Here is a 137594-nt window from a genome sequence, read left to right on the forward strand (position 1 = left end):
CTGCTATGTCACTCAGAGTCTTGCTGTTTTTGGGGGGCTACTCACCTATTTAACCCATGCTGGACAGAAGCTCCAGACCCTATGGCTTCAGCCTCCCAAGTGCCCGGATTACAGGTGTGTGCCACATACCCAGCTGTGCTGCTGTCAAGGCTAGTGTGTGTGTGTGTGTGCAGGCTGTGCGTTCTGCTGCAGTCCGGCACCTGTTTCAATGGGGTCCTGACCTCTGCATGTCTAGTGTTAGACAGGGCTGCTGTCCTCCCTACCCTAGGTCACTCTGTTGACTTGTTCCATTTTCCTAGATCTTCCACCGACCTGGGTCTTAGGATGGAGGAATCTTGAGTCTATTCAGCATGGTTTTGGACATTACTTCCCCGCGGTCGTTATGGTTCATACCTGACTCCATGCCCCATCCTGTGGTATACACAAACAGTGCTGATGAGTTTGATGTTGAAGCCGTGTGGAACTGGGCTTTTAAATGCCTTTTCTGTTAGGTCCTAATCCTTATTGTGTTGCAATAAAAGTGTAAGAGCATTTTAACAGAGCTAGGTATGGCGCATGTGCCTGTAATCCCAGCACGTGGGAGGCGGAGGCAGAAGGATCCCCAGTACATGGGCACCTTGGGCTACCAAGAGAAAGCTCCTGAAGAGACACTAGCAATTGGAAGGCTGAGCCAGGAGGATTGCTGTGAGTTTGAGGCCAGCCTTGGCTATAGAGTGAGACTCTGTCTCAAACAAACAAACAAACAAAAACCAGGTGGGGGGCATGGCTAGAGAGATGGCTCAGTGGTTAAGAACACTGGCAGCTCTTGTAGAGGACATGAGTTTGGTTCCCAGCACCCACAGGGCAGCTCAGACATCAGTAAATCCAGTTCCAAGGGATCTGGCCTCTGCAGGCACCACACACACACACAAACACACACACACACACACACACACACACACACACACACACACACACACACATATGCTGTGCACATATATACACACGAGCCAAACACTCAGACACATAAAATCTTTACAAAGCCCAAATAACAACCTAGGGCCAGTGACATGTCTCATTGGGTACAGGCACTTACTGCTAAGACTGATGATCTGAGTTCCGTTCCAAGGACCCACGGAATGAAGGGCAGAACCAACTCCAGCACATTGTCCTCTGAACGACCCACCCCCCAACTGCATGAGCGTGTGGGAGAGAGAGAGAGAGAGAGAGAGAGAGAGAGAGAGAGAATACACATGGTAGTACGTGCATGCTATACTATAACCTCAGTACTTGGGAGGCAGAGGCAGGAGGGTCAGGAGGGCTAGGCCTCACACAGTGAGTTCTAGGCCAGCCTAAGCTACATTAGACCTTGCCTCAGAAGAGGAGTAGGCAGGGATGCAGCTCAGACGGCAGACGCTGCTTCTTGAGTAGCATGCATGTGATCCTGGGTTCAATCCCAAGATTGAATTCTGTGACATGTGGACAATAACTTTACATCAGTGGTTTCAAACTGTTGTAACATAGTAGGCTCTTTTTTCCCCTTCTCTTTCTTTCTTTTTTTCTTCCTTTCTTTCTTCCTTCCTTTTTCTTTCTTTCTTTTCTTTCTCTCTCTCTTTCTATCTTCCTCCCTCCCTCCCTCCCTCCTCCCTTTCTTCTTCTTCTTCTTCTTCTTCTTCTTCTTCTTCTTCTTCTTTTCTCTCTCTCTCTCTCTCTCTCTCTCTCTCTCTCTCTCTCTCTCTCTCTCTCTCTCTCTCTCTCTCTCTCTCTCTCTCTCTTTTTCTTTCTTTCTTCCTTGGGAGATAGGTTCCGGCTATGTATCCCAGGTTGGTTTTGAACTTTCCATCCTCTTGAGTGCTAGGGTTACAGATGTCCACTACCATGCTTGGCTCGGGGGACTTTCTTTCTTCCTTCCTTCCTTCCTTCCTTCCTTCCTTCCTTCCTTCCTTCCTTCCTTCCTTCCTTCCTTCCTTCCTTCCTTTTTATTTTTTCCTGGACGGTGTCCCGTTTAACCCAAGCTTGCCTGGTACTATGTAGCTGAGGCTGACCTTGAATTTCTGCCTCTCCTGTTTCCACCTTCTGAGTGCTAGGATTACAGCCATGTGACCCTGTGCCCAGTTTTATGTGGCACTGGGGACCAAACCCAGGGCACTGTATCTCCTAGGCAACCCTCCACCAACTGAGCTGCAGCCCCGGCCCTTCATGTCTCATACTCAAGCTACCACACACCACATTTTCCTGCTCTCGAAAGAACTCCACACCCGGCTCCTGTCACCTCCCACACTGGCCGCTTCCCTGGTCCGTCTGACCCTTGGCTTCTGAGACTCCCAACCTCAGGGCTCTCCCGGTTGAGCTGTTCCCCATATGTCCACAAGAGGGCATCAGTTCCTACTTCTGGGAGCTCCCGTTCGCTGCTCAGAGGTGTCTCGTCAGGCTGTTCACAGCCCTCGAGGCCTCTGCAGCATCCCCCTTCAGCAGCTTATTCCACCCACCCACCCACACACACTCCAGCCGCACTGGTCTCTCTTTTTGTTGGTTTGGATTTGTTTCTTTTGAGACAAGGTCTCACTCCATAGTCCTAGCTGGCCTGAAACTCCAGGCCTCAGCATCCCTCCAGCTTTTGTTATTTCTTTCTTTAAAAATTTTTTTTAGAATATCTATTACTTATCATTTGACAATTTCTGAAGGGTATACAATATATGTTGACCATATCCATCCATCGTTAAGTCCCGTCACCACTCTTTTTTTTTTTCTTCTGGTTTTTCGAGACAGGGTTTCTCTATGTAGCCCTGGCTGTCTTAGAACTTGCTCTGTAGATCAGGCTGGCCTATAGATGATCTGAGTTCAATCCCCAGGACTCACAGAAAGTGGGTGTGGTGAATCTGTGAGTTCGAGGCTAGCTTGGTCTACAGAATGAGTCGCAGGAACAGCCAAGGTTGTTATATAGAGAAACCCTGTCTCAAAAAAACCAAAAAAAAAAAAGTGCATCTATCTATCTATCTATCTATCTATCTATCTATCTATCTATCTATCTATCTATCTATCTATCTGTGTGTGTGCATACATGTTTGTGGGCATGCGCATGCAGATATGTGTGCAATGTATGTGTGTGAATGTGTCAGTTTTCCCCCTACACTATGTGGGGTCTGGGGCTTGAACTCGGGTCTCAGGCTTGGTGGCAAGCCCCCTGACCCGGTCTTGCCTGCTAGTTATTTCTTGCTTATGCCGGGCTGCCTCTTGCCCCAGAGCCCTTTCTCTGGCTGGTCCTTCCCCTAGACACCTTTGGCCCAGATCTCTACTTGGATCTTTCTTCATCTCTTTCAAATCTTTGTTCAAATGTCATCTCAGCAAGGTCTTCTCTGAGGATCTTTAATCCAACCCCCACCCCCATCTCATGCATCCCTTACCCACCCATCACCTATTCTAGTCACTTGATTTCTGTTTTAATTTTTTTTTTACACTTAATGATTTTTGTGCATGTGGCGTGCATTCGGAGGTCAGAGGACAAATCTCAGTTCTCTCCTTCTGATCCTGGTTTTTTTTTTTTTTTTTTTTTGAGACAGGGTCTTGCTTTGTAGCCTAGACTAGCTGAGAACTCAATGTGTAGCCCAGGCTGGCCTGGAATTTTTTATGTAGTCAAGGTTGCCCTTGAACTCCTGCTTCTTCTGCCTCTCCCTCCTTAAGTGCTGGGGGTTGAGTCTAAGACCTTCTGCATGCTAAGCAAGCGCTCTGCCACTCAGCCACTGACTACAGACCCAGCCGAAAGGCTGGTCATTTGTAATATGTAAATGTGTGCGCCTCCCCCCCACTTCCTGAAACCCCAGGCGCTTGTCTGACCCTGATACTCACTAAACGAGCAGCTTCAAATGTGCTGGAAGATGTGTGGGGGCCAATTGCCAAGTGCTGTGGGCAACAAGATTTTCTGAGGTGATGGGCAGGCCCTGGCCAAGTCTCTGATGAAAGCGGACACAAGCTTCCCTCATTCTACATGGGTGTTGCACTTCCTGGAAAATCCAGAGGCGGTTAGAGCCTCACAGAGGGCCCTGTGTTTACCATGGAGACTTCAATGTGGGGCGTAGATCAGTAGCATTTTTGCCTGCACGGACGGCTAACATTCAGTTGGTCTGATCTGGATGTATAGATTATTCAAATGCAGAAATAATTTCTCTTCTGCTGATAGTTGGTGAAGTAGTAAATTCACACAGTCTTTATTAATTTACTGGGGAAGGGCATGCACGCTTCCTCACCAGGTGGGGCCTGGGGAGCCAATCAGGCTGGCAACAAGCTGTTTTTACCTGCTGAGCCTTCTTACTGACATTATCATCATCATCATCATTATTATTACTGTTGTTGTTGTTGTTATTTCATTGTATGGGAGAGGGTTTGCTCGGTTGTGACCTCAGGATGTCCTTCAATAGCTTCTTTACCTAGCCGAGTGTGCTGGTGCACGCACAGCACTCGGGAGGCAGAGGCAGGTGGATCTGAGTTCGAGGCCAGCCTGGTCTACAGAGTGAGTTCTAGGACAGCCAGGGCTACACAGAGAAACCCTGTCTCAGAAAAACAAAACAAAACAAACAAAAAAACCTAACTTCATGACCAAAAGCAGTTTGGGGAGAAAAGGGTTGATTTCATCTTACAACTCTCAGGTCACAATCTATCACTGAAGGAAGCCAGCGCAGGAACAGAGGCGGGCACTGAGGCAGGGGCTACGGAGGAGTGCTGCTTACTGGCTTGCTCTCTATGGCTTGTTCAGCCTGCTTGCTTTCTTCTGCCTTTTTTTTTTTTTGATTGAGACAGGGTTTCTCTGTGTAGTCCTGGCGATCCTGGAGCTTGCTCCGTGGACCAGGCTGACCTCGAACTCACAGAGATCCTCCTGCCTCTGCCTCCCGAATGCTGGGACTAAGGGAGTGCACCACTATGCTTGGCCCAGTAGTTTTTTTTTTTGTTGTTGTTGTTTGTTTTGTTTGAGACATGGTCACCTGTAGCCCAGGCTGGCCTGGAACTGTCCATGTAGTTGATGATGGCCTTGAAGTCCTGTTCCCCCTGCTTCCACCTCTCAAGGGCTGAGGTTGTAGGCAGACACCACCACTTCTGGGGGGTTCCTTTAGTTTGGTTGAGATGGGGTCTTGCTGTGTTGAAGGCTGGCCTTGAACTCCTGGGCTGGAAATACTCCAGCCTCCGCCTCCTAAACAGCCAAGATTGCAAATACATACAGCCATGTTGGCATCCCGTGCTTTAATAGTTAGCTAGTATTATTTTGTGGTACAGGTGGTCAAGCCTGGGGCCTGTGCAGGCTAGATAAACCTGTGCGCTACATCCCTAGCCCTGTGTTGTTTTTTAAATCAGGACCAGAGTGCAGGGGCACGTATCTACAACCCCAGCACCTGGGAGACTGAGGCAGGAGAATTACACATTGCAGGCCAACCTGGGATCCACAACAAGGACAGACCTTGGGTCAAAGGACAACAACAAACATCCTCCATTGGGCCAGACATTTTGGTACACACCTCCCATCCCAGCACTCCAGAGTCAGAGTCAGAAGGATCCTAAGTTTGAAGCCAGCCTAGACTACAAAGTTAGACCCTGTCTCAAACCCCTGCTCCTCCCAATAAAGCAAATGGAGGGGGGAGAGCACACATCCAGGAAGTGTGTGGAACAAATCCTTGAAGCAAGAAAACAAAAGGCTTTGTTCATCTTGAATTTTTTAATTTTAAAGTAACATAATTTAAGCCTTATTTAACAATATACAGCCTGGTAATAGTGGTTTGAACATGATTTATATGCATAATCAGATAAGGAAAGTTATTTTTAACCTGTTAAATGGCGCAACCACTGCAAGGCCCCACTTGGGTACTATTTCTGGAGCAGGACATAAGGAGGGCCGTGAAATGATGGACTGAATTCAAGTCTCCTATTGGCCACTTTCTAAACTCTCTGGTCATGGGCAAATAACTGCCATTTTGGCCTCAGTTATCCTCCCTGGAAAATGGATGTATTAGCAGCTGTCAATTAAGGGGATAAGAGTGAGGATAAACCCATTTGTGCGTATGCCTGGGCCGCAGTAAGCGCTCTGTAACTGTGAGCTATGGCAAAGCTTTACCCCTCCTGGCAAGGGGGGAAGCAGGTGCAGAGGACTGAAAGAGGTGATAAGTATGTCAGCCAGGATCCCAAACCAGAGCCCTGCTAGTCTTCCAGGTGCACGAAGGGGTTAGAAGCAGCAGCTACCTCACGCAGCGCTCTCAAAGAAAGTGCCCCATTCAAGGAGGAGAGGAGGTGGCCAGTGCTGCCCCACCACCCAGAGCCACCCCAAGATGGCTATGGAGCAGAGAAGCTGGCAGTCATCAAAGACGAAGAGGAGCGGCTCAGATGCGCCCTCCAGTGGAGGAAGCAAACACTTCAGTCAAGGATCCTGAGGGTTCTAGACACCAACAGAGGTATTCAGTATCTGAGAGGACACAGGCAGAAAGCAAGACTGGTCCAGGGCCTCCTAAGTTGTACGTGGTAGACTGAGGCTGGCTGGTCTGTCCTCCGCACCTCACTTTCCAAGGGCCTAGGGCTCTGGAATACAGGGCAGAGACTATGCGAAGCCCTGCGGATGGGCTCTAATCCCTGGGCCTGTCCATCAAAGGCCACCACTTTCCTCCATTACCAGGATGGGCTAGGAGGTCTCCACACACAGCCCCAGCTCATGGTTTAAGAATCTGTATGTTGCTTCAATCTTCGGCAGGGTTCCTGCCAAAGCTGGACTTTTCCTGTGGGCTCCCTCAAGTCTTCCTTGGCAAGTTCACCTCTTTTTTTCTCCAGTGCTCAGCCTCACTGCCCAATCAAACAAGCTTGTCCAGATCCACAGGACCTCCAAAGGCAAAGAACAGCTTCCTGTACCCTGCTGTGCTCCAGCACCAGACACAAGCACCAGGGTTTCAGCCACCTGTCAAGCTTAAGAGTGCAGGGTTGGGGTACTCAGGGTTCTCGATGACGCCGGGCCCGAACTTGAGTTCCAGAAAGCGGCGGTAGTTGTTAGGGGCCTGTGCCATGAAGCCGGCGAACGGCAGGGAGATTAGCGGCTGCAGGAAGTGCTCCGGGAACTCCACATCCTGCCGGTGGTCCAGCCACGTGTCCTTGGTCATGACCCCATTGCGGGGGTAGAAGGGCCACAGGTCCACGTGCAGGTGGTTGCTCTCGCTGTACTGCACTCGGAAGAAGTCGCCCTCCACCGCCTTCTCCCACACGAAGCCGCGTTCGTCCACTACTGAGCCAGCCTCGGCGCCCCGCAGCTGCTCGCAGTTGCCCACGTCCTCCAGGTAGATGCCCAGGTCTACGTCGTAGTCCCAAGGGATAATGTCGCCGTGGCGGGCTGCACCCAGCAACGAGCCGCCCTCCAGCCAGTAGCGCACGCCTGCCGCCTCCAGCACGCCCACCACGTAGCGGGCAGTCTCGCGCAGCGCGCGCAGGCAGCAGGGCGGTGTCCAGCGTCCCTCGTACAGGTAAGAGGGTGTGTCGCCCGCCACTGTCCCGAAGCAGCGAGCGCTCTCCTTACTGCAGCCGAACCACTCGAGCCGCCCGCCCTCCCAGCTCACCAGGCGGATGCCCAGTGTGCGCAGTAGCGCCGCCCTCCGCGAGCGCCCCTCGCGTTCCGCCTTCCAGCGCGAGTGAGCCGTGGCCAGCGGAGGTTGGCGCGCTGCGGCGAAGGTCAAGTCCAGCAGCTGCACTGTCCAGCCCCGTAGGGCGGTCTGCAGGAAGAGGCTGGTGGCCAGAGGCCGCGCCAGGGGCACCGAGAGGTTGAAGAGGTCTCGGGAGCGCAGCAGCAGCACAGCATCACCATCCAGGGCGTCGCAGCGGGGCGCGCTGGGCGCTGGACCATAGCGCGCAGTCCACTCCCGCAGGCTGACGTTCAGTGCTAGGCACCGCACAGGGTTGGCGGTGGCCACTGGGGCGGCTACTAGTCGCGCGCTGCTCCCCCGGAGCGCCTCCACCATACGCTCCAGGTGGCCTGGGGACTCGACCCGCGCTCCATCAGGCACCAGGGCCACGAACTCGGTGGCCACGTATGTCTCTGGGCGCGAGGCCGCGGCTGGCCGGTCCAGGGCCGGCTGGAGCAACGCCAGGCGAACGTTGGGGATGCGAGGCAAGGCCAGGGGTGGGTAAGGGAGCGTGTCGGCCGCTACCACTACGGGCTGGGCTGGGTCCTGCTGCAGGAAGGAATCCACCAGCTCCGGCACCGCGTTGTCAAAGGCCTCAAACTCCCGAATCAGGACGGTGACACGGGGACCAGTGGCGGGAGTACGGCGGAGGCCCCGTGCCCGGGAGTTTCTGGGTTGGTGTTGTAGCCACGACACATAAAAGAAGACTAGGAGGTTGAGGATGATGGCGGCCGCCAGGGCAGCCCAGCAGCGGGTGAGCCGCATGGGGCCCGATGTCAGACCCTACCGGGGACGTCCAAGGCATCCTGGGGAGATAGGATGAAAAGGGAGACTGGAGCAGGTTGTCGGCAGCCCCTCCATCAAACCCTCAAACCCTCTTCCTGGATCTGATCTCAGCACTTGCCCTCCAGGACTTTCTAGGTTGGATCTTTCTGCAGCTACCTCCCATTGTTGAGTTTACTGATGTGGGACACCACATAGTTGTAAATGTACCACTGAGCTGTGTGTGCAAGGCTAGTTAAGATGATATATTTGATGTTATGTGTATTTGATCACAGTTTTTAAAAGCAGTAGTCCAAGCCGGGCAGTGGTGGCGCACACCTTTAATCCCTGCTCTAGGGAGGCAGAGCCAGGTGGATCTCTGAGTTCGAGGCCAGCCTGGTCTACAGAGCGAGATCCAGGACAGGCACCAAAACTACACAGAGAAACCCTGTCTCGAAAAACAAAATAAAACAAAAGAGCCCTCAGAAAAGCAGAAGCAGGATGGAGAGTTCAAGGAGAGCATTGGCTACATAGTAAGACTTTCTGCCTCAAGAGACAAAACAAAAACCCAAAAGCAGGAAGAGGAGGAGGAAAGAGGCAACAGCTGCTGCCCTTTAACCCCTGCACTCAGGAGGCAGAGGCAGGTGGATCTCCATAAGTTCAAAGCCAGTCTGGTCTACATAGCAAATTCCAGGACAGCCAGGGTTACGGGCCCTGTTTTCATTTTTATTTTAAAGAGTGCTGGGGGCATGGCTTAGCAATAGAAGCCTAGCCTAGAATTCACCATCGAGGAGTCCACCAAGGGTGTGGCTTTTAGCGGCATAATTGCACAGCATTAAAATGTTTCATCCCCGGTACAGTAAAGAAGAGGGGGTAAATCCCAATCAAACAAACACAAAACAGGGCTGGAGAGATGGTTCAGCAGTGAGGAGCACTGGTTGTCTTCCAGAGTCCTGGAATTCGATTCCTGGCACCCACAAGGCTGCTCACAACTGTCTGTAACTCCAGTTCCAGGGGCTCTGGTGCCCTCTTCTGGCCTCCATGGGCACCAGGCATGCATGTAGTTAGTACACAGACATGCGGGCGGGCAAAACACTGAAATAAAAATAAAGCGAGGAAGAAGCTGAGGCACAGAGAGGTGAAGTCACTTGCTCAAAGTCACACGGCAGAGAAGAGGAACATGGGACATGAGGCAAGAAGCTAGTTCTGGAATCCTACTTCAAACCAGTAAACCAAAGGGCACAGTGGTACTCACTTTTTTTTTTTTTTTTGGTTTTTCGAGACAGGGCGCCCTTCCTGGATCTCGCTCTGTAGACCAGGCTGGCCTTGAACTCACAGGGATCCACCTGGCTCTGCCTCCTGAGTGCTGGGATTAAAGGTGTGCGCCACAACCATTCGGCTGTGGTACTCACTTTTAATCCCAGTATTCTAGAGGCAGAAACAAGGGGAAAGGCAGAAAGCTATGAGTTTGAGGCCAGCCTGGTGTACACAATGAGACCTTGTCACACACACACACAACTGAAAAACCCTAGTAAATCATCTTGCTTTGTGAGATGGGATCTCACTGTGTATTGAAGGCTGGCTTTAAACTAAGAAACTCTTGCCCTTCTGACTGCTGGGATTACAGGCATATGCCACTATGTCCACCCAACTCTGGTTCTTTTTTTTTTTTGCCATCAATCACATAGCCCAATTCTTTCACTACATCTCTTCCAGAGCTCAGCTGACAGACAGGTGCTTGAGGGGCCTGAATATGCCACATGACTTATCAACTGAAGTCAGTATATCAAGTGGGTACTTACCAAGTACTCTGTGCCAGGGTGTTTTTGAGACAGGGTCTCAATGTGGGCCAGGCTGACCTTGAATTAGGGATATAGCTGAGGATGATTCTACCTACCAAGGGCTGGGCTGGGATTACAGGCATGCACCACCATCTTCCACAAGCACTCTACCAGCTAAACTACGTCGTCAGCCCCAACCCCAATCCCAATCCCAGACCCTGTGTTCAGAGATCTGTGTTCTGTGGTCCTGAGAAGACAGGCAAACCAAAACAACTTAGGAGACCAGCAGGGGGCATTAGTGAGTAACACAGGGAAGGGAGAGTGAAGCTGAGATCTTACTGGCTTTCCATCCCCCACTCCAACATCTTATATGCTAGAAGTGGTGTGTAATCACAGCTCTTGGGAGGTGGAGGCAGGAGCATTAAAAATTCAAGGTCATCCTTGAATTTGGGGCTAGCCTGGGCTACGTGAGACTGTCAGAAAAATTCCAAACCAACAAAAAACAACAACAAAACAGTGCATGAAGTCTGAGATGGCCCAGCAGGTAAAAGTGACACCGAGTCTGACCTGAATTTGATTTCCAGGACCCACACAAGAGAAGGAACGAATCAACTCCAGCAAGTTGTCCTCCGACCTCTTACACATGCACATGCACACACTATAAATATGTGATATTTTTTTTTTTTTTTTTTTTTTTTTTTTTTTTTTTTTTTTTGGTTTTTTCGAGACAGGGTTTCTCTGTGTAGCTTTGCGCCTTTCCTGGAACTCGCTTTGGAGACCAGGCTGGCCTCGAACTCACAGAGATCCGCCTGGCTCTGCCTCCCGAGTGCTGGGATTAAAGGCGTGCGCCACCACCGCCCGGCAATATGTGATATTTTTAAGGTGTATGTAAGTGTATCACTTGGATTTGGCTTGAGCCTCGTCACCCAGGTAGGTACTAAAAGGAGGTGTGTGCAGGAAAGCCTTTAAGGACACAGAAAGGGCAGTGTCTATGTGATTCTTGTGACGTCAAGGGGACTTCTTACCTCCCTAGGTTTCAGGCTGAGGGTGATCAAGGAGGGTGGCTCCACCTTGAGTCATCTGCTCTGCTGAGGGAGGAACCAGAAAACCTCAAATGAGCCAACTCCATGCAACAAAGCTCAATTTCATCCTACCCGAAAAACAAGTCGAGGACTCTTTTTTTTTCTGTTTGAAGTCCATAAGCTGGGTTACCACTTCAATTGTCTCAGGAGTGGGGTGGATGGGTAGAAGGTGTATCAGTTATCAGATCTAACTATCCTTCTTCCATGATGGTGTCCAAGGGCAGACGTGACAGCAGCTGTTACCATGACAACCTCTTCCCTAGACACATGCATCCTTTGGAGATAATCCTAAAACATCCCCTATCTTTCTGGATCACTAGAAGGTGGGAGATTGCCCTGTTATAGTAACCAGGGCATGGCTTTGGCTGTTTCTCATCTCCCTGGAAATGGTCCAGGTCCTGTAGCCATAGCAACTGTCCCACAGCAGCACTTCTCCTCTAAATAAAAACACCTGGTTGGTTTGTCCACAGACCTCCCATATGGGAAGGGGAGATGGTTACCATGGTAATGCCAACTGGGTTGGCTGGGGGAGGGGTGGGGCTGAGGCATTCTTCTTAGAGGAATGTCTTTGGGGCTGGGTTCTTTTCTACCTGAGCACTAGGTGAGGAGAGGTTGCCATAGTAACTGATGAGGATAGGGTCAGAAGAACCACCAGGGACTTGGGTTACCTTAGCAACCTCCTCCTGGTGCAATGATAGTAGAGGTTCGGGGCTCCACGTACGCAAAATGGGAGGGGGCTGGAAGAGGTCTCCAGGTTGGAAGGGGTTGCTATGACAACAGACTTGGTCAGGGCTCAGGACGGATCCCACTCCCCAAATCACCCCAGGTCGTCTATTTCTTTCTTTTTTTTCCCCCTCTTAATGAGTGAAAGTGATGGGGGTTGGTATTTGCATCTGGAGGGGAATAGGGCTCTGACACTGGGGAGAAGGCAGAAGTCCCTTGCCGTCTCACTCTTGCAAGGGGGACGATGGCCAGGGGCCCTAGGTCCTTTGCATATAAGTTGAGGCATCCCCTCCCGCTCGCTCCCCTATCCGCACCCCGGCGCGCGCACACCATCGGGGTCGAGCCCCGGGTGGGCGAGGCGCGCGCCCAGCTCTGCGCTCGCCTCCGCTCGCTCCCCTCGCCCGCCGGGAGCGGGAGCGGGAGCGGGGTCGCGCGCACGCGCGCACGCGCGGTGGGGGGGGGTGTGGATGTGCGAAGCTGCGCGTCGGCGCAGGCGCGCGAGGCACAGCGGGCGCGCGGGCCGGCCCCGGGGCCTCCATGATGGAGGAGCGAGCGGCCGCCGCGGTCGCCTCGGCCGCCTCCTCCTGCCGCCCTCTGGGCTCGGGCACGGCTCCCAATCCGACAGCGGCGGCCCCGGCCTCCAGCCCTGCTCCCGGGCCCGGCCCGGTAGGTAAAGGAGGTGGCGGTGGCGGCAGCCCGGGCCCCACGGCGGGTCCGGAGCCCCTCAGCCTGCCTGGGATCCTGCACTTTATCCAACACGAGTGGGCACGCTTCGAAGCCGAGAAGGCCCGCTGGGAGGCCGAGCGCGCCGAGCTGCAGGTGAGCGCCGCCGCCGCCCTCCCGCGCCCCCCGGCCCGGCCCGCCCCGGCCCGCCCCGGGCCCCGGCCTCGCCTCACCCGCCGCCGCCGCCGCCGCCGCCGCCGCCGCCGCCATCTTGGAGCAATGGCCGCCGGGACGGCCGGGAGGGGGCGGGCGGGGACGGCGACGGGCCGGCGGCGGGGTCCCCGGGGCCTCGGGGCGGGACGCGGGCCCGGACCGGCCCGAGGAGCGGAGCCGGGCGGAGCGGGCCGGGAGCAGCCCCGAGTGGGAGTGACGGGCCCAAGCCGAGGGGTGCCCGAGCGGCGCGAGTCGGGGTCCTCGGGGACAGGGCGCTGAGAACGTGCATGGGGGGTCTGCGTGAATAAAAACGCCTCGCATCCGAATCCTAACCAGATGCTAGCCGCCAGGGTGGGATGGACGAGGCCCCTTTTGGGGTGACACACTCTTGACACTTACTGGATGCCGAGAGTGAGGAGGAGAAGTCTTGAGAGCTGGCATGGGTACCTTGAGGGGAGTGTCTGGCCTGGAGGGATTGAAAAGTGGCCGCGTGAGGACCGATGAGGGTGGGAGGGAGGTTTATGGGAGGTGTCCCAGGATGAAGTATCCAAGAAGGACACTTTGGGGGATGTGTGGGTACCATGTAGGGAAGGGACCGTTTGGGTGGAATCACGGAGTGGGCAGAGGACGTATTTTAGGAATCCCGAGGGGAGCTTGAGGGTGGAGAGCGACAGTCTGGGGTCTTGGAGGCAGTAGAGCGATGGTTCTGGTATGAAGGATGTAAGGATGTTAGGTAGGAAGCTCTGAACTGTAGGGACGTTGGTTGGATAGATCCAGTGTGAAGACAAGCGCACCTGTGATGGACCCAGTGAGGAGGAACCGAGGTGCCTTTGGGTGATGAGTTAGGGGGAGAGACAGCATGAGGGGGACCTCCATGAGAGAAGTATCTGTGCAAGGTCCTGAAAAGGGGCTTGATGGTTTGTGGAGAAGAAACGTGCCAGGTGATGGTTCATGGAATAGGAAGGAGTTGGGCTGGGCTCTGTGACCTTGAACAAGGTACTGTTGGTGGGTAGTGGTCTTTCAGATCTACGAATCAGAAAGGTGAGCACTTGAAGGCCTTCAGGGACGGGCCACCAGGAGTCAAATGGTTCCTAGGCTGGGATGTTAACAGAAATAGTCAATACCTGGCTTCTGGCAGTCCATCTTTGTGTTTCCAGTGTGCCTCGTTCCTGTCTAATTGAAGTAGGGCTCCAAATAAGTGACTGATTCGAATTTTGTCCATGGGATGGATGAAGAGAACATCCTGCTTTCCTCCTATCCTTAGCTGGTGGTAGCTGAGGCTGTGGTGGGAGAGAAATCCTTATGTAATTGCTCCTCGTGTTGTGCCCAACTCTAACTAATTAAGGCTCTTTCCCAGCATACATCTCATCAGATCTTCTCAATACCCCATTATGTAGACAGGGCCAATGTCATTACCTCACTCAGCAATAATGACAGCAGCTGCTATTTGTTCAGGGCATATTATGTGCTGGACACTGTATTAAGTACTGTGGTACATGATATCACTTAATTCTTGTAGCACTCTGAGAAGGGAAGATGGGATCCCTTCCTCTCTGTTTTAACAAGCAGAGGAGGATCGGGGTTTGGGGAAGGCAGGCGAATACTGAGGATCACAGCAGTGAGTGGCAGTGCTGATCTTTCCCCTCTCTGATACTCAGCATAGGTGAGAAAAGTCTCCAGGGAAGCTTAGAGGTCTTGGCAGGTCACCCAAGCCCTCAAAGCAGACTGAGGACTGAATCTTGTCCTCTGGAACTTGACAGTGTTACCCCGCCCCCCCTTGCTGTATAGCCCAAGCTCAATTCAAACTTGCCATTCTCCTGCCTCAGCATTCTAAGTGTTGGGATTACAGGTGTGTGCTACCTCTTAATGAGAGGTATGTGTCTGTCCCCTCACTTAGTAACCTTTTGTGGAACTCGTGGAGCGTACTTTGTAAGAGGCTCCAGCGTCATCATTTTGTCCTTTTGTTACATTGTAAGTCAAACATCAGGGGTGTGTGTGTGTGTGTGTGTGTGTGTGTGTGTGTGTGTGTACATGCACAGAATGAATGGGATGGGCTAGAATTATACCACTTTGTGACTTCATCAAGTCTCCTTTTCCTGTCAGCACAGAGAGCTCTTTTTTGATAACGGCATAGTATTCCCGTGGGTATTTAGACCATAGCTTATTTATTTTGACCCTTGTCAATGGACTTTTAGGTTGTTTCCACCTTTCCAAACCTGTCAGAAATATCTCTGAGGCCTCAAGAAACAGCTCAGTTGGTGAAGCACTTGCTGGACAAGTGTGAGGACTTGAGTTGATTCCCCCAGAACCCACGTAAAGAGCAGGCATGGCGGCACACACTTGTAATCCAGTATTGGAGAATAGAGATGGGCAGGTTCCCGGGCCTCACTGGCCAGTATGCCTGCCCACTAAGAGCTCCAGGCTAGGAGAGGTAAGTGTGCCTGAGGAATGGTGCTTCTGCATACATGCATTCATATACACACACAAGATACGGCTTTGATGACTGAGTTTATCCTGTGTGAGTGTGAGACAGAGTGGTGAAGTAGATGTCTTTAAAAAATGATGATTGATCTCTTTTGTACTCCTTTTTACATTTTTATTTTATTATTTTTGTTTGTTTTGTTTCAAGACAGGGTCTTACTATGTAGCTTTGGCTTTCCTGGAACTCACTGTGTAGACCAGACTAGCCTTGAACTCACAGAGATTCACCTGCCTCTGCTTCCAAGTCTTGGGATTAAAGGTGTGCACCACTATACCTGGCTAGATTTTAATTTTAAAAATTAAGTTTGTTTGTTGTGGAGGTCAGATGACAAATTGCAGGAGTTGATTTTCTCCTTCCACCATGTGGGTTGAGGCAGGGTCTTGCTGTGTGGCTGTGGCTGTATTGGAACTTCTTATGTAGATCAGGCTGGCCTTAAACTCACAGATAACCCTCACCACCACACACACACACACACACACACACACACACACACACACACACACACTAACACACCTCTAGCTCCTGAGTGCTGGAATTAAAGACTCTTGTTACCACATTTGGCCCCTTTTTATTTTTGAGTCAGGTCTTACTCTAGCCCAGGATGGCCTCAAACTCGCAATCTTCATGCCTCAGCCTCTGGAGTGTTGGAATCACAGGTCTGCACCATTACAAGAATAATCCCATCCTTTGTAATGGGTGTGCATCAACATTTCTGGCAAGCAGCTTCCCTTCTCACTCACCTTTCTTCCGTCCAGCGCTCACACTTTCTGAAGAGCAGTGTTGGTACTGCGAAGCTGGCCTTGGCTGTTTATGATACAGTGCTCAGGACATGTGTGGGAAGAGGGCTGGCCAAGAGATTCCAGAGTTCAGAGCAGAGAAGTAGTGGAGGTGCACTTGGATAATAAGTAGAAATGTGTTGGGATAGGTGGCTTCTTAGGAGCAGATGATGTGACTCTTGCCCCTCAGAACCTTCTAGACCAGCAGAAGAGGCTACTCTATTCAGGAGACTGCAGAGAACTCTCTGTGCTCATGCATAAAGTCGATTGTGGGGCTCTGCTCTGTGCTTCTGAGAAGGGAGCCCTGGGGAGAGCTCTAACCTGATGTTCTTGCAATGGAGAGAGTAGATGAGGCTCCAGGGAGAAACCTCAGCCTCCTGGGCACTCTGGGACCAGTAGAAGCTCTCCCTGTCAGGAGCTGTGTGAGCTATAGGCTCCAGGCCACACACTGGATGGGAGGATAGGAAGATCTGCAGCAGGAGCAGCTCTGTGTTCCATGAGGATGCTGCCTTAGGGGAGCAGCCTGGGAGAGACGGCAGCCCCAAGATGGAACTCAGGGTATTGGGGCCCTGTGGCTGGAGGGCGTGGCACTTCTAGCTCCCGGCTCCCCTGGTGTCCCCATGTAGGAGACAGGCCAGTGCCAACACTTCCCCAATCCAAGACACTTCAGCCACATCTTCTTGGTTCTCCGTCCTCTCTTCTCTACCAGAGGAACTGCTGGGAAGAGGACAGCAGACTGAGACGGCACTCCTGAGGCCTCCACTCAGCTGGTCTGTCTCAGTTCTTCTGGGTTTAAAGCAGTCTTTATTGGATTTATTTGTTCATGTGTTGGCCGAGATTACCGGCATCCGTGCTACCATGCCCCAATTTATGTGGTGCTGGAGATCAGATCTAGGGCTTCATGCATGCTGGGCCAGCACTTTAACAACCTCAGCCCAGTCCCAGGGTTTCTGTAGCGGCTGCTTTTATTGGGGTGCCTCTTCTTTGAGCTTTGCTAAATTCACACTTGGTTCTCCACATTGTGGTTGTAATGACTTTGGTGCACACATCTGGTTATAGCTTTCTCCTGTGGCTTCCCTGTGCTCTTCCTGTTCATCTCTGTGGCCCATGGCCCTTTCTCTACTTTGTTCACTAGTCCCAGTTCACATTCTGATGCCGCCTTGCTGTCCTTGCACAAGGACCTTTAGTCTGCCCTGCCCTGTTGACTGTCTGCCTGCAGCTCCCCTCCCTCCCTTCCCTAACTTCTGGTCAGCCTCAGTTCTCTGTTAACCCTGGGTAAAACGGGAGGTGGGAGATAGCAAGCCTGGGGCACAGGGCAGGGCAGATAGGCCAGGGCCTTGCTAGCCCCAAGGAGAGGATGAACAGCATGAGTGCACAAACCAGGCAGGTCAGCCTGTGAGCTTTTGGGGGAGCCCTGGAAGCACTTGAGACCTGTGATATGTGGGAAGCAGGGCCCCAGGAAGATAGCCGTCTGCAAGGACCTGGCCTCCCAAGCCTCTCCCTGATGGGTCTTGGTTCAAGGGTTAGGTCCCTTTAACTAGCTGGGATTTTGAATTAGTGGACGGGGAGAGAAAATGAGGAGAGGCAAAGGCAGGGGCTGATAGAGCAGCTCTCATTGTGGGTTGGAGCTGCATATGAGAGAGTGCCCCGTGCTCTGTTCTCTTAGAGGAAGGCCCGGATGAGCCACTTAGTATCTGCAGCAAATCAGCGGCAGAGCCACACCTGGCTCTCAGGCTGCCTTGGGCTGGAACAGTGGAGCCATTCTGGGAAAGCCAGCAAGAGCCCTGATCTGGGCTTTGGTAGAAGGGCTTCCAGAACATGATTGGGGGTGCCTCGAAGGCTGTTGGCCCAATGTCTCTAAATGGCCTCTTGACAGACTGGAGCTGACTAGGGCAGCCCAACTAGCAGACAGGGAGGAGAGCTTGGCAGGAACTGTATGCCATGTCTGTGGCACATCTCCTCATGCCCTGGGCAGCATAAAGCTTCGAACAGCTTCTGCATTGTAGCGGGAGCTGAGCCCAGCCTCCTACTCTTGTCCCTGAGCGCCAGAAGTAGCTTCCTACGCCTTCCAGCAACAGATGCTCTGAAGGAATAGTGGGATACCACCTCCACCAGCAACCATAGGGACAGCAGCTGATGGGAGGAGGGAGGAGTCCAGGGCCGTTAATGCTTAACACCCCCAACCCATCCCTGACGTAACTCCTCAGAAGGCCATAGCCAAGTCAGGCCATGCTGCCCCTGTTTGAGCTTCTTGGGTTAAAAATGCCTCCTCAAGCCGGGCGGTGGTGGCGCACGCCTTTAATCCCAGCACTCGGGAGGCAGAGCCAGGCGGATCTCTGTGAGTTCGAGGCCAGCCTGGTCTCCAAAGCGAGTTCCAGGAAAGGCGCAAAGCTACACAGAGAAACCCTGTCTCGAAAAACCAAAAAAAAAAATGCCTCCTCAGCTTGCTTCCCTGCCTGCCTTCCTTTTTTTTTAAGGTAGAGTCTTATCTTAGCCCACACTGGACTTGAACTCATAGCAATCCCTCTGCCTCAGCCTCCCAAGTGCTGAGATTATAGACTGAGCTCTTTCATAGGTGATATACCTAGAGACCCTGGAGGTGGGCCCAGCATGTCCTCTCTCATTGAACCCTGGCATTGCTGTGGGGGAGGGGCTGAAGCCGTGTCTGAATGGGGAGGGAGACACAGCATCAGTGACCCTGAGCCCTGTTGTCCTCCTTTCTCTTCTGTCCCAGGCTCAGGTGGCTTTCCTCCAGGGCGAAAGGAAAGGCCAAGAGAATCTCAAGACAGACCTGGTGCGGCGGATCAAGATGCTGGAGTATGCGCTGAAGCAGGAGAGGTGAGCCCTGCCCCTCCAGAGAGGTCACTGTTCCAGACAGGCTGGCGGGCTGCTAGCTATACTCCTGCCAGCAAAGGAGGTTTCTCTACTTTCCTCTTCCCATCATCCCTAGGAATCGGGTGAAGCAGATTGTAGTGGGTGGGATTCAGATGCCAGCAGCAGCATTAGGGGCCATGGCAAACCTACTGTGTGCACCAATTCTGGACAGCTGCTACCTTGCTTATTCTTGCCATAGTCTGATGGTGTTGCTGGCCATGGTTCTGGGAAGGAACTGAGGCTTCAGGAGGAGCGTAACAGAGAATCTCAGAGCTGGTGCCTGTGGGGCAGGGAGTGAATGAATGAAGGAGGCCCTGGGACTTGGGCTTCCTAGGGTGGTCTCTTGCCCTGTCTACACTTCTCTACTCATTTGTTATTTGCTCTTTTAGGGCCAAATATCATAAACTGAAGTTTGGGACAGACCTGAATCAGGGGGAGAAGAAAGCAGATCTGTCAGAACAAGGTACCCGCCCTTGCATCCTCCCTAGACCACCCCCAGCACTGCAGCTGCTTGGCATAGAGAAGTTGCAGATGGCCTGCACTTTCTTACTCTGCTCCGTGAAAAGCAGCAGTGGCCATAGGGCTAGAGTGGGGTGGAGTTGCATCCTCAGTGTCTCTTCCCATCCTCAGTCCTGTGTCAGACACGGTGCCCAGCACTACCTGTCTGCCATCCTGCTGTCCTCAGGGACATGATGGATGCCCCAGCAGCTCCTGCCTCCTCCTCCTCCTGTTAGGAGAGTGAGTGGAACTATTTATAGCATGCTGTGGAAAGCACAGGAAAGACATTACTGAAGAGGTGGTGTTTGCACTGGGCTGTCATTCAGTCATTTACCCTCAAAAATTGATATGTGATGTACTGGCTTCCTGTCACAGAACAGGGCCACAGCAGAGAGCAGAATAGATGTGATCCTGTTCTGTGGGCACTGGTGGCTTAAGCTTCTGGAAGGAGGGATCAGATGCCCTTGGGAGTGAGGGGATGTTTTCAGGTGAGGCACTAGTATCCAGTCAGTGAAGGTAGACCCAGTGGAAGGGCACCAGCGTGCTTGGCTATGCTGGTGATGCTGGGAGCTTGGTCCAGGGCTCTGTAAAGGCCTTGCCTGCAGGGTTACGGGAGGTCATCATTTCATTCCATGCTTCTACCAAGATGTAAGCTCTTGATTGGTGTGGCCCAGGCATCTAGCCCAGCCTCATAGATGCCCAGTGGATACCTGATGAGCAATGCACAGAGCAAGTTTCCCAGCCAGCCTCACCTCATCCTGAGAGGTGAAAGCTGTAGCATGGGAGGCAGGCTTTCCTAGGCTCTCAGAGCTGTTCCAGGAAGTGCAGCCAGACTGCCCACTCCTTGCATAAGAAAGCAACAGCCAGCCGTGCATGTGGAGGCACAGCTCTGCTATTATCGGGGGTGGTTGGCAGTGGCCAGTCAAGAGCCTAGCAGTGAGGAGAGCTTCCAAGAGAGGAGTCACTTGGAGTGGGAGAGTGGGTGGAGCACACTCAGGAAGTGGGGACAAGGCCTGTGATGGTGGCAGATTCAGACTTGATGTGAGAGGATGGAGGGGTGACAGAGAGTATCTGTGCCCTGACTGAGCCGGCCTCCTCTTTCCTCTCGCTAGTCTCCAATGGCCCTGTGGAGTCGGTCACCCTGGAGAACAGCCCGTTGGTGTGGAAGGAGGGGCGACAGCTTCTGCGACAGTGAGTGAGGGGGAGGGGTGGGACAGGATGGGGCATGAAACACACAGCATACTTGGCTCAGAAGATAAGCCCGAGGAGTCTACAGTCCTTCCTGTCCCCACTGGGGCATGAACTATCAGGACCCCACCCAGCCAAAGCTGGAATGACCCATTACCCCATGGGAACCCTCCCACACCCCGAACTTGACCCTGCATGGCTCTCTGACATTTCCTTTTAAGAGAATAATGTTGGGGGAAAAATATTTTTTAAAGAGTGAAATTAAATTATAGCGGTAGTAGTACCTGGGTGCTGTGGGTTCAACCCAGGACCTCGGAGAAGGGGAGCCTTATTGGCTTGCCTTCTGGGCGGAGAGCTGTCCTGCCTCCTGAGAGGAAAGAGGCCCCAGACAGAATTGTTGGGCTACCAGCCCCCAGCCAGATCAGGATTTGTGTTACGTTAAAGATTTTAGCAGTTCAGGATACCTGAGAAGTAAATAAGCCCATTTTTGAGGAAATGTGACCCTGTCTGTACATGTTGGCATCTCCCCTATCAGCCTCAACACTTAGAGAGGAGCCCTGGGTCACGAATAGTGTGCTGTGTGCTCTGTTAAGACCCAGGGCTCGCCTTCTGCTGCACTTAGGCTTTGTAATGCTTTGACTAAGTATTATCAAATCCTCCATATAAATTAGCTAGGTTACATAAGGTTAAGAATTTCATGGGTGGAGTGTGGTTTAAGTGTTGAACCAGGCCCTGGAGTGCATCCCCAGCACCACAAAAATCACCACCATGTAATAGGCACCCTTCTGGAAAGCCAAAGATCTTGGGAGCCAATCCATCATGAGGTGTTTCAGGGTTAGGACTCGTGACAGACCTCAGGATGCTGACCTCGGCTGTCTTCAGCTCAGTCTCGGCAAACCACTGCTAGCTTAAGTGGGCACAAATAACCCCAGAGGGCTGTGAAACAGACAGAGTGAGAGCCAGGCACAGTACCTGTCTCACTGGTGCAGAGACCACTTGAGAAATCCATGGAGCGCCTACAGTCACCTCCAGAGCCTACCTTCCAGGTTGCCAGGCTTCTTCTCGCCCTCTCTTGTCCCTCTCCCCGGGGACTTATCAGAGACGAGACAAGCAAAGGAGGGCACAGGCACCCAAAGGGGCCTCTAGCAGAGCAGCAAGGCAGTATTGTCCCTTAACTTTGGAAGCCGCAGACACCCATGATTGACTTTTTGATCTTTTTCTCTTCTTCTTTTTCTTTTTCCTTTAGGCCAGTCTCAGCTGGCTTCAGTTTTTTAAGTTGCAGAAGTAATAAATGCTCAGGTGTAGAAGTAAGTAGAACGGTCTGCAGCGCTCTCTGGTGGGCTGCGGATGTAGCGCAGCGGTAGAGCGCTTGCCTCGCATGCTCAAGGCCCTGGGGTCCATCCCCAGTACTGCAGAAAAAAAGTGTACTCTTGTGTCCTGGAGCCTCCCCTGCAGAGGTCACTGTTGCTCAGTTTATGTCTGTCTTCTAGGCATCCGGGAGGCAAGCACAAGTGTGTGTCTGTGTGTGATGAAAGCATACACACACCTTCACACTCTTTTTTTCCATTTTTATAAACCCTGGAATCACGTGGAACATGGAACATGTACCATGTTCGCTGTGCTGCTGATCATAGCCATCTCTGTGGCACTCTGCCTTCGTCACCCTCTGCCTAGCGTCCATCAGTGGACATCTGGCTTTTCCTGCACGTGGGCTCTCCCCTTCATGTCGGGGACACTGTGCCATAGCAGCGTGCATGGGGACCAGGGCTTCCATTGAGAAGTATCAGAAGCCAAGCTGCTGCTCAGGGGTTGCTTCTGAAAAATTGCCGCCTGCTCTTTGGTGGCCCCTCAGAAGGCTGCTGGGTTTTTCGTGGCCCCAGCAGCCAGAGTAGCTCAATTCATGTGTTACCTGAACTGGCTCTGCTCCCACAGGTACCTGGAAGAGGTGGGCTACACAGATACCATCCTGGACATGCGGTCCAAGCGTGTGCGTTCCCTTCTGGGCCGCTCAATGGAGCTCAACGGAGCCACTGAGCCTATCGAGGGGGCTCCCAGGGCTTCACCAGGCCCTGGGGGACTTAGTGGTGGCGAATCTCTGCTGGTAAAACAGATCGAGGAACAGATCAAGAGGTGAGCCCCTGAGCAGGAGTGTTGTTCTTCCTCCCTCTGAGGAAGACTGGGCAGTAAGCCCTTCTAGATTGTGTTGCGGGCTCCACCACAGCTAGGCTTCCCCTTTAGGTTGTTGCACGGCCTCTTTTCCTAGCTGAGGATAGACCTCGGGTGGTTTGGTTGCAGAGGGAAACATGTGAGGCCTCTACCCTTGTCTTAGGGGACTCATTTTGTTCATCTTCCCATCAGTAGTTGGTATTCATCAGAAGCAGTAACGTCATCATTAGGTGATGCTAAGTGCTATGAAGAATGTGAAGAGAGTGGCAGGAGATTGCCAGGTACTGTGGCACGTCCCTGTGGTCCCAGCTACTCAGGAGGCAGAGCAGGAGATTGCTTGAGCCTAGGGCTTGGAGACCAGCCTGGCCAGGAAATAAAAAAGTAACAGAAGTAGTGCCCCTCTTGGTGGCTGAGAGGGAGGACCTCTTTGTGGGGGTAGCATTTGGACAGAGAGTAGCAGGAAAGAGTGCTCTCTAGGCACGGGAAGTGCTGAGGGCTGGATTCTGAGACAGAAAGGGCTTGATATGTGTGGGAAGCAGGAGACCTGTGTGGCATGCCTGCTGCAGTAAACACGTGAGCCTTGTGGCCTGTGGTCTGTGGTGAGGCCAGATCTCAGGAGGCAGCTCACGGACTGCCTCCCAGGCCACGATAAACAGTGGATGCTTAGCCACAGGACTGTGGGAAGCCAGTGGTTTCTAGCAGAGGTATATCATCTGACATCTTAGTCTGCTTCGAGGAGAGATTGCGGAAGCAGGGAGGCTGGGGGGGGGGGGGCGCTTACTGTGGGGTCCAGGCCAGGGCTGATGGACCTGAGCAATGGACAGGTAAGAAATGGGCTCTTGTAGAGGACTTAGGGGGGGAGAGAGGGAAAAAAGTCTGAGGAATGGATTGACACCTTTGGAAGTCAGGAATTTGAGGGGGAACGGCAGGAGTTGATGCAGTTGTACAGCTGTGTTGAGGGTAAGGTTCCTGTATGTCCCACATCAAGAGGCCACATGTAGCTTGGAGCCCTGAACATCTCTCCAGTTTACAGCACACTGATGTTTGGGGAGGGATCCAACTGTGGACCCTGAGGGCTCCTAGGTCTAAAGATTGGCAAGGAGAGCTGAAGGAGGAAGCAGCAGCCAGAGAGAGAGGAGGCAGAGGTAGGTGTGGAAGGAGGAAGTCCTCAAAGGAGAGTGTCCCGGGATGGCCAGAGAGGATGCTCTGCATTGATCTCCATAGAAAGTAGTGACTGGGTCCTGGCAGTTGACAGCTCTGTGTGACAGTGGACAGCAGGAAGGAGGGTGGGTGTCTGTAAGGAAGGGAAGGAGGCCTCTGAGTCTGTCTGTGCCGCTGCACTTGGTATTGGGAGCCAGGAGGCAGAAGAGGAATGCTGCCTATATGATGGGACCTGTTGACAGTGAAGAGTTGGAGGTGACTGAGTGTTAGAGTGGCCACTGCTCAGGCTGATTAGAGCAGGGGCGCTGGGCAGCGACGTCTTCTCACCTCGCTCATATCTGACTTGGCGCAGACATATTCAGGGGTACTCTGTCACCACAGTTGGAATTCGGTGGGGGGGAGGCACAGCCATAGGTCTGTACAAGGGTCCCAGGGATGATGGTACACGGCAGAGGCCAAATAAGAGGTTGTGCATGCTCAGAGCCAAGGCTCCTCGGGGCTCAGGAGCTTAGCTATGTCTGGGCTGTCTCCCTCTCTTTCCCCTTGTCACCTGGCGGGACTGACATCCCTCCGTCTCTTTCCCTGTCTCGGCAGAAATGCAGCTGGCAAGGATGGCAAGGAGCGTCTGGGTGGCTCGGTCCTGGAGCAGATCCCCTTCCTGCAGAACTGTGAGGACGAGGACAGCGATGAGGACGATGAGCTGGACAGTGTTCAGCACAAGAAGCAGCGTGTGAGAGTGAGTCTTCGTCACTGCTGCCTAGCCTCTGCCCTGGGCCTTCCCTGACCCATGTGGGGCTGCTTCCCTTCAGCTAGCCTGCCCCCCACCCTGAGTTGAATGTTTTGACCTGTGACTCTTGCTTTCTGTCCTCATGTCCTAAAAAGGGTGTGAAGCACAGGCTCCTGGCAAAGATTTGTGAATGGAGTAAATGTGCCTGGGCCCAGGCCTGGGTGAGGTCTGGGGAGTCAGTGTGAACTGGGGGGTTCCAGTCTGCTAGTGTGGTCAGGACCCTTGCTTGTGGACACTGACCTCATCAGCATGTCCTCCCATCTGGCTCCCAGCACCCAGCATGGTCCTACCTCCATGGTCCTGTGCTGTTTCCAGGATTCTGTCCTTGGTTGTGGTGTGGCTTTAGTTGCCCATTAAGCATCAGCCCAGCTCTGAGCAGGTCATGGGACAAGCCCACAGTGGAGCACTAGTGGCTTTGTAGATGGCCTCCTGCAGGATGTGCTGAGGTGGAGGCAGAAATACCAGCTGTGGGAAAGGCCTGAGCTTTCCCTGATCCCCACTTTTCCAGATGTGGCTCTTTCCCACTCAGTCCAGGCACCCCTTCTCTGTCTTGCCCTGGGTCTCCTGGGGCCACAGGGTATGTGTTTTGTGAGCTTCCAGAGCTCCTGGGTTTCCTTCTCTGGACCCTGACAAACCTTTGAGGTGGTGGTGGGGGGGGGCTTGACTTCCACTCTGTCCCTGGGGTCCCTAGCATGACTTAGCACAGGGTCTTGTCCAGATGGGCTTCTGATGGGAGCAAAATGACAGACCTGGAACTCTGAAGGAGGCAGAATGCTAAAGGGTGTCTTTGATGTGGGCACTCTAACTTGACTTCCTGGTTCCTTGGTTCAGATGCTGGAGTCTTCTGTTTCTCCCCACCCCCACTCGGGATTGTCTTTATTTATTTATTTATTTATTTTGAGACAGGGTTTCTCTGTGTAGTATTGGTGCCTGTCCTGAATCTCACTGTGTAGACCAGGCTGGCCTCTATGCACACACACACACACACCGCTGTTTTTTCTTTTGTACGTGTATGGGGGGAGGGAGGGAGGAGGAGAGAGAGAATGAATATGTATGCAGGTGCTACTTCATGTGGAGGCCAAAGGTCTGCTTCTTCACGAGCTATCTACCTTATGGTTTCTTGGGTTTGTTTGTTTTCATTTTTGGTGTTTTACTTTATTTATTATCTGTGTATTAGTTAGAGTTCTCTAGAGGAACAGAACTGATAGACTAAATCTATAGCCAGCTAGATATATATAAATCTGTAGATAGCTTGATAGAAAGACAGAAAGATTTATTAGAATGGCTTACAGGCAGTGGTCCAGCCTGTCCAACAATGACTATCTACCAATGTAAGGTTCAAGAATCCAGTAGTACCAGGGGTACGGGGTGGTGGCGCACGCCTTTAATCCCAGCTCTCAGGAGGCAGAGGCAGGCGGATCTCTGTGAGTTCAAGGCCAGCCTGGTATACATGATCAAATTCCAGGACAGTGACAGCAGTGGTTACACAGAGAAACCCTCTCTTGAGAAACTAAAAAAAAAAAAAAAAAAAGGATCCGGTAGTTTCTCGGTCCACTAGGCTGGGTGTCTCAGCTGGTCTTCAGTATACGCCAGAATTAGAAGTAGGCTCTAATGCCAGTGAAGGAATGGACTTGCTAGTGAGGGCAGACAGGCAGAGAGCAAGTTTCTTCCTCCATGTTCGTGTTTGTTATAGGTGCCAGCAGGTGTGGCCTAGATTTGAAGGTGGATCTTCTTCCCACGTCAGATGATTTAATTAAGAAAGCCCCTCACAGGTGTGCCCGTCTATTTGGGTTCTAGTTAATCCCAGACACAGTCAGCTGACAACCAAGAATGGCCATCACAGCTTGTTCTTTGTGTTTTTGACACAGAGTTTCCCTGTGTGGGCCTGGCTATCCTGGAGCTTGATATGTAGACCAGGATGGCCTAGCACTTACAGATATCCCCCTGCCTCTGCCTCCCAAGTGCTGTGAGTGCTGTGATTAAAGGCGTGCACCACCATGTCTGGCTTACCTTGTGTTATTGAGACAGGTTTCTCACTGAGCCTGGACTTGCTGATGAGCCTCCAGGCTGGCTGATTAGCAAGCCTCAGAAGTGCTGCCTCCCTCTCCTCGGCACTGCATTGCAAGGCAAGGACATACTGCATACCTCTCTTTTTACCTGCTTCAGGGGGGTTGAACTGATGCTTGTTAGGCAAGCAGTCAGCTGAACCGTCTTCCCAGCCTCTCAGGACTTTTCTTCTGAGTCTGGATGATGCTTCCTCTGGGAATTGGCCCTCTTAGCTCCTCACAGCAGAAATGATTCTTCGCTTTATTTTGCTTTTGTGTTCTGTGGTAGTGATGCTCAAACTTAGGGCTTCACACATGCTGGGCAAGCACTCTGTCTCTGAGCTTCATCCCAGCCCATTTGTTTGCTTTTGAGACAGTTTCACACTGTAATTGAGGCTAGCCCAGAACTCTGGCCATCCTTTTGCCTCAGCCTCCTGAGCACTAGTTCAGGCATGAGCCGTCACACCCATCTTCCCTCTGACTGTTGTATACCGAGAGGCCTGTGCATTTCACTGTTCTTGTCCCCGTGCCCTGTGGGCTCACTTGCGTGGATACCTGAGAGATGTTATTTCTAGATTCAGGCGCTCCGGATGACCGCATTGGGGAGTCAACTGTGTTCTGGGGCACCACAGTCTGTTGGTGCTGCCCATTTTGGAGTCCAGTTTGAATTTGGGGACCTGGAGCAATTGGCTTCATTCTGTCTAGCTGGTTCCCACACATATAGGATGGGAAGGAGGGTAGTAGTTTGGGTCACTGTTCACAGCGCTGTGAGGTAGAATGAAGCTATGTCTGTAAGCTCCTTCCGTGAATCTCTAGTTCTTGCTCAAGCACACAGCTGAGTGACAAGTGTGTGTTGTCACAGTTAGCTTTATGCCCAGAGTGGATGTAGAGGGTTCTGATCATTTCCCCTGTATGTCTTTGTATACCCCCAGGACTTGTATCATACGACTTCCTGAGAGCCATGTGTTAGGGAGGGGCCCAGCAAAGCTGTAAGGGGGGATGAGAATGCCCAGTGCTGTGGTAGAGGAGGGCCCACCGCAGTCTCCAGATCTAGGCTGTGGGAAATGGGCTGAGGGCTTGTCTTTCCCGGGAAGTGGCTGGGTTTGATCTCTGAACTCCAGCCCTTTCTCCACTCTAGCTCCCCTCCAAGGCCCTGGTGCCTGAAATGGAGGATGAGGATGAGGAAGATGACTCAGAAGATGCCATCAATGAGTTTGATTTCCTGGGCTCAGGAGAAGATGGAGAGGGGTCTCCAGATCCTCGACGTTGTGCTGCAGAGGGGAACCCCCATGAGCTGGGTGAGTTGCTGACTGACTGACAGGCCTGGCTAAGACAGGCTCTGACCCTACATGCTTCAGCTGCTTCCTGTCCGGGGCTCTGTACATTCCTAGGCGGATGTACTTCCTGAGGTGGCTCAAGGATAGCTCAATCCCAAGCCAGGTCCAGGCCCTTACCCTTCCCTGGAAAGTCCCTGCACGCTGTATTCAAGTAGCTCTGCAGAAGTCAAGCTCCAGTCCTCACAGCAAGTGTCCAGTGCCTGTCCAACTCAAGCAGGGGGCAGGATGAAAACTGAGGGTGGAGAAGGGGCATGGGACTGTGTCTTCCTGTCTGACTCCTGGCCAAAAGGGCCTTGGGGTCCCCTGGGCCTAGGGTAGAACCCGGATTTGCCTGCCACCTCTCACTGGGTCCCTGCCAGTCTGCTTCCTCAGCCTGTCTCTCCCTGGGGTCAGTGCTTTAGAGCTTCCACTATTGCAGGAAGGCCAGCCGCAGTGGGGTGGGCTTCCATGAAAGACTGGGTAGAGCTGTGGGCCATTCTTGCTCATGCCTCACCCATGCAGAAAGCCGTCGAGTCAAACTCCAGGGAATTCTTGCTGACCTCCGGGATGTGGATGGGCTGCCCCCCAAAGTGACTGTCCCACCTCCTGGCACACCCCAGCCCCGGCCTCATGAAGGTAATCTCCAGCCCCATATTCCAGTACCTTGGGGTCCATGACAGAGGGGGGGCTGCAGAGATAAGTCCGGGATTTCTGTGTCCTCAGAGGTAAGGCCCAGTCTCCAGTCTGCAGCTCCCTGTCCCAAAAGGTCGTCTGTCTGTCTGTTTCCCTCTCTTTTTGTCTGTCCTCCCCTGTCTGTCTGTCTGTCGTCCCTGTCTTCCTTTCCAGCTGCAATTCTTGATCCTGTCTTCCTGCCTCTCTTCCTTGCTCCTCATCCTTTCTGCCTCTCTCTGCCTCTCTCTCTCTCTCCCTGGCCCTGTCTGCCCCACCCACCCCTCCCCCCCTACCAGGTTCCTTTGGCTTCTCCTCAGACGTCTTCATCATGGACACTATCGGGGGCGGGGAGGTGAGCCTGGGGGACTTGGCAGATCTCACCGTCACCAATGACAACGACCTCAGCTGTGATGTAAGTTCTTGGGGTGCCCCATCAGTTCTTAGCTCAGCTCTGACCATGTTGCAGGTCTGGGTTCTGTCCCTTTCATGTGAGGACTGTGAGAAGTCATTCCATAGCCCCAGCAAGAGGCTTTAACACACCATGCCTTAGAGAGGGGTGCCTGGTAAACAAACACCTCAGTGTGGTGCAGGCTCTGAAAAGCACAGGAGTCTCTTCATCCCATGCCTTCTGTGGGGATGTGGGGAGATTATTGCCAGCCATGCTTCCCCACTCAGGCCTCTATTGTGAGTGGAATAGGGGCTGGAATGAAGGGCCTCGTGGCTGGCATTCTGTGCTGTGCACCTTGGATAGGTCACTGGGACTTTCTGGGGTGGGTTTGGATGCATTTTTCCAGGGCAGAAGATAATCAGGTTACTGACCCTAGTAAGGTTGGAGGCTAGTGTAGAAAGCAGAAGTGAGGCTAGGCAGGGTCTATTGGGAGTGTACTGCAGGGTTCCTCAACCTGCCCCATGGGTCTTCAGGGAGTGGGGAACCCACCTGAGCGCAGATCCTCCAGTTCCTAAGAATCGTGATAGAAATGCCAGCTGAGCCCAGGTGAAGGGGATCTGAAGGCACTAAGGCTTCCCTGACAGCTCTTGGTGTCTCCCAAACCTGGCTGTCCCTCGCGGTGAGCAGCTTCACCTTGTAGGACACGCGCTCTTACAGCATGTGTCCCAGGGCCTGATGATGGCTCTGCTTCCCAGCCTCCCCTGCCAGGGGCCTGTCAAAACCCCAGTCAGGGCTTGTTCCCTAGGGCTTTGTAGCTTGGGGACCTGTCTGCAGTTACTCTGACCTCCCCCAATCCCGGCCCCCTTAGCGAGGCCAAGACCAGCGGTTATCCCACTGCTCTGCAGCATTGTTTGTCTGGGGCTTTTGCTCGGGATGGACAAAGTGCATGTTTCTGAGTGGGACCCACTGTTCTGCCTGCGATTGACCTTTCTGGCTTCCTTTTGTGTGCACGATTTTGAATGTTGTGTGTCCCGGCCTTGCTGCCTCCTGCCCAGGGCCTTTAACACACAGCTTCTTTCTTCAGTCCCTTTCTCCTTGCCTGGTGCTGGTTAAGTCCTGCTTATCTGTCACTACCTCACAAGAGCCTCTTGGTCCCTAGAGGAGGGTAGGCTGCCTTGTTGTCCCCTCCTCATGCTCAGAGTTCCTGGTTCTGTGTGTTTAGGACCTGTCTGTCTTCCTGAGGGGTCTCTGAACTGTGAGGCCCCAAAGAGTTAGGCTCCCCTGGCCCCTTCAGACCCTCCCATGCTGCTGAAACCTGCTGAGTGTGTGAAGGGCTCTTCTTGGCCTGCAGAAGGGCGGGCAGGCTGGGGCCAGTCAGTTCCAGTCTGAATGGGGTGGCATCAATGTCTGTGTGAGTGCTGGGATATACAAGAGGACACTGAGGCAGCTCCCCATCCCCAGCTGTCTGACAGCAAAGACGCCTTCAAGAAGACATGGAACCCCAAGTTTACTCTCCGCTCACACTACGATGGCATCCGCTCACTGGCCTTCCACCATAGCCAGTCAGCACTGCTCACTGCCTCTGAGGATGGCACACTTAAACTGTGGAACCTGCAGAAGGCAGTTACAGCCAAGAAGTAAGGATGCCACCCTGGAGGGGGTGGGGCCCTAGGACCTGGGGTCTCAGTGACGGAGTTCCTCTTTCCCACAGAAATGCTGCCCTAGACGTGGAGCCGATTCATGCTTTCCGTGCTCACAGGTAGGGCCTGAGCCTGTTCTAAGCCCTGGATCCCAGCAGCATGGGCTAATGCTGCCTGCTGCCCTGGAGACCTGGAGCAGCAGTCTCCATTCCGGGCCCTCTGTATAGTGGAACCTCAGTACACCCTTACTCGGGGACCATGTTGATTCCCATGTGGTTTCACTGAGGCCCTTCTGAGCAGTAAAGGCAAAGGACAGGAGACAGGCAGCTTTCCCAGGTGGCCTTGCCAGAGCATAGAGGCCAGATTCCCTTTGGCGTCCTTAAAACACACCTAGGAAAGGAGACTGATGAGACGGCTCAGTGGATAAAGGTACCTGCTTCTAAGTGTGATCCCCAGGGTGGGAAAATTGTCCTCTGACCTCCACATGTACATTGTGATATGTGACAACAAATAAATTTAAACTATTTTTAAAAATAGCTAAGAGAGCTGGGTATGACGGCGCACGCCTTTCACCCTAGCACTCAGGAGGCAGAGGCAGGCGGATCTCTGTCAGTTCGAGGCCAACCTGGTCTACGGAGTGAGTTCCAGGTCAGCCAGGGCTACACGAGAGCCCCTGTCTTGAAAAACCACCAAACAAATAGCTAGGAGAAACCCTCCAGCTCCTGTGAGCAAGGCAGGCCCAAGTCGTAGCCGCCCCCCTCCATCACCTGCCCTTGTACCTGCAGGGGCCCCGTGCTGGCAGTCACCGTGGGCAGCAACAGCGAGTACTGTTACAGCGGTGGGGCTGACGCCCGCATCCACAGCTGGAAGATTCCAGACCTCAACATGGACCCATATGATGGCTACGGTGAGGATAGACCCTGCCCACACCCTCCCATGTCACAGCCCTGGGAAGCAGCTCCAGCGTTCCCAGTCTGATTTAGCATTAGTGGGTGGGGCAGAGGGAGATGGGCAGGAGGGGTAGTGGTGAGGGGAGGGTTGGGCAGCATCTGAGAATCAGCATGAGCTGGCCTTTTGGAGAGCCGAGACAGGAGAGCCTAAGTCAGGGCCACAGTGGGCTTTGGCAGCTTGGTGGACTCTGTTCTTGGGGACTAGCCAGGGTCTCATCGTGGTCAGTGGAGGGTTTATTAGAAACATAGGAAGTGAGCTGAGAGGGAGGCATCAGTGGCACCACATGGCAGAGAGTTTAGACTTTGTCTTTGATCCCTTTGAAGAGTTAAGTGGAGGAGCCAGGCAGCGCTCTGGAGGCAGAGGCAGGTGGATCTCCGTGAGTTCAAGGCCAGCCTGGTCTACAGAGGGAGTTCTAGGACAGCCAGGACTGTTACACAGAGAAACCCTGTCTCCAAAACAAACAAACAAAAATGTCTTTCACTAGAAGTGGACACCAAGTCCCGTCCCTAACTAAGAAGCTATTTGCGATTGATTCCTGCTGAGAAAGGGAGTCAGTCTCTCTGATCAGTATCCCTGGGTGTATCATCACATTCCAGGGCTGGCCCCATGCCCAGGAATAGTTGGACAACACAAAATAGACTCCATGTTGTTGGGGTTGATTTTTTTTTTTTTTTTGTTTATTTTTGGCAATTTTTGTCTTTTATCCTCTGTCTTTAGTTTGTCTATTTTGATTTTTGTTTCTCTTACTTTTTTGAGATAGAAAGAGCATGAAGTTGGGTGGGTAAGGAGGTGGGAGAATCTTGGAAGATTTGGGAGGGAATATGATCACAATATAGTTGATGAAAAAATTATTTAAATACTTTTTTTTTTTTTTAAATGTCTTATAGGTTGAGTGTGGTGGTGCACATCTCTAATTCTAGCACTCTGGAGGCAGAGGCAGGCAGAGCTCAGTGAGTTCAAGGCCAGCCTGGTCTAGAAAGTGTGAGGTCTAGGCCAGCTGGGACTACATAAAGAATATCTTTTAATAAACTCCAGCTCTGGGGGGTTGTAGAGATGTCTCAGTGGTTAAGAGTGCTGGCTGCTCTTCCAGAGAACCCGGGTTCAAATCCCAGCACCCATACGACAGTTCACAACTGTAACTCCAGTTCCAGGGGATCTGACACCCTTGTACAGACATACATGTAAGCAAAACACCAATGCACATAAAATAATAATAAATCACTAAAAATAAAAAGAAACAAACTCAAGGTCTGCTTAAATAAAAATGTTTCATTTGTTTGGTTTGGTTTTTCAAGACAGGGTTTCTCTGTGTAGTCCTGGCCGTCCTGGAACTTGCTTTGTAGACCAGGCTGGCCTCCACCTCACAGAGATGCTCTTGCCTCTGCCTTCTGAGTGCTGGGATTAAAGGCGTGCATCTCCATTGCTTGGCTGTAAAAGTTTTTAAAACTTTTAAGTAGCTCATTATTTTTAAGTGAAGAGGTGCCCAGGGTCCTTCACTCTCGGTGCCCTTGCCCTGCTCACTGGTGCCTGCTTCGTTCTTCTTACGTGTTACAGATGTGTGTGTGTTACAGATGTGTGTGTGTGTTACAGAGGGCTGTGGGCCACCTTTGGGTGTTGGGAACCAAACCTGGCATGGAGCAAATGCTCTTACCCATTGAGCCATTTCTCCAGCCCCACCTCTGTCCTGTTTTTTATTGTTGTTGGTTTGTTTTGGTTTTGGTTTTTTTGAGACAGGGTTTCTCTGTGTAGCCCTGGTTGTCCTAGAACTGGCTTTGTAGCCCAGGCTGGCCTTGAACTCACAGAGATCTGCCTGCCTCTGCCTTCCCAAAGTTGTTTTACTCTTGAATATGGCCTTGTGCTATATTTGTTGTGGCAGAGTCGAGTTGTATTTACTGTCAAGGTACCAGTTATCTGGGAAGGTCAAGGGTCAGTCCTAAGTGAACTGCCATACTTCAGGTCTTAGCTGGACTTGACCCAGACCTGTGTGGAGTCTTAACGGATAGAGAGGCCACAGAAGGTCCTTTGAGCAGCAGAGGCTGAGAACCCAGCAAGAAAAGACACTCTAGGGGATAAAGGGCAGGCTACCCTTGGTCAACAGAGACAACACTGCCCCTCCTGCCCTGGTGCCCTGAGCTGCTGACCTTGGCCCTGGGGAGACAGTGAACTCGGAAGCCTCATCTTCTAAGTTGTCGAGCTGCTTCCTGTGCCCTAGAATCTGCGCAGAGGAACTCCTGGGCAGTGGGCAGCGGCCTGGGTCCCAGCAGAGCGGCAGCCCCTGGGCCATGGGGTGGGGCTGGCCTCACTAACAGTCTCTTTCCTCCTGGCCTGCCCAGACCCCAGCGTGCTGAGCCACGTCCTGGAAGGCCATGGGGACGCTGTGTGGGGTCTGGCTTTCAGTCCCACCTCCCAGCGCCTAGCATCCTGCTCCGCTGACGGCACCGTCCGCATCTGGGACCCCAGCAGCAGTGGTCCGAGCTGCCTCTGCACCTTCCCCATGTCTGGAGGTGAGTGTTGACCCCACTGTCTCAAAGCAGGATGCAGAGCCCAGGCTAAGGTGGCCCCTGAGAGGACCTTCAGCCACAGGGTAAGACCGGCTCCTTGAGAGCCTTTTCTTCTCTGTACTCTCAGAGCACGGGATCCCCACCTCAGTGGCCTTCACCAGCACCGAGCCTGCCCATGTTGTGGCCTCCTTTCGTTCTGGTGACACCGTTCTTTATGACTTGGAAGCTGGCAGCGCCCTCCTCACATTGGAGTCCCGAGGGAGCAGTGGTGAGCAGGCAGGCCAGTGGGACGAGGGTTTGAACGCCCATAGGACCCCAGTTCCTCCTGTAGCTCTGGGGCCCTAGCCGTCAGTGAGATCAGAACGTTGCCCGTGGGCCCTCAGGGGCCACAAGCAGGAAGGAAGCAAGGCTCAGTGGCGGCCAGCCAGCCTGACACAGTGGGCTGGGCAGTGTGTTCCCAATTGCAGAAGTGGCCTGCCCCTCCTCCGCTGTCCCAGTCCTGTTCCCTCCTCAGTCCCTCCCTCTCCCCACTTTCCTCGCAGGCCCAACACAGATCAACCAGGTGGTGAGTCACCCCAGTCAGCCCGTCACCATCACTGCGCACGACGATAGGGGCATCCGGTTCCTGGACAACCGCACAGGTGAGGCCCGGCCTCCTCCCTCACCGCGTTCTGGGGATCGGGAGGGGACGGTCAGACCGCCACATCCTCACCTTCCCCGACACGGCCTGTAGAGGGGGCCACTGCCAGCCACTCTCTGTCCCTCCCTCAGGTAAATCCGTGCACTCCATGGTTGCCCACCTGGACGCAGTCACCTGCCTAGCCGTGGACCCCAATGGCGTGTTCTTGATGTCAGGAAGTAAGTTGGGCCCCTCTTGCTGCCCCTTCCCCAGGAGGGTTGGAGGCAAAGAGAAGGGGCTGCAGCCGTGGCAGGCAGCTCCACCCTTGAACGTGCTAGAAGTCCTGCCTCATTCTCATCGGCTGTCCGTGGTATCCCTCCCTGCCTAGGGATTTGTCCTTGTGTTACAGGTGTGAGGTGATGGACCAGATCCCCTCAAGTTTGAGCACGTGGTCCCTCTCTGCTCTCAGATACAGGCTCAGTAGCTGTCTACTCTAGAATGGGGAGACAGGTCCCTCAGACAGTGTCAGGTGCAGTGAGTGTGTGCAGATGTGTTTGCAGATGTGCACGCGGTGGTGGAGGCTGTAAGCAGATCCCAGCTCGCTCTGCCTGATGTTGCCATGTGCTGACTGAGCAGCTACACCCCAGGCCTCCTGTTCCCTGCCCAGTGGCCTCAGACCCAGCCCTGATACGGACAAGCTTCAGATCTGAGGCCCTGCTTTCTGGGCTGAGTCCCTGGAGCTGGGCTAACTTGAGGAGCGGAGCTTCAGGCTAGTCACGCTTTCTCACGCCCAGGCGCTCTGCTGGCTCCACTTCCACCCTCAATTCCCTGCAGTTCTCAGCCCTCGCTGGCTGCTTGCCCCAGCCCCTCCTTGGCCATCCCTCTACCTGGAAGGCCCCCTCCCCCAGCCATGTCTTTCCGCCTGTCACCTAGAGATAGTGTCTGCTGTTCTCTTTCTTCCCTGCTGTGCTGGGGATGGAACCCAGGGCCTTGGGCTGGCCAGGCCCGTTCACAGCCCCCGAGCCACAGCGTACCACTGTGAGCTGTTGGTGCTCAGTCACCCTGCGGTCCGAGAGCTGCCTGTCGGTGTGCAGCGGTCCTCCAGCGGTCCTCCATATGTGTGCTTGGCGGATAGCAGAGTGGTTGACAGGATGGGGACAGAAGGGCTGCCCTTCGGGCAGAGCCATGGGAGGAAGGAAGAGGGCTAAGCTGCCTCCCTCTCAAGGCCTTTCCATGAGGCCAGGTGAAGGATTCAAAACCCAGGTCTGAGCTGAAGCTTGGTAACAGACGCTTCTGCTCCACACCTGTGCAGGTCACGACTGCTCTCTGCGCTTATGGAGCCTCGACAACAAGACATGTGTGCAGGAGATCACCGCCCACCGCAAGAAGCATGAGGAGGCCATCCATGCAGTGGCCTGCCATCCCAGCAAGGCCCTTATCGCCAGTGCTGGTGCTGACGCCCTAGCCAAGGTCTTCGTATGATCCCTCCTGGCCTCGCCCTGGCTACACAGTGGCAGGGAGCGGGGCCAGGCCGGTGGGGCTGAGGTAAGGACCAGAGGCCGTTTGTATTCTAGGTAGGAATGCAGAAACCCAGTGTCCTTGCCCCAGAAGACACCCCCCTCCTCTGTGACCCACTGCCTTTCAGTTTGAGTTGGGTTAAAGCCCACAGTCCTATGAGAGTGAGGCTTCTCTGAGAAGACGGGAGGGATTGGGGCTAGAGTAGAACTCTATCCTAACCAGCTGCCTTCCCTCTGTCTCTGCAGGCAGCCCCCAGCCTCTCTTGAGAGGCTCAGAGTCTCGGCCTCTTTCATCTTCCTGGAGCCTGGTGGTGCTAATGGCCCTTTCCCCAGGAATTACCCCTTGAGGATGGCCTCTGGGGTTTCTGCTCATGCCCCAGCCCTAATTCCTGATATAGCTGTCTCCTGAGTTTGGCACAGCCAGGGCTGGGTGTCCTTGGGGATCTGTTTTTTTCCAAGACAATAGAAGGTACCAGGCTCCACCCTAGAGTGCCACCCCTCCTTCACCCATCAGATGAAGGGCTGTGCTGAGAGAGAGGGGTCTCCTGTGGCCCTCTTGTGTGGGCCCCAGGCTGTCCTCTTGGACCTCAGTCCCTTCCTCCTGCTTCCAACACTAACCAAGCCTCTGGGGCCAGGCCTTCCTGGGGAGGGCCTCCACTCCTCTGGGGCGCTCTCCCAGCCACAGGCCCTCCTTGAGATGTAGAGGGTGGAGTGGGCCCCGGACCCCTAGCTCGCTGTCTATCTGTATAAATGAATGGGATTTTAACGGCGCCCACCCCACGTTATCACTGTGTGATAGTCCGTCAGTCTTGTCCCAGCTCCACACTTTTGCCTCTATTTATTTCACTCTTTATTTGGGTTCCACCTTGTGCCCTTGGTTCCCCCTTCAGGTTCCTGTTTATAAGCCCCGTCCCTTTTGCCCCCAACTTGTATGTGAAAAAACTGTCTCAATAAACCCTTTGGAGTAAGATAGGTTCCTCAGGCCATCTGTCAAGGGGATAGGGGACCTTGGGGGGGGGGGTCACTCCCTCTGCCTTGGCTGAGTGGAGTCTGAGGAGAAGGAGATGGATTGGGGTTCTGTGATGGAGTGGGGTGGGGGTGAAGCTGGGTGCCATGCCAGTGGAAGGGCGGGAGTGGAACACAGGACCACATCTCTTGAGCCCTCCTTTCTTTCACTAACCATGACTTTGGAGGGGGCAGTACACTGGTGAAGAAATGCTGTGCTGTGGCAATAAACAGTTTAGATGAAGACCCCTTGCCTGTTCAGGAGCTCAGAATAAGAACCAAAGCCCTTTCCTGCCCCATACCCATTCCTGGACTGACAGAACAGGCAGGTTCTGTGGAGGACATGCAGGTACCTGGTCCGCATAGCAATGCAGAGGCCCTCCCCTTCCCCTCGGTTTAGTGTCAACCTGTAGGGTTAGGCCTTCGTCCTCGCCATCTTCATGGCCTCAGAAAGTGGAGTGGGGCTGGGAGTCCACACTACAGAGAAAGAGTGAGGTGACTCCAGCCAGCAGGCACAGCATGCCCCACACCCTCCACCTTCTAGCCCCTCAGAAGGGTCAAGGGGTAAAAAGGACTGTAAGTCCAAGTCCCGAGCCAGTGGTCCTACTGGGGACTGCCCGTCTAGGAGAAGGTGCAGGTGGGTATGTGATTTTTAGTGACACTCAAGCGACCAGACTGTGAGCTCCACGTGGCCTTGCCTCCCCCCATCCCTTCGGGCTCTCTGCAGCTTCCCCAGGTGGTAGTTTGGGTTTTCACTCCAGCCTCAGACTTCCTTCCCCAGCCCCTGCTCCCCGGATGTGGTGACAGCCAGCACTGTACCAACCTCAGCTGCCCCCAGCAGCACTGAACCATAAGGGGGGCTCTTGTGGACAAGTCGCCGCTCTGAAACTCCAGCTTCCTGGATGTGGAAACTAACTGGTAGCCTCTGCCTGATTATTAGTAGAAGTCAGAATTGCTCCTGATGGAGATGGGCTTGATTACACAGGCCTGGCTCATGGGCTCTCAGTAATGTTAACTTTTTAGATTTCCTGGCGTTGCACTATTTATTTCAGAGAAGGGTGGAGGTCAGGACAACCCAGAGGAGCTGGTTCTCCTTTGATTATTAGTCTCCAGGATTGAACTCAGGCCAGTGAGCCTGGTGGCAAGCGCCTTTACCCACTGAGCCACCTCACTAGCCAGGTGCTGGACGATTCACTTAAGAGGCCCAGCCAGAAGCCCCTGAGTGGCTTTGATGACTCCCTTCTCTCTGCAAAATTTAAGGGCAGCAACATCAGCTGGACTAGCTGTGTTCCAGGCACCTGTATTCCATCTCTGAAATACAGCCTCCTGACAGGGGAAGGAAGGCTCACAGTGGGGAAGCCCCTACCTCAAGCCACACAGCCGGAAAGATGTAGGCACCGGTCAAGTCTCATGAGAGGTCTATGAAGTGGTGTTGCCCTTTGGCATGCCGCCTTGGTTGGGGGTTCTCCGTGCCCCTTTCAACTCGCTGGAGACAGACATGAGGCTAAGCTCTCCAGTGCATCCTGAGGCCTCCACTTCCCCCCTGTGTACTGGTGTGTTGTTGAGCTGGGGACGTGGGGTGGGGGTATAGGACCAAGAGCCGGCAAGCCACCGGACTTGACACCGAATTCCGACCTTTTCCCTGGGGTTGGCGCCGGATGCGGGCCAGCCTGACAGCTCCCTCTTTGAACGACCAAGCGCCTGCCCCTCCCGTCCGCGGCGGCGGACTGCTGCGACAAGTCAACTTTCCAGACTGGAGCGAGCGGAGGAAGCGCTGGACCTTCCGCCCTCCTCCCACCCCAGCCACCAGATACCCCCCCAACCCCCCCACTCCACACCAACTCCCTAGTGCGGGGTCCCGCCTTCCCCTTCCGCCCCAGGCCCCTCGGTGAAGGCTCCGCCCCGTGACGTCACGGAGCCCCGTGCTGATTGGCCGGCTGCGCCGTCGTTCCCCAGACTTCCTTCTGGGCCGCTGCCGCCGACTTAAACTTTGAAGGGGGGAAAAAAGCCACCGCGCTGTGCGACCCTCCCTTGCCCCTCACCCGCCCCGCCTCCGGTAACGCTCCCTTCTTCGCCGCCCCTGACCCAACTTTTCTCCAACTTTCGCGACCTGTGAGAGTCTCTTCTTTCAGCCCTGGCCCTGGGGACCCCTCTCTCCCCATCCCTGAGCCAGCCGGGTCCCTATGATCCACTAGGTCCCTGACCAAAGACTCCTGCTTTCTACCCACACGGCAGAGCATCCTCGGGCCGCTCTGCGTTCGAGCCTGCCGTCAAACCCACTGGATCCTGGGATCCCCCTGCTCCGCTTTCAACCTTCTTTCTCCCAGGGGCCTTGGATCGTGGGGGTCTTTTGATTCCAGGGACCCTGCCCGACCCGATTTTCTTTTCTGGTTTCTTGCAGTCTTCCGATCTCTGGGTACCCTCCAAACCACTACTTTTCTTTCTGATCTGTGCTCCCTTAACCCCGGGCGTTTGACCCACTAGATTCCTTTTCTCTTATTGCCCAGGGTCCCGCCATCCTCCAGTCCCTCAACCTGACAGATTTCTCTCTCAGATGCCTGCGTTTTTACCACCACCGCACGAGAGCGCTCGGATCTAGGTCCCAGGTTCCTCAGCGAGCTCAGGGCGGCAGGTCGAGCTCCGGGCGGCAGGTCGGGGTCTGGCCCCCATGGCCGCCGCCCCCTCCCATCCCGCCGGAGTCCCGGGTTCTCCGGTGCCCGGGTCTCCTCCGCCCCCCGGTGGCTTGGAGCTCCAGTCGCCGCCACCTCTGCTGCCTCAGATCCCGACCCCGGGCCCGGGGGTCTCCTTCCACATCCAGATCGGATTGACCCGGGAGTTCGTGCTGCTGCCGGCAGCCTCCGAGTTAGCTCATGTGAAGCAACTAGCCTGTTCTATCGTGGACCAAAAGGTGAGTGCATAGGGGCTCTCCTCATAAAGGAGAGGAGGCTTCAGAAGGGGCCTGGGGCTTGTTGGGAGGGGGAGAAAGGGGCCTGGGTGACTGAGCCGAGGAGGGGCACTACTCCCCGGTTGTGTCCTCACTCCACCACTGGTTTGAGAGAGGCCCAGGTAGGGGTGGGGTGCCCCAGAGGCCTCCCCAAATTGCGTGTCGCTGCTTGTTGTTGTTTTCTGCAGCGGGCAGGGAGGAAGGGAGGGGCCTTGCCAGGTGTGGAGTGGGGAGGAAGGCGCAAGTGGGAGCTGCAGATCAGGGGGACCCCTTCTGATGGTCCCGCCCTGGGCCTCCGTTCTTTGGAAACAGTAGAAACTGAAGCCATACTGGCCATGGTGATCGGGTGACATGTGTGGGTGTGGGTGTGTGGACAAGCTGCCAGGGGCAAGCAAGGTCTCGAGTACAACCTCTACCCTTTCCCAGGCCTAAGATGGGGTGTGAAGGAGCAAGGCACTCCTTGTGTATCCTCTCGGCACCCCCAGAAGCCCTGCAGACTTTACCTGCTCTCCTAATCACGGCTTCCGCATGCTCCTCTTAGCTTTAGATATCACGATCCCTCCCCTGAGTGTCAAGAGGGAACCAAGTAGGACGGGATGCCCAAATCCTAGGAACGTTAAAAGTTACAACCAGGCGGGACGGTGGTGGCGGCACACCCCTGTGATCCCGGGCACTCGGGAGGCAGAGACAGGTGGATCTCTGTGAGTTCAAGGCTAGCTTGGTCTACAGAGTGAGTTCCAGGACAGCCAGGGCTACACAAAGAAATCCTGTCTCAGAAAACAACCAGCAGTTATGACCAGGCTGGTAGAGCACTTGCCTAGCAAGCAAAAGCCCTGGGTTCCATTCCCACCCCAACCCCCATCCCAGGGTGGTGGTGGTGCTTGTGTGTAGTTCAAGTGCCTGATTGTGAAAATGGAGAACTCTGGAGTCCTAAGAAGTTAGATAGTGAGATCTTTTCATACTAAGGCATTCAAGTATTAGAATCTTAAGTTTATAGTGTTGCTACATCGTAAGAATCCTAGATGACACTGATAATAACAGGACAGTTACAGCTGGAACCCAGAATGTATAATTCTAGAGTGAGAGCACATTGGAATCCAAAAACATCCGGATTTAGGCTTTTCTCAGGCTCTTGGAACTGGATCCTTTGGGCTTCGGGGAAGCAGAAGGAACAGGGCCACCTCCTCCATTTTTTCCAGCCGGTGGAACTAGTTTAGAGAAAGACCTCCCGGGCCTGGTACTTTTGTAATCCCAGCACTGAGAAGGAGCATCGCGAGCTTTAAGTCAGGCTAGGGCATTTCCAGACTCTGTCTCAAGGGGAAAAAAAGAAAAGAGAAATAAACAAACTAGATTAAGTCACCATGAGGGGCAAGGCAGTACTGGCTTTCTGTAGAAGATTGGGGTGCAGGGGGAGCTGTGCCCACCAACTCCCCAAAGTCCAGCTCAGCTGGCATTCTTAAATCAGCCGGCTTAATGGGAAGCAGGGCTCGGGCTCCTGTACATTGTGCCTGGAGTGAAATTCTTGGTACCAGAGTTCAGATTCCCAGCCTCCCCTCCTCAGGCCCAGCCTAGTTTGTTTTCTGCTCTTCCCGGGGTACAGGTGCTGTTTAGGGCCCCTTCCTGCCTGCCTTCCGTCCCGGTGCCCCACCTGGGCGGTTTCACTTTCTGTTTTACAGGGTTTCATTTCCTGCCCCTTCCCAAGCTGGGACCCGGACACCTGGGTTTTGGAGCATTGGATGAGGGGAGGCCTTCTTACCTCTACTATCTTGAGCACCCCCCCAAAAAAAACTCCTAGCCCCCCCCTTTCTAGTTCATTCTGCTCCAATACTGGGCTAAGAGCCAGGTAACAGGGACAATGGATTCAGGAAGGAAGCTGGGGTGGAGATGTGGCCGAAAGAGGGGGTGATCACTCAGTGTCCCGCCAGCTCTGGAAAATTCAAAGTGTCTATTCTGCTCCTGGAGCCTTTAAACCGCCCCCCCCCCCCAGCTTTGGCCCTCAGCCCTCCCCTTGCCAGTCGCGCCCCCAGACTGGCCAGTGCTCCAATCCAGCACACCTGGGGCCCCAGCATCCTGCTGGCTCGAGCTGGGGTTGGGAGGGGCCAGGCAGGAAGCGGTGGGCTGTAGGGTCTCGGTTTCCGGGGGAAACAGCCAGTTCTGCCCCTAGAGGGTTCAAGTAGGCTGCCGCCGCCGTGGCAGGCAGCTCTGAGCTTTTCTGTCGCCACCCCCCTCCCTCCCTGCCCCTCAGTTCCCGGAGTGTGGCTTCTACAGCCTGTACGACAAGATCCTGCTCTTCAAACATGACCCCACATCGGCCAACCTCCTGCAGCTGGTGCGATCAGCTGCAGATATCCAGGAGGGCGACCTGGTGGAGGTGGTTCTGTCGGGTGAGAAGCGGCGGTCACCCTGGGGGCGGGGCCTCGGGCACGGGGCCAGGCCTCTGGGAGAGGTGGCTGAGGGTGGGCATGGTGGGGCTCACCTGTAATCCCAGCGTTCCCGAGGCCCAGACAAGAGAAGTGCTGTATGTGTAAGGCCAGCTCGGGCTAAAGAGTGAGACATTTGGGCTGGACAGTTGGTTCAGTGGTTAAGAACACTTGTTGTTCTTTCAGAGCACTGGGGTTCGAGTCTCAGCATTCACACAGGAGCTCACAAACTGTAAAACCCTAGTCCCAAGGGATCTGAGGCCCTCTTCTGACCTCCACAGGCACAAATGCTGACAAAACACCATACACATAAAAACCCGTGAAGTCAACAATCTTAAAAAGTTGGGATGGAACTCATCAAGAGATGTGCCCCTTTAGAAGTCTTGGGGAAACCAATTAGCTTAGTTTATGTTTATTTATTTGAGATAAGGTCTTACTATGTAGCCCTGGGTGGCCAGGAACTCAAAGAGCTCCTCCTGCCTCTAACTCTGGAATACTGAGAATAAAGATGTGTACCGTTGGACCTAGATAGTTAGCCCCCTCTCTTTGTGATACTGGGGATTGAACCTAGCACCTTGCACATGCAAGACAAGGTCTGTACTAGTGAGCCATACCTTCAGCCCACCAAAGCTGTTTTACCTTTAGTGTGTGTGTGTGTGTGTGTGTGTGTGTGTGTGTGTGTGTGTGTGTGGAGAGCTTCTGGGATTTGGGGTGTGTGTGTGTGTGTGTGTGTAAAGGAGAGCTTCTGGGATTTGGGGTGTGTGTGTGTGTGTGTGTGTGTGTGTGTGTGTCTGTGTGTACAGGACAACTTCTGGGAATTGATATACCAAATGGACTCATGGATCGGGACTTAGATCATCAGTGTTGGCAGCAAGCACCTTTTTATTGCTGAGCTGTCTCGCTGGCTCCAGGACTATTTTGTTCTATTTATTTATTTGGGTTTTTTTTTTTTTTTTTCGAGACAGGGTCTCACTATGTAGCTCTGGCTGTTCTGGAACTCACTATGTGAGACCAGGCATCTACCCTCTTGTTCAAGTGTATGTGCCTCCTCCTTGCCCACAGCCTCGGCCACCTTCGAGGACTTCCAGATCCGCCCACATGCTCTCACTGTGCACTCGTACCGTGCTCCCGCCTTCTGCGACCACTGTGGGGAGATGCTCTTCGGTCTTGTGCGCCAGGGCCTCAAGTGCGATGGTGAGGGGCTAAGGGACTGGGCGGAACCCGGGAGGGTGGGAAGGCTGCGCCTGGGACTGGGCTCAGGTCAAGGGGTGGAGCTTAGAAGATGGACGAGGTAAGCGCTGAGAGAGAACTTGGGGGAGGGTGGGATTCAAGTCTGTGGGCGGAGCCCAGGGGGTGGGGCTAGCGGGCTAGGTTAGGGCTCTTGGGCTAAGTTTGTGGACTAGTGAGAGGCCCCGGGCTCCTGGCTCTGGAATGGGTACAGGGCCTAGGAGGCGATCCTTGGTAACTGAAGTTAAGGGTTCCTGGACAGAGCAGGGGAGGGGTCTGGTTCAGGTCTGGAGATGGGGAGGGCATAGGAAGATGGGGCTCCCAGAGTAAGCATTTAGGGAATTTTTTTTTAATTTATTATTTATTTGTATGTTATATGCACGGGTGTTTTGCCTGACTACATGTCTGTTGCATCACGTGCATGGGCTTTAGGAACTGAACCTGGGTCCCCTACAAGAGTGACAAGTACTCTAGCCACTGCTGAGATCTCGAGGTGAGGTGATGGAAGAGCCAGCCCGTGTCAGCCAGGGACCAGGCAAAGAAAGGGAACAGAAGGAGAGAAATAGTAACTATTTATCTGGAAGAATTGGCCCGTAGGACTTCGAGGCCACACTCCTCAGGGCAGCCTGTCTGGGATCACAGGCTGAATTCTACAGGCTGGGGATCCTTATAGCTCTTCGCAGCTTTGGGTCTAGTGAAAATCAGGGGCGTTCATCAACCAGGCTAGAGTCCACAGGATGTGGACTTGAATCCAGTACACAAACTACCTTCAGCTGCAGCACTGAGTCTTGGGGTGCCCCATCCACTTTTGCTGTGGGGGGCAGGACAGTACACGTGTGTGCTTGAAGCACAGGGTGATTTCTTAAGATGGGGGGGGCCATGCCTAGTAGTGAATGCAGGTTTTGGCTCTGATGGTCTTGCGCCCCCTACAGGCTGCGGGCTGAATTACCACAAACGCTGTGCCTTCAGCATCCCGAACAACTGCAGTGGTGCTCGCAAGCGCCGCCTGTCATCCACGTCCCTGGCCAGTGGTCACTCTGTGCGCCTAGGCAGCTCCGAGTCCCTACCCTGCACCGCTGAGGAGCTGGTGAGGGGCTGGAGAGTGGGGAGGGTTCGAGGCTGGGGGCTGATGGGGCCAGGCAGGTGCTCATGCTCTCATCCGTTCCTTCCACCCTCGCTGTTGGGTAGAGCCGTAGCACCACCGACCTCCTTCCTCGCAGACCACCCTCGTCGGCGTCCTCCTCCTCTTCCTCTTCCTTCTACACAGGCCGTCCCATTGAGCTGGACAAGATGCTGATGTCCAAGGTTAAGGTGCCACACACCTTCCTTATACACAGCTACACACGGCCCACCGTCTGCCAGGCCTGCAAGAAGCTGCTCAAGGGTCTATTCCGCCAGGGCCTGCAGTGCAAAGGTCAGTGGGACCAGCTGAGAAGACTGTGGGTCTGAAAATCCCGCCCAGAGGAGCACAGGATCCCATATCCATGTCCCGAATCCGGGTCATCCTAGAAGTCACTGGAGTTCTGGAACCCTAAATCCTTGGAAATCTAGATTCCTAGAGCAGAATAGAATCCTCACTATAAAACCCAACAATCTGAGAGTCAGGGAACCTTAGAACCAGAAGATTCAAGACTTCTGGAGCTGGGCATGGTGGCACACGCCTTTAATCCCAGCACTCGGGAGGCAGGTGGATCTCTGTGAGGCCAGCCTGGTCTACAAAGTGAGTTCTAAGACAGCCAGGGCTACACAGAGAAACCCTGTCTTGCAAAACCAAATATATATACAGATAAATATTCAAGACTTCTGGAATTACACACCTGTAATCCCACCCAGCACTTGAGATGTTGAGGCAGGAGGGTCAGGAGTTTAAGACTGGCCTCGGCTGCAAAGTTTGAGGCCAACCTGAACTACATGAAATGTTACGAGAAGGCTTGAGATGTCGCTCACAGAGTAGAGTGCCCACCTAGCATACTAGAGGCCCCAGGTTCCATCCTCAGTACCCCACCTTTGAGGCAGACAGTAGCACATAAGCCTATAATCAGCCTGGGAGTTAAGTCACCTCCTGCCTTACCCAGTTCCTGGCCAACTAGGCTTCGGGAGATCTTCAAAACATCAATGAAATTATCTGGAAGAAAGGAGAAATAAAAAGGCCCAGGCCATTGGGATGGCTCAATAGATTAAAGGGGCTTGCCGCCAAACCTCATGACCTGAGTTCAATCCCTGGGCCCCACGTGGTAGAAGGAGAGAGCCACCTCCCACAAGTTGTTCTCTGACCTCTACACGCACATTATGGCACTCATGTACACACCTGTGCGTGCATATATCCCTACCCCCACACACAATTAACTAAATAAATCCATCTAATAAAAAAAAAAAAAAAAAGTTTGGGGCTGGAGAGTTGCCTCAGTGGTTAAGAGCACCGACTGCTCTTCCAGGCTCTTCCAGAGGTCCTGAGTTCAATTCCCAGCAACCACATGGTGGCTCAGAACCATCTGTAATGAGATCTGGAGCCCTCTTCTGGCCTGTAGGGACACATGCAGGCAGAATACTGTATGCATAATAAATTAATAAATCTTTAAAAAAAAAAAAAAAAAAAAAGTTTGTCCTAATGGCCCATGCCTATAAACCCAGCACTTGGGGGTTGGAGGCAAGAGGATCATGCTTGGCTACATGGCAGGTTCTGGGCCAGTCTGAACTACCAACAGACCTTAGCTCAAATAGATAGATAGATAGATAGATAGATAGATAGATAGATAGATAGATAGATATAGATAGATGGATAGATGGATATATAGATAGATAGATAAATGAGTCTATACTTGTGGCTCTTACCTATGGAGCTATCGCCTCAATCTTTATAGTGTAATCCTAGCGCTATTGATGCTGAGGCAGGAGGATTGCCAGGAATTAGGTGCTAGCCTGCCTAGGCTACATAGTGAGACCTTGTGGTGCACACACAGTAACTCTCTCCTTTCCCGCCCGTCCCTTTGTCCCCTCAGACTGCAAGTTCAACTGTCACAAACGATGTGCTACCCGCGTCCCTAACGACTGCCTGGGGGAGGCACTCATCAATGGAGGTAAGACTCTCAGCATCTAGGAGGGACAGGGTGGGACTGCATGGAGGCCCTTCTGATGCCCCTGTCCCCAACAGACGTGCCGATGGAGGAGGCCACCGATTACAGTGAGGCCGACAAGAGCTCCCTCTCAGACGATTTGGATGACTCTGGTGTCATCCCAGGCTCCCACTCAGAGAATGCTCTCCATGCCAGCGAGGAAGAGGAAGGCGAGGGAGGCAAGGCCCAGAGGTACCCAGGGCCCCTTCAGGAGGCTCCCTCCCTTCCAGCCCCCCACAAGCCTCTGCTTTCCTGTCTCTAAGATGGCTGATGTTAGTGTATGATTGAGTCCCGCCATATCTTTGGGTTCTCTCTATTGCTTCTTTTCTTTTTAAAAAACATTTAATTTTTTTTTTGGGGGGGGGATGTTCAAGACAGGGTTTCTCTGTGCAGCCCTGGCTGTCCTAGAACTCACTCTGTAGACCAGGCTGGCCTTGAACTCAGAGATCTGCCTGCCTCTGCCTCCTGAGTGCCGGGATTACAGGGTTTTGCCGCCACTGCCCGGCTTCTTCCTTGATCATTTAAAAGATTTTGTCTTTGCTTTCTTTCTTTTTAAAGCTCAAGGGCAATTTATTAGTGTTTGAAAGAAAAACAGCAAACTGTCCATCTCAGCCAGTAGTTCCCTGCTTGGTTAGGTAGAAAAGAGAGCGAGCCATGCCTCTTTGAGCTGGGGTCCAGGAAAGGTGGCGTGTTCAGCAGTAGAGGTGAACATGCAACTGTGTGGCCAGAGGGGAGGCAGGCCTTCAGAGCTTCCAAGTCAGGGTCGAGATGCCAGGTCGCAATCACTGGAGGTCGTCTGTACTCCAGGCTCTGTGCCCAGCTCCTTGGAAAGCTGGAGACTGAGGCACAGAGCGGTTAGGTACTTGCTAGACAGCCTGCTTTTGTAATATTGTAGTAGTGAGGCCAGGACCCAGGGCCTTTTGCATGGCAGACAGGTGCCTAACCTACAGCTAGCTTGAGAAGCTGGCCTTCTCAAGAGTCACCTTCCTGCCCGGGCTGGGGCTCAGTTAGGTACAGTGCTTGGCTAGTCAGCAGGAAGGCCTGGGTGACCCCTAGCACCGTGTAAACCATGTGTGGCAGGGAACACCTGCAGTCCAGGACTCAGAAGACGGGGGCAGGGGGACCAGTGCCAGCCCAGGATACATGAAATTCTCTTAGAAGGCCAAGCCAGGGGCTGGAGAGACGGCTCAGCGGCTAAGAACACTGGCTGCTCTTCCAGAGGGCCTGGGTACAGTTCCTAGCACCCCGTGGCCAACCACCTGAAACTGCTGTTTCGAGGGATCTGACACCCCCTTCTGGCTCTTTCAGGCACCATGCTGTGCAAGCAAAACACTCATACACATAACATAAAAGAATTTTTTTTTTTCCTGTGTAACCTTGGCTGTCCTGGAACTCGCTCTGTCGTCCAGGCAGGCCTTGAACTCCGAGGTTCACCTTCCAAGTACTGGGACTAATTAGCATGCACCACTATGCCAACTAAAACAGATAGATCTAAAAAGAAAATAATCATAGCCAGGTTAGCAAGATGGTTCCGTGGGTAAAGGTGTTTAATCCCTGTCGGCCACATGACTTCACAGAGTTGTCCTTTACCTCCTTCTCTTTCCAGTGATGGAACAGACAACCCCCCCCCCCCCCCCGACACACACACACAAAAAATAATAAGTGAAAAGAATCCTGGTTGGGGGCGGAGGCTGGAGAGTGGCTCCGTGGTTAAGAGCACTTGTTTCTCTTGCAGAGGACCTGGGTTCAGTTCCCAGCACCCACGTCAGGAGGCCGACAGTGACTGTAACTGTTGCTCCTGGGAATCTGACTTCCTCCTCTGCCTTAAGGCACACCCACAAGCATGGCATGCATTCACACAAACACTGAAAGTATTTTTTCTTAAGTTATAAAAGCAAGAGTCCCCTTGCTATGAAAATCTAAAAAATCAGTAGGGAAAGAAACAGCATTTTCACACGACCGTTCAAAGATGTCCCTGTGGCCCCAGGGAGGACATTATTTTTGCGTGTGACATGTAACATCTGGCCCATTCCTCTGCAGCTCGCTGGGATATATCCCCCTGATGCGGGTGGTACAGTCTGTGAGACACACGACCCGGAAATCGAGCACCACCCTGCGGGAGGGCTGGGTGGTCCATTACAGCAACAAGGACACGCTGGTGAGTTGGGGGTGGGATGGGGGTGGGGACAAGTGGGCGTGGCTAAATTTCTGGGTGGGCTGGAAGAACTTGAGTTGACAGGGATCCCGAAGCTTGTATGGGCAGAATCTCCCACCTTATGGTCAGAATTATGGATAGGTGTCTGAGTGGGCGTGGTCAGAATTACGGATGGGTGTCTGGGTGGGCGTGGTCAGAATTATGGGCGGGCCAGGAAAGTAGGTGAGGCTAGTTGGGTATGACTAGATTTATAGGTTTGTTGAAAAAGCTTGAGCGGATGGCATACTCGGTGGCCAGATGGGTGGGGTCTCTAGGTGGGCGGAGTTAGAGAGGGGAGGGCTGGGAAAGTCCAGGTTAAGTTGGGTCTAGGAGCCGGGGTTCTGCAGGCAGTGCTAGAATCGAGGGTATGTTAGAGGAAGGAGGCTGGGCAGGATGTGCAGCAGGATGGGTGAGGCTGAGCAGAACCACAGTCCCAGCTAGGGGAGGAGCTAGGCTGGGCATTGCGCTTGCAAACCACCTGGCTGTCAACCTCACCCTGCCCCTGACTTTCCCGCAGAGGAAGCGGCACTATTGGCGCCTAGACTGCAAATGTATCACCCTCTTCCAGAACAACACGACCAACAGATATTACAAGGTGGGCCTACGTCCTCCCTCTCCTCCTGCTCCTCCTCCAGTGGTCACCCGGAACCCTTACAACTCCCACAATCCCCCACCCGCGGTCTCCTTGCTTCTAGTTGTGAGGCCAGGGCTGCCCACCAGCCTCGTTCGGTCCAGCTGGGGAGCAGGGCGGCAGGTTCATTAGCCTCTGAGGCCTCCTGTATCTCACCTGTAAAGAGTCTCAGATACAGCCGGGCGGTGGTGGCGCACGCCTTTAATCCCAGCACTCGGGAGGCAGAGCCAGGCGGATCTCTGTGAGTTCGAGGCCAGCCTGGACTACCAAGTGAGTTCCAGGAAAGGAGCAAAGCTACACAGAGAAACCCTGTCTCGAAAAACCAAAAAAAAAAAAAAAAAAAAGAGTCTCAGATACTACTTCTGCCCCCGGGCCAGTGTGAGAATTGAAAAATAATCTGTGGAAAGTGATGAGTTTGGGGCCTGGCTTGTACAGGACCCCTGATGTTGTAGCTGGCCTGGCCTGGCACTTAGAGATCTGCCTGCCTCTGTCTCTGGGGTTAAAGGCATGTTCCACCATGCCCAACAAGCCTGTGAGTACTTTAACGTTCACGGATGGCCCCCAGTTTGCCTTCTCCGCAGCTCCCCTGTGAGGCCCTGGGCTACTGTCACGGCTTCTGCACGGTTCTTCACAGTAGTCTCTGGGTGTGACTTTGCTTCTCTGTAGCTGGGGGGGCGGGAGGGAGGGGTCTTTCCTAAAACCTTCAGAGGCAGACATGATGATGAGTCTGTGATCACAGCATTCTCGGGGGTAGAGTTCCAGGCCAGCCTGGGCTACATGAGGCCCTGTCTCAAAAGTAAAATACACACATACATAAAGTCACCAGTGTTCCGGTGACTCCATTGATCTTGGAATGAAGATCAGGTTCCCCAGGCCTCCGCCATGTCTTCCTTGACAGGCCCAGGCCTGCGTCTTTCTTACCTTTTCTTGTCTCTAGCTCACCACATAGCTTGTTGCGTAAGTCACGTTTTTTTTTTTTTTTTTTCTCTTTTGGTTTTTCCAGACAAGGTTACTCTGTGTAGTCTTGGCTGTCCTAGAACTCGTTCTATAGACCAGGCTGGCCTCAAACTCATAGAGATTCATCTGCCTCTGCCTCCTGAGTGCTGGGATCAAAGCTGTGTGCCACCACCAATTATAAGTCACTTTTTCAAAGCCAGGGTCCAACTTAGGCCTGGTAAGCACTCTACCACTGAGTCACGCCCCCAGCTCCTCACTGGGTGATTCTAGGCAGGGACTCTACCACTGAGCCACACCCCAGCCCCTCACTGGAGGATTCTAGGCAGGGGCTCTACCACTGAGCCACACCCCAGTCCCTCACTGGGGGATTCTAGGCAGGGGCTCTACCACTGAGCCACACCCCCAGCCCCTCACTAGGGGATTCTAGGCAGGGGCTCTACCACTGAGCCACACCCCAGCCCCTCACTAGGGGATTCTAGGCAGGGGCTCTACCACTGAGCCACACCCCCAGCCCCTCACTAGGAGATTCTAGGCAGGGGCTCTACCACTGAGCCACACCCCCAGCCCCTCACTGGGGGATTCTAGGCAGGGGCTCTACCACTGAGCCACACCCCCAGCCTCTCACTGGGGGATTCTAGGCAGGGACTCTACCACTGAGCCACACTCCAGCCCCTCACTGGGGGATTCTAGGCAGGGACTCTACCACTGAGCCACGCCCCCAGCCTTCTTTCTACTTTTTGTTTTTGAAGCAGGGTCTCACCAAGCTGCTTAGGTTGGCCTTGAACTTGTGTTCCTCCTGCCGCGACCTTCCCTGTGACTGGGATTACAGACTTGCACCACTGAACCTGGCTGTCACTCAGGTTCCCTCTCCTCTTTTCCTCCCGGTCTTCCTTTCTTGGTGCTGTGCCTGCACCACAGTTCCTGCGCTTGCTCTCCACAGCCTCCCTCTTTTCTACTGTTCTGATCTCCTTTTGTCCCATGGACTTCCCGCACATGGCCATAAACGGCACTTCCTTGCTCCAGACCTTTCTGTGGCTCTCTAGGGCCCTTAGACAAGATCCAGTCTTCTCTGTATGGCCCCTGGTGTCCCTGTGGAGCCTCATGTCCTTCATTTTCAAACACTTATCAAGTGCCTACAGTGTGCCAGGTACTGTCCCATGTGATGGGCACAGCAAGCTTTCCTCGGGGCCTTTGCACGTTCTGCGCCCTGTCCTCTGCCAACTGCCTGTCCTTATGGCTAATATGGGGACTGCTGGGAGACCTTTCCTGACCTCCGTGTAGACCAGGCCTATCATCCTTACTGACTGTGGCTTTTATGTGGCCCTCTGAGAGCAAAGGAGCTGCAGGGATGGCCCACCAGGCTTGCCTGTGCTGACAGTCCCATCCCTTGCCAGGAAATCCCACTGTCTGAAATCCTTGCCGTGGAGTCGGCTCAGAACTTCAGCCTCGTACCTCCGGGCACCAACCCACACTGCTTCGAGATCATCACGGCCAACGTCACCTACTTTGTGGGCGAGACACCCGGCGGGGCCCCAGGAGGGCCGAGTGGGCAGGGGACAGAGGCGGTTCGGGGTTGGGAGACAGCCATCCGCCAAGCACTGATGCCCGTCATTCTCCAAGATGCACCCAGTGCCCCAGGCCACACACCGCACAGTAAGTCCCCGCCCAGGGCGCTGTGAGATGGCACTAGAAAGGCTCGTAGGTATCCCGGGGAAAGGAATGAGCCTGGAGGAAGGCTGGGGGGCTTGGGCCTGGGTTTGTGTCTCTGTGAAACCCTTACCCGACCTTGGGGGTGTCGCCTCTGAGACCAGCCATGGGAGTTTTCCAAGTCCGTCTTCTGTACCAGTCAGTAGGGCAGGACTGAGATGAGGAAGCTGGGAAGCCGGGGGGCACTTTACCCGAGAAAGCACATCTCTGGCACAGTGTGGACCAAAGAGAGGAGGCAGGAGCGAGCCTTCTGCACATGAGCGCCAGAGGGAGGCCAGTATGTCAGGAACACACAGCCTGGAGCGGGTCAAAGGCACGGATAGATGATGCCTACATCAGCCTGTGTGTCTGTCACAGAGGGCCCGAGTTTCCCCCTGAGGGTATGGAAGAGCTGTGGCAGAGCCGAGTGCAGGGGAGGGACAAGGTCCCTCTGGCTTTGTTGAGTGGGGATTATATACAGAAAAGGACAGGATTGAGCCGGGCGTAGATAGCACCACACACTTACTATTCCAGCACTTCTGAGGTGGAGGCAGGAGGATTGCTATGAGTTTGAGATCAAGCAGTGATTTCAAAGCCAGACTGAGCTCTCCAGCAAGGTTCTGGCAAAGAAGAAAGAGTAGGAGTGGGAAGAAGAGGAAGAATGGAGAGAAAGGGGGCTGGAGAGATGGCCCAGTGGTTAAGGACTCCCTGGGTGAATCACAACCGCCTGTAACTCCAGGGGCTCCTGTGCCCTCTCTTGGCCTCTGTGGACAACTGTACTCATGTGTGAGTACATGCACACACAGACATACACACATACACCTACACAAACACACCTAAAAGTAAAAATAAAATCTTTTAAAAAGAGGAGAGGGAAAGGGGCAGGATTGGGATAAGGAGAACAGGGATGAGTCTGGGGTAAGTTGTAGGTAGGGGCTAGTGAACCGTAGTCTAGATGGGACTGTTGTGGGGTGGGAAGGGGAGATGAGGAAGAGAAGCGTTTGGGTGGCAGAAGGAACAGGACTTTGTAAATGCCTCAGTTGAGTTTGTAATGGGATGGGGTAAGTTCCAGGGAAGTTGCTGAACTCTGTTGCGACTGCCCCTCCCAGCCTCAGTTTCCTGCTCTGTTAACTGGGATCAGCACGCCTCCATTTCTCGGCACTGAGGACACTGGGTAAAAACGTAGGCGCGAGCCGGGCGGTGGTGGCGCACGCCTTTAATCCCAGCACTCGGGAGGCAGAGCCAGGCAGATCTCTGTGAGTTCGAGGCCAGCCTGGGCCACCAAGTGAGTCCCAGGAAAGGTGCAAAGCTACACAGAGAAACCCTGTCTCGAAAAACCAAAAAAAAAAAAAAAAAAACCAAAAAAAAAACGTAGGTGCGGGAATGCGAAGTCCCGTTTGGAGTCTCTCGGTACATCTGGTCTACCCTGCCGTGTGCGCATGCGCCCACCCCCCACCCCGTATTCCCAGTTTATAGATGAGGAAGTTAAGGTTCAGAGTGTAGCCTCGGGAGGTACAGGTCACAGCTGTGCTGAGCCTGGATCCCACTCGCTTGTCTCTTCCCTCCTAGGACGGGCTTCTCTGAGTATTTCTGTGTCCAACAGTCAGATCCAAGAGAACGTGGTAAGCCTCCTGCCACCGTGGGGCAATTTCCTTCTGTCTTCATTTCATTTTGGGTCATTATGACAAGCTACCCTGCTCACAGTGGCTTGCGGGGCTAGAGAGATGGCTCAGCAGTTAAGAGCACTCGTCCTGAAGAGGACTTGTGTTGGAATCCCAGCATCCACCTTGGGCGGGTCACAACCCTCCCGTGTAAACGCCAGCTCCAAAAGACCCCATGCCCTCTCCTGGCCTGCTCAGCTACCTGCAGTCCTGCACATACACATATTTAAAATAAATTGAAAAATAAAACAATTTTTATTCTACTAAAATTAAAAAGTAAACTGTTTATTTTGTTAAACTTTAAAATAAAACAAACCTAATTAAAAAATCAAATAAAAAAATTTTTAAAGCAGCTTAGGAGAGACGGGGTCTCTTTTGGCTCGGAATACAGCCAATCACTGCAGGCAGCTCAGTTGGGAGGGCCTGGAGGCAGCTGGCCACATCTGTAGTCAGGAGCAGAGTGGAATGCGTGTGTGCCTGCCTGCTGCTCATTCACTTCCTCCTCCTCTATACAGTCTAGGACCCAGAGCCAGGGAATGGTGCTGCTCACTGTTTGCCCAGGTCTTTCCACATCCATTACAAGACAACCCCCTGCCCCAGGCCAGCCTGGGCTGGACCCTCTTTCAGCCAACAAAACTATCATACCTGTTAGCTCTCCTCCGACCTCCGACCTCCGACCTCCGACCTCCTGGTCTCGTCTCCTTGACCCTCTTTCACCTCCAGTTTGTACCCATGACCGTGCTGTCTCTCCCTCACAGGACATCGCCACTGTCTACCAGATCTTCCCAGATGAGGTGCTAGGCTCCGGGCAGTTTGGAGTGGTCTATGGAGGTAAGGATGCCACAGGGCTGGCTCAGATGCTGCCCAGGGTCAGGTGGTGGCACGCCCTCCTCGCTGCCTGTCTCCTGTTTTGTTGGAGCTGGGAAGCTGGACCCCAGGTACAGAGATTTGCAGGCTCCTTTTCTCATCAGGGAAACCAGTGGACTTCTTGCCTGTTGTTCATAGGAGATGTCTTAGGTAGGGTTTCTATTGCTGTGACGAAACACCATGACCAAAAAGCAGGTTGGGGAGGGAAGGGTTTATTTGTCTGACCCTTCAGCATCTCTGTTCATCACTGAAGGAAGTCAGGACAGGAACTCAAACAGGGCAGGAGCCTGGAGGCAGGAGCTGATGCAGAGGCCCTGGAGGGGAGCTGTTTATTTGGTCAGCCCGCTTTTGAGGCTCCTCCCTCTGATGACTCTAGCTTGTGTCAAGTTGACACACAAAACTACACAGTACAGGAGATGTACATTCTGGCTTCTAATTGGTTATGAATATAGTTGTCCATGTTATCCTCCCCTCTACCCCCAGACAGGGTTTCTTTGTGTAGCCACTTTGTAGACCAGGTTGGCCTCAAACTCAGAGATCTGTCTGCCTCTGCCTCCTGAGTGCTGGGATTAGAGGCATGCGCCACCACATCTGGCTTTACATTGTCCTTCTTAAAGCTCTCACTGTACCTATAATTTGCAGTTCAGGGTAGTCTCAAGCTTGTGACCCTTTTGCCTCAGTCTTCCAAATGCTGAGATAACAGGATTGTACCACCATGCCTAGCTCGTTTATCTTTTTTCTTTCTTTTTCTGGGGGTGAAACCCAGGGCAGCCTGAATGCTAGGCAGATGCTCTACCACTGAACCACACTCCCAGCCCCTCATTGGGGGATTCTAGGCAGGGGCTCTACCACTGAGTCACACCTCCAGCCCCTCTGGGGGATTCTAGGCAGGGGCTCTACCACTGAGCCACACCTCCAGCCCCTCACTGGGGGATTCTAGGCAGAAGCTCTTACCACTGAGCCACACCCCCAGCCCCTCACTGGGGGATTCTAGGCAGGGGCTCTACCACTGAACCACGCCCCCAGCCCCTCACTGAGGGATTCTGGGCAGGGGCTCTACCACTGAGCCACACCCCCAGCCCCTCCCACTTTTACTCTCTAGCCCTGCCCTCCCATCCCTCATACTGAGAACTCCTCAGAGAAACCTTGAAGGCCTCTAACATCTTTGCTCAAGTCCATCTGGGTCCCCATAGAGGGACAGAAGGAACCGGGAGGTTCTGACCTCTGATCCTTTACCTTTCCTATGCCCTGCCCCCAGGAAAACACAGGAAGACTGGCAGAGATGTTGCAGTAAAGGTCATTGACAAACTGCGCTTTCCCACCAAGCAGGAGAGCCAGCTCAGGAATGAAGTGGCCATTCTCCAGGTGACCCGCAGGGACCGAGACCCGGCCATGCCCTTGCATGCAAAGAGCCCGCCCTTCCTGCTTACTGCTTTTAAGTATAACCTGAGCCACAGTCTAGGGATGGTCAAGTTAGGCTTCCTGGACGAAAAAATGTCCATGCTGGAACTGAGAAGTGTTCTGAGCAGAGAGGGACCAGGACCAGCCTGTGCAGGTGACGGGAAACCCTAGAGCGGTGGAAGAAATGAGGCCAGGGAGGAGGGCAGAAAGATACCAGCGGGCTTTCTTCTAAAGGTACCTAGGGAGCCAGAGGAAGATCTTGTGGGCTAGGGGATCAGCGGTAGAGCTCTTGCCTACCGTGCATGAGTACCAGAAGAAGGAAATGAATCAAATAGAAGCCAAAGCAGCAGAGCTTGCTGTCTTCCCAAGCTTCCTGCCATACCCTCCTGCCGCCCAGGCCTTCCCCTGAAGTTCACACGCCAAGACCTCTCGAAGCGCTTCCCACCTCTTGCCGTGCTGATCCTCAGTCCTGACCCCTCTTCCCCGTTTCCCCGGACAGAGTCTGCGGCACCCCGGGATCGTGAACCTCGAGTGCATGTTCGAGACCCCTGAGAAGGTGTTCGTGGTGATGGAGAAACTGCACGGGGACATGTTGGAGATGATCCTCTCCAGTGAGAAGGGCCGGCTTCCGGAGCGCCTCACCAAATTCCTCATCACGCAGGTGCGCTGCGGGCGGGCCCCGGGCGCCCCCTGGCGGAGGCCCGGAGAACAGGCTGGTGCCTTGGGCAGAGTTAAGAGAAAAAGATGGAAATCTAATTAATAGCAATAAGAGATAAGTTATGGAACGACCGAAGCGGGGTGTAGTGGCGCACGCCTTTAATCCTAGCACTTTGGGAGGCAGAGACAGGTAGATCTCTATGAGTTCAAGGCCAGCCTGGTCTACATAGTGAGTTTGAGGATAGCCAGAGCTACATTGTAAAACCCTATCTCAAAAAGAAAAAAAGAAAAGGAGAGAGAGAGAGAGAGAGAGAGAGAGAGAGAGAGAGAGAGAGAGAGAGAGAGAGAGAGAGAGAGAGAGAAAGAAAAGAAAACGACACTCAGGTCTCAGTAAACACCATAACATTATTGATCTCCCTGTGTCAGCCCTGCCCACTGTGGTGACAACACCCACCATCCAAGCAGAAGGCTATCTTGGTCACAACTGTGTCTCAAGTGCTCCCCAACCTGGGCCAAGCATGGAGCAGAATCTGGCAGAGCATTGGTGGAAGAACCTAGTGAAGGATTGAAAGATCGAAAGAGGAGGGGGAACAGCCAATTTGCCCCTTTCATAATAATAGCTCTTATTGACACTGTTTTAATAAGCTTCCCAAGTGCTGGGATTAAAGGTGTGCACCAGTACTCCTGGCTTCATTTTCTTTTTTGAGAAAGGATCTTGTGTAACCCAGGCTAGCCTGGAACTTGCTATGTAGATGAGGATGACCTTGAACTTCGGATCCTTGCGCCCCTATTCCCTGAGAGCCAAGATTATGGACCTGTACCACCATACCCAGTTTGTGCAGTGCTGGGACTCAAACCCAGGGCTTTGTGGGTTCCACAGAGAACAGAGCCACATCCCCTGACATTTATATATATATATATATATATATATGGACTCCTATTGTCCAGGCTGGCTTCTGACTTGCATCCAAAGATGGCCTTGAATTCCTGCTCCCCCGCCTTCACTTTGCAAGTGCTAGAAGCACGGGTGTGCTCTACCAGGTCCAGCTCCTCACTGGCCGCGTGGCCGGATCTGTGGGACAGTTTGAGTACACCTCTAGGCAGCCCACTCGTTAGCTCCGTTGGGAGAGTGCTTGCCTGCCTAGCGTGCACCCAGCCTTGAGCTGGGGCTTCAGGATAAACCGGGCATGGTGGCACAGACTGCTATGGGAGGCGGGTGGGGAGATCCAGAGTTCACGGCCATCCTTAGCTGTGTAGTGAATTCGAGGCCAGCCTGGGCTACCGAGAGCCTGTCTCAAGAAATAAAAAACAATGTTTATTGTTTGAAACTTTTTCCATCTTTTCCCACCAACCAAGTGGGAGGATGCGTGTTTTCACACTTCTTCCTAACGCTGGATAAAAATAATTGCCAGGCTCAGGAAATTTCATATTGGCTTTTGGCTTTTTGAGACAGGCCCTCATGTACTTGATGTTCGCCTCACTTGATTCTCCTCATTATCCGTCCTGCTGCTGGGGTCACAAGTGTGTGCCACACACTTGAGTTATTTTTTCTATGTGTTATGTCAAATTAGTACTTTTTTTAAAAAAAAAGTCATTTATTTATTTATTATCTTTATTTTAGTTTTTCGAGATGAGGTTTTTCTGTGTAACAGTCCTGGCTGTTCTGGAACTCACTCTGTAGACCAGGCTGGACTAGAACTCACAGAGATCCGCCTGCCACTGACTCCCGAGTGCTGGGATTAAAGATGTGTGCCACCACCGCCCGGCTCTTTCTTTCTTCTTCTTCTTTTTTTTTCCCCTTTGCTGCTGCTGCTGTTGCTGTTTGAGACATGTCTCCTATATCCTGGGCTGGCCTTGAACTTGCTGTGTGATCAGAGAGGACCTTGAATTCCTCCACCTCCCCAGTGCTAAGAATCCAAGCATGAGCTACCACATCCACCTTATGCAATACTGGGGTGGAACCCAGGGCTTTGTGCGTGCCAGCTAGGCTATCGCTTCACTCATGGCTTTTGTTCACCATGGAGTTTTTTGTTGTTGTTGTTGTTGTTTTTTGAGACAGGGTTTCTCTGTGTAGTTTTGGTGCCTGTCCTGGATCTCGCTCTGTAGACCAGGCTAGCCTTGAACTTGCAGAGATCCACCTGGCTCTGCCTCCCGAGTGCTGGGCCACCACCGCCTGGCCACCATGGAGTTTGAACCTTTGCCATGTTCAGCATTCCCTGGTGCGGTCCGAGTTCCAGTTCTCCCTGGAGCGGCCTCCCCTCTCTCTGCCTGAGACTCTCCTCACTCTGGAGCAGCTTTTCTGTTAGCTCCGATGCATCCTGTACTGTACTTGGCTGCCGCTCTGTCTGTACACCCCCCTCCAGTATGCCTGGGTTTGCTAGGCACGCTGGGAGATGGAGACAGAGAGCCACACCCTGACTGAGGAAGAGGGAGCTGAGTGTTTTCATCAACCTACGCAGCTTCTTTCTCCGGTTTTCCATTTTGTCCTGCTCTCTCTCTCTCTCTCCCTCTCTTTCTCTCTCTCCCTCTCTCTCTCTGTCTCTCTCTTTCTCTCCTTTCTCTCTCTCTGCAGATTTCTGTCCTCGGAGCTCTTGCCTGCTCCACCTCTAAGCGCTGGACCCAGTTCTTTGCCTCAGGAACTTAATTAGGCCCCCCCACCACCCTTACAGGTAGGTATGGTTAAGTCCTGAGAACTCAGCAGGGCGTGGTGACACAGGCTTGTAACCCTAGCCCCCGAGAGGTATAAGGATCATCAGTTCAAGGCTAGCTTTGGCTACATAGTGAGTTTGGGGCTAGCCAGGGATACATAAGACCCTGTCTTAAAAATAGAACAAGAGGTTGGGCGGTGGTGGCACACACCTTTAATCCCAGCACTCGGGAGGCAGAGGCAGGTGGATCTCTGTGAGTACGAGGCCAGCCTGGGCTACAGAGTGAGTTCCAGGACAGCCAGGACTGTTACACAGAGAAAGCCTGTCTCTAAAATTAAAAACAAAACAAAAATCTAAAATTTAAATTTAGTGTGTGTGTGTGTGTGTGTGTGTGCGCGCGCACGTGTCTGCGAGAGCGCGTGCATGCATGCACACGTATGTGAGGCGGGGGAGGACACATGTCACAGTACACATGTGTAGATGAGAGGACAACCTGCAGAGGTAGCGTCTCTCCTCCAACACGTGGGATCCAGGAATAGAACTCAGGTCATCCGACTTAGTGGCAAGCTCCTTTCCCTGCTGAGCCATCTTGCCAACCAAAACAAAGTTTGCTGTTGTTTGTTGTTTTGTTTTGTTTTTTGAGACAGGGTCTTACCACGCATGCAGCCTTAGCTGTCCTAGAACTCTCTCTGTAGCCCAGGCTGGCCTCGAACACTCAGAGAGATCTACCTGCCTCTGCCTCCTGAGTGCTGGGATTAACAGCGTGCACCACCACATCAGGCCTCAAAATGTTTTCAATTGCACCACATGTCTTGGGAGCCCTTGCTGTTTTCATAGCTCGTTAGCATTCGAGGCTGGGACTTCCCACCCTCCCCACTGTAGCCCGGCCTTTCTAGAGTTCTATATCAGGCTCTTAACTCTGGAGGGTAAATGGTTCTACCGTTTCTGGGATTCCTTCCTGAAAGACTCCCTCACCCAGGTAGCATCCTTAGGGGTGCAGGGGAAGGTCTGGGTGGGGCTCGGGGGTGTGGACATCAGGGCTGGTTCTCTCCTTCCTGTCTCACTGGCCCTGCCTCCTCTCCTCAGATCTTGGTGGCCTTGAGACACCTGCACTTCAAGAACATCGTCCACTGTGACTTGAAGCCAGAGAATGTGCTGCTGGCATCAGCCGATCCATTTCCTCAGGTCTGTTATGTCCCCTCCTAGACTGCGGCAAGCCCTGACAGCAAGGGGGTGGGCAGTAACTAACAATCTAGATGCAGGTGAGCTTCAGATCCTAGGTGACATGGCTTCCTAAGACAGGGGCTTGATCCCACCCCAGTTGTATCTCGCCTATGTGTTCTGGGCCTGCAAAGGTACTACATGGTGCTGGGCACCCTCTTCCCTGTTGTTATGTCTAAGCCAGTTTGGTGGTGCTGCTGGCCTTCATGGTCCATGGTCTAGCTAGAACAAAGAGAAAAAGACAAGAGGTACAAAAGATGCATGCATCCCTTTCCTTCACTGACACAGTAGAGAAAGTGGCCCACCTCACTTCCCTTACATCCCATTCGCCTCAATCACCTTCTAGGGATGGAACCTAGGGCCATGCTTATGCTAGGCCTGTGCTCTACCACTGAGCCACACCCCAGCTCCTCACTGGGGGATTCTAGGCAGGGGCTCTACCACTGAGCCACACCCCAGCCCCTCACTGGGGGATTCTAGGCAGGGGCTCTACCACTGAGCCACACCCCAGCCCCTCACTGGGGGATTCTAGGCAGGGGCTCTACCACTGAACCACACCCCTAGCCCCTCACTGGGAGGTTTTAGGCAAGTGCTCTACCATTAAGTGAATCCAATCCCTTTTAATTTTTATTTAAGATAAAGTCTCAGTATTTTCCTTGAAAGCCTTCTCATGCTCAGAATTTCTTTGTTTTTCCTATCTATCATCTATCTATCTATCCATCCACCCATCCATCCATCCATCCATCCATCCATCTATCTACCTATCTAGCTATCTATCTATTGTTTTTCAAGACAGGGTTTCTCTGTGTGTAGCCCTGGCTGTCCTGGAACTTACTCTGTAAGACCAGGCTGGCCTTGAACTCACAGAGATCCATCTACCTCTGCCTCCTGAGTGCTGGGATTAAAGGCATGTGCCACCACTGCCCAGCTTTTTTTTTTTTTTTATTCAAATTTACTTAATATTTTTTTTAAATGTGTGTTGGTATTTTGTCATGGGTGTTGGGTCCCCTGGAACTGGAATTACAGACAGTTGTGAGCTGCCATGTGGTTGCTGGGAATTGAACTCAGGACCTCTGGAAGAGCAGCCAGTGCTCTTAACCGCTGAGCCCTCTCTCCAGCCCTTTTTCTTAATCTATGTTTGGTCTGCATTAAAAAGTAAATAAGTTGAGTTGTTCGGGCTAACTGTGAACTCAGTCTGTAGTCCAGGCTAGCCTTGAACTTGTAACCCTCCTAGCTCTGCTTCCCCAGTAGCTGAGATTGCTGCCTGCAGGAGCAGATCCTGCATGCCTGGCTCGCTTTAATGCCCACAAGTCCTAGAAGTTAACCCATTCCCAGTATGGAGGCATCAGAGCCCTTGTTAGAAGTCATGTGCCCCTTCCAACTGGACAAGGCTTCTAGAACGTTGCCTCTGTTCCCTCTTTCAGTCCATACACCCACCTATCCGGTAGGAACCGCCAACAGTGTCATTCGGAGGCTGCAGCCCATCCTAGGAGGCAGACAGATGGTTATAGGGAGCGCTTAATAGAAATTTCTTCATACTGGGGGCACAGTTCAGTGAGCTGCATGCGGAGGATCTCACGCCATCCTCATGCTGGCCCTTCTGAGACAGGTGCTGTTATGTTCTTCCTTGTGTTAGAGATGTGGAAACTGCGGCATAGAGAGGGGAACGTCACTTACGTTCCATCACTCCGCTAGCGAGTGGCACATCCTAGATTTGAACCAGCATTCATCCAATGCTGTTCGGAATACGGAGGTGGCGGTGGTGTGGACGCACAGTGGGGGAGGTGACGCCATCATGCCTGACAGCCTTCGCCTGGTCACCTTCGCAGGTGAAGCTGTGTGACTTCGGCTTTGCCCGCATCATTGGTGAGAAGTCCTTCCGGCGCTCAGTGGTGGGCACACCCGCCTACCTGGCCCCCGAGGTGCTGCTCAACCAGGGTTACAACCGCTCCTTGGACATGTGGTCCGTGGGTGTGATCATGTACGTCAGCCTCAGTGGCACGTTCCCCTTCAATGAGGACGAGGACATCAATGACCAGATCCAGAACGCAGCTTTTATGTACCCAGCCAGCCCCTGGAGCCAGATCTCATCTGGAGGTGAGCCTCGGTAGACAGACTAGGAAACAAGGAGGTGGGAAGGAGCCAGGCCTCAGACTTCATGGGCTGTGAGCATGGGGACGAGGAGGGCTATGTGGGTGCGGGAGAGCAAGAGTGAGGCCACACCTAGTAGGTGAGGCTGTCAGAGATTTGGGGGAAGCTGGGCCTGGGTGGGCGGAACTGCAAAGCGGTGCGGGTGGGCCCAGGCCAAAACGTGGGTGGGGCCGTAAGAGGGGGGTGGTCAAAGAGGCTGGGCTGTGTGAGTGGGTGGAGCTATGAGAGTGAACCCTGGAGGGGCAGGTGCCTTGTGGGTAGACCCGGGTACCAAAGGGGGTCACGGTGGCTTGAGACTCCAGGAAAAGTACAGAATCAGGGTACTGGGGAGACTCAGGGAACTTTCTTTTCTTTCCTCTCTCTCTTTTTTGTTGTTATTTTATTTCATGTGCATGGATATTTTGCCTGCATGTATATATGTGCATCATGTGCATTCCTACTGCTCCTGAAGGCCAGATGTGGGTGTCAGATCCCCTAGAACTAGAGTTACAGGTAGTTGTGAGCTGGGAACCTAACCTAGATCACCTGGAAGAGCAGCCAGTGCTCTTAACCACTGAGCCATCCCTCCAGCTCCAGGTTTATCTGTCTCTTTCTTTCGTTTATTTTATGCGTATGAGTGTTTTGCCTGCATGTATGCATGTGTGCCTGATGACAGAGAGGAGGTCAGAAGAGGGCATCAGATCCCCTACAAATGGAGTTACTATGGATGGTGGTTGTGAGCCACCGTGTGGGTGCTGGGAACCAAACCCAGATCCTCTGCAAGAACAGAAAGTGCTCTTAACCACTGAGCCACCTCTCCAGCCCTATCAGATGTGTTGTTTTTCTTTTGCAACAGTAGGGATTGAGCCCAGAGCTTCATGCATGATAAGTGCTCTGTGACTAAGCCATGTATATCCCCAGCTCTTTCGTTGCATTTTAAACACAGGATCTACTAAACTGCCAAGGCTGACCTGGAACTCATTTTGTAGCTCAATTAGGCATTGAACAGTTCAATGCTGGGATGAAAGGCCTGAGAGCCATCAGGCCTGGCTGAGACTCAAGCTTTAACCATGATATGTGATTTGGAACTCCTGAGACAGACATCTGCGGCCCTTGAGGATGGGATGCAGCTTATCCATGCAGCACCCTGAGAGGAACGGGACCAGAGGAAGCCAGAGTGGCCTGCACGTGGGTAGAGCTTTTCTAGAGAGAGGCTGGAGCCGGACTCTGTGAATGGAGCAGAGATGAGCCTGGAGCTTGGAAATGTGTCCAATGACAAGGCAACCCAGTCTAGGGGTGTGGCTTTGGGGTCAGGTGTGGGATAGGACATTTGAGAGGATGAGAGCCATGGGTGGGCCTGTTTGGTTTGGTTTAGCTGGCTTTGGACTATGTAGCAGAAGAGAACTTTGTACTCTCCATGCTCCTGCCTTGCTAGGATTACAGGCTGATGCTAGAAGAGCCTGGGAAAGCTTTGTCTCCATTGTTCCTGAGCAACACAATGCAACAGCTATTTACAGAACAATCCATTGTATTAGTAAAAGAAGTCTATGTCAGAGTATAGGGCAGTGGTAGAGCCCCTGCCTAGAATCCCCCAGTGAAGGGGCTGGGGTGTGACTCAGTGGTAGAGCCCCTGCCTAGAATCCCCCAGTGAGGGACTGGGGTGTGGCTCAGTGGTAAAGCCCCTGCCTGGAATCCCCCAGTGAGGGGCTGGGGTGTGGCTCAGTGGGAGAGCCCCTACCTAGAATCTCCCAGTGAGGGGCTGGGGTGTGTCTCAGTGGTAGAGCCCCTGCCTAGAATCCCCCAGTAAGGGGCTGGGAGCATGGCTCAGTAGTGGAGCCCCTGCCTAGAATCCCTCAGTGAGGATCTGGGGGTATGGCTCAGTGGTAGAGCACCTGTCTAGAAACCATCCTGAGAGGCTGGGGGTAGGGCCAGGTCAGTGGTAGTTCTCTTGCCCAGTACCCACGAAGTGCTAGGTTCCCTCCATAGCAATGTAACAAGAACACCATTCTAAGTTATCTAGAGATGGTTCTAAGCAAGCAGGGAGAATATGCAGAGGCTGTATGCAAACCTCTGCCATTTTACATAAAGGACTTGAGCATCTATGGAGTTTGGTATCCATGGAATCCCTGCAGATATTGCCCCTAAGCTTACATGGGCCACACAGTGAAGCCTTGTCCCTCAAGATGCTCTGCCAATGACAAAGGCTCAGTGGGGCCTTGGCTTGAACACCTGACACTCAGTGATCTTCCTTTTCACAAAGGCCAGAGCTTCTGTCACGGGGCCTTCTGAGGGCCGTGGTGGCTTCGGTGTGAGGCAGGCCTTAGTTTTCATTTTCCTTTTGTCAATATGACACGTTACTGTTCGCTCCCTGCTGATCCCAGTGATGTCACGATTCCATGGGAAATAATATTTTCACCTCAGAAAGTATAGTTATAAAAACTGGAGCTACACCAACCTAAGACAGAGTGCCTGTGTGACCTGGGTAGGTGTCTCCATGATGGGTAAGGTGACCTGCTGACGTCCCACGCAACCTAAGTCAGAAGCTCATTTTTTTTTCAAAGATTTATTTATTTATTTTGTACACAGAAAAGGACACCAGATCTAATATCAATGGTTGTGAGCCACCATGTGGTTGCTGGGAATTGAACTCAGGACCTCTGGAAGAACAGCCAGTGCTCTTAACTTCTGAGCCACCTCTCCAGCCCCCAGAAGCTCATTTTTTTTTTTTTTTTTTTTTTTGGTTTTTTCGAGATAGGGTTTCTCTGTGTAGCTTTGCGCCTTTTCCTGGAACTCACTTGGTAGCCCAGGCTGGCCTCGAACTCACAGAGATCCGCCTGGCTCTGCCTCCCGAGTGCTGGGATTAAAGGCGTGCGCCACCACCGCCCGGCCAGAAGCTCATTTTTTAGTAAAAGGGGGGACCTACAGGCCCTGGCCTTCGTTTTGGGTAACTGTTGCCTTGCTTGCTGACCTTGACCTTGATATCCTCCATATGCTAATTCCCCCCTGGGTTCCACCCTCCTGAATGCTTTAGGGAAGTTCCATGTCTGTGTATCCTGCATATTGGGTGTTAACAGCTTAGATGCAAGATTGTAAAACATCAGTAGCAAACTTCTGCCCTCTGGGGTTCTCCCATTGTGCTGTAAGCCTGTATTTAAGACCTCTTCCCTCCTTCAATAAACGGCATTTGGCATTAAAAACAAACAAACAAAAAACTGGAGCTAGGGGGCTACAGAGATGGCTCAGTTAAGAGCACTGGCTGCTCTTCCAGAGGTCCTGAGTTCAAGTCCCAGCAACCACATGGTGGCTCACAACCGTCTATAATGGTATCTGATGTCCTCTTCAGGCATGCAGGCATACATCTAGACAGAACACGCATACATTAGAACAAAACACACAAAAATAATAAAACAAGGATTTATTTTAAAATTTAAGGAAAAAACAAACAAACAAACTGGAGCTAGCAAGGGCTGGACAGATGCCTCAGCAGTTAAGACTGCTTGCACCTCCTGCGGGTCCCAGCATCCATGTCTGGTGGCTCACAAACCACCTGTAACTCCTGCTCCAGGGGATTCCAATTCTCTCTTCTGACCTAAGAGGGCACCTTCATCCACATATACAGATACATACATACATATAAATAAAAATAAATTTTGTTTGGTTTGGTTTTTGATACATATAAATAAAAATAAAATAAGTTTTGTTTCGTTTGGTTTTTGATACCGTGTATCACTATGTATCCCCGGCTGTCCTTGAACTCACAGAGACCTATCTGCCTCTCCTTCTGCCTCCCGAGTGCTGGGATTAAAGACGTGGACCGCGACAACCAGCCCAAAAATAAAATAATTTAAAAAAATGTAAGCTGGTCATGCTGGCATATACTTATAATCTCAGCAATTGCCAGGTGTAGCCCACGCTGGTTTCGAACTCCTGATCCACCAGCTTCCGGCTCCCCAAGGGATGGAGTGGGGCCACCGTGCGTGGTAAGATTGGTAATTTAATGAGAAAAGCAGGGATAAGTGTTTGGTCAGCTGGGCCAGTGCTGGAGAGATGCCTTTGAGGCAGGCAGGGTGGGGTGCCCTGCGGGAAGGAGGCACCGGTGGAGCTTCATCTGTCTCCTTCCCCCACAGCCATCGACCTCATCAACAACCTGTTGCAGGTGAAGATGCGCAAGCGCTACAGCGTGGACAAGTCTCTCAGCCATCCCTGGTTACAGGTGACGTACGGAGGGGGCTAGAGGGAGCGGCAGAGCTAGGGCTTTAATTGGCTGGGTGAGGGGGACCGTGATTGACTAGCCTATTGCTGGGCTGTGGTTGGGGCTGGGGCTACGCCGCTATTGGCTGAGCAGGTTTGTGGTGCTTTACCATCATTGGTCCCAGCGGAATCTACGCTGTTGCTGAGATTGCCCGTTCTCTGCCCAGCCTGTGGTACCCAAGCTAACCCAGTTCTTCCTGGCCCAGGAGTACCAGACATGGCTTGACCTCCGCGAGCTGGAGGGAAAGATGGGCGAGCGATATATCACGCATGAGAGTGACGACGCGCGTTGGGATCAGTTTGTGACCGAGCGCCTTGACACATCCACAGAAGGGGACCTGGGTTGCGCCCGTCTGCCGCAGGACCATGAGATGCAGGGGCTGGCTGAGCGCATCAGCATCCTCTGAGGCCAGCGTTTCCCCTGGCCTGCTTCCTTTGGAATCCTGCACACCAGCCCTAAAGCGAACTATTCTAGGGGAAGGGAAACGGCTTCCTGCATAGACTGTATGGGGCAGTATGCAGGGGGACTGGAGGATGGGGCGTCCGTCGCTAGAGCTTTTCTGTCTTTCCAGACGTTGAAATAGGCTCTTCTGGGGCCATGGTCTTAGTCTCTGAGGCCACTGCCCTAGGCCGTTGCCCACCAGAACGGCTGTATGTAAAGGAGGCGCCAAGGCTGGAGGGATGAGCCTGTGGGTAAAGGCGCTTGCCACCAAGCTTGACAACTTGAGTTTGAAGGAGAGAATCGACTCCTGCCGGTCGTCCTCTGACCACCACAAGTGCCCGCACACACAATAAATAAATTACTTTTTAAAAAGAAAACGAGGCTCCCACTGGCCGTGGTGGTGCGTGTCTATAATCCCGGCACTTGGAGAGCTGAGGAAGAAGGATTGCTTTGAGTTCAAAGCCAGGACTACAGAGCACGACTCAGTCTCAAAAGAGCCTTTTTCTGCGGTGGCTCCTGCCTGTAATTCCAGTGTTTGGGAGGTGGGTACTACTGCTGGGAGGGAGATGGGAGGGGGCCAGAAGGGGAAGAGTTTGGGGAGGAGGACTCCCTAGAGTAGTATGTAAGAGAGGGATATCACATGTGCCGGAAAGGGGGAAAGTGTGTAGCCTAGAGAAGGAAGAGTTCAGGTGCAGAGCTGGAAACGGCGGCTCACAAGCAATCGCCTCAGACATGCTGCTGCACGCTTTTAATCCCAGCGCAGATGGCTGAGTGCAAGGCCAGCCTGGGCTACATAATGAGACTCAGCCTCCGGGGGAGGGGAGGGGGCACCGTGAATGGGTGCAGTTCTCAGGACTGAGACACCTATCTTAAATTGGAAGTGCATTGTGAAGGGGCAGCCGATGGAGCCCTTGCCCAGAACCCACCAGGGAGAGCCTGGGGGCTTGCCTCAGCTGTAGGACATTTGTCTAGTATGTGCCAAGGCCGCTGTCCCACCACCTGGCACCTAGAAAAGCAGGTCAGGTGTTGTCGTACACCGGCAATCCTAACGCTGCAGGTGCAGAGCAGGATTAAGACACTGAGATTCATGGGCAGAAGAGACAGCTCAGGGAGCGAATGTGTTTGCAGGGCGCTGAGTTCAAGCCTCAAGCCAGCCACTTTTTTGTTTTGTTTTGTTTTTCGAGACAGGGTTTCTCCGTGTAGTTTTGGTGCCTGTCCTGGGTCTCGCTCTGTAGACCAGGCTGGCCTCGAACTCACAGAGATCCTCCTGCCTCTGCCTCCCGAGTGCTAGGATTAAAGGTGTGTGCCACCGCTGCCCAGCGAGCCTTTTTTCAATACAAAACAGAAAGGTGAGATGGCTCAAAGGGTGGTGGAGGTGTCTGCCACCAAGCCTGACGACCGAGGTCCTATCCCCAGAACCCACACAAGGGTTTGCAAGGAGAAAACTGACTCCCAAAGCAGTCTTTTGACCTCCACACGTGGCCCCTTCCTTTACCACTGAGCCGTCTCTCCAGCCCCTGTAGGCAGGATGTCTTTGAGTCCAGAGCTCCCTGTTTGGCTAGTCTGTCTAGCCAGCTTGCTCCACGAGTCCTCCGTCCTTGCTTTCCAAGGTGCTGGGCTTACGGGCAGGCTGCCATGTGCATCCAGCATTTACATGGGTTCTGAGGATCCAAACACCAGTCCTATGCTTATGCAGCAAGCTCTTTAACCACTGGACAACCCCTCCAGGCAATTTTTAAAAACCATTTTTGCACCGTGATACTGTCAAAAACTTCCTCCTTCCTTTCCTTCCATTTGAGGTTCTGGAGGTGGAGCCCAAGCCTTTACAAATACCAGGCAAGCATTGCACCACTGAGTGCCAGCGTGTGTGTGTGTGTGTGTGTGTGTGTGTGTGTGTGTGTGTGTGTGTTTGCGCGCGCGCGCGCGCGTGCGTGTGTGTGCGCGTGTGCATGTGTGTGTATGTGTGTATTGTGTGTGTGCGCGTGTATGTGTGTGCATGTGTGTGTGCGCGCGCGTATGTATGTGTGTATTGTGTGTGTGCGTGTGTGTGTATGTGTGTGTATTGTGTGTGTTGTGTGCGTGCGTGTGTATGTGTGTGCATATGTGTATGTGTGTGTGCGTGTGTGTGTGCGTGCGTGCGTGCACATGTGCACGTGTGTGTGTGTGTAGACAGAGTCTATGCCATGTGGGTTCCTCTATCACCCTCTACCTTATTTTTATTATATATATATATATATATATATATATATATTTTTTTTTTTTTTTTTTGGTTTTTCGAGACAGGGTTTCTCTGTGTAGCTTTGCGCCTTTCCTGGAACTCGCTTTGGAGACCAGGCTGGCCTCGAACTCACAGAGATCCGCCTGGCTCTGCCTCCCGAGTGCTGGGATTAAAGGCGTGCGCCACCACCGCTTAATTTGGGCCAGGGGGTGTGCTGTAGCATGCCTGCAGAGACCAGTTCCCTCCTTTCCCCACGTGGGTACCAGGAATGGAGCTCAGGCTCAGCGGCGAGGTCTCGGACCCACTCAGAGCCACCTTGCCAGCAGCCACTTAGTTTTTTGAGACAAGGTCTCTTGCTGAACCTCAAGCGCTAGACTGGCTGGCCATCAAGCTTCAGTAATCCTCCTGTGTCCACTCCCCAGGACTGGGATGGCAAGTGTGGAAGCATGACATTTGGCCTTTCCCCTGGGTCCTGGGGATCTGAACTCAACTCCTCACGTTTCCACGGCTCGCGCTTTATCCACTGAACTGTCTTCCCAGTCTTCGTGTTTTCTTTCTATTGCAAGGACTTCTTTGACACACGACAGGTGATCCCTCACTCTTGTCCGTTTCTGTCACTGCGCTGAGTGATGCAGGGTACGCAGGGGCGGCCATGACACCTCAGGCCCTGCTACTGTGGCGTGGAGACATAGACCAGTCCTGGGGATAATGCTGGTCCTGAGTGGGCAGGGAAGGGGCGGGCAGGGTTGGGGAGCACAAGAAGTAGGGCCACCTGAAGAAGTCCGGGAGCGTGGGAGGCTTGTCTAAGGGAACACCTAAGCTTCATCTTGGCCTTGAGGGCTGTGGAGAAAGGAAATGGCCTGAAGGGGTCATGTGTCCCACATTATCCCCCTCCTTCATTTTTTTTTTTTTGAGACATGGTCTTTCTACATAGTCTTGGCCATCCTGGAACTCACTACCTAGGCCAGGCAGGCCTCGAACTCACAGATCTCCACCTGCCTCTGCCTCTCCAGGGTTGGAATTAAAGGTGTGTGCCATCATGCTGTCCTGTTCAGCTTTGGACCCCTGCCCAGGTCTCCAGTTGCTTGGTCGCCCTGACTGTTGGCCTTCAACCCTCCATAGCTAGGAGTGAACTGAGGATTCATCTGAACAGGATTATTTATTATTCATTACTATTGTAGTGCTGGGGATGGAAACCAGTACATGGCACATTCTAGGCAAAGGGCTCTACTTTGGGACCACACCCCCCAGCCCCTCACTGGTGGATTCTAGACAAATCCTCTACCACTGAGCCTCATGCCCTCTCTTTGTTTTGTTTGGCCTTGCTATGTAGCCCAGGCTAGCCTGGACCTGCAGCTCTTCCTGCCTCATCATTTAGAACACTGGGGTTAAAGGCCTGAGCCACCACACTTGGAACCATGAGAATTTTTTGTTTGTTTTTGAGACAAGGTTTCTCTGTGTAGCTCTGGCTGTTCTGGAACTCACTATGTAGACCAGGCTGACCTTGAACTCACAGAGATCCACCTTCCGAGAGCTAGGATTAAAGGCTTGACCACCACTGCCCGGCGAAGTATTTTTTAAGGTCTAATTTTATTTATGTATGGTGTCTTATCTTATATAAGATCTAATTAAATTATGTGTATGCCTGTGTCTTCCACGAGAGTGCAGTTTCCAGAGGTGACCAGAAGAGGGCACCAGGTCCACTGACGCTGGAGTGACAGGGGGTTGTAAGCCTCTTTTTCCATGTGTGTGTCAGGAACTGAGCCTAGGTTTTCTGGAAGAGCAGGAAGCGCTCTTAACCCTCTGAGTCATCTCTTCAGCCCCAGTGCTGGGATTACAGGCACGAACCACTATGCTCAGGGCTTTAGGAGTAGTGGAAGCCATTGCTCCAGAAGAGTTAACAAACAGGGCCATGTGTGGTGGCCCACACCTTTAATGTAAGCACTTCGGGTGTGTGTGTGAGAGAGAGGGAGAGGACTGAGATAGGCTGGCCTTTCTAAGTTCAAGGCCAGCCTGGTCTACATAGTGAGTTCCAGGCCAGCAGGGCTATAGAGTGAGACTCTCAAAACGCAAAACAAAACCTAATAATGTCTTTTAACGTTCAGAATAACCCTCCCGTACGCAGATGAAGAAAAGGAGACACAGAGAGACTACATACGTTTCCTGACGCTACTCAGCCTTAAAGTGGCGGTGCCGAGACTCATCATATCCTGGTCGCTTACAGCAGGGGAGATCATGAAAGATGGAAGGTTTCACGCTACTTTTTTCTTTTTCTGACGGGCTCTCATTGTTAGCCCAGACTGACCTCGAACTCACGGCGATTCTCCTGCCCCAGCCTCCCTCACAGATCTGAGTTTTGTTTTTGGTTTTTGAGACAGGGTTTCTCCGTGTAGCCCTGGCTGTCCTGGAACTCTATAGACCAAGCTAGCTTCGAACTCACAGAGATCTGCCTGCCTCTGCCTCCGAGTGCTGGGATTAAAGGCGTGCGCCACCACTGCCAACATCACCATCGTTTAAAAAGTCCGTCTGCGAAACGGGTTGTTTGACACACTGGGTGTAGTGACACAGGCTGGCCGCCTGAGGGGGCGCTAGCCGGGCGAGGGGAACCTTACAAAGCAGAGAGGCTCAGGCTCAGGACCACAGAACGCTGAGAACAGAGCGTCTCAGAAGACTGAGAACAAAGCCTTTTAGTACCGGGAACAAAAGCCCCTGCCATCTCAGACTGGTGGAACTCACAACCGCACAGCACCTGGGAGACAAAAGACCTCAGATTCTTTTCTGGTCAAATCATACACTATTCCACCCAGGGTCTTGTAATTCCAGAAGCGTGGTGTTGTTTTAATGAGCTGTGTAATCGGACTAGTTTGAAATTCACCCTGTAGCTCAGGCTGGCCTCGAACTCTCAATTCTCCTTCTCCCTTAGCCTCCCCTGTGATGGAACAATCACAGAGCCGGTTTGAAACGGTCCTGCTTAAAAGCATAATCGTATCGTAAGATGTCCACTTCATTGTACTTCTGGGAAAGCTTCCTGGGAGAGGAGGCGTGATCCGGATTCCATCCTCGCTGATGCTTCTCCTTCTGCGCAGACTCCGAAGCTGAAAGTTCGGGATGGGCGGCAGGAGCAGCCGCGGCGCCGTCACGTGGATCCAATCGCTATTTATAGACTACCCTACCCCTCTACCCGGACAGTCCAATAGCAGCTCGAGCTCGCCCGCAAGGGGGCGGGACCAGCTCCAGAATCCGAGCGACCGACACCAATGGAATTGGAGCAAGGGCGGGCTTGTTTTATTGTGACGTTAAGGGCGTGGCCACAGCGCCTTAGTCCGTGCACAAAGGGGCGTGGCGACTCTGATTCCCGTAGGCAGTCGCGAGCATGCGTTGTGGGGGCGGGGCGGGGCGGGGCGGAGCGCCCGCGTCGGGGAGGGCAGCAGCCAATAGACGGCAGTTGTTGTGCGGCCGGGGGCGTGGTCATGTAGATGAGGCGCGGGTGGGCGGCCCAATGGGCGGGCGCCTATGCAGATGAGACGGTGACAGCCCGGCCAGCGGGCGGGCGGGCGGGCGCGCTGCTGGGGCGGGGAGGTGGGACCGGCGAGAGGGGCGGCCGTGGGGCCCGGCCGGGCTGGGGCGGGGGGCCGCAGCCATGATCCGGGCCTTCTCGTTCCCGGTGAGCCCGGAGCGGGGTCGGCTGCGGGGATGGTTGGAAGGCAGCCTGGCCGGGCTCTGCGAGTTGCATTGGCTCCGAGAGAGGCAGGAGTACCGCGTGCAGCAGGCGCTGCGGCTGGCCCAGCCCGGGATGGGGGGCGCCGAGGCCGAGGACGAGGAGGACGCCGAGGAGGACGAGGATGCGGCAGCGGCGCGCAGGGCCGCGGCGGCCCTGGAGGAGCAGCTGGTGAGGGGTCTCCTGTCCGTGCATCCATCCGTGCATCCCTCCCTCCCCCCATCCGTCCCCCCACCTCCCTATCCGTGTGTCTGTCTGTCTGTCCGTCTCGCTGGTATGCTCAGGACACCGGTCCTAGGGTGGGGGAGCAAGCAAGGGAAAAGGACGAGAGATAAGACTGGAGACCTCCCCCACCCCCAAATCGAGCTGATGGAGAGGATGCACGGCCTCCACTGGACCCTCCGCATGGACCCTGTTAAGCATTCTAGACGCCTAGTGTATGTCAAACGGAACACTCGGCTCCTTCCAGTCTTCCCATTTCATGAGGGGTTGAGAGTCCCCATTTTACAGAGAAAGAAACTGAGGCTTAGAGACAGGAAGAGACTCACCCAAGGTCACACAGCCGGCATTCAAACATAACCTCCCTCTGGGCCCCGCTACCTAGGCTCCATCTTTCCTTAAGTCCCCGGGGGGGTGCTTGGAGATCCCTGGAGGGGGCGGGGTGGGGGAAGGGGAATCTTCGGGCCTCTGGAGGGAGGGACCCACTGCTGAGAAGACGCTCACAGTCCCTGAGGACCCCCAGGGGCATTTTTGATCAACCCGATGACACTTCTCTCTTCTGCTTGGTCCCATGCCTCAGTAGCATAAGGGGAGGCCGGGTGAAAGTAGCTGGGGCGGGGTGGGGGGCCGGTATCTGACTCTTCGGGGCGGTCTAACGATGACTTTCAAATCGAAAAGGCCCCAGCTTTCTCTCCCCCCCTGGATCACTCCTTGAGTCTGGAGACCCTTTCCGGTGTCCCTCCCACCTTCCCAGACCACGGCATCTCTGACTGTTTCCTTTCCTTAACCCTGTCCCTGTCTCTATGGTCTTCCCAGACCTGCTTAGCATCCAAAACCAGGGTATCTCAGGGATGGGGCCGTGGTCTGGCCCGAGACTCTCCGTGTTTTTCTCCCCCACCGTCTCCATCGCCCTTCCCTTCCCCCAGCCCGCTCCCCTGGCCCATCCAGGTCCCCTAAGCCTCTGTGTGTGTACATGTGTGTGGTCAGAGCTTCCCGTTCAGGGAAACCTGAGCCGAGGCTGTGGGGGTGGGGAGGGGGCTCTGGCTGTTGCTGACCTCGGCTGCCCCCTCCCCACATGGGAAGTGGGGAGAGGGGCCGAGGCCAGACGCCCAGCCCCACCCCCACCGGCCTGACCGTGCAGGGAGTGGGACCTTACATTCTTCTCGAAGCAGAAACAGCTGTGGGAGGCCCCGCCCCCTCTCCCAAAGTTACAGACGGGGTGTGTGTGGGGGGGGAGCTTCAGCCGCTCCCCCCCACACCCCCCCCCCGCCCCAAGCTGCCTGGGCTTTGCCAGACCCCACCATCCCACTAGGAGAGGGAGGGAGAAGGCACCACAGCTTACCAGTAGTGGCCTGGCCTCTCTCCCTCCTCACTCTGCCCCTCACCTTCTATGTGTCTGTTTGCTTTTCTGCCCCACTCGTCCCTGCTGGCATGAGGTGGTGATGGAAGAGAGGACTGTCCCCGCACACTCCACCCCTCCACCCCTTCCCCACTGTCAGCAGTCAAGGCTCGACCCAGCCTCAAAGAGGAGGCGGTGGCGGACTGGGGCAGGAGGCTGGCTGGTGGGGGAGCAGAAAAGAGCTAAATATAAATATATCTGGTGTTGAGGGTTCCTGGGTCTTTCTGAAGAGGGAATGGGGACACCTCTGATCCCAGAACCCCTGTCTTAGGACGGGTTCATCTCCCATCCATCTCTCAGAAACACACTCCCTTTGAAGCAAGAAAAACCGAAGTTAGACTTGGTGACTCTGCTAGACATGTTGTGGCCATGCCAAATAAAGAGTAGAGACGTTTCAGAGGAGAAGCCTGGAGATTGTGTATGGATGGGTCCTGTTTGCTCCTAGGGAGGAAAAAGATCCCATCCATCAAGGAGGACTTGAGTTAGACTTGCAGAAGGACTTCTTAACACAGATGAAAGGACACTGGAATGTAAGGAGAGAAAAAGAGGGGAAGTTTGGGCAAAGACATCAGGCCGCTTAAAGATGAAGGAACTCGGGCTGTCTGTTCCCCCAATTCTTGACTCTTCCCTCTAGTGGGAAAACTGAAATAAGAGTTGTGGAATTTATCCCCCCCCAATCCATTATTTAACATATTTTTAATTATACACGCAGTATTTGAAATTATTCCTTGAGGGATACCCTGAGCTTTCATGTGACGACGTAGGCTAGCATTTATGAAGCGCTGAAAAAGAACTTCTCTTTTCATTCACTTTAGCCCTTCCAGCGAGCTTATGAAAGACCTGGCTGTATGATGCCCATGTTTCAGATGAGGACAGTGAAGCCCAGAGAGGTGAAGACACCCACCTAAGGGCTCACAGCTGGGCAGTGGAAGAGATTTGAATCTTGAGTTTGAATCTTGGCCACTGGGTACCAAGTCACACCTTCAGTATTTCATCGACCTGTGCAGTGCCCCTCATCTCTCTGATTCCCCGTGTTCAGAAGGCCACTACCATTTGACCTCGGCTTCAGTCCATCCTGACAGTTTATATATCAGGAAAGAAATAGAGAGCACCCTGCAAAGCTTTGTTTTTTTATTTACCAGTACAGGGGCTGGAACTAAGGGTTAGGTACAGGCTAGGTAAGTGAGTGACACTCATGAGTGACACCCCAGCCCCTCACTGGGGGATTCTAGGCAGGGGCTCTACTACTGAGCCACGCCCCCAGCCCCTCACTGGGGGATTCTAGGCAGGGGCTCTACCACTGAGCCACGCCCCCAGCCCCTCACTGGGGGATTCTAGACAGGGGCTCTACCACTGAGCCACACCCCCAGGCCCTCACTGGGGGATTCTAGGCAGGGGCTCTACCACTGAGCCACACCCCCAGCCCCTCACTGGGGGATTCTAGGCAGGGGCTCTACCACTGAGCCATGCCCCCAGCCCCTCACTGGGGGAGTCTAGGCAGGGACTCTACCACTGAGTTACACCCCCAGCCCCTCACTGGGGGATTCTAGGCAGGGGCTCTACCACTGAGCTATGTCCCCACCCCCTTTTTTTTTTTTTTTTTTTTTTTTAGTTTAGTTTTGGTTTGGTTCAGATTTTGAGACAAGGTCTCACTATGTGACTCTGGTTGGCCCAGAACTCACAGGGATCCACCTGCCTCTGCTACCTTGTCTAGCCCTAGCCCTCTTTCTGAGACTGGATTTCTCTATGATTCCCAGACAGGCTTTGAACTTTGTGTACTCCTGGCTCTGCCTCCCAGAGCACTGAATTATCTCAAACCCCACCCCTGGCCTGCCTCAAAGGTTTTGCTGTTTTATAAAATTCCAGTTCCTTGGGTGAGGTCCCAAGGCATTGCTCAGGGTCTTCAGAATGTGGCCAACCAGAGCAGACACAAGGTGTGGAAATTGTTAGACATGCAAATTTTGGAGTTCCAATCCAGGTGTATCCGGAAGCTCTCAAGCTGGGGCTCAGTAGCTTTGGTTTTTACAGACCCTCCAGGTTCTGTCAGGCTTAATACCCTTGCCAACTCCCATCAGCAGTGGCGTGCATATGGAAAGGTGGCCCCATAAGATTGTATCGTCACTGTGTGTGGTGGTGCATACCTCTCATACGAGCACTTGAGGGCACTTGGGAGGTGAAGGCAGGAAGATTGGGCATTCAAAGTTATCCTTGGCTACGTAGGGAATCCAAAGTCAGCCTGGGCTACCTGAGACTGTCTCCAAACCCCAAAAGGATCGCTGCCTAATGTTATGGCACACAATGCCCCCATCATGATGAAGTCCCAGGACACATTTCTCTGAATGTGTCCCTGTGACTGTGAATCTGACTTCCTCTCTCCCCTGCACGTTCCTTTTCTGCTCAGCACTGTGTTTTAGTGGCAGCTCCACAGGAAAAAAAATCCGTCTTCGTCCATCTTCACAGCTGTATAGTATTCCACCGCAAGCATAGGCAGGCATTTGTTCCTTCATTAGAAATTTCCTAAGTGCTAAGCCCGAGGGAGAAGAGTGCCGCTGTGAACAAAACAGTCAGAAATCTCTGCCCTGGTGAGAAATCACTTCCTAGTGAGAGACATGATAGTTAAACAAGTGACACTCTGATAAATTTTTTAAAAAATATTTATTTATTTATTATGTATCCAGTATTCTGTCTACATGTATGCTTACAGGCCAGAAGAGGGCACCGGATCGAATTATGGATGGTTGTGGGCCATCATGTGGTTGCTGGGAATTGAACTGAGGACCTCTGAAAGAGCAGTCAGTGCTCTTAACCACTGAGCCATCTCTCCAGCCCCCTCTGATAAATATTTTAAAGTCAGGAGGTGGGAGAAAGAGCAGAGTGACAGGATGCAGAATGGTAAAGGAACTATTTTAAAAAGATAGGGGATGGGGGATCACTTTAGAAAATACTGGGCATTAGGAAGGTGTGGGGGCAGAAGCAGCGAGGTCATGCTCCTTGTGGTAACCAGGGCCAGGCAGTCGCCCGGTCAGGTCCACTTAGAACATGACACAGGCCACTGATGATGGCAGCCTAGGTTTTTTGTTGTTGTTGTTTTTTCCCAGACGCTTCCCCATACTGCGTGCATGGACTTCTATTTTAGGTTTTGCTTACAGTTAATTGACTGGGTCTTGGGCATGTGCACATACCCAGAGTAGGAGCCTCCAACTGGAGGCTTTTGTTGACACAGACAGGGCCACATGGGGGCTTCTGTTCAGGGAGAGGAGGGCAGGCCTGGAGGAGTCAAGGGCGGGTTGGGGGGTGGGGGTGGCTGTGGCTGCTGCCCAGAGCCAGGCCAGTCTTTCTGCCCTAAATAGGCAGGCCTGGGTGCTGGTCCCGCCCTCCCGCCAGCGGCCAGACAAGCTGCTTTTGTCTGAGGGTCAACCGGCTGCCCCTGGCAGCCGCTACCTCTGGTCTCACTTGGTCCCCTGTGAGGCATTCCCTGGCCCTGCCTCGGTGCCCTCCAAATAAGATAAAATTCTGGATTTTTTTTTTTTTAAATTGTAGAGACAGGGTCTTGTTGCCCAGGCCGCCCTCAGACTCACCAGGCAGCCAAGGATGGCTGTGAATTCCTTATCCTCCTGCCGCTAATCAGTGCAAGGATCAAGGCCTGTGCCACCACCCCAGTTTTATGCAAGACTAGAGACTAAGCCCAGAGTTTCCTGGCTAGGCAATCACTCCTCTAATTCAGCTCCATCCCCCACCCCAGTCCTGGGGGTCTTGGTCTCTGATCACTGCAGTAGCCACCAGTAAGGCTAGACCTGCAGAGGACTTCCAGGAGGGACAAAGGGTGTGGTTCTTCAGAGTGGGGGAGCAATGAGGCGTGTGAATTGTGCGGCATGGTTTTGTTTTCTTTTTCTTTTCTTTCTTTTGTCTTCCCTCCCTTTTGGGGGGTTTGAGACAGGGTTTCTTTGTGCAGCCTTGTCTGTCCTAGGACTAGCTCTGTGGCCCTGGCTGGCCCTAGTGCTGGGATTAGAGGCACACGGCCACCGCTGCCTGGCCATGCTGCATGTGTTTTGTATGAGGTAGCCAGTCCGCAGCAGGAAGCAATAAGAGGAGACCTCCATAAGAACTTCCTTTTGGTAATAAGGGTCCATGCCAGGGAGGGCGAAGTACCTAAGAAAGCAGGGCCAGAACTGAGGAGGAGGCAATCCCGTGGCCGCCCCGTTAGCATTGAACTCTCCCGCAACAAGAAGACCCGTCATAAAAAGATACAGCCCAAGTGTAGTGTGTCGCCAGCAGCAACATCTGACTCAAAAAATACAGGCTGAAAAGTCGTGAGTTCAAGTTCATGCTCCCCTGCATGGCAAGTTTGAGGCCAGCCTGGGCTCTGTGAGAGTGAAGGAGGGGCTGCTAGGAAGGTGTCTCAGTTAGGTTCCTGACACTTGAGCATGAAGACCTGAATGTGAATCTCCAGTACCCACGTAAGAAGCCAGGTAAAAGGCTTTGGTGAGGCTGAGATCCCTGGTACTAAGGGTGGCAGAGTCAGGAGGATTGTGGACTCATCAGAGCTGGGCTAGCCTAAGCAGGTGAGACCTTGCCTCAAAAAAATAAGGTGGATGGGTTTGGGGATTTAGCTCAGTGGTAGAGCGCTTGCCTAGCAAGCGCAAGGCCCTGGGTTCGGTCCTCAGCTCCGGGGGGGGGGGGGGGGAAATAAAAATAAAAATAAGGCGGAGAAGTCAGGCAGCGGTGGCACATGTCTTTAATCCCAGCACTCGGGAGGCAGAGGCAGGCGGATCTCTGTGAGTTCGAGGCCAGCCTGGTCTACAGTGCGAGTGCCAGGACTACACAGAAAAACCCTGTCTCCAAAAACCAAATAAATAAACAAGTAAGGTGGAAGGCTGGAGAGATGGCTCTGTGGCTAAGAGCCCTTGCTGAGCAATCACGAGGACTAGAGGTTTGAATTCCACCGCCACATGGTGAGCAGGGTGTCTTGCACACGCCTCTAACTACAGCTCTGAAGAGGGGGGCGATAGGAAAGGCACTGGAGATCGAACCCCAGGTTCAGGGGGAGATTCTGCCAAAAAGGAATAGTCCAAGAGTGGTAGAGGCACTTCATGCCTCTCCTCCAACCTTCACTCTCCAGTACAGGTGCACACACATGCACAGACACTCACACGGACACCCACATACATGGATAAACAATTATTTAAAAAGATAATGAGGGAACCGGGCATTGGCGGCCCACAAATTTAATCCCAGCACTTGGGAGGCAGAAGCAGGAGGATCTCTGTGAGTTTGAGGTCTGCTTGGTCTACAGAGTGAGTTCCAGGACAGCCAGGACTACATACATAGAGACCCTGTCTCAAAAAACCAACATAATAATAATAATAATAATAATATAAAATTAATAAAGACAAGCATGGTGGTGCCTTTAATCCCAGCACTGGAGCTGAGGAGAGGCAGAAGCAGGAGGATCTCTGTGAGTTCAAGGCCAGGCTGGTCTACACAGTGAGTTCCAGGACAGCCAGAGCTGTATAGGAAGACTCTGCCTCAAAACACACAAAGGCAAAACAAGGATGTGAAGTGGGACTGGAAGAGGAATATTCTAATAGGGTTTAGGGAGCCGTGATCATAGATGGGGGGCATAGCTAAGAGAGGATGGACAAAGGATGGGTCCTGAAGTCTCAGCACGCATAGATGGGGCTACAGCGTGAAGGCTGCAAGCTAGACAGAAGGCCTTCCTCACGGGGACGGGGGACAGAGAGCTGACATTTCCAAGTGAATCTCTGCCAGGAGCTCTTGAACAGCAGGCTGGTGGGCTCTGGAACCTCCTGACCACTCTGTTCTCCCTGTGCTTTAGGAAGCCCTGCCTGGGCTCATCTGGGACCTGGGCCAGCAGCTGGGAGACCTGAGTCTGGAGTCTGGGGGCCTGGACCAGGAGAGTGGGCGCAGCTCAGGTGAGAATGGCGGCGGGCTGGGGTCTCTCTAGGACACCCCAGTCTTTCCCTGTCTCTCCCAGACCCACCTCCTCCTTCCCCACCCCAGCTCCCTAATTGATTCCGCTTCTCCCTGGAATCCAGGCTTCTATGAAGACCCCGGTTCTACAGGAGGCCCCGATTCACCACCCTCTACCTTCTGTGGGGACAGTGGCTTCTCCGGATCTGGCTCCTATGGACGCCTGGGTCCCTCGGACCCCCGGGGCATCTATGCCAGCGAGAGACCCAAGTCCCTAGGTAAGGTGGGTGGGTTGGGGCCCTGTGACAGTCAGAAGATGGCTTTGAGCATAAAATGGAGTCCACTTTAGACTCCCAGTTCTGGCTGGGACCACCAGTCTTGGTGTGTTTAACATCTCTCTTTCTTCGGGACTTCTGTTTAATGGGGTCCTAAGAGTGTCTACATTGGCCAGGCATTTCAGTGCATGCTTTAATCCCAGCACTCAGGAGGCAGAGGCAGGCAGATCTTTGTGAGTTCAAGGCCAGCCTGGTCTACAGAGTGAGTTCCAGCCCAGTGAGGGTCCCTTATCCTTCCTTCCTTCTTTCCTTTCTTTTTTTTTTTTTTTTTTTTTTTTTTTTTTTTTTTTTTTTGAGACAGGGTTTCTCTCTGTAGCCCTGGCTATCCTGGAACTCACTCTATAGACCAAGCAGACCTCAAACGCACAGAGATCCACCTGTCTCTGCCTCCCAAGTGCTGGGATTAAAGGCATGCACCACCAAACCCAGCCTCAATGAGACTCTGACATTAGAGAAATGAGAGGAACAGGCCAAGCTGATATCTTAGAGGACAGGCCAGGAAGCAAAGTCACAAGTGCAAAGGCCCTGAGGCCAGAGCACGGCAATTCCGGGCATCTAGGAGGTCAAGATGCCTGCAGATGTAAGAATATGAATGCTAAGGGTTAGCTGTGGTGTGAGGGAGGCCAGAGCAAGGGGTGAGGTCCTGAGGGGGTTTTATCATGAACCATATAGGAGGGGATGAGTGAGGCAAGGTCTTCAGGGAGATGGGGAGAGAAAGAGGGATTGCCCTATCCAGGCTGGGTGAGAAAAGCCTTGCTTTTTGTTGGTTTTTCGAGACAGGGTCTCTCTGTGTAGCTTTGCGCCTTTCCTGGATCTCGCTCTGTAGCCCAGGCTGGCCTCGAACCCACAGAGATCCGCCTGGCTCTACCTCCCGAGTGCTGGGATTAAAGGCATGTGCCACCTCTGCCCGGCGAAAAGCCTTGATTTTATTGTGATCTGATGAAACAAGGTCCCGCTATGTAGCCCTGGCTGGCCTCAAACTTGCAGCAATTCTCCTGCCTCAGTCTCCCCAGTGTTGGGATTACAGATGTGGGCCACCCATACTCAGCTTAATTATTACTGTTGTTGTTTGTTTGAGGCAGGCCCTCATGTGGCCCAGGCTGGCCACTAACTTACTGTGCAGCCGAAGGCGACCTTAAATTCCTGATCCTTCAACTTGCATCGGCTCAGTGCTGAGACTATGGCCATCTTGGGTTTGGTTTGGGTTTTTTTGGGGGGTGGGGTGGGGGATGGGGAGCGGTTGTTTTGAGGTAAGGTCCCATGTAGCTCAGGCTGGCCTCCAACATGTTAGGTAGCTGAGAGCGGCCTCCACCTCCTCAGTCCTGGGATGGATCACAGAGGTGCGCCACCAAGCCCATTATTTATTTACCTATTTATTTTACACTATTAAATTGCTACATAGCTCAGGCTGGCTCGGAACTGGAGGCAATCCTCCTGCCTCAGCTGCTTCAGTTTTAGGGCTAAGAAAGGCCCTTGAGTGCCCCTCCTCTCTCTTCCTCTGCCTCTCTCCCGTAGGTGACGCCAGTCCCAGCGCTCCGGAGTCGGTGGGCCCCCGGGCCGCGGTGCCTCGCTCCTTCTCGGCTCCCTACCCGACAGCAGCGGGCGGCGCCGAGGCCTGCTCCTCCGCCGAGAGGCGTGCGCGGGCGGGGCCCTTCCTGACGCCCAGCCCGCTGCACGCGGTGGCACTGCGCAGCCCGCGGCCCAGCGGACGCGCGCCCTGCGGCTCCCCGGACGGGGCGGCCGGCCGGCCCCTGGACGGCTACATCTCGGCGCTCCTGCGCAGGCGCCGCCGCCGGGGGGCGGGCCAACCGCGGACGAGCCCCGGGGGCGCGGACGGGGGCGCGCGGCGCCAGAACGGCGCGCGCCCGCGGCCGCCCGAAGCGTCCCCGCCCCCCGGAGGCGCGCGACCCGCGCGGGAGCCGTCGACGGAGCGCGCCTGGGCCACGGCGTGGGAGGCGGAGGTCGCCCCCGAACCCGCGCCTCCGGCCGCCGCGTCGCCGCCCTCCAGCCCGGCTGAGGGCCGCCTGGTGAAGGCTCAGTACATCCCGGGCGCGCCTGCAGCCTCCAGGGGCCTGCCGGGCCGCGCCGCGCGCCGCCGGGCCCCGCCGCTCACGCGAGGTCGCAGCGTGGAGCAGTCCCCGCCGAGGGAGAGGCCGCGGGCCGCGGGCCGCCGGGGCCGCCTGGCGGAGCCGTCGGGGCGTCGGGGATCACCGAGGGCGCGTAAAGCGGCGCGCTCGCAGTCCGAGACCAGTCTGCTGGGCCGCGCGCATGCCGCTCCGCCGCCCAAGTACCCCACGGCCGAGCGCGACGACCCCCGGCCGCCCCGCCCCCGGCGCGGGCCCGCGCCCGCACCCACCGTGCAGGCCTGCCGCCGCTGGCGCTCCACCGCGGAGATCGACGCGCCTGACAGCCGCCGCGCCCGCGCCCGCGGGCCCGCGCCGCGCGGCCCCGCGCCCTCGCCGTCCGCGCCCTCGCGCCGGCTGCTGTATGGCTGCGCGGGCAGCGACTCGGAGTGCTCAGCGGTGGGGCGGCCGGTGCCGCTAGGCCGTCGGATGCCGTCGGGCTGCGGCCCCGGAGGTTATGGCGAGAGCGAGTCGAGCGCCAGCGAGGGCGAGTCACCCGCCTTCAGCTCTGCCTCCAGCGACTCCGACGGCAGCGGAGGCCTCGTGTGGCCTCAGCAGCTGGTGGCGGCCGCCGGAGCCTCGCCATCGGGGCCCGGGGGTGCGGCAGGTGTCGCGACCCCCGCGGGCCCCGCCAAGGTCTTCGTGAAGATCAAGGCGTCGCACGCGCTGAAGAAAAAGATCCTGCGTTTCAGGTCCGGTTCTCTGAAGGTCATGACGACTGTGTGAGTTGGGGGGCATGGGCTTGGGATCCACGTCCATGGCCTCTGCACCCCCACACTTCTCATCCTCGACCCCCCCCACACACCCACCTTCCAAAGACCACCGATTTTCTCTGCTTCCAAAGACCCTCCTCACTCACTGCCCGCTGTCCATAGCCGTCCTGGAGAGGCTGCCCCTCTCCCCGCATTGAGAGGCGCTCAGATTGTCCCAGTACAGCTGTTTTTTCAAAGCCTTGAACCAGAAAGGGCCCCTCTGTGGGCCTCGCGCTCCCCATCTGTACAATGGATGTCCATGTATGCAAAAGCAGTAATTCCGTTCGGGTCCCCTCTCCCCCCTGTTTTAGTTTAAAAGCTTAGTCTGCTCCCTCTCCATTTCTCTCATAGAGCTTTCTCATTCCTCTTTTCCTTGCCCAGATTGGGCTCCCTTCTCATTCACAAAGTGCCCCCTCCATGTCCCTGGACCCTTAGGATATCCCCTGGGGCCCCCCGGGTCAGAGACTCTGACTCAGGTTATGCCTGCAGAGTGCCCTGGAAGAAGTGGCACTGTCTTAGGGCCTTTGAGGGTCAAGTAGGAGTTGCCAACACCTGGAAAGGACTCACTCTTTCTGCTCCATCCCTGGACAGTTATGGAGGATTGGGAGGTTAGAAGAGGAAGATGCTTTCAATCTCGTGCCTCTCCCCACAGGGAGTGGGGGAAGCTCAATGACCCTCAGCTGTTCCAATCCAGTGGGTTTTTTTATTTTTATTTTGATTTAAAAAAAAATTACTGTATTTATTATGACAATGGTGACTCCCCCGTGCATGGGGGGCCAGATTCTGTGTGTTTCTCTAACCTCTTTGTAAATAAATGCACAGTGTTACATATTCCCTGGATTCTTGTTCCCCGTTAAAATGAGAGATGTGGCCTTTTTTCTTCCGACTGGCATCCGTGGAGCACCTTCAGTTTGCTGTGGAACCAGCAAGGTGCAGAGCCGGGTGGGATTTCAACATCACTTCGTGACCACTGACGGTGTCTTTGGTGACTGACCTTTGAGTTGTATTTGGACGTCGTTATGTTTTCGTAAAAATGGCAAGTCGCCGGGCGGTGGTGGGTGAGTTCGAGGCCAGCCTGGTCTCCAAAGCGAGTTCCAGGAAAGGCGCAAAGCTACACAGAGAAACCCTGTCTCGAAAAAGAAAAAAAAAAAAAAAAAATGGCAAGTCATCAAGAACAGGGCTGGGACAGTGGCTCGGGGGATCAAGTGCTTCCGGTACAGGTGTGAGGCCCTGAGTGCCGGTCCTCAGAACCCTTGGAAAGCCCCACTCAGTGACTCCAGAGTGCTTACGGAGACAGTGAGAGACTCCCTGGCAGCTCAAAGGCCAGCCACACGGGTGCATGCAGTGGCAAGTGGAAGCCAAGGACGGACATGCTAGGTTGTCCTCCGGCCTCCACACAGCATTGCTTGTGCATACTTCACACGCTAAAATAATTATAAAGAAGTCATGAAGGTTAGGGGCTGGGGAGTTCACTGCTGTGCAAGCATAAGGACCTGAGTTTGGATCATCAACACTCATGTAGAAGCCAGGCATGGTGGGAGATGCTAGGGAGATAGAGGTGGGCACATCTCTATGAGCTCCAGGCCAGCCTGGGCTACAGAGTGAGCTCCTGGCCAGCCTGCGCTACAGAGTGAGCTCCTGGCCAGCCTGCGCTACAGAGTGAGCTCCTGGCCAGCCTGCGCTACAGAGTGAGCTCCTGGCCAGCCTGGGCTACAGAGTGAGCTCTAGGCCAGCCTGGGCTACAGAGTGAGCTCCAGGCCAGCCTGGGCTACATAGCCCTGTCTCAAAATAATATTTAATAATAAAATAAAAAACAACTGCTGTTTCATTGAGACAGGGTAGTCCCTGGGTAGCCCAAGCTGGGTATGAACTTATTATATACCCCACACTGGCCTGAAGCTGGAGATGCTCCTGCCTCAGCTTCTGGAGTTTGGGACCACAAGCATGCCCCCACCACATCTTGCAATCATGTTCATTTTGAAAAGCTCATGGGGGTGGGAGTGAGGGTGTTGGGTTAATTAGCATGTCTGCCAATCTGCTTTTAATTTTACTTTTTGTTGTTGTTTTGAGACAACAACAAAAAGTAAAATTTTTCAGCCTTGGCTGTCCTGGAACTCCTTCTGTAGACCAGGCTGGCCTCGAACTCAGAAATCTGCCTACCTCTGCCTCCTGAGTGCTGGGACTAAAGTTGTGTGCCACCACTCCTCCGCTGTTTTTTACTTTTTATTCTTATGTATATGGGTGTTTTGTCTGCATGTATTCCTGGTGCCCACAGAGGCCGGAAGTTGTCAGATCCCTTGGAATTGAACTCAGGTCCTTGGAAGAGCAGCCAGTGCTCTTAACCACTGGGCCATTTCTCTAGCCCCTATTTCTCTGTTTTGGCACAGCCTTCTGTATGGGATTTGGCCTTTGTGTTTCTTTTTTTGCCTGTTCATAGCCTTTACACATTTTTCTACTGGATGAGCCCAGCAACTATGCCCATTTTATGGATGGGTAAATAGATACCTGGAAAGGGAATTACTAGCCCTGGTCACAGTCCTTAGGACAATCAGGATTCAGAACCAATCCCCACCTTCTTCCACAGTGGAGAGAAGGGGATGTATGTATCTGTCCAGGTGGGTCCTTGTCCCTTACTGCACTGAGAGAAAAGAGCCCAGGTCTGCCATGCTCTGGAGGGCACAGCAGGGAACAAAACAGAGTCCCTGTCCCACTCTAGTGAGGACAGAGGAGATGGGTAATAGGAAATGGTGGGCTGGGGTTGGGCTCAGTGGGTGGAGCACTTCCCTAGCATGGATGAAGCCCTAGGCTCCAACTGAGCACCCAGAAACCAGGCACGGCTGTGTACACCTGTAATCCCAGCACTTGGGAGGTGGAGGCTGGAGGATCTGAAGTTCAAGGTCATCCCCGGTTTCCTAGTGAGTATGAAGCTAGTCTGGGCTACCTGAAACTCATAGGTAACGAGGTAAGTAGATGGCTGGCTGGATGTTTAGGGGCTGGGAGCTGGAGATGTGGGCCTCTTGCTTAGTGACGTGGGCCATGAGTTTGATCCTCGGCCCTGGGTAGTGGGAATGCTGTTATTTTCAAAAAGTGGTTGCTTGTAAGGCCCTGGGGAGCATTTGCTCCACTCGAGGCAGCTGAGGTCAGAAGGGGGAAGGGACCTGGCCAGGGTTTCGCAGGTCCTCAGTGATGGCCCAAATAGAAATGGTTAGCCCCATGGAATTTTTTTTGCTGTTGCTTTATTTTTTGAGACAAGAGTTTCTCTGTGTAGTTCTGGCTGTCCTGGAACTCTCTCTGTAGACCAGGTTGGCCTTGAACTCAGAGATCCACCTGCCTCTGCCTCCCAAGTGCTCACTGAACTTTCTGTGTAGCTGAGGATGACTCCTGATTCTCCTGCCTCCCTCTCCCAGGTGGTGACATCTAGGATTGGAGGTGTATACCACTAAACATATCTCCCCCACCTCTCTCTTTGTATGTGTGTGTGTGTTTGAAATGGGGTCTCGGACTGGAGAGAGGGCTCAGAGGTTAAGAGCACTGACTGCTCTTCCAGAGGTCCTGAGTTCAATTCCCAGCAACCACATGATGGCTCCCAACCATCTGTAATGAGATCTGGTGCCCTCTTCTGGCCTGCAGACTTACAGGCAGGCAGAACACTGTATATGTTAATAAATGAATAAATCTTAAAAAAAAAAAAATGGGGTCTCACTCTGTAGACAGGCTGGCCTTGAACAGGCAATCCTCCTGCCTCAGCCTTCTGAGGTATTACAGCTGTGCCCATTCCATGCCTGGCTAATGGCCATGTTCTTGATTCCGCCTTCCTCAAAACAGGAAGAGATCTTGGGGCAGGGGTGGGGGTGACTTAGAAGTTGATAAGGAGCATGGGAAGGGAACAGCAGATAGGCATGGTGGCATGTGCCTGTTATCCCAGCACTCAGAAGGCAGAGGCAGAAGAAGTGTTTTGAATTTGAGACCAGGAAGGACCACATGGTGAGCTGGCCAGCCTGAGCTACATAGGGAGGTCCTGTCTCCATATTCCGTCTCCTCAAAAGGAGGGACAGTAGCATTTGAGCAGCTGCCTCAGGGACATCAGGCTCTGGATAGGTTGGGCAGGAAGAGCCTGTGCAAAGGCCCTGAGGCAAGGCTGCACCTGGCAGATTAATCAGACTGCACTAAGGCCAGGATATCAGAAGCAAAAGGAAAGAGGAGTGGAAGAGACACCGGCCATGCTGGGCACTGGGGGAGGCCCTGAAGCCATAGACATGGCTTTAAGTATGGAAGACATGGGAGAAACCTGGGCAGAAGAGAAACTGGTTTTTCATTTTGCCCGTCAGTTTTTTGTTTTGTTTCGTTTCATGGGAGGAGTTAAAAGCCTCATTGAAATGTAATCTGTACACCCTAAAATCCACCCATGGGAAGTATACAGTTCAGGCCAAGTGTGAGGGCGCCCGTTCCAGTGCATGGAAGGCAGAGACAGGGGAATCTCTGAGTTTATGGCCAGCCTGGTCTACATAGTGAGTTCCAGGCTAGCCCCCTCACCAGCCTCCTGACATCTCTTCTTGTTCTGGTCCTCTTAAGCTTGCTAGGGGAGCTGGAGAGATGGCTCAGTGGTTAAGAGCACTTGTTCTTGCAGATGACCCAGGTTCGATTCCCAGCACCCACATGGTGACTCACAACTGTCTACAATTCCAGTTCCAGGGGATCTAACACCATCTTCTGACCTCCACGGACACCAGACATGCATGTGCACAGATATACATTCAAACAAAACACTCATACTCAAAAATAAAACCAAAAAAAATTTTTAATTAACAAAAATTGATTTTGGGGGACAGGAGAAATGGCTCAGCGGTGAAGAGCACTTTCTGTTCTTGCAGAAGACCAGGGTTCAGTTCCCAGCACCCACATGATAGCTCACAACTATTCATGGGTACCTGCATGGTGCACATACACACATTCAAGCAAAACACTCACTCACATAAAATAAATCTTTGAGAAAAATTTTAAGAAATTGCTGTGTAGCTAAAGGCTGGCCCCATGCTGAATGCTGAAATTACAGGTATGGGGGCCCCATGGTTTCCTGCATGCTAGGAAGCAACTCTACCAACTGAGACACCACCACCCCCAGTCCCCTCTCCCACTGCCCTTTTTAGCCAGAGTCTCACTCTCTAGCACCAGCTAAGATGGAACTCACTGTGTAGTCCAGGCTATCCTGGAATTTCCAGTCTTTCGGGCTCATCCTCCTCAGTGCTGGGATTATGGGTACCCTGAGACAAAGACCTTGTGACTTCTCTTCAAGGAACAGGCTGATGGGGTCAGAGGCAAAGGGCCAGATGTGGAAGCCAAGAAAACAGTGAAGCCGGAGGGAGTTTGTGGGAAGAAACTGGATTCTGGACGTGTTTAAGATACTTAAATACTTCAGGACTTTGAGATGGCTCAGCCGGTTAAAGGCCTTTGTCACCAGCCCGAGGACCTGAGTTCCACCCTGGGATCCACATGATGGGAAGAGAGAACCCAGGCTTACAAGGTGTCCTCTGGCTTCCACACCAAGGCTGTGGCACAGGCACACACCTCCCCATACACACAATAAATAAGTAAAGTGTAAATATATATATATTTAAATAATGGAGCGGCTACTGAGGTCTGTAGATCAGGAGGGAGCTGGAGGTTATCCATTCCGTGTCCATCTGTCCTCCCTCTTCCTTCCTCTAGCCTTTGGTCGGGAGACGGGGTCGTCACCCTGTCTTTCCAGCCTTAAGTAAGCTGGGCTTCCTCCTCAGGGGCACCCTAGGCCAGATCTGGAGATGAAAAACAGCTGCTGGAGGCGCCAGGCTCGGCGCAAGCCCAGGCCCCTCCTAGGCGCCGGCAGACACCGCTCGGCTGGTGTGGGGGGGGGGGCAGTGGGGGGGCTCCTTGGCTCCCCTCCCCCTCCCGCAGCCCCGGCCCGGGGCCCTGGCACGTCCGGTGCGCCTGATGCTTTCCAGATGTGAGCCGTGTTCTCCTTCCAACCTGGCCCTGTGCGCCCACGAGGGAGGGAGGCAGGGAGCCAGGGTTCTATACTCCCAGCTCCAAAAAGCTATCAGCGTGGCTCAGGCCTGTCACCCCAGCTCCCTAGGGATGGCCGAAGCAGGAGGGTCGCCAAGTTCAAAGCCTGGGCCACAAAAGTGAGTTCAAGGCCAGTCTAGCTCAACTAAAGGAGACTGTCTCAAAATGAGAAAGTAAAGAGGGCGGTGCATGAAGCTCAGCGGTAGAGCTCTGGCATAGCACGTGTGAGACTTTGGATTCAATCCCCAGTCCTGGGGCGCGGGAGCTATCAGAGGCTCATATCTTTCCCGGACCAGTCTGGCTTCCCGGTGCAGGCGGTGAAAAACGACCTGGGGTAGAGCTGTCTGCAACAGCGACGCCTCTCCCGACTCCACCTCTTCCCAGGGTTCCAGTATCCCCGCGCGCCAGAATGGAAAGGAGCGTCAAACCCCGCCCTCACTCCCCTACCGGTCACACCCCTGCAAAACCCCGCCCTTGACCACACCCACACCACGGCCCCTCGACAGCCCCGCCCCGCCGTGTGGTCCGGTGGGGAAGGTGCCCGCAGCTTCTCTTGTCTCCTGGCTTGGTCTCTGAGTGTCTGTCTCCAAGTCTGCCTCCTGTGACCTCCCCCTGTACCTCCCGTCTGTCCGGCTTCTGTCTCTCTCCGTACTTAGTTCCCTGCCTCTCTCTGCCCCTCTCACCTCTCTCTGAAGTTCTCTGTCCTCTCCCTCTGGTCCTTCACTTCTCTTCCACCCTCGTAGGAACCCATCTCCCCTCTCATCCTTCTCGGGTCCCCCAGATCTCCGGTTTCTATCCTCTGCAAGGCCGGCGGGGATGCCTGTCTTCGGGTGCTTCTTGCACGCGCGCCTCCAGCGACCTTGGCTCGAGGGCGCCCCCGTGTGGCCAGCCGTGGGGCCTTGAGGGTGGCGAGGGTGGACGACCAAGCAAGTGATGCTGTGGTGTCCCACGCGACATCCAGAGGTGGTGCGACCCACGCCAGTGCGAGGGCCCGCCTCAGAGGTGGCGTGGGACGCCAGGAGATGACGTGTGACTGTGTGACACAGTGAGATTAGGAATGACAAGGAGCGATTGAGCGGGACTGTCCGAGTAAGGTGCTACGTGTGGCTGACCATGGGACTCTGAGGTTATCAGAGAGACTGTGAGGCACTGTGTGCGGCATGGGGTCTGAGAGAGAAACTTCCTGGAGACTGTCCGTGATGTCAGCTATATGTGAGGGAGTCCGCATGTGTTACAGGAGCGGAGTGAGTCAGGGGGACCCTGGACTATCCAAGTGATGGTATGAGCCAGTGATACAAAAGGGGGAGGCACAGAGGGGGACCTGGTGTGGCCAACTGTGTGAATGTGAAACGCGTGTCCGCCACCCTGGTGGGTCGTGAGAAACTGGGTCATCACACGTGACACTGAGAGGTTGGCCTGTGTTTGTGATTGCCTGTGCAAATGTGTGAATGCCCAGGGAAAACTGGGCGAATGCTGAGTGAGGAAGAGGGAGACAGTGTATGAGCATGACAAGCATTTGTGATGCAGACTGCGAGGCCCAGCAAAGACTATGTACACGATAGTGTGTGTGTGTGTGTGTGTGTGTGTGTGTGTGTGTGTGTGTGTGTGTGTGAATAGCACACCATTGCATTCAACAATGTATAATATCAAAAGAGTGTGTGGGTGTGACAGGGATTACATATGGCTTCTGTGTGTGTATGAGAGAGAGAACTCTATGCCATGTGTGTCAAGAAATTGACCAAGAAGGGCTGGAGAGATGGCTCAGTGGTTAAGAGCACTGGCTGCTCTTCCAGAGGTCCTGAGTTCAATTCCTCACGCCCACATTGCGGCTCACAACTGTCCATGGAATCTTATGTGCAGGTGTACACACAGACAAGTATACATAAATAAATAAATCTTTAAAAAAAGAAGAAATTGACCAAGAGAAAACGTGGCCACACACTTTCCACCCCTGGGAAGAAAACCATGTAATCCTGTATGACACCAAGCAACGGAGCGCTTGGCAGAGAGGCTGAGCGAGTTATTGTATGAGATGCCGAGAAAGCGTGGATGAGAACTTCAAGAGAAGCTGAAACTGCACTTGTGGGTGACAACGTATACTTTCGACACTCTGAGATAGGGTACCTGCCTGTGCGGCGGTGCAAGCTGCCGCTAGCGGTGGCGTGCTCTGCTATACGAAGTCATGAGTGACAGCGGTGGACTGGGTATGTCGAGACCTTTGGTGGTGTGCGTTGTGTTGAGCACTATAGCACTACTCAGTGACCTGGGAAGGTAGTGAGCATCTCTGTGTGAGTGACTTGAGTCTGTGTACCGCTGAGAGGGTCACAGTGACGGGGTGATGCTGAGGCGACTCGTTTGCGTGTGAAGGAGGGAGAGGCTGCGTGGGACCACCAGGAGAGGCTTATGTGCATAAATATACACACCTAGAGAATCCGTCTCTTCCTGCCAGCGTGAAAGAGAAAGACACGCTGGAAACAAGAGTGACTGAAAAACGGGGGGCGGGGGGGGGGGGAGAGAAAAGAAGATACATAGCCGGAGAGACAGACCTAGGGCGTGGAGACAGGTGGTGACTAGGAGGAGGAGGAGGAGGCGCTCCTGAGGGGCTGCACCCCAGGGGAGGGGGCGGGGCTGGGAAGGGGACCAGCCGCTGCCTCTCTCAGCCTCTGTCACCCGCCAGTCATCCCAGCCCTGAGCTGCAACAGGTAGGAGGCTCCTGTCCGGGTCCCAGTAGTTGGTTGGTGGCTACCATCTGTCCGTCCTGGGATTGAATGAGTGAATGGGTGAGTGAAGAAATAAATGACTTTATACTTCTGTGTGTCACCATCGTCCTCCCTGCCCATCTGTCCTTCTTATCCCTCGCCGTCTCTCTCCTCTTTCCTTGATCCATGTCCCTTCTAACCCTGCATGTCCCCCTCTGTCCGGGTCCCTCCTCTCCTGTGTCCCTGTCTCCTCCGTTCACATCTTCTCTGTCCCTGTTTTCTCCCGTCTCCCCTCCCTTTCCCCACTCTCCCTATCATCTTTCTTCATCATCTCTTCCCCAATATCTCTATCCCCATCCTCAGTCTATTTTCCTTCTCCATGCCCGTCTCTCTTTCCGTCACTCTCCCGCGCCCCGCCCCGGCTTTTCCTCTTGTCCCCTTCTCTATCCTCCATGCCCCTCTGCAGAGCTGGCTGGGTTAGCTTGCCCCAACCCTCTCCCCTGCCTGCTAATGAGCAAAGGAGCCTTTGAGGTAGCCAAGGCTGGGGCGGGGATGGATGGGTCCCTGAGGGTGGCAGAGGGGGCAGCTGCTGCTGAGGCCCTAATGAGGCCCCCTCTGCGCCCCTCCCGCCGAGATCTTAATTCTCAGTTCTCCCTGGAGTCGCTGCTAATTGGCCTGGGGAGGGGCCCCCCTTCCTGGCTCAAGCTCTATCCCCAGGGGGTGAGGGCACCTGGATCACTAGATTCTGATCAAGCACCTGTGGCCCTGTCCTGGCCCTGCCTCCTCCACCTGCCTCAGCCTCCCATCTGTGTCTCCCTCCTTCCTTCCCCGGCCCCTCTGCTCTTCCTCCAGCGGCCTCCTGGTACCCCCATCCGGGCACCTCTCCATCCTCTTGTCCTCTTCTGTCTCTGGGACCCCATTCGTTCATAGTCCCAACCTCTTCCCCTGTTTCCGGGTCGCACCACTGCTTCTCACTACTCCTCGGCGGGGGGGGATCCCAGACGTGTTCCAGCCCCCAGTCCCTACTCCTGCGAGGTATTTAACCCCTTTCCTGCTGCAGCCATGTCCAACAACATGGCCAAGATCGCTGAGGCCCGCAAGACGGTGGAGCAGCTGAAGCTGGAAGTGAACATCGATCGCATGAAGGTGAGCGGAGCCGTGGGGGAAATTTTTTCTTGGGGGATGGTGGGGGGAGGTGGCGGTCTGCGCCAGGCTGTGTTGAGGGCGGAGCCTGGAGCAGAGGCGAGTGGGAGGGTGGGCCTCGACCGGGGGCGTGGCCAATCAAGGCGTGGTCAGGACAAGGGGCCGGGATTTGGGCGCTTGCCTAGGGAGAGACCAAAGCCACCAGGGCGGGTCAACTGCATCTCTGCACCTCGCCTGCAGGTGTCGCAGGCGGCCGCTGAGCTCCTGGCTTTCTGTGAGACGCACGCTAAGGATGACCCACTGGTGACTCCTGTCCCCGCCGCCGAGAACCCCTTCCGCGACAAGCGACTCTTTTGCACCCTGCTCTGAGCCCTCAAGACTCGAAGTATGAATCCAATAAACTTGGTGACTTGGTGGTGGCTGCACTTTAGGGGGTAACCGAGGCACGGGTGGAGCCTGGGGGCCCCCTTCGGTGGAGCCTGCGTCCGTCCCGTCTCTTCTTCTCTGAGCGTGTGTGGAGTGTGAGCTGTGTGGATGGAGAAGCGCCGCAGCCCCACAAGAAATGAGTACTCAGCCCCTTTTTCATTTCCCCCCATCAGTTTGAGAACAGCTGGCTATCTGCAAGATAAACCATTTCACAGCTGAAGGAACTGAGTCAAGGGAGGTTCCCTTCTCAGTCACACAGCTGAGAGGTCAAGACTGAGGCTCGAACTTCAAGTTCTCCATAGCTTCTCTGCCTCATCTCCTGCACTCCCTCCTGGCGGAACTTAGGGGCAATCCGCCCAGGTTTCACATCTTGTTGTGCCTACCGCTGGCTTACTTGGGGGAAAAAAAAAAAAGATTTATTTCATTTTAATTCTGTTTATGTGTATGTCTGTGTGTGGGTATGTGCGCATGAGTGCGGGTGTCCAGGGAGGCCAGAGGAGAGGGTGTCAGGTGCCCTGCGGCTGTATTTAGAGGGATTGTGAGCTGTTCTATGTGGGTGCTGAGAATTGAACTCTGATCCTCTGGAAGAGCAGTACTTGCTCTTAAGCACTGAGCAAACACACCAGAAACATTCCCGCCCCCCCCCCCTTTTTTTTTTACAGGATCTCATTTCATAGCCCCGGCTGGCCCAGAACTTGCTTTGTCATCCAGGCAGACCTCGAATTTACAGAGATCCGCCTGCCCCTGCCTCCTGAGGGCTGGGATTACAGGCTAGCGCCAGCACATCTGACTCCCCTCTTATTGAGCCGGGGTTTCACTGAGTAGCTGGGATTGCAGGGCCCCTTTTCCTCTAATTTACTCCTGTCTTCAAGCACCGACCTTGTTCTTAATCCATCCACTCACCATCCATCCATCCATGCTTCCAAATTGTCCCTGGGTGCCTGCTCTGTGACCAGTCCTGTCTTGGGCGATGCTGGGGGAATGTGACGGTGGTAGAGAGAGCCCTGGTTCTGGGGACTCTAGATGCGGGCTTCCATTGGCTGCGGTGAGGTGAGAGAGTTCCTGGCTCAGCTTGCGGGGGAGGGGTTCACAGAGGGGCTCCTTGTGGAAGGGAACATCTGGGCTGGGGGGCAGGGTTGATAGAATTTGGGGACCTGGATAAGAAAATCATGGGATTAGGACAGAAGGAACAAATGAAGATAATCATTGACCAGCCCCCCAACCCCCCGACATACACATCCCTCCTGCTGTTATCTTAATTTGGGGTTCTGTGGGCCCCAACTCAGCCATGTTCTTCTTAACTGTGAGGACAGAGGACCCCTGCTCTGCTTCCCGACGCACCCTCTGGAGCAGTGCGTATGTGGCCTGCACTTGTGGTTTGGAGGCTATTTTTGGCCTGGATGATGTTTAAATATGTTCTTGATTTGGTTGTGACACAGAAATGATTCCTCATCAAAGTCCTTATTTCCGGCTTCTCTGAGGGTAATTTTGTTGTTTCGTTTTGTTGTCAAGACAGGGTTTCTCTGTGTAGCCCTGGCTGTCCTGGAACTCCCACTGCAGACCAGGCTGGCCTCGAACTCAGAGATTCATTGGCTTCTCTCTGCCTCCCAAGTGCTGGGATTATAGGCGTGCGCCACCACTGCCAGGGTTCTTTTTTTTTAGCATGGGGTTTTGCTGTGCAGCCCAGACTGGCTTCAGACTCACTATCCTCTTGCCTTGGCCCTCCGAACGTTAGGATTACCGGTGTGTGTCAGCATGCCTAGCCTTCCCTGGGATCTTATGAGGCTTATCTGGGCTTTCAAGCTGGACAAAGTCCCCACCATGCCCCAATGTGTCCCTGACGCGTAACTCTTCCTTGGGAAGCACACATGAACAAGCATGTTTGATCAATGACAGACAGAAGAAATGATGGCACGTGAATCCAGCCTGGGGAACCAATTAGTTTATCGAGGTCACTTACAGGAACATTAGTGTGACTCAAAGGCGACCACGTCACTAATAAACCCACCGTGGCTGGTGACTCAGGGAAGCTATGTCCCTGTCGATCCCATCCCAATGTGAAGGCAGCTTCACTGAAGGGTCTTCCTCCCCTAGCAGCTGTTTCCAGCTTGTATAACGACCCGTAGAGGGGCCTTGTGGGTTTAGTGACTTTCCCAGCTTCCTGCGCCTCCAAGTTTCCTGTGTCTTAGAGGTCTCTCCGGAGGAGAACGGCTTTGGCGAGAGGAGTAGCTATAGAACTGTCGGCTAAGGAGTCTGAGTTGCCATCCCCCCTGGGGCTGCTTAAGGACTGATAGTGGAATAAAGAAGGAAATGTTTCCACTGAAACTATATCGAGGGGGCTGGGGTGATGGCTCAGGTAGTGAGGTGTTTGTCACATGAATGTAAGGGCCTGAATTCAGTCTCTAGCACTCATGTAAAAAGGGGCTGGGCCGGGGGAGGCTGGAGAGATGGCTCAGTGGTTAGGAGCACTGGCTGTTCTTCCAGAGGTCCTGAGTTCAATTCCCAGCAACCACATGGTAGCTCACAACCATCTGTAATGAGATCTGGCGCCCTCTTCTGGCCTGCAGGCAGACATGCAGACAGAACACTGTATACATAATAAATAAATAAAATCTTAAAGAAAAAAAATGGGGGGGGGGGGGCTGGGAATGGTAGAACACGGTTGTAGTCCCAGGCAGGCACGGACATGTTGCCAAGACTCACTGGCCAGGCAGTCTAGCTAAACTGGCAAGCCCTAGGTCTCAGGGAGAAACCCTGTTTCAAAGAAAATTGGAGAGTGGGCAGTGGTGGCGCACGCCTTTAATCCCAGCACTTGGGAGGCAGAGCCAGGCAGATCTCTGTGAGTTCGAGGCCAGCCTGGTCTACAGAGGGAGTTCCAGGACAGCCAGGACCCTGTCTCAAAACAAACAAACAGAAAAAAAGAAATGGTTCTTGAAGAACAATATCTGAGGTTGTCCTCCGGCTTCCGTATGCACACGTACATGTGTATATGTGCACCTGCACTCGAACATTCGCTGTGCACACAAGGACATGCTTGCACACCTTTGCATGCTTGTATACATACCTGCACACACATGAGCAAACACGCACCCATGCACACATGAACATACCCAACCTTCCGTGCATGTGTGTAGGAGTGTGCGTGTGCACGCGCACACACACACACACACACACACACACACACACACACACACACACAACCAGGGAAAAGACAGACTTTACTTATTTAGTTCAAAACCACCCATTCCCTCCTCAGACTCCCCTAGACCCCATCGCTTTTCAGAGTCTGTCCTTTTTGCTGATGGAGACTGGACTCTCAGTCTCCTGAAGTGGCTCACTGGCTCTCCTCCCCAGGAGGTCTTGTGTGAGCCTGGCAAGTGCTCTACATTTGCATCGGATGAGGGTCCCCTGGGCCCCAAGTCTGAGCTTCCTGTAGAGTGGAGGCTGAGGCAGCTGTAATTACATCTCGCTCCTGTTCCCACCCCTCAGCCCGCTCCAGCCTGCTTGCATCATGTCTGTGGGAGCCGCAAGGGAGAAGGGGGACAGAGAGAGAGAGAGCCAAGGATGAGCTGGGGGTGGGGAAGGATACCTGGCGGAGACCAGAGTGCAAGGCTTCCAGAGTGCGTAAACCCGGCCCTTCCTTCACAGCTTAGAACCTGAAGGGATCTGGGCTCCCGCGATCACTGAGCCCCAAAGTTATTTCAGTTTCTTTTTTTTTACTTAATTAGGCTTGGTGGCAGGCGCCTTTCCCTGCAGAACCATCTCTCAAGTCCTCTTCCCTCCCTCCTTCCCTCCCTCCCTCCCTCCCTCCCTTCTTCCCTTCCCCAGGTCTTCTTTCGACAAGGTCTTACTTTACAATGTAGCCCTGGCTGGTCTGGAGCTCGCTCTATAGTCCAAGCTGACAGAGAACTACTTTTGCTTCTGGCCCTCGAATGCTGGGATTACAGATGGGGGCAAGGTTTTTTTTTTTTTTTTTTTTTTTTGGTTTTTCGAGACAGGGTTTCTCTGTGTAGCTTTGCGCCTTTCCTGGAACTCACTTGGTAGCCCAGGCTGGCCTCGAACTCACAGAGATCCGCCTGGCTCTGCCTCCCGAGTGCTGGGATTAAAGGCGTGCGCCACCACCGCCCGGCGGGGCAAGGTTTTTATTACCCTAAGGTAGGATCTAGCTTGGCAGTCTTGGCTTGCCTCAAAGCCCCCAGCAATCCTCTTGCCTCCTCAGCTTCTCTGATGCTGTGATTACAGATAAACACCATTATCCCTCGCCTTTTCCTTTTTCCTTTTTCTTTTGGTTTTCCAAGACAGGGTTTCTCTATGTAGCCCTGGCTGTCCTGGAACTCACTCTGTAGACCAGGCTGGCCTCGAACTCACAGAGCTCTGCCTGCCTCTGCCTTCCAAGTGTTGAGATTAAAGGTGTGTGCCATCACTGCTCAGCATTTTTTTTTTTTTTAGCAGTTTCTCACTCTGTAGCCCAAGTTGGCCTTGAAATCAAGAGCAATCCTTCTGCCCCTTCAGCCTCACAAATGCTGAGATTAGAGTTGTAGACTCCACCAGGCTCTTGCATTCCAGAATCTTCTAGCCCCGAGAGGAAGGAAGCCTAGACCAGTGGTTCTTAACCTGTGGGTCTTCCATCGGAAAACACAGATATTTACATTGTGATTCATAACAGTAGCAAACTTACAGTTGTGAAGTAGAAACAGAAAATAATTTTATGGCTGGGGGTCACCACATCGTGCGGAGCTGTATTGAAGGGTCGCAGCATTAGCAAGGTTGAGAGCCACTGGGGTAGACGATTGGGATATTGGGCCCTTCCACACTGAAGTCTGCGTGGTCTGAACCGAATGTAAATGGTGCAGGTCTTGGGGAGGCTGTTGAGAAAGCTCTGGGGGCTGGTGGGCTGGAGGGAAGCCAGGAGACTGGGGTGGGGGAGGGGCGACAGACCCTGGGAGGAGGCAGAAGCCTGAAGTGGGGGCAAGGAGGCGAGGCTGGTCCTAGAGTCACCAGACACCAGAAGCACTGGGTTAATAAATCTCATTAGCTTTACAACTCCTAATGGTACTGTCTGTGGTCACCCCTGCTCCTTCCTGCCACCACCAGCTGTGAGGTCAGCTTTGGGGACCGGGATCCAGCTGGGGTCAGACCCAGGTCAAGGGGTGTGGGGGGTGTACGCCTGAGGAAGTGCTTGTGGCCTGTTTCTCCCAGTCTCCCATCCTCATCAGTCCCCTGCCCCTGCTCTCCATGTTCCCCATGTGCTCCCAACAGTTTCAGGACTGGCTCAGGAGACCTGGGAGTGCAGGGGGGCGGGGGGGGGGGGGGGGGAGGCCCAAAGCCAGGCGGAGCCAGGAAGGACAGCCTGGAAGGGTCTAGCAGGGCGAAGGCAGAGCCAGACAAGACAGGCCTAACAGCAGGCATGGTGGCGCGGATATGGAATGCAGGGGTTGAGTCGAGCGCAAGCATGCTCCCAGGGCCTGCAAGCATGCTCCCAGGGCCTGCAAGCATGCTCCCAGGGCCTGCACCGGGAGGAAAGGGGCCAGGGAGTCAGGACAGGTGGGCCTGGGGCAAATGGGGTCTGCAGCAGGAACTGATAACTCAGCCAAAGGGGCCTGCTACCCGGGCTCTACACCTCTACACACCACGTGGCAGTACATACCCTCGCTGTGTGGTGTTTTCTTACACACACACACACACACATACACACACATACACACACACACACACACACACACACACACACACACACACACACACACACGGAGCTGAAGACCGAACCCAGGGCCTTGCGCTTGCTAGGCAAGAGCTCTGCCCCTGAGCTAAGTCCCCAACCCTTGGTGTCTTCTGAGCCCATCTATGTCCCTCCAGCCTTGGTACACAGTGGTTGTTAGGTTTGTCGAGTGAATAATAGCTCCAGCAGCTATCTGAGAAGCAGGCAGGAAAAAGAGTCTTATTTTACACAGTACCCCAGGGCTGGGACAAATGGTAAGAGGTGGGGCTGGTAAGACAGCTCACTTTGTAGAGGCCCCTGCCGCCAAGCCTGAGGATCTGAGTTCAATTCCAAGGACTCACATTGTGGAAGGAGATACCAACCCACCAGTTGTCCTCTGACTTCAGCCTGTCTTGGTACATGAGCAAAAACACACATAAACTCAATAAAAAAAAAAAAAGATATAAAAGTTAACCTTTAATCCCAGCACTTGGGAGACAGAGACAAGCGGATCTCTGTGAGTTCGAGGCCAGCCTGGTCTACAGAGTGAGATCCAGGACGGCCAGGGATGCACAGAAAAACCCTGTCTCAGAAAACCAAACCAAATAAACAAAAACCAAAAACCAAACAAAAGCATCAACAACAGACATTGTGAACTATGACATGTTGATACAGGCCTGCAGAGACACCTCTGAACTGGCAATACCCATCCTCACACATTTCAGAAACACTAGCCTATCCATGCACAATACACAGAAGCAAACATCTCTCCACAGAGCTGGAGAGATGGCTCATCAGGTAAGAGCATGGCTCTTGCAGAGGACCTGGCTGTGATTCCCAGTACCCACATGGTGGCTCACAACTGTCCAGAACTCCACTTCCAGGGGATCCAACCTTTGCTTCTGACCTCGTTGGGCACCAGGCAAGCATGTGGTGCACAGACATACAGGGAAGTAAACAGCCATGCGCATAACATGAATAAATCTGTTTTGGGGGGCAAATTATATCTCTGTGTATACCTGGCCATACCTATGTACATCCATCTGGCCATATTGATGCACACCCTCACCTGTGAGTGCCACAGAAAGTAGGCAGCTAAGAACCTGGCCGATGAAGAGCTAGCAAAGACATCCATCGAAGCTGTACAGTGTCACACACACACACACACACACACACACACACACACACACACACACGCATGCACGCTCCTGTGCACGTGCGCGCGCGCGCACACACACACACACACACACACACACACACACACACACCTTAACTTGCAGTCTCACATGCCAAATTCCTGGCTGCCCTCCTCCTCTCTCTGATCCCCGTGTCCCTCACCTCCAGGAACTGTGTCTCTGAGTCAGTCCCCATTCTCGGTGGTGTCTGTCCTGTCCTTCCTCTTCTGAAGAGCCCTGGGGTCCCTTGGGGAGGTTGAGTCCTCTTGCCTGTGGTGGGTAGAAAGCAATCGGCTGAGTCACCCTCCCAGGGCAGCTCCCACTGCCGTGCTCTGTCCTTAGAAACCATGTGAGGGGTGCAGCTGGCCCACTCCTCACACGAAGGCATCCGACACTAGGTAATGAGGTAGATAGAGCCATGGCATAGGTCCCAGGGTCCCTTCGTCCTCATGAGGAGAGATCTCCACAGTCGCTGCCACCCTTACCTATTTCGGTTTGTTCTCTGACCTTTGAGACAGCCTGGTGTAGCCCAGGCTGGCCTGGGATGCTCTGTGTTGTAGCCAAGGATGACCTTGAACTTTTCTGATCCTCTTTCCCACACCTCCCGAGTGCTAGGATCTCGGGTGCACACCACCACACCCTGAGAGATCTACTTCCGACCCAGAAGCAGGGCAGCGGCACCTAGAGCAGAGCACCCTGGCATCCACAGGGGTACGGCTCCTAGAAGTACAAGGGAGAAGTCATGGCCTAGGAGGTTCCGGGGACTTGTCTGAGGTCCCTGGGCATAGCCGCCAGGGGACTTCCCGAATACTAAGTGATGGTGATTGGGACAGGAAATCAGCGGGAGAGAGCTCCGGGAAATGGAGGTCCCACCTCCTCCTAGAAACTCCCCTGATGCCAAGACAGGACGCCAAGCCTGCCAGGCATCATCCTTCATTAATATGATATGACTTCCTGAGTTCCCTCTGGTCTTCCTGGGAACCAGAGGCTATGACAAGGACCACATGGCCCTCAGGCCTGCCACCCCCCTGCCTCCACCCCTCAGGGCTCTCCACCCCTCAGAGCAGAGCTGGATGGTCCTTTGGGGATCCCCAGAGCCACTGGAACTGGGGATCCATCCTGTCGGAAACTAGGGATGCCAGCTGGGTGGCATCTGGCCATGGGTGATAGGAAGATGTGGTCATGGGGGTGGGAAGGCAGAGGGTAAGGCAGCAGCTGCCTGAAGTCCAGCCCCGGTGTCAGGAACACTCCTGCCCCCGACCATGGCCTTTTCCCTGCTACAACGCAGGCCTGGGGTGGGTGGGAGACTGGAGTAGATCAACCTTCTGCCCTTGCCCAGGACCATCATGCATCAGGAAAGTGGTCACTTTGGTATAGAAATGAAAGCCACATGGATGTGAAACCTCTTTACTAAAACTGTCTCCCTGAAAAACAAGGGTGTCACTCCCGGGTGGGCGGGGCAGAGAATGTTAATGCTAGCACACTGGGGGACCAAGGCAAGAGAATTTCTGAGAGTTTGAGGCCAGCCTGGGCTACAAGAAGAAAACAAAACAATGCTGGACTTGCTGCCAAGCAGAAGACCTGACTTTGATCCCCAGGACCCAAAGAGAGAAAACTGATTCCTGCAAGTTGTCCTCTGACTTCTACATGTGCACCATGGCATGGGCACACACACACACACACACACACACACACACACACACACATATATGCATGCATACATCCTTTTTTTTAAGTTTAAGATTATTTTTGGTCACACAGAAAATTAGAGGCCAGCCCAGGTCACATGAGATCCTGCTGCAAAAACAGAGCAGAACAACAGCAAGAACAGATAAAAAAAAAAAGCCACAAAGGGCCAGGCAGTGGTGGCACACGTCTTTAATCCCAGCACTCGGGAGGCAGAGGCAGGTGGCTCTCTGTGAGTTCAAGGCCAGCCTAGTCTACAAAGCCAGTTCCAGGACAGCCAAGGCTGCACAGAGAAACCCTGTCTCAAAAAACAGCAACAACAAAAAAGGCCACCCAGGGTGACTGGGGGTCCCCGAGGTCCCCTTTGGCCCTTGTCAGCAGTGAGACAATAGGAACTACTGTGGAGTCAGTGAGGAGGTCACATGACTGCTGGGTTGACAGCTGGGTTGACACTCTGGGCCGAGGGAGGTGTTATCAGGGGGTATGTGAGAGAAGATGAGCAGCAGCCTTGTGTGTGGGAGCGATGCTGGAGCCTGGGGCGGCCATCCATCCTCAAAGTGTTATCGTTGGAGGTCAATGTCATCAGCCCTTGGCCTGGGGCCTGGAAGGGCTCTGGTGAGAAGCAAGAGGTCAGCCTTTAATGGTGGGTCACCAACTGTGGGTCTCCTGTGAGCTGGAGATCATGCATGGACTGTGCGTCCTAACACGGGACTCTGGGATCCTAAGCTGGGGGTCCAGGGATGAGGTCCAGCAGGGCTGCCTCCTTCCTCAACTCCTGGAAGGAGTGAATTGTGTCCGGGGACCAGGGTTCTCTGTGATGCCTGGAAACACTGCATCATGGAGGAATTTCCTGATCATTTCTCAATCCCAGGGCCGGGCCCTAACCCCAGGGCCTGAAGCCCAGAATAGCTCTCGCAGGCCCGCCACTCACAGACAGCTCAGGCCCCAGTCAAGCTGGAGAACCACTCAGTGCTAGGACTTGCCTGGCTCCCGTGGGGGGGGGCTCTGGACCTGGGTGACATGAGCAGGGACTGAGATATGAACAGAAAGAGAGAGAGAGAGAGAGAGAGAGAGAGAGAGAGAGAGAGAGAGAGAGAGTTTGTTCCCAGAGGGTGTGAGAAACAGCAGAGGCTGAGTGTGGGGTGGGGTGGTGGCTGCAGGTGCCTGTGCTGGGGACTGTGTGACGAGGGGACAGGGGGAGAGGCAGAGGCAAGGGATGGATGCTCAGCGCAGGGGATGGGGTACCAGCCAGGGAAAGCAGGCAGGGAGCCCAAGGGGGCCTCTGGAGACCAGCCTAGGGGGAGGAGGGCGGGGCAGAGAGGAAATGAAAAAAGCTGGGGCGGCCCGCAAGATGAGGCGGGAGGGCGGGCCCTGGAGGGAGACGCTGACAGACCGACACAGACCCCGCAGACAGGAGGAGACTGGAGGACAGGAGGGACAGGGAGAAGGCAGAGGTGCCGAAGGGTCCAGAAAGCAGAAATGTAAAGGCGGAGACCTGCCGAGGGAGGGACTGGGGGTCGCGGGTCCAGAGGACGACGACAGAGACACCAGCAGAAGGAAGGGGTGACAGGAGAAGGGAAGAAACAGAAGACCGAAAAGCACTCTGGAAACTGGGGATCGGCTGGCCGGTCCCGGCTGCTGTGACGACTGTGGCCAGCAGTGGGACCACCCCGCCTCCTGCCACCCCTGGGAGCCCTCTCCTTGCGGGCGTCGGAGAGTGGCAGGGCATGGCAGATTCTTGCCGGAACCTCACCTACGTGCGAGACTCGGTAGGACCTGCCACCAGCACCCTGATGTTCGTGGCCGGAGTGGTGGGCAACGGGCTGGCCCTGGGCATCCTGGGTGCGAGACGGAAGTCACACCCATCGGCCTTTGCAGTGCTGGTCACTGGGCTGGCCGTGACAGATCTGCTGGGCACGTGCTTCTTGAGCCCCGCGGTGTTCGTGGCCTACGCTCGAAACAGCTCCCTGCTGGGCCTGGCCCACGGTGGGTCAGCGCTGTGCGACACTTTTGCCTTTGCCATGACTTTCTTCGGCCTGGCCTCCACGCTCATCCTCTTTGCCATGGCTGTGGAGCGATGCCTGGCACTCAGTCACCCCTACCTGTACGCCCAGCTGGACGGGCCACGCTGTGCCCGCCTGGCGCTGCCTGCCATCTACGCTTTCTGTTGCCTCTTCTGCTCACTGCCCCTGCTGGGCCTGGGCGAGCATCAGCAGTACTGTCCCGGGAGCTGGTGCTTCATCCGCATGCGGTCCACCCAGCCCGGTGGCTGTGCCTTCTCCCTGGCTTACGCCAGTCTCGTGGCCCTGCTGGTGACTTCCATCTTCTTCTGCAACGGCTCCGTCACCCTCAGCCTCTGCCACATGTACCGCCAGCAGAGACGCCACCACGGCTCACTGGTGCCGACCTCTCGGGCGCGAGAGGACGAAGTTGACCACCTGATTCTGCTGGCCCTCATGACGGGCATCATGGCTGTGTGTTCCCTGCCTCTCACGGTGAGTGTCTCTTGGAACCGAGGTGCAGGGAGGGGGAGGGGAGGAGGGCAGCGCCCGCCTCTGCTCTTCATCTGTCATGCCCATTTGGCAGATGTGGAAACTGAGGCTCAAAAAGGGTGAGGCGGTGACCTTGTGTACCATCCAACGACTCCTTCCCACCCTAAGAAGTCTCTCCACTTTCTTTTGCTCCACTAGACGCCCCCCAGCCCTTAGCTGTCCCCTGTCCCCTCTCAGCCCTGCTTCCCAATCAAAGACATCATTGACGCCATAACAGAATCCACACAATTCATGAACACTTGCTTTCTGCTGACAACAGTGCTTAATGGCTTCCAAATGCCTCTTCAGATAAATTTCAAACTGACCTTTCACAATCATTTCAGAAGCACCGGCCAGGAAATGACACCAAGGTCCTGTCCTGTGGCCCTCTTTTGCAGAAGGATGATAGTGTGTGTTGCCCGCCCATGATCACACAGACAGAGAAAGCCTCCATCCTGGCTCTCTCACAGAACCATGTAGCCACGAGTCCCCACTCCCTGAGCCCAGACCCCACCCTTGCCTTCCCACTCCCACAATTTCCCACAGGAACTGACCCCTCGTAGCAGCTGCTGCGGGTGACACCCTCTAGTCACATCTCTAGGCTGGGTCTCAGAATAGGGACTGGGGTGGATTGGGGGCGTTTAAACCTTTTGAGGGTTAACAGTGACTGCCAGACCCACCCCCCAGGGTGGCTCCGCATGGGGTTTCGGGAGCTCCAGGGGACTGAGGCATCTGTGGGGGTTGGCGAGGTCGCCTTAGCTGCAGAGGGCGGTTCTGGTAGATGGGTAGGTACCCTTTGCCCCAGCCCCGTCTTCCCTCGCCAGTTGTTAGCTGTTTCCTGGGGGCTTTTCTGCCCTCTGCTCTCCGGATGCATGCACACATTAGCAACTCGGTCTATATCTTTCTTCATCTTATCTCATTTCCTTCCCTTTCAACCTGACACCAACTCCTCATCCCTGTGGGCGAGAAGTGGGAGGTGGGGGTATAAGGATGGCGGAGGACAAGTCAGTGATGCCTCTGCCCGGCCCCTCAGATCCGAGGCTTCACCCAGGCCATCGCCCCGGACAGCAGCGAGATGGGGGACCTCCTCGCCTTCCGCTTCAATGCCTTCAACCCCATCCTGGACCCCTGGGTCTTCATCCTTTTCCGGAAGGCTGTCTTCCAGCGCCTCAAGCTTGGGTTATGTTGCCTGTGTGCCCGTTCCGTCCACGGGGACTTACAGACACCCCTTTCCCGGCCTGCGTCGGAGAGAAGAGACACACTGACTTCCACTGCTCTCCAGGATAAGGAAGGGAACTGGGTGCCCCTGACATCCTGGGGCCCTGGGCAGGTGGCACCATTGACTGCGGAGCCTCTGTCTGGTGGCGATAGCTGCTCTGTGGGGAAGCCATCCAAAAGTGACGCCATGGTGGCTTGCTCCCTCTGCTGACACCTAAGCTCGTCCTGCATGCCAGCCTGGGCCCGGTGCCGCAGGACCAGAAGCCAGAAGATCAGGGACTCAGCTGGTGATGGTAGGAGCCGCATATTTGACCCCCAAAGTCTGGGAGTGTCTGCTGCTGTTCCTCCTTTGGGATGGTGGCTACAGACCTTGGGAAGAGGGTGAGGGATGATGGAGGCATGTTCTGTGGCTCTTGAGAAGGATTCTCTCAAAAATAACCAGGGCCTGGCCGGGCTGCTCTGGCCCTGGGCTCCCCCATCTGTCTGACTGTCTAAATATTTAGGGAACAGAAAAATTTCCAGCGGCTTCCGTGGACTCCAGTCTGCTGGGGTTAGAGTGTCTGCTCTCCACTTCCACCAAGGGGGGCCCTGGATGCCCATCCGACGTTCCCAGGGGACCCACAGCCATGCCCTCTCCCAAGTCATTCCAGCAACCTCCCTCAGAAATGTTCCTGCTCTCCCCCATTTCCCATCCTCTATCTGACTTTGGGGTCCTGAACCCCAAAAGGAAGTGGGAAGGGAAGGCCACTGTATTGTAGGTGACGTTACTGGACATGTGTCTGGCACAGAAATGGCCTGAGAAATGTCACAGCTTGGGGGAATTGTGCTATGTGAACTTGGGGGGAAGGTGCAGGGGACAAGTCAGAGATGGTGCTGAGGCATGTCCCAAGCCTGTCCCCCGATCCTGGAACGAACAACTGTCTCCGTTTAGAACTGGACCTCAACACGCCATCTTCGGAACCTCCACAAAGATTTCACTCACTCATTCAACAGACTCCTATGGGACCCGAAGTCAGCAGGCATTAACTCTCTGGGGCCTCCAAGCAAAGAAGCCAGGGTGCTTGGGAATGAGTTGACTGGCTTGAGGGGAAGTGAGTCAGCTGGAGGGCTGGGCTAGGGGAGAGGGCAAACAGAAATACTCCTCACTGCCGCCCTGGTTCCCATGTCTCAGCTACTCTGGCCATTCACCCTCCCACTCCATCTGCTTGGCAGCATATTAACAGAGCCTTTCCAGAGAGGGTGGAACCAAGGCCCAGAGAGGGCAATGCCCCAGCCTGGGCCACACAGTGAAAATGTAGAGTAGACTGTGACTATTATTTTCTCATGGCCTCTCTGAACCTCAGTTTCCTTTCCACTATTACCTGTTGGGGGTGTTGTGAGGATTGAATGACCCCCCCCCAAAAAAAAGAGCAACTTAGCACGGGACCTGGAAGGAAGTTGCTGTTAATATTGTTATACAGGCAATTAGAAAACAGAGGAGGATTTGTTTTGACTGTTTTCCCCCTGGTAAATATATTTCGGATCACATTCGGGAAGAGCAAGGAGTGTCAGGAGAGGTGAGAACGGGCTGAGGCAAGCTGGGTATGGAGGTGCGGAGGTGCATGTCTGCAATCCCAGCACACCTATGCTCAGGCAGGAGGGTCACAGTTCAAGGTCACCCTCAGGTATTACACAGAGCGTTCAAAGTCAGTCTAGGGTATTTGAAACTCGGTCTCCAAAACCAAATAACGCATAAAATCATAAATCAAACCGGGCGACGGTGGCCTTTTAATCCCAGCACTCGGGAGGCAGAGGCAGGCGGATCTCTGTGAGTTCGAGGCCAGCCTGGTCTACAGAGCGAGTTCCAGGACAGGCAGGACTGTTACACAGAGAAAGCCTGTCTGGAAAAAAAAAACCAAACAAACAAACAAACAAAATCATAAAACAAACCAGACTGAGGTGACCAGTCTAAAGGTATTGGAAGGTACAGCATGTCGACAGTTGCTGACAGCGGAAATGGCCTAAATACCGCTGAATCTGTAATTGCCTGAGAATGGTAAATGGTCATTTTTATTTACGGGTATTTCAACACAATAAAAAAAATGTAATACTGAAAAATAATGAAGGCTTCTGGAAACTTTCATGTTATTTTCTTAGAAGATGTGTGTGTGTGTGTGTGTGTGTGTGTGTGTGTGTGAGAGAGAGAGAGAGAGAGAGAGAGAGAGAGAGAGAGAGAGAGAGAGAGAGCTCGAATACGCATGCGTACATCTTTGCATATCCAGAAGCCAGAAGGCGGCACTGGACTCCTGGGGCCTGGAGTTACGGGTGCTTTGGGACACCCAGCTTGCTTGGGTGCTGGGATCTGGACCTCATGATTGTGCCACCGGAGCCTTTTACCCACTGAACCATCATCCCAGAGTACCTTAAAAACTTTTGGACAGGGTCTCATGGAGCCCAGCCTGGTCTGGAACTTGCCATGTAGCAGAGGATTCCTGATCCTTCTACCTCCCTGGCTGGAATTACAGGTGCAGGTCACCATGCCTAACTTCATATCAATCCCAGCAGAATACTAGTATATTAGTTGAAGTTTTTAATAAAAAGTCAGCTGGCCGGGCGGTGGTGGCGCACACCTTTAATCCCAGCACTCGGGAGGCAGAGGCAGGCGGGTCTCTGTGAGTTCGAGGCCAGCCTGGTCTACAGAGCAAGTTCTAGGACAGATAGGGCAGTTACACAGAGAAGCCCTGTCTTGAAAAAAGAAAACAGGCCGGGCCGTGGTGGCGCACGCCTTTAATCCCAGCACTCGGGAGGTAGAGGCAGGTGGATCTTTGTGAGTTCGAGGCCAGCCTGGGTTATAGAGTGAGTTCCAGGAAAGGCTCCAAAGCGCGGGGGCTCACACGTGTAGTGGTCTCGGTGCCGGAGAGGTTGAGGTGAGTCTAGACTACAGAGGAAGGCACTGTCTGAAAACAGGAGCAGAGTGTGGGGCGAACACTTGTCTCTGCTTTGGAAGCAGAGGCAGGAGGTTAGGAGGTCCAGGTCTATCCCCAGCAACGGAGAGCGTAAGGCTAGCTCTGGCTTAAAAAAAAAAAAAATGTGGTTCAGTGGTTATCGTTTACCTAGTTGGGGCCCTGGGCTTGACATTCAATCTTCAGTACAAGGGAGGAGGCAGGGGTTTTCCTGCTCAGGGGTGGAGCGTGCATTTCACAAGTGTGAGCCTCTGGTGTCAACACTTAGCACCCTAGAAAATGGAAAAAAAATCATACCTAAACTTCCCCTCCTCCTTCTTCTCATTCTGACCCCTTTCAGTCCCAGGATGGCAGCCTGCCAGAGTATACCTATGTCTACCCTCTCACCCATCTTGGCTTGTCCCTGGTGACGTTGGGGACATGTCAGTGACAGACACAACCCTGGTTCTGCCCTCGTGGGCTCACCGTTCAGTGGGGGAAGACAGCCCTGTGTGCAAGTGGGCAGGGCTCAGGAAGGGCATAGGGACACCAGGGAGGGCTTCCCGGAGGTGGTGGCTGCGCCGGGCTAAGGATTTAGGAAGCAATCCAGCCGAGTAGCAGGGAGTGCTTCTGCTGCGCTTTCGGTTCTGACTTGGAGGTCCAGTGCCTCACTGGCTTCTCCAGCCTCTCGTGCTCGTGTGTTACTAATTCATCATGCTTTCCCTTGAGCCCCCTGTGAGCCAGAGGCTGCTCAGTGTCTGAGGCGCCACAAGGGCACGGCCTGGGCGCTACTCTGCTCACAGTCCAGTGGGGCAATTGTATAATCACATCAATATGTTACAGGAAGCACCTCAAACACGAAATTACAAGTTGTGCTGTGGACAGTTAGAACGTGGGACATGAATGTGCGGGGGGGGGGGGGGGGGGGAGTCCCAGGCACCTGTTGGGGGTAGGTCTGTCACCTACATGTGTACAATGTGTACAGTGTACTGCCGTCAATTCATCCCAGAACCCCCTCTCAGCCTCTTCCACTCTGCTGACCCCTCCTTCCAAGTTAACCATTCCCAACTTCCATGTCTTCTGACTTTATTAATGATAGAATTTCTCCATTCACTTATTTTTTAAAAAATGTATTTATTCATTATGTATACAGTGTTCTGTCTGCATGTGTCCCTGCAGGCCAGAAGAGGGCACCAGATCTCATTATAGATGGTTGTGGGCCACCCTGTGGTTGCCGGGAATTGAACTCAGGACCTCTGGAAGAGCAGCCAATCAATGCTCCTAACCGCTGAGCCATCTCCCCAGCCCCCTCTATTCATTTCTTTACCAGCCTTTTACACTTATTTTGTTTGTTTGTGTGTGTGTGCACACGCCACAGTTTGCACATGGACGTCAGAGGACAACTTCCAGGAACCAGTTCTCTCTCCACTGTGTCGGGGACGGGAATCGAACACAGGCTTCAGGCTTGGTGGCAAGCTCCTTTATCTGCTGAGCCATCTCACCAGCCCTCTTACTTTCTTTTCTTCCTAGCATTGGACTGACTGACACACACGCATGAGCTGGGCACGTGACAAAAACCTTTCATTTCTGCACTTGGAAGGCTGAGGCAGGATTGCCTGAAGTTGGAGGCTAGCCTAGGTTACATAGCAAGACGCTGTCTCAAGAAAATCAAAGGCAGGCTGGGGCTGGGGCTCAGCTGCTGAAGTTGCTGGCTTAGCGTGCTCACAGGCCTGGGTGCCATCTCCAGCACCCTAGGAAGCTGAGTGTGGTGGCACAGGCTTCAGTCCCAGCACTCAAGGTGGAGGCAGGAGCATAGTTCTAGGCAGAGGCAGGAGGATCTCTGTGAGTTCAAGGCCAGCCTGGTCTACAGAGCAAGTTCCAGGACAGCCAGGGCTACACAGAGAAACCCTGTCTCAAAAAACCAATAAATAATACATAAGTGATTTTTTTTTTTAAAGTAACACACCACTAAGTTCTGGGGACACGGCTCAGAGGGTGATGGCTTTTTTTTTTTTCCATGCTCACAACCACAGGTCCCATCTCCAGCACAGAAAAGCAAAGTTAAAGAACAGGTTGCAGAAGGCGGCTGTGACCCGATGGGAGTAATTCCATACAGTGCCCCAGAACCTATGGGGGAAATGGCTAAATTATTATGAACTATTAAACAATAACACAACACTCATGTATGCCAGTCCCAAGGTCCCAGTGGCAGGCCTTCTGTCCTCGCGGCTCCATCTGCTGGTCACACTGAGAATGACACTTAGAAGTGGCCTTGGCTACCTTCATGAGCTGCCCCTCGCCTCCCAGGCGAGAGGACCCTGCCTGGCCCCTTGTGGCTCCTCCTGTCTCAGGCCAGGTCCTGGTCGGCTTAGGTCTGGGAGCCTGACCTGGACACGACTCCCCAAGCCCTTCCTTGGCTTTGAGCTGCAGCTACCAGCCCTCACTGTTCACCCTGGGACTGTTAGCTGAGGGTGGTGTCTGTCTTGGGTTTGTGAAAGACAAGAGGGGGCAGCGTGATGGTTATTTAATAATGTGGCCTGCCTTCGAGGACTAAGTCTTCCCAAACACCAGTAAGGATTCACAGAGGCAGAGGGTGGGAGGTGGGGGTGGGGTATGCTGTGGCATCTGGAAGCCCAGTGAATAGGAGAGGGGAAAGCTTGACTCTGCACGCCACTTCCAAGAAGTGGGACGCTTTACGTGCATAGGCCTCCTGTCTGGAAAAAGACAAAAGTCCTAAGCCAGAGCATGCCCACCACAATCAGTGTGGGCCACCTGGCCTGGGTGGGGATGCAAACACATGGTGGTACAAGCTGGAGGTTATTTTTACTATTTCAGGAATTATTTTCCATTTTAGTAAACTGAGGCCTAGGGAAAAAGTCTGCCCCACTAAGTAGGATGTGGCCCATGTGGCCGCGTCTATCTTGTAGGAGGGCAGGTGTGTACATGCTGTCCTGTAAGTGGTCAGCAGGGCTGTTCTCCACCTTGCTTTGAAGCAGGGTCTCTCAGCACTCTCCACCATCCCTGCATCCCACCTTACCACAGGAGTGCTGGCCACAGCATGTGGCTTTTTACGTGGCTCTCGAGGACTGAATCTGGGCTCTCAGGCTTTTGTCTCTGGCCCAGCCCTTGAAATCAGGAGTGACGAGAGGGGTCTGCAGCTAGAGCTAGGTCCCCACTACTGCAGCTCCAGTGGGCTGGGAGGCCTTCACCCCCCACAGCCTCACGAAGGACAGGAAGCCAGCAGCTCAAGTCCAGTCCCCTCTGCTGGACTGCTATTCCACATGCTGTCATTCCCGCGCCCCCTCGCCCCGGGAGGCCATCAGTGAGGCCCCCCCATGCAGGACCTGTCACCCTCGGCCCCACCCAGCCTTGCTGTTCTTTGGCCCTTCACATCCTGCTCTCCTGTCACGGGGTTCCCATAGTCCCCTTTGGCTGTATATCTTCCCTGATGTTGGGTCAGGTGCCTTCGGGAGCTCTCCTGATGGTGGGCCTATCTCTGCCAGCATACACACAGACCCAGACTTCCAGGCCAGGGCAGTGACCTGCCCTTGGCGGCCTGTCCACAGAGGAAGGCTGAGGGTAGATGGAAGAGTCCAGACAGGTAGTCACTGTATTTTATTGGAAAACATTGATATATATTTTTCTTCACAGCTTGAACTGAACACAATATTGCCCGGTTTAAAAAAAAAAAAAAAGAAACAAAATAAAAAAAACAAAACAAAAAACCAAAACCGAAACATTCCGCAAAGTCCACAGCCTCACGCCTACCTGCCCTCACCCTTAGCTCTGGCTGGGTCTCCCGACATGCCTTGTCCCTCCCTCCCTCCAGGCTGGCGCCAAGGGATGGAGAAGAGTCTCAAGCTGGGCAGGTCCCAGCAAAAGCCACGTGATTGCCCTGGGGGGGCCGGAGGAGAACAGAGAAAGGAAAGGAACCCAGACTGGACTGCCCACGTCGACTGACAGACGTCCCAGAGGCTAGAGTCAGAAGCAAGGGCGCGGATCATGCTCTCCGCTGGGGAGTAGGACAGGCAGGGCGAGGGCAGAGGCGGGCAGAAAGCGATGCCAAGTCACCACGGAGGGGCAGGAGGTGCCCGCTGCGTGCTCTGCGCGGCGGCCCACACAAGTGTTTATTGCAGGTTGGTTCTTGTGAGCATGGTGGGGCTCGTCTCCCCTCTCCCCACCCTTTAGTTGGCCCGGCATGTTTGGGACAAAATCAAAGTTCTAAGGGGAATAAGGGGAAGAAAAAAGATCACCAGCACATTACACAGCGACCATCCCCCACATCATTCTTGGACCAGCCCTGGACTGGGCAGGTGGCTGGGGGCGCCATGGGGGAGCGGCATGGGATATTAGCACCAGGTATTTACAGAACAGCGTGAGATCGCTGGAGGGATGAGGGCAAGTGTGATCGGCAGCGTGGCCAATGACAGCCCCCCACCCAGCCTGACCTCAGAAAGCCAGCCAGATGGTTTCAGAACAGCGCCAGCGAGACCCGAGTGCTGTCCGCTCTGTCCGTCCCCCTCCACGAGTGAAAGCGTGTTAGCCTCCAAGGCCTTCCTGCCCCTTCCCCACCCTCCCACCCCGTCCCCCAGCCTGGGTCACATCCAATCACTGCCACACTTCCTTGACCCTCTCAGTCCTGGAACACTCCCTCTTGGCACCCTGCCCCACAGGCTGCTGGGTTTGCACACAGAATCACAGGGCCGGGGTGCATGCAACGGTGGCAGAGGACATGCTCCTCCACTTGGCAAAGGCCTTGCTCCCCTCCCCACTGGGCAGGGACAGTGGCCACCCCAGCACCCAAAGAAGGGCAAACAGAAGGAAACAAACCAAAAACGGAGGAGAGCCATCCGGGCTGGAGGAGGAGGAGGAGGAGGAGGACAGAGGCTCCCCAGGGCAATGGGTTCACCTTATGAATGCATCAGGCCTGGAAAATGGGAATGGAAGGGGAGGCCAAAGGAAGCAGTGAGGGCATGGAGGGACAGTCAGGAGGAAGGGGAAAGAGCAGTCATGCAGCTTGGGACAAATCTTTTGTTGCTTTATCAGATTCTCAGTCAATCAATTGGTGTTTGCTAGAACCGGGTACGCAGGGGAGTGTTGAAGAGAGGAGAGCGCGAGAAGAGATCAGGAGAACGGGCATGGCCAGCTGCCCGGACCTTCACTTCGCAGTCATCATCTGTACAAACTCTGCCAAGAGATAGAGTGGAGTTCATCACAGGCTGAACCCCCGCGGTCCTCCCAGCTCCAGGGGCACGGAGGACCTGCCCAACACGACTCACCTTCGTAATTGACCTGGCCATCTCCATCAATGTCAGCCTCTCGGATCATCTCATCCACTTCCTCGTCCGTCAGCTTCTCCCCCAGGTTCGTCATGACGTGACGCAGCTCGGCGGCACTGATATAGCCATTCCCATCCTGGGGTTTGGGGACAAAGGCTTGTCACTCAGGTTCTCCTGCTTGGAGAGCTGTGGTGGGCAGGGATTGTCAACTGCCTCGCCCACATACTGGGTGAAGGAGTTCTCAAAGCGCAGAGGGGCTTCTGGCTTTGCTGTCCGGCATCTGTTACAGGGCTTTGAGCAGGACTGCTTACCTTGTCAAAGACACGGAAGGCCTCTCGGATCTCCTCCTCACTGTCTGTATCCTTCATCTTTCTGGCCATCATGGTCAGGAACTCTGGGAAGTCAATGGTCCCATTCCCTGGAAGAGGGAGGCAGGCAGAAGTTACCTAGAGCCCTGTAGAAGAGATAATGGTTCCCCGAGGTCACGAGTGAGCAGAGTGGGTAGGCTTGCTCGCAGGAGCTCACCATCAGCGTCCACCTCATTGATCATGTCCTGTAGTTCGGCCTCAGTGGGGTTCTGCCCCAGCGATCTCATCACAGTCCCCAGCTCCTTGGTAGTAATGGTGCCATCTCCATCCTTGTCGAAGAGGGAGAAGGCTTCCTTGAACTCTGGGGAGGGAAAGGAATGTGCCAGGAGCCAAGAGGTTAGAGTCACCTATTTCCAGGCGGAGGAGGAAGGCGCAGGGGCCAGGCCTCGGGTCAGGGCCCCACTTCCTCAGTGTACCCCTGCCTTCTTTCACTCTCCCCTCCTCAGCCCATCTAGTCGAGTGACCTGGCCTGACAACTGTCCTCTGATAGTTCTCCATGTCTTCCTGGTCCCTGGCTATGGCCTCTCTTTCAAATGATGCACTGGACCAAAGTGATGGAGCGGGTAACAGGCAAGACAATTCTCCATCTGAAGTTCACTAGCCAAGCTCAACTGGCAGGAGGGGAAGGGGAGGCTGCAGAGGCTTTCGGCCAGCCTCAAAAGGAAATGTGGCACCAAATTCCTTTTGCTGGGCACCGTCAGCCCAGTCCCCACCGTGGGTGCTACCGGCTCCCAGAGAAGGAGTCAAGCCTGGGGGCGGTGACGTGGGGGGTGGTCCGCAGCAGGGCTTGGCCGATGGACAGGGAGGGGAGGGAGGCAAAGGGGGATGGCTGCCAAGCCAGGAGGACCAGGAGTGTGGTGTCGAGTGGGAAGGCCACAGCTGGGGCCGCATCAGGAGAGGGAGAGAAGCATGTGGCTCCTGCCCTCCCACTGGGCCCACTTTGGCACCCAGAGCTCCCCACCCCCAAACCCTCTGAGAACAGATGCCTGGCAGCCTGTTCTCAAGAGGGTGTGGGCTGGGGGTGGGGGGGGTGGACATTTTGCTAATGGGCAGGCTCAGGGTGAAAAGTGAGGTGTGTGCTTATGTTACAGGAGGGCCAGGTTGGGGATGGCAGGTGTCGTGGGAGGGACACGCACGGCTGGGCAGCTGTGACTCGAGCTTCTGGGCCCTGGGGAAACAGTCCAAGTCTCCTTGGGGATGCTGTCATCTCCCTGTGCTGAGGCCTGGCTGCTGGGGGTGGGGGTGGGGCAGGCAGTAGAGAGTGGGTCATGTGACCCAAGAGCTCATGACCAATAAACAAGTCTAATCTTTTGCTTTCCTTGGTGGGTCTCTTCCTGCCCAAGGCCAACGTGTGACTCTGAGAAAGCAGGTCCTCTTCTAACACCTTGGTCTTGGAGCCAGCAAAGCTGGGGCAGAGACCTTTTCTCTTACTTTGGCCTCTGGTCAGCTTTGCAGCAACCTGTGGTTAGGAGATATCCCAGGAATTGCCTCAGGCTGTGGAGGGGCAGAAACAGAGTCCATGGCTCCATCGGTCCTGCAGCTGGTCTTCCTGGGGCTTGGGTTGGGGGGCAGAGCCACAAAAATAAATCACACGGGGCCTAGGGTTTTGCTTAGCTTATGGGAGGTACACGATTATCGTTTGTGCAGGAAGAATTTATGGGGTGTCTACTATGCTCCACGCATTGAGGCTATGGCAGCAACCAACAAAACCAAGTCCTATGCTCTAGGAATTGATTCCTGGTGCCAGGCAACAACAGAAAGGAAAACAGAACATCTGTGGCCCATCAGACAGGCCTGTACCACACAGGCAGGGCGTAGGAGAAAGGAGCCGCCTGCTTGGGGTGGGGTCAGGGAAGCTAAGCTCTATCGATGCCCAAAGACAGGGTTGGAAGAGGGAAAAAGAAGCAAGGGAGCACGTGGAGGTGGGAGTGGCCAGCCTATAGCAAGGGAGGCAGGACTACTACACCTCCTCAGCCTGACAGCTGGGTGGGTTCTGTAGGAGAGGTTCATTCCAAGGCCCCAGGGAGCTGTGTCAGGGAAGGACAGACAGCTGTGCCCCGCTAAGCTCTTCTGTACACACACCGACATTCTAGCCGCAGGCCTGGCTAAGATCTGGCTTTGGAGAGTGGCACACTCACCTGCAATCTGTTCTTCGGTCAGCTGGTCAGCCTGGAAAAGGAGGAAGGAGAGTAAGTCACTGGGCGACCCACCCACGCTGGAGGTGCCCTCCTGCCCCTGCCCCCTCTGTTGGGGCCAGTTTCATAAGATGCACCTGCTGGGTGAGGGAAGAGCCCGCCAGAGGCAGGGCCTGGGATAGTCAGGACCCCCGAGTCAGGTGCTGGGGCAGGCTGCAACCACAGGCAGGCTGCAGAAGCCCCCGGCCTCAGCAGCAGAGCTGCTCCAATCCCAGCCTGGACGCAGTGCATGCAGTGTTAAGGTTTCACTTCGGGAGCCCCAGAGGCTGAGGCAAGAAGCAGCTGCCCCAGAGGCCTCATCAAGTGCTCTAGAAGGCTCCAAAGCAAAACAGGCCAGTCCTTGGGTAGGGCGGAGGAAGCTGTCTGCAGCTCTTTGCTAGCTTCTGTCACCTATTTGGAGGTACTAGGTCCAGGCAGCCAGGCTCAAGTGGCAACATCTCTTTTAGCTGGTGTCTCCAAGTTGTTCCAGGGCCTGAAAGAACCCTGGTCAGGGGAAAGGCTGCTCCACCCCTCACAGGCAGGGGAGGCGCAGAGCACCATTCTGTTCTGCAGGGAGTGACTGCAGCAGGCAGCCATGGGGGCAAAGGACTGAAGTCTGCTTAGGCTTCAGCCTTCCAGATTAAGTGCTGCAGTTTTTAACCCTTCTCAGTCCAGGCTACTTGAGGTTGGCCAGCCACGGCAGACAGCCCCTGGTGCATCTAAGGTTGTGTGGAGGTCCTAAAGGGAGCAGCGAATGGGTGCTGGACCCCAACTTCGGACAGTTACAAGGCCAGTTTTCTTTCCTGGGGTGTGAATCCTGCTGAAGAATCTCCACCATCCCTGGGCCACTGTAGTCCATGAGGCTTCCTTTCCTTTTCCCATGAGGGCAAGGGGCACAAGGCCACAGCAGGCTCCTGGTCTGAGCCTGCAGGCCAGAAGCGGAAGTGAACTATGGCAGACACACAGAGCATTCCACTAAGGCTCCGGAGCTTCCAGCAGAGGCCACAAACCACTGCCTATCCCTAACCCTTGAGCCGCTCTTAAAAGTGGTAGCCCACCCCTCCTCCATATTCACAAATGATGCACTTTTAACCTGGAGGAAGAGGAACTTGAGACCAAGTCCCACACATGAGGTATCAAAGGAGAATCAAAGTGATGGGGCAGAGGGGAGATGTCTGCCGAGGGATGGGGGGGCACAGGAGGGAGAGAAGGAAGGTGGACAGTAACGGCCTAATGGCTAGTCCTCTGCACAGCTATCAAAAATGAATAGAGTGGTGGGCTTCCTAGCCCTGACCTGTGGCCTGGGCCAAGGAGTCCTTGTTCTAATCGCCCTCCTGAGCTGAGGCGGGCAAAGGTGCCCGGGCCCGCCCCTTGGTTCTGACACCTGAGGACACTGGTACGAGCTGCTGGGAAAGTGAGAAGAGCCCGGGCTTCTGGTTACCGAGGCCAGGCTGTGCTGGGGGAGGGGAGGGCAGCTCTGGGGCCCATCTGCTTTTCATTCTCTTCCATCCATGGGCCTCGTATGGGAAAAGCCAGCCCACTCAGGGACCTTCCCGTCACACAGTGCTGTCTGCAAGAAGCCCTGTCCTCTTCCCCTTTTGGTGACACCAGAAGGGGGATGGGGGCCAGGAGGCCGAGGCAGGCTGCAGAATGGCCGAGGATGGCTCTGGAGGCCGCTCTGTGCCATTTTCCCCCAAGAGCTGGAAGCTGCAGAGCAGGCACGGTTGCTGCAAATAGGCGTGGCTCTGGCTCTGTGGAGGGCCTGTCAGACACTCTGCCTGACATCCGGGAGCCCTTGCCCCTGCTCCATCAAGGGAAGGCCACAGACAGAAAGGCAGGGCTGTTGGCCTGGAAAACTGATGGCCCGAGAAGTGAGTCTGACTACTGCTGGAGGCCCTTCCCAGCCCAGATCGTTAGCTTTCACCGCAGAATAACCAGGCTCCTCTCCAGTTTCCCAGACCTTCATCTCAGGCTCCAGAGAGGGGCTGGACAAGAAAAAGCAGCTTGAGGTGGGGAGGGGGAAGGGGATTATTTCTGTCTTGCCCCAGCCCCCAGAGGGTGCCAGAAAGCAGTGTTAAGTGAGCTCGGAACCCAAGGCCAGGGCCCCTCACCGGGGCCAAGGAGGAGCCACAGCGCTCAGGCCAAAGTCCAAGGCCAGTTACCAGGGACTCTTCCTTCCTATACCTTGCTGATTACAAACAGAAAGAGAAAAACCGGTCAGGGCCAAAGCTGGGACCCTCCTCTGGAGGCGGGGAGTGGGGGCTGCTGGCAGCTGCCCAAGCTGCAGGGCCCCTTTAGCAAGGTTCTGCTGGGGGGAAATGGGGTGGTGGCAAGAGGAGCCCTCAGGTCTGTGTCAGCAGGATGAGATCTGATACATGGTGGCGGCTGCTTGTCCTCCCCAGCTTTGCCAGGGAGGGTGGTGCACACGGTTCCCAGGCTGAGCCTGGGGGGGCTGGGGGTGTTGTGGGTGGCAGGACCAGGGGAGAAGTAGTCTGCTGTTTGCCTCTAGAAGCTCGAGCCGTGGGGAGCTGGAGAAGAGGCCTTTACAGAACAAGCTGCTCTCAAGCCAATGAGAGGGTCCCTTGGAGGTCTCTGGAGACGCGCTACAGCCCCCACCCTGAGGGGATGGGACCAGGCGTCTGTCACTGACACCACACTGTACTGTATTGCACTGTCATTTGGCACAGTGAGGAGAAGCAGGTGCACGGGGCTGGAGGAGAAAGACACCTCCTGGCTTACAAGGGACAACGAGGGGGCTAGGCTTCCTGGCTGTAAGCAGGACAGCTCATCGGGTGCACCCCAAACTTTGACCCCACTCCCACTTCATGCAGCTTCAGTGCGCAATGGGGACCTGAACAACTCCACCCACCTGCTCCCACTGCCTTCAGCCTGGCCCAGCCCCACTCTTCCCAGGGAAAGGGGGCCTCACAGCTCCTCCTTCAGAGCCTCTGCAGCAGCCCACTACCAACCCAGACTCAGCAGCAGCCTTTGTGGCAGGACCTTTCCCTGGAGACACCCACCTCTAAACCTGGGCCTACCTCAGTTACCATTCATTGTCTCCCCCATCGCTCCTCTAGAAGCCTGTCCAATCTCACCCCCACCACCCAAACTCAAGTCCTCCCCCACCCCTCACCTTGGAAACCCCGTTTGCCACCGACCCAAGCCAAACGCGCCTCGCCAACCCTCCCTTCAATCTCTCTTCCTAGTGCAACGGCCTTAACCTCGGAATCCTTCCTAGCTAACCCCCACCAAGTTTTCCACAAGGCTCCCTGGCTCCCCCACATCCCTACGCCTTTAGAACATCTCTAAGACCCCCAATCCTCCTCAGTCCCCCTCTGGATCCCCGCAGGCTCCAAGAGCATCTTCCAGCCTCTGCTGCCACCCACCTCGGGCTCCTCCTTACCTCAGCCTGCACCTGACCCTCCTCCTCCTCCTCCTCCTCGTCCTCCTCCTCTTCCAAACAATGCTTGTCCTTGGAGACCCCTCCCCCACCGGGGTCTAGTATGCAGAAGTGACCCCGGATCCCATCTCCAAATCTATCCTCTCCTCTGCAGAACGCCACCTGGGAACCGATCGGCCCCCCTCTCCCACCCAGGCTCAGCTACCCACGGCCACCCCTCCAGGAACAGCTTCCTGCATTCTCCCAGGACCCAAAGTCTTCATCGCCGGCGCTTCCTATTTTCTCCTCCCGGGGTCGGGGTAAGGATGTGATTCTGAGACCCAGCGTCCCGTGATGGATCCCAATGCTGCTTTTTTTTTTGGGGGGGGGGGAGGGTGCCCCGGTGTTCCCCATTTGAAGCCTCAGGTTGTCTGGTTTGGGGAGGGGGGAGGTCCCACCAATCCAACCTGGTGATAAAGTAGCTTCTAGAAGTCCCCAGGGCCGCTTGGGAGATTCCCGAGGGGCCCGGCCTCTGCCGCCCAAGGTTCGCTCGCCGTCTCGGGGCGGGGGTGGGGGGGTGGGGGTCCCCTCCCGACCTCGGCCGCCTCACTCACCATGGCGAGGCACCGGGTGTCCGGAGCTCGGGGATCGAGGTTGCTCTGGCGGCGGCAGCAGCTGCAGCAGCTCGAGCTCCGCCGCGCGTCCGCGCCTCCACACTCTCTCTGCCCGCAGCGCGCGCCGCCGCCGCCGCCGCTGCCGCCGCCGCCCGCCGCCGCCGCCGCCGCCCGCCCCAACGGTCCCTCAACGGCAGCCGCGCGCGCCCCGCCTCGCCCGGCCCCGCCCCAGCCGGCCCGCGCGCTCCCGCGGGCACTGCGGCTTCCTCCGGATCCCTCCGCGCCGGGACCGGCGCTCGTCGCCCCCCCTCGCGCGGAGGAGCCCCAGGAATTTGCCGCCGGGCACGCGCGTATGCGCGCACGCGCGCTCGCGATCCCCCCCCCCCCCCGCCGCCGCCGCCGCCGCGAGGACTACTTTCGGTCTCCGCGCGCTCAGCCTCTCGCCGCCGCTCAGCTTTCCGCTTTGGCGGAGGGGCACCGGCTGGCGGGGAGTGACGCGTCCCTCCGTGAGCCACGCCGCTCGCTATTGGGCCCGCCTCGCGGCGGAAATGAGAACGCCACTCCGATTGGTCCGGCCTTCCCTGCAATGCGTCAAACTGGGGCGAGCCACTGCGCGGTGCGGGGTGGGGGGTGGGGGGACGACGGGACGGGACGGCACGAGCTGTGTGGCTCTGTGGAGCCGCGGGGCATAAAGAGACGAAGGCGGGAACGGAGTGGGTGTTGGAGACGCAAGGACGTCGTCTCTGCGGCTTGGAAGTCGCAAAAGGGCCGGAGAGAGACGCAGAAGGACTTTCTTCTCTCTCCCCTTGAGCCCATCCTAGATGGTTTAATCCAAAACCGAGGGGTCTGGAAGCCTTGCCTGGCCCGGCTCTTCACGGTGGCCGGGTCTTCTAGGTTCCGTCCATCTCGTGAAGGTTCCACCCTCTCTACCCGTACTGTGTGCTGGGGTGACTCAGCGGCTGAAGGCGCTTGCAGTCAAGTGCGACAATCTGAGTTCGATCCCGGGGACTCACGGGGTGCAAGGGAAAACAGACTCCCATAAGTAGTTGTCCTCTGACCTCCATATGCACGCTGTATAAATGTAAACAAACAATCAAACAAACACGAATCTAAAAGATGCACCAGAGCAATATGTAGGAATCTCCACTTGGCTCTTGATCCTCTCAGGATCTGGACCCAGGACCATCTCAGGATGCAGGCTTTCTTTTCATTCATTCATTTATTGACATTGGGCAAAGCTGCATGCAGAGATTTGGTGCTTGGCTGGGCTGGGGACACCACACTTCTAAATCATTCTCTGATCCTCTAGACAGTGTAACTCACTTCATATTCCAGGGTTCAAGACACGGAAAGAAAAAGAACTGATAATATGGGTAGCTGAGACTATTGTATAGCACAGTATATAGTATATAACTACTGTACAGTTCCCTCGTTTAGAATAGGAGCTGACATTCTTCCTCCCTCCCTCCCTCCCTCCCTCTCCCTCATTTTCTCTCACTCTCCTCTTCTGAGACAGGGTTTCACTGTGTAGCCCTGGCTGTTCTGGAACTCACTCTGTAGATCAAGCTGGCCTTGAACTCAGAGATCTGCTTGCCTCCCAAGTGCTGGGATAAAAGGTGTGCGCCACGGCCGCCCGGCGAGAGTTGACATTGTCTTGAACATCACCTTCTCACCACTGTGATTGACTGAGAGACAGCCATGTTAATCCAGCGAGGCTAATCACATGCCCCATCCAGAACAGGATGTAGGCTGAACCAATGAGAACCCTTCCCTGGATTTTTGGCTCTGGAGCTTCCGGGGTCAGAAAACTTTCTTTTGAGGGAGGGGAGGCTGTGGGAGAATACATTCTTTCTGTAGATGCCGCCTGTGGCCATCTCCCAAATCTGCTCTCATTTTAGGAAAGAGAATGTGTCTAAAGGGGAAGGGAATAAAACTGACCTAGAGGGGCTGGAGAGATGGCTCAGAGGTTAAGAGCACTGCTTGTTCTTCTAAAGGTCCTGAGTTCAATTCCCAGCAACCACATGGTGGCTCACAACCATCTGTAATGAGATCTGGTGCCCTCTTCTGGCCTGCAGGGATATCTGCAGGCAGAACACTGTATGCATAATTAATAAATAAATAAATAAATCTTTAAAAATAAAAAAAAAAAAAAAAAAAAAAAAAAAAAACTGACCTAGAGCAGAGGCAGAGAGGAGGAAGGATCTTGTTGACACTGACTTAAACTGCAGCCTGTAATGCAAGAATTACTACATACGACAGCCAGTGGTCCTCAACACGTGGGGCTCGACCCCCTTTGGGTGGCATATCAGATATTTACATTACGATTCATAGCAGTAGCACAATTACAGTTATGAAGCAGCAAGGAAAATAATTATATGGTGGGGGGGGGGGTCGCCACAACATGAGAAACTATATTAAAGGGGTCACAGTGTTAGGAAGGTTGAGAACCGCTGACATATGATAATATGATATTGAAATGTGTCCTCCCTGGCTGGAGAGATGGCTCAGCAGTTAAAGGCTAGGCTCACAACCAATAATAATAATAATAATAATAATAATAATAATAATAATAATAATAATGTGCCCTCCCCTTTTTTGGTTTCCACTGCTGAAATAGAGGCCACGTCCAAAAGCAGCTTGAGAAGGAAAGGGTTTATTTAGCTTACAGGCTGCCTTCCTTCTTGAAGGGAAGTCAAAGCTGCAGTTCAAGGCAGGAATCTGGAGGTGAAAAATGAAGCAGAGGCCATGGAGGAACGCCGCCTCCTGGCTTGTTCCTTCCGGCTTCCTCAGCCTGCCTTCTTATACCGTCCAGGACCACCTGCGGGGGCAGCCGGTGGGGGGGCACCTGGGTCGATCATCAGTGAAGAAGATTCCCCAAATGCCTGTCCACAGGCCAGTGTGCTGGGGGAGTTTTCTCCATGGAGGTTCCCTTCTCTCCGATGATCGCAGCTTGCGGTCACGGTGACATCGAACTAGCCGGCACACGGGGTCTTACTGTGTAGTCCGGGCTGGTCTTGATCCTCCTGCTTCAGTTTCTGCAACGTTGGGATCACAAGCACCTACCATTCCTCCCGCCTTCACACTGCACATTTTAAAAAAAGATTTCGTTTTGCTCTTCGAGACAGGGTTTCTTTGTGTAGCCTTGGCTGTCCTGGAGCCTGCTCTGTGGAACGAGTCTTTTTCTGTCCCCCCAGCCAGCTCCCAACGACACAGAGACTTCTTATTAATTATGAAAGCTTGGCTTATAGCTTAGGCTTATTCCTAACTGGATCTTATAGCTTAAATTAATCCATTGCATTAATTAAATTAATCCATTTACTTTAATCTGTGCTCTATCACATGGTGTTGCGTCTCTTCCGTCTTGTACCTCCTGTTTCCTCTCCCTGTCTCCTGCCTTCTCCTGTGTGCCTAGATTCCTCCTCCTCTTCCTTTCTCTCCCTGAAAATCCCACCTGTACCCCCTGTCTAGCTATTGGCCGTTCAGCTTTTTGTTATACCAATAACAGCAATATGTCTTCACACAGTGTACAAATATCCTACAACAGCTCTGTACACCAGGCTGGCCTCGAACTCACAGAGTCAAGCCTGCCTCTGCCTCCCGAGTGCTGGGATCAAAGGTGTGCGCCACCGCCTCCTGGCAATGCGCACACACACACACACACACACACACACACACACACACACACACACAGGCGCACACACACGTGCACACACACAGGTGCACACACACCACCATGCCTGGTTTATTCAGGACTGGGATTGAGCTCAGGGCCTTCTGCATGCTAGGCAAGCACGCCACCAAGGCAGTCACAGTCACGTCCCAGCCCTAAGCGCCACTGGAGCGCTTCTCTGAGCTGCTAGTCTTTGGAAGATGTTGTGAGGGATCCCGGTGGCGGCAGCTCACACTGTGTTCTGCTCTGATGTTCTGTTCTCCCATCTTCCAGAATAATTGCTGTTTTTGCTAGCCGCATTGCCAACCGGAGTAAAAACAACATTTCCCAAATGGCCTGCCAGTTAGGTGTGGTTCCTAGGCTGGATTCTACCAAAGGCTGCGTGTGGAACTTACATGTTCAATTTCTGGGTAATACCTTTATTTTTTATTTATTTATTTATTTATTTATTTTGGTTTTTCGAGACAGGGTTTCTCTGTGTAGCTTTGCGCCTTTCCTGGAACTCACTTGGTAGTCCAGGCTGGCCTCGAACTCACAGAGATCCGCCTGGCTCTGCCTCCCGAGTGCTGGGATTAAAGGCGTGCGCCACCACCGCCCGGCCTGGGTGATACCTTTAAAGAGAGTGTGCTAGGTTTTTTATTTTTCTTTTCTTTCTTTTTTCTTTTCTTTCTTTCTTTCTTCCTTTTTTTGGACAAGGTTTCTCTGTATATCCCTGGCTGTCCTGGATCTCACTCTGTAGCCCAGGCTGGCCTCAAACTCAGAGATCCACCTGCCTCTGCCTCCTGAGTGCTGGTGATTAAAGGTGTGCACCCCCATGTCCAGTTTCTGTTTTGAGACAGGAAGGTTGAAAATCTGAGGCCATCTGGGCTATATAGTAAGATTCTGTGTCAAAGGGAAGTTTCTGTTTTAAAAAATATTTTATTTATTCTTTTCCACATCTGTGGGTGCTTTGCCCACATGTATGTCTGTGCACAGCATTCGTGCCTGGTACTTGAGGAGGCCAGAAGAGGGCTTTGGATGCCTTCGAATTGGAGTTTCAGATGTTTGTGAACTGCCGTGTGGGTGCTGGGAGTTGAACCCAGGTACTGAAGAAGAGTAGCCAGTGCTCTTAACCACGGAGCCGTCTCTCCAGCCCCAAAAGGAAGTTTCTGTAAGCAAATGTCGGAGCCGACTATTTCTTTCTTTAAAGGTTTGTTGCTTTCTTCCTTTGTGTGTACGTATCTGTGTGAGGATGTGTGCAAGTGTGTTTGAGTGTGAGCACCTGTGCTGTTGGAAGACCCAGAAGAGGGTGTCTGGTGTCACCCTCTGTCTATTCCATTGAGGCAAGGTTTCTCCCTTAACCTGGGAGAACTGTTTTGTTGTTGGTGGTGGTGTTGTTTTTTTTTTTTTTCATCTTCAAATTTTTAAAAAAAATTTTTTTTCACAATAGGGTTTCTCTCTGCACCAGCTCTAGCTGTCCAGGCTGGCCTGGAACTCACAGAGATTGACCTGTCTCTGCCTCCCAAGTGCTGGGATTAAAGTTGTGCACCACCATCGTCTGGCTTAAAAACATTTTAAAATGATTTATTTATCCTTATTTTGTGTGCATTGGTACTTTGGCTGCATGTATGTCTGTGTGAGGGCATCAGATCCCCTGGAACTGGAGTCACAGGCAATTGTGAGCTGCCGTGTGGGTGCTGGGAATTGAACCCGGGTCCTCTGGAAGAGCAGCCAGTGCTCTTAACCTCTGAGCCATCTCTCCAGCCCCTGTTTGTTTTTTTTGACAGGGTCTGACCCAGCCCAAGCTGGCCTTGAACTTACTGTGCAGCCAAGGATTGGCTTGAATTTCTGATCCCGTCTCTCCCTCACAAATGCTAGGATCACAGATGTTTGTCAACACACCTAGTTTATACAGTGTTAGGATGGACCCTAGGAGTGAACCCTAGGTAAGCACTCCACCAACCAAGGTAGGACCTCAGGCCCTCTCTCTCTTAATTACAGCCTTCTTAGAGGTTATGATGCAATGTCTCATCGTGGTTTGTATTTAATGTCCCTAGTAACTAATGGTATTGGCCACGCTAGGTGTGTGCATTGACCATTCATTGTCTGTGTACTTTGGAGAAGGTTGATTCCAATTTCTTGCCCATTTTAAAATCAGGCTGTCTTCTTCTTCTTTACTTTTTTCAGATTTATTTATTTATTTATTATATATACAGTGTTCTGCCAGCATATATGCCTACATGCCAGAAGAGGGCGCCAGATCTCATTACAGATGGTTGTGAGCCACCACGTGGTTGCTGGGAATTGAACTCAAGACCTCTGGAAGAACAGTCAGTGCTCTTAACCTCTGAGCCATCTCTCCAGCCCCCAGGCTGTCTTCTTATTGCTGACTTGTATTCTTCAAACATTCCAGACACGGTGGCACTTGCCTTTGATCCCACCACTTGGGAGGCAGAGGCAAGTGGATCTCTGAGTTCGAGGCCAACCTGGTCTACATAGTAAGTTCGAGGCCAGCCAGGACTGTTACATAGTGAGACCTTGTCTCAAAAGACAAAACAAAGGGGGCTGGAGAGATGGTTCACAGGTAAAGATCACTGGCTGCTCTTCCTGACGACCTGGGTTCAATTCTTAGCATCCACATGGTGGCTCACAACTGTTGGTAACTCCACTGCCAGGGGATCTGACACCTTCACACCAAATGAATTACTAAAAAAAAGTATAAAAAAATTTCATTTTAATTTGTATGTGTGTTGCTGTATGTACATATCATGTGTGTTCTGATGCCAAGGGAGGCCGGAAGAGGGCATCAAATCCCCTGGAGCTGGGGTTACAGCCAGTTGTGAGCCGCCTGACGTGGGCTCTGGGAACGGAACGTGGGCCATCTGAAGACAGAGTCAGCGCTCTTAGCCACTGCTAAGCTCCAGCCCCCAGCACGTTCTTTTCGCTAGTTTTTGATGCAAGGTCCCACTGTGTGGCCCTGGCTGGCCTGGAACTCACAGAGACCCTCCTGCCTCTGCCTCTCAAGTGTTTCGAAATATATTCTTTTTTTTATTTGTTTTTTGCTTTTCGAGACAGGGTTTCTCTGTGTAGTTTTGGTGCGTGTCCTGGATCTCACTCTGTAGACCAGGCTGGCCTCGAACTCACAAAGATCCTCCTGGCTCTGCCTCCCTAGAGCTGGGATTAAAGGCGTGCGCCACCACTGCCTGACTCAAAATATATCCTTGATAGTGCACTGCAATTAGCTATATGCAAATTAGCTATATGCAAATTACTCATTCTGCAGAGTTCTCCTTCATTCTTTCTTTCCTCTCCCCTTTTTCTTCCTGTAGCCCATGTTGTCCTTCAACTCATGGCAATCCTCCTGCCTCAGCCTCCCCAATGCTGGGATTACAGGCGTGAGCCACCTCTCTCAGCCCTGAGAGCGCCTCTCGCACTGAGTCAGACTCACACTTAGCTCACTGTCGACGTCCCTTCCTCTGTTTTTGTTTGTTTGTTTGTTTGTTTGTTTTTTAATTTTCCAGAGCTGAAGATCGAACCCAGGGCCTTGTGCTTGCTAGGCAAGCGCTCTACCACTGAGCTAAATCCCCAACCCCTCGACATCCCTTCCTGAACAGTGTTAGGGAGAGCAGAAGTTTCCGGCAAGTTCCCGGCTCTGGTTCCCAGCCTTGTGGGTTGTGTGATCTCCAGTGATTTCATGGGCATCTCTGAACCTCAGTCTCTTTCTCTGTGGAATGGGTACTGCAATAATTTTTCTTCCAAAAATTTTCAGGAGGATTTAGTGGGACCGTGTTCTTGGAGCATAGGACATAACAGCTCAGGACATGATTTACGACAATCTTAGATGCCTGGATATTGAGTGTCTCCTTGCCAACAGATTTGTCTGCTGTGACCCCTGTAAAGTACAGGTGTATCCCTTTGGCTCTGTCTACATGTTCTTCTACATTGAAGTATTCTGTCAGAGAGAGACCTGGGTTTCTTGATTTTTTTGCTTTTTACAATCTGAATCTTTATTTATTTTTTTAAATTTACTTTTTTATTGGATCCCATCTGTATGGGTGTTTTGTCTGGATGTATGACTGTGCACCATGTGCATGCCTGGTGCCCTTGGAGGCCAGAAGAAGGCATCAGATCTCCTGAGACTGGAGTTACGGGCAGCTGTGAGCCACCACATGGGTGCTGGGATTTGAACCAGGGTCCTTCGGGAGAGCTGCCAGTGCTTTTAACTGCTGAGCCGCTGAACCATCTCTCTAGCCCCAAGACCTGGGTTTAAATATGAAAATCATCACTCCTTCGGTACCTGGCTGTGTGATTTCAGGCAGAAGACTTAACCTCTCTGTTAAGGACTGCAGTGAAGGATGGGTAGAGAACCTGGAGGGCACAGACAGGGCTATGCCGAGAACAGGTCCAAAAGGTGTCCTGCAGTTCACGCATGCGCCACTAGAGGGCTCTCTGGTGAAAATTTTTTCTCTCTCTCCTAACCCGTTGCTACCAAGGTTGATGGAACCCTGACCCCCAACCGGGGCAAAGGCATCGGCCTTGAATTCTATTCTGTTTGCGGGATAATATAACCAATGATCCTCTTCTGATTTGGTGAGAGAAAAATCTTACAAGTACGTATTCCTTTTAACAGCACCAGAGGAAATGGTTCTCACCATGGCCACAGAGGAAGGCAGCAGACAGTCAATCAGAACCACCACTGGCTTATTCAGGGAGGCGATTTGTCTCAGGATCTAGTAATGTTTTATGCTAGAACGTCACAAGACTCCTTTAACTATATTTCCAAGAATTGTCTTTGTTTCATTTCTTTTTTTCAGATGCTGGGAATTGAACCCAGAACCTAGTACAAAGCACTCCACCACTAAGCCATATATCTCCAGTATCTTTACTTTTATTTATTTACATTTTTTGCTTGTTTGTTTTTCGGGACGGGGTTTCTCTGTGCAGCCCTGGCTGTCCTGGAGCTCGCTCTGTAGACCAGGCTGGCCTCGAACTCACAGAGATCCACCTGCTTTTGCCTCCTGAGTGCTGGGATGAAAGGCGGAGACCACACACTCAACTTCATTTTTAGTTTTGAGGTTGCATCGTCATAAGCAGTCCAGGCGGACTTTGAATTCACTGCATATGTAGGTCAGATGGGACTCGTATTCCAATCCTCCTGCCTCAACATCCTGAGTGGCTGAGATGACAGATACTGAGCCACAGAACCGAAAGGCATGCTTCAATGGCCGGCCCCTCTCTCCATTACTGCTGGCACCATGGTCCACCAGGTGGCACTATGGGCACATTTATGATCATCTTCCTGCCTCCCCAGGTTTAGGTTCACTCCGAGGGTCTGAGCCTCTTTGAATGTAGTTTGGAATGACAACGTCTAAAAAAATTGAATATAGCAACAGAGTGGGTAGTCAGGAGTCAGATGAGATTACAAGGGAATCTGGCTGTGTCGCCCATTTTCTGGCTTCTCTTGTGAGAGGTTACTGGGGAGAGTCACGGGGAGGGAGGGAACTTGTCTCCAGCACTCAGCCCCTAAGACCTGAGGACTTCCTTCTGCAGGGAGTGTTTGGAATTGGAGGTCCACACCGAGGTGCCTGCAGCCCCAGATGTCCCCTGGCGAGAGCCACAAATACCTACTTACCCTAATGAACCAGGAGATGAAGCCGGGCATGGAATCCCATACCTGTCATGCTCAGGAGGCAGGGGCAAAATCACATGATTTTTGAGGCCAACCTGGACTACGTAGTGAGCTCTCTCAAAGCCTGAGCTACAGAATGAGACTCTGTGAAAAAGCCAAAACCAAATTAAACAAATGAAAGAAATAAAGAAAAGGAAAAATAAATTGGTAATTGTTATTATTATTATTGTGGGACTCAGGATGAAACCCAAGATCTAATGAATTCTAGGTAAGTGCTCTACCACTGAGCCACACTCCCAGCCCCTCACTGGGGGGTTCTAGGCAGGGGCTCTACCACTGAGCCACACCCCAGCCCCTCACTGGAAGATTCTAGGCAGGGGCTCTACCACTGAGCCACACCCCTAAGCCCCTCACTGGGGGATTCTAGGCAGGGGTTCTACCACTGAGCCACACCCCAGCCCCTCACTGGGGGATTCTAGGCAGGTGCTCTACCACTGAGCCACGCCCCCAGCCCCTCACTGTGGGGATTCTAGGCAGGGGCTCCACCACTGACCCACACCCCCAGCCCCTTACTGGGGGATTCTAGGCAGGGGCTCTACCACTGAGCCACACCCCCAGCCCCTCACTGGGGGATTCTAGGCAGGGGCTCTACCACTGAGCCACACCCCACCCAGCCCCTCACTGGGGGATTCTAGGCAGGGGCTCTACCACTGAGCCACACCCCAGCCCCTCACTGAGGAATTCTAGGCAGGGGCGCTACTGCTGTATTTATTTATGTAAATATGAGGGTAAAATGGTGTCAGGAAGTTGGCTAATTGTCACTCACTTGCAGCCAAGCCTGATTACCCGAGTTTGAGCTCTAGAATGCATGATAGGAGAGCATCAACTTCTGAAAAAATTGTCCTCTGTCTTGCACACACACAGACACACACACACAGACACACACACAAACACACACAGACACACACACAGACACACACAGATACACACACACACACACACACACACACACACACACACACACACACACACACACACACACACACACACACCCCTTTAGAGGTGAGTTGCCTTTGTAGCACATACACTCATGGTATTCTACTGTGGACCACCAGGTGGCGCCCTGCTCTGCATTTGGGAGCCATCACCAGGATTTAAATCTGCGTCACATTGAGTTTGTGCTTTTGTTAATTCATGTAAGACAAGAACCTCTATTTTCTTGTTAAAATCTAAATTTCAAAGGGCATTGTTCTCTCATTTTCTCATTTTCGTGGAAAGAGAAAAACAACCAATTTCATAGAGAAACCCTCACGTATTTATTCTCTACAAAACAGAGGTGAGGGTTAACCACCATGTCACCATAGCAACAGATAATAAGGGAGGCGACCAATCAGCAATCGGGCTTCTTTGGGGGGTTCTTTTTGTTCAGAGCTAGCAACAGTTTCTAAGAGAATCTCAGATTCTTTTGTTCAAATTATCCTGTCAAGGACAGACTTACATAAACAGTCTTCATGCAAAATGGTACCCTTCCCCAAACATCCGCGGGGGGGGGGGGGGGGGGGAGGGGAGCACACCTCCCTCACCTCACTTTTGAATTTGTATTTTATTTCTTTGCTTGTTTGTTATCTTCTCAAGACAGGGTCTCAGGTAGCCCTGGTTGTCCATCCTCCTGCCTCCAAACTCCTGATCTTCCTACTTCCACTCCCGGAGGGCTGAAACGACAGGCGTGAACCAGTACACCTGCCTTCACGTGTTGGTGGGGATCCAACCCAGGGCGTCATCGTGCTAGGCAGGCATCCTACCAGCAAAGCTACTCCCCAGTCCTTGGTTTAGCTTGACCTGCTAATGGTGTTAGTCTAAAGGTTTGCCTCATCTCCTGGCGTCCAGAATCTGGGACAGGGTTTCTCTGTGTAGCTTTGGTTGTCCTGGAACTCACTCTGTATACCAGGCTGGCCTCGTACTCACAGAGAGTACGCCTGCCTCGGCCTCCAGGGTGCGGGTTTAAAGGCGTGCACCACCACTGCCCGGCTCAGAAAGTTTTTTGTTTTTAAAGATTTATTTATTTATTATGTATACAGCATGTATGACTGCAGGCCAGAAGAGGGCACCAGATCTCATTACAGATGGTTGTGAGCCACCATGTGGTTGCTGGGAATTGAACTCAGGACCTCTGGAAGAGCAGCCATTGCTCTTAACCTCTAAGCCATCTCGCCAGTCCCTCAGAAAGCTCGTTATTGGTGTGTTAATAGTGGCCCCTCCAGCACCTGAAGTATGACCCCCAGATGCTCCATAGTCACAGTGACTCCTCTAGAGATGTCCTGGGCACTGTACTTTTTCTCTCTGCAGGTGGAATCTGGGACTACTAAATCTCAGATAAGTCAGTCAAACCCTCCTTGAGTTTGAGCAAAATATTAGATATGATCTGTCCACTCCTCTTCCATGATATTTTTTTGAGCCTTGGGTGTAGGGCTTGTGTTGTGGATGTACCAATGGAGGCTGAACACCCCATGGTCATCTGTTCTCTGCATTATAACAGTCATGGGTTGCTGTAATGGTCTCTGTCATGCCAGACTGGAGCTTTGAGATTGTGTATATGACAAGACACAGTCCCTTCTGCCTATGACAGGAAATCTGCACCCATGAAATCTCAACAACACGGCTGCCTAAACAATACCCGAATGCCGGCACCAGTTGACGTGCCAACATGGGTTGGAGGAAAGCTTCATGGGACTCCCACCCCCGGAAGAACTACAGACAATTAATAACTGTTGAGGGAGGGAGGGAATTAGTCTCCCCAGGGATGAACCCCTAATTGATTATCCAATACAAGTGGTCAGTCCTAAAAAGCGTGGACATATGAGCAACAATAAATGGACTGAGCACTAAAAACTGCATTAGTAGTAAACAAAATCAGGGCCAAAGCCAGTGACATCGTTACTCGAAGTCCATCCCGGGGCTGAGCCCTTTGTCCTTTCAAGCCTGTGTCTGTCCTACAAGCCCTGTGATTGGGAACATGCCTGCAGAATGATTTTGCTCCAGGGACAGTGAGACCATGTTCCCTGTTGACAAGAGACCTATGGGTCCAACAGTCACAAAGTCTTGAGGTCTATGACAAATGATGGGGTCCATCCCCAGAACATCGGAACATCCTTTTCCTGTCCCTCCTGGAGCCTCAGCCCTGTCCTCCGATGCTTAGTTCTCTTGGGAGCATGGACAGTGCTTTGGGTTATGGATTACACAAACCCTCTTCTGTGTTTTTTCAAAGTTCGTTTTTGCCTTTGATGTCTTAAAATCACGTTTTATTTACTTATTAAGTATGTGAGAGGTCAAGTGCCTCAGGGCACATGTGGAGGTCAGAGGACAACTTGAAGGAGTCAGTTCTCTCCTTCCGTTTTGTGAGGCCTGAGAATTGAACCCAGCTCGTCAGGCTTAGTGGCAAGCACCCCCGCCTCCCACCAGAGCCATCACTCCCCAACCCCATTTTTTGAGACAGAGTCTCACTCTGCATTCCAGGCTGGTCGTGAATTCATGACCAGCTTGCCTCAGCTTCCTGAATGTTGAAATTATAGGTGTAGCTCGTTACATTCAGGTATAAGCACCCTTTGGGTTCCAAGTAGAGAAACCCAAGTAAAGCCAGGCGGTAGTGGCACACAACTTTAATCCCAGCACTCGGGGAGGCAGAGGCAGGAAGATCTCTGTGAGTTTGAGGCCAGCCTTGGCTACAGAGTGAGTTCCAGGACAGCCAGAACTGTTTCACAGAGAAATCCTGTCTCAAAAAAAACAAAAACAAAAAACCAGAAACAAAAACAAAAAACAAACAAACAAACAAAAAACCCAAGTAAAATTACTTAAGTAAGATTAGTGAAAAAAAGGAGTCACCTGCTTGTGTTACCTTAAAGTCCAGGACTGGACTTTGGGCAAGGCTGGTTCTAGGTTGCAGAGCCTGTCTGCCCCAGCATCAGTAACAGTGACTAGAGAGGGAATGAGGGATCTAATTGGTCAGGAGGCTTGGTTGGCAGGGAGGGTGGGGCGGACCCCTCAGGAGTCATGTGGCAAGAAAGGTCAGCCAACAACTTGTAGACACTGATTTTCTCCTTCCAGAAATTTCTGGGGATCTCTTTAGGTTGCCACGCTTGGTAGCAAGTGGCCTCACCTGAGCCATCCTCTTGCTCTTCTGCCCACCAGCTTCCGTGGTCTGGGACAGGTGGTCACACCCCCAGGATGGTAGACTTTGGGCTGCCCGCCTAGGAAGCACCAGGTCCGCCCGAGGAAAACGCCTAGGCATGGTGTAACCAGCAGGGGGTGCCAGAGAATCCCGTTAAAGACTCGGATTAGTGCGTAGCTGGGGCTAGCCCCGAGCCTGATCTCTCACCTCCATCTCTCTAGCGTTGGGATTACCGGTGTGCACCTGCCCAGCACTACTGTTTAGATACATCTAAACACTGAATGTATCGTTCTGTGCTCTCTGACGATCTTGCAGATACATCTAAACACTGAATGTATCGTTCTGTGCTCTCTGACGATCTTGCAGATACATCTAAACACTGAATGTGTCATTCCGTGCTCTCTGACGATCTTGTCACAGGCTTAGGACCCTTAATGTTTAAAGTCACATTTATTTGTTTGTTGTATGTGTGGGGTGAGGGACAAGGTTCACACTTGGAGATCAGAGGGCAAACTTCTGGAGACAGTTCTCTCTTTCCATCATGTGGGATCCAGGATTTGAACTCAGATCATCAGGCTTGGTAACACGTGTTTTTACCCACTGAGCCATCCACCAGCCCCTGGCACTATTTATTTATTTATTTTCCCCCCGAGACAGGGTTTCACTGTGTATTCCTGGCTGTTCTGAAACTTACTCTGTAGACCAGGATGGCCTTGAACTCAGATCCGCCTGTCTTTCCCTCCCTGGGATTAAAGGCATGCACCACCGACACCCATTTTTTTTTTTTTTAGATTTATTTATTATTTTATGTGCATGAGTGTTTTGTCTACATGCATGTTTGTGCACCACATTCGTGCCTGGTGTCTGAGGAAGTCAGAAGAGGGTGTGGGACCCCCTGGAACTGGAGTTACAGGTGGTTTGTGGGACACCATGTGGGTGCTGGGGGTTGAACCCAGGTTCCCAGCAAGAGCAACAAGTGCCCTTAACTGCTGAATCATTTCTCCAGCCTCGCCCCAGCACCTTAGTAAGGACATTTTACAAATGGGGAACCTGAGACTCAGAGAAGCTGGGTGGCTTGCACAGCTCTGCATCACAGAGTTACAGTGCTCTGAAATCTGAACCCAGGCAACCTGGCTTGACTCAAATCCAGTTCATTTGACCCATGTGGGACTTGAACACTTGCTGACTCTGCGCCCCCTAGTGCCGCCACCCCCTGGGCCAGGGGAAGTGCAAGAAGGACCAGATATCCAAAGGAGTGAGTGACATCCTAGACATCGCTTCACCAGAGGGAGCCAGGAGGCAGCAGAACAGGCCAGGTGAACTCAGCCGTGGCTGCAAAATCAAGAGGAAGATGCTGTCGTTGATGCCTAAAGCCCAAATGTTTGTTTGTTCTGTAGCAATAACTTCCACTCAAGCCGCCCCCCTGGCTTTCACTTAGTTGCCAGGGAAACCAAACCGGTTATCACCAGCCCAGGTGCTGGCCCTCCCCCCCCTGCTCACTGTGCGTCCCCAACATCAGGTATTACAATCGGCTCTGGAACTTGGCCGTCTGCCCCTGTGTTGCTGTCCCTTGTGAGGTCCCCTTAGGATCTCTTCCCCATCCTCTTGAGCAGATTTGCCTGGCTGGATATTGAGCCCTAGTCTCAGCCTTCCCACACTGGGATCACAAGCTCGAGTCCGGCTTTTTTTTTTTTTTTTTTTTTAAGATTTATTTATTATGTATACAGAGAAGGGCGCCAGATCTCATTACAGATGGTTGTGAGCCACCATGTGGGTGCTGGGAATTGAACAGTCGGTGCTCTTAACCTCTGAGCCATCTCTCCAGCCCCCTTGTTTTGTTTTTTGAGACAGGGTTTCTCTGTGTAGCTTTGCGCCTTTCCTGGAACTCGCTTTGGAGACCAGGCTGGCCTCGAACTCACAGAGATCCGCCTGCCTCTGCCTCCCGATTGCTGGGATTAAAGGCGTGCGCCACCACCGCCCGCCCGGCTCCCGGCTTTTTTTTTTTAAGCTAAAAATGTCCTTAAAACATTTTATTTATTTATTTATTTATTTATTTATTTTTGAGACAGGGTTTCTCAGTGTAGCCCTGGCTGTCCTGAAACTCGCTCGTGTAGACCAGGCTGGCCTTGAACTGACAGAGAATGGAACCCTGGTCCCCTGGATGAACAGCCAGTGATTTGAACCACAGAACCATTTCTCAAGTCCCCCACCCCGCCTGCCCCTTGTGTTC

At 53.5% G+C, this 137594-nt stretch overlaps 7 protein-coding genes across 20 annotated transcripts; 5 read left to right on the forward strand and 2 right to left on the reverse strand.

Annotated features, from left to right (window-relative positions):
• Window positions 1-5649: 5649 nt before the first annotated feature.
• Window positions 5650-14075, reverse strand: Fkrp (fukutin related protein). Of its 3 annotated transcripts, none has more exons than XM_052760631.1 (3): window positions 13965-14075; window positions 11185-11247; window positions 5650-8422 (listed from the first exon to the last, which is right to left on the reverse strand). In XM_052760631.1, the coding sequence occupies exon 3, from the start codon at window positions 8379-8381 to the stop codon at window positions 6897-6899; it is 1485 nt and encodes a 494-aa protein (XP_052616591.1). In that variant the 5' UTR covers window positions 8382-8422; window positions 11185-11247; window positions 13965-14075; the 3' UTR covers window positions 5650-6896. The 3 variants fall into 3 exon arrangements, with proteins under 3 accessions (XP_052616591.1, XP_052616590.1, XP_052616589.1); XM_052760630.1 differs by lacking the exon at window positions 13965-14075 and adding an exon at window positions 11910-12348; XM_052760629.1 differs by lacking the exon at window positions 13965-14075 and having other exon boundaries at window positions 11185-12348.
• Strn4 (striatin 4) lies at window positions 12466-37389 on the forward strand. 5 transcript variants are annotated; one of them, XM_052760625.1, is made up of 18 exons: window positions 12466-12783; window positions 18833-18936; window positions 19362-19435; window positions 20583-20661; window positions 22591-22788; window positions 24580-24721; window positions 27956-28115; window positions 28656-28769; window positions 29123-29217; window positions 30655-30830; window positions 30905-30952; window positions 31619-31740; window positions 34118-34288; window positions 34413-34553; window positions 34828-34926; window positions 35057-35143; window positions 36217-36449; window positions 36668-37389. In XM_052760625.1, exons 1-17 carry the CDS (start codon window positions 12502-12504, stop codon window positions 36384-36386), a joined length of 2262 nt encoding a protein of 753 aa, XP_052616585.1. In that variant the 5' UTR covers window positions 12466-12501; the 3' UTR covers window positions 36387-36449; window positions 36668-37389. The 5 variants fall into 5 exon arrangements, with proteins under 5 accessions (XP_052616585.1, XP_052616584.1, XP_052616587.1 ...); XM_052760624.1 differs by having other exon boundaries at window positions 12467-12783; window positions 29102-29217; XM_052760627.1 differs by lacking the exon at window positions 12466-12783 and adding an exon at window positions 14031-14144 and having other exon boundaries at window positions 29102-29217.
• Window positions 37390-39364: 1975 nt separating this feature from the next.
• On the forward strand, window positions 39365-68266 carry Prkd2 (protein kinase D2). 7 transcript variants are annotated; one of them, XR_008212832.1, is made up of 20 exons: window positions 39365-39482; window positions 39934-40334; window positions 42616-42754; window positions 43853-43984; window positions 44950-45104; window positions 45206-45431; window positions 47017-47094; window positions 47169-47322; window positions 49171-49288; window positions 49842-49919; window positions 52307-52565; window positions 54168-54220; window positions 55018-55090; window positions 56385-56491; window positions 57027-57188; window positions 60919-61017; window positions 62883-63150; window positions 63656-63780; window positions 67311-67396; window positions 67641-67754. XR_008212832.1 is itself a non-coding variant. In XM_052712124.1 (19 exons), the coding sequence occupies exons 2-19, from the start codon at window positions 40095-40097 to the stop codon at window positions 67839-67841; spliced, it is 2628 nt and encodes an 875-aa protein (XP_052568084.1). In that variant the 5' UTR covers window positions 39365-39482; window positions 39934-40094; the 3' UTR covers window positions 67842-68266. The 7 variants fall into 7 exon arrangements, 5 of the variants coding, with proteins under 5 accessions (XP_052568084.1, XP_052568082.1, XP_052568086.1 ...); XR_008212833.1 differs by lacking the exon at window positions 67641-67754 and having other exon boundaries at window positions 63661-63780; window positions 67311-67375; XM_052712124.1 differs by lacking the exon at window positions 63656-63780 and having other exon boundaries at window positions 67641-68266.
• Window positions 68267-73660: 5394 nt separating this feature from the next.
• Dact3 (dishevelled binding antagonist of beta catenin 3) lies at window positions 73661-85402 on the forward strand. Its single transcript, XM_052712300.1, has 4 exons — window positions 73661-73983; window positions 81267-81363; window positions 81487-81639; window positions 83212-85402. The coding sequence occupies exons 1-4, from the start codon at window positions 73735-73737 to the stop codon at window positions 84543-84545; spliced, it is 1833 nt and encodes a 610-aa protein (XP_052568260.1). The 5' UTR covers window positions 73661-73734; the 3' UTR covers window positions 84546-85402.
• A 7843-nt stretch (window positions 85403-93245) lies between these two features.
• On the forward strand, window positions 93246-94866 carry Gng8 (G protein subunit gamma 8). 2 transcript variants are annotated; one of them, XM_052713455.1, is made up of 3 exons: window positions 93246-93312; window positions 94370-94455; window positions 94693-94866. In XM_052713455.1, exons 2-3 carry the CDS (start codon window positions 94372-94374, stop codon window positions 94819-94821), a joined length of 213 nt encoding a protein of 70 aa, XP_052569415.1. In that variant the 5' UTR covers window positions 93246-93312; window positions 94370-94371; the 3' UTR covers window positions 94822-94866. The 2 variants fall into 2 exon arrangements, with proteins under 2 accessions (XP_052569415.1, XP_052569414.1); XM_052713454.1 differs by having other exon boundaries at window positions 93299-93390.
• Window positions 94867-104848: 9982 nt separating this feature from the next.
• Window positions 104849-109221, forward strand: Ptgir (prostaglandin I2 receptor). The gene is made up of 2 exons (XM_052711827.1): window positions 104849-105932; window positions 107002-109221. The coding sequence occupies exons 1-2, from the start codon at window positions 105165-105167 to the stop codon at window positions 107395-107397; spliced, it is 1164 nt and encodes a 387-aa protein (XP_052567787.1). The 5' UTR covers window positions 104849-105164; the 3' UTR covers window positions 107398-109221.
• Window positions 109222-113707: 4486 nt separating this feature from the next.
• Window positions 113708-122119, reverse strand: Calm3 (calmodulin 3). The gene is made up of 6 exons (XM_052714609.1): window positions 121922-122119; window positions 117893-117923; window positions 115912-116055; window positions 115698-115804; window positions 115387-115522; window positions 113708-115294 (listed from the first exon to the last, which is right to left on the reverse strand). Exons 1-6 carry the CDS (start codon window positions 121922-121924, stop codon window positions 115266-115268), a joined length of 450 nt encoding a protein of 149 aa, XP_052570569.1. The 5' UTR covers window positions 121925-122119; the 3' UTR covers window positions 113708-115265.
• Window positions 122120-137594: the final 15475 nt, after the last annotated feature.

The sequence above is a fragment of the Peromyscus californicus genome, unplaced genomic scaffold, assembly GCF_007827085.1.
Source record: "Peromyscus californicus insignis strain IS unplaced genomic scaffold, ASM782708v3 Scaffold_4__1_contigs__length_199733344, whole genome shotgun sequence".
NCBI classification, from domain to species: Eukaryota; Metazoa; Chordata; class Mammalia; order Rodentia; family Cricetidae; genus Peromyscus; species Peromyscus californicus.

Excerpts from the sequence above, each read along its gene's own strand:
- Fkrp (XM_052760631.1), bottom strand. The coding sequence starts at position 8,381 with ATGCGGCTCACCCGCTGCTGGGCTGCCCTGGCGGCCGCCATCATCCTC.
- Strn4 (XM_052760624.1), top strand. The coding sequence starts at position 12,502 with ATGATGGAGGAGCGAGCGGCCGCCGCGGTCGCCTCGGCCGCCTCCTCC. Across the intron at positions 22,789-24,579 it reads ATCGAGGAACAGATCAAGAG|AAATGCAGCTGGCAAGGATG; the intron begins GTGAGCCCCTGA and ends CTGTCTCGGCAG. Across the intron at positions 24,722-27,955 it reads ACAAGAAGCAGCGTGTGAGA|CTCCCCTCCAAGGCCCTGGT; the intron begins GTGAGTCTTCGT and ends TCTCCACTCTAG.
- Prkd2 (XM_052712122.1), top strand. The coding sequence starts at position 40,095 with ATGGCCGCCGCCCCCTCCCATCCCGCCGGAGTCCCGGGTTCTCCGGTG. Across the intron at positions 40,335-42,615 it reads GTTCTATCGTGGACCAAAAG|TTCCCGGAGTGTGGCTTCTA; the intron begins GTGAGTGCATAG and ends CCTGCCCCTCAG. Across the intron at positions 42,755-43,852 it reads GGTGGAGGTGGTTCTGTCGG|CCTCGGCCACCTTCGAGGAC; the intron begins GTGAGAAGCGGC and ends CCTTGCCCACAG.
- Dact3 (XM_052712300.1), top strand. The coding sequence starts at position 73,735 with ATGATCCGGGCCTTCTCGTTCCCGGTGAGCCCGGAGCGGGGTCGGCTG. Across the intron at positions 73,984-81,266 it reads CGGCCCTGGAGGAGCAGCTG|GAAGCCCTGCCTGGGCTCAT; the intron begins GTGAGGGGTCTC and ends CCTGTGCTTTAG. Across the intron at positions 81,364-81,486 it reads GGAGAGTGGGCGCAGCTCAG|GCTTCTATGAAGACCCCGGT; the intron begins GTGAGAATGGCG and ends CCTGGAATCCAG.
- Gng8 (XM_052713454.1), top strand. Across the intron at positions 94,456-94,692 it reads TGAACATCGATCGCATGAAG|GTGTCGCAGGCGGCCGCTGA; the intron begins GTGAGCGGAGCC and ends CCTCGCCTGCAG.
- Ptgir (XM_052711827.1), top strand. The coding sequence starts at position 105,165 with ATGGCAGATTCTTGCCGGAACCTCACCTACGTGCGAGACTCGGTAGGA. Across the intron at positions 105,933-107,001 it reads TGTGTTCCCTGCCTCTCACG|ATCCGAGGCTTCACCCAGGC; the intron begins GTGAGTGTCTCT and ends CCGGCCCCTCAG.
- Calm3 (XM_052714609.1), bottom strand. Across the intron at positions 116,056-117,892 it reads GACCGAAGAACAGATTGCAG|AGTTCAAGGAAGCCTTCTCC; the intron begins GTGAGTGTGCCA and ends TTCCCTCCCCAG. Across the intron at positions 115,805-115,911 it reads CAATGAGGTGGACGCTGATG|GGAATGGGACCATTGACTTC; the intron begins GTGAGCTCCTGC and ends TCCCTCTTCCAG.